Genomic DNA, 144,179 nt, shown 5'->3' on the forward strand with positions numbered 1-144,179 from the left:
TTAACATAAAAGTATAGTGGCAAATTAACAATTTGTTATGCAGAATACAAAGCATTACTTTGGAATGACTTAGAGCGAAAACTGCGAGCCAGGCTTTTTTTCCAACATCAGTGCCTGACCTCACAAATGCACTCCTGGAAGGATGGTCAAACATTCCCATAGACACACTCCTAAACCTTGTGGACGGCCTTCCCAGAAGAGTTGAAGTTGTTATAGCTGTAAAGGGTGGGCCAACTCAATATTGAACCCTTCAGACTAAGACTGGGATGCCAATAAAGTTCATGTGCAGGTGTCCCAATACTTTTGACAATAAAGTGTATATACTAGCAAGAGAACTGCAAGGCTATTCATTTAAATGCACCAAGATCCATGACATGTTTTTCATGCTTGCCAGGAGTTTTGGTTTCAGGGTAAAAACGTAAAAGACCCTTCCAAACAAAAAAGCAAATTAGGTTTTAGAACTGAGAAATGTACATAATAGCAAGAGAACTGCAAGGCTGTTACTTCAAATGCAACCAGATACAGAGCATTAGATGTAGAAAAAGTATCCATCTTTCCCAATGCTAGTTTGTTTAAGGGGAAATAAAATTCAGTCCCTGATAACAAAAAAGGTTTTGGAGTGTTACAGATTGAACAATGATATAATAATAATTGTCATTTTAAATAGAAAAAGTATGTTACATTTTTTACCAAAAAAAAAACTTACAAACAATTCCAAAATAATGTCATTTCCATAAAAAGGTATTTTTAAAGGCCACATTACTAAAATTTGGAATTCTGACTGCCAACAAGCTTAGAAAAATGACTGATGCACAAAAAGGGTTGTCAGAGAGTTTGCTCTTGGAGGTGATGCTACACAAAGGGGTCAGGGGAGAACCGACAAGGAAAACATATTTTGCAGAAGAACTACATCCTGCACCTTTGCAACCACTGCAGCTTACTTCACAGCCCCAGCCGCCACACCATCAGTCTGCACAGTGGCATTATGCACAAGTGGTACGTCAAAGTTCTTCGTGGGCCCAGGAGTTCCATTACACTCACCTTTACATTTTTTTATCAAAGGGAAATGTCAAGTTGTACTGTGTTCTTTTTTGGAGTTTCCTTCTGCCAATTGGAGGGGAAAAATTCCGCGCTTGTGGACGGAAGAGAAGGCTGCAGCCTACCTCAAAATACAGCCAAAAAGGCTATATCTAAATATATGAGAGAGGTGAGGTAAAGTGGTGCTGCCTAACTGTAAGTGGTAAATAAAAAGTGATAATCAGTAATTAAAGTTCTGTAGTGTTGACTTATATATAAATACTCAATCTGAAATATACAATGTGCATATGTAGAGACAACTGTAAAATTAATATAAAAATGTTCTCCTCAGTTAAAGTGCTACAAAGTGTTTAAGTGCAATAAATAAATATTGCACCTGATGACGTCTGCTCTGATGAAACGCGTCGTGCGCGATTACGTCATTTCCGCCCCACTGCAACGCAGATCCGGTCGCTGACCCGCACAGCGTCACGGAAGCGGCCGCCAACGAGGGACTCGCGGCCCCTACTGCTTTGAATGCCTGTTACTATTGATGTTATGTGAGTACCTGACTTTTATTTGCCTTAATAAAGTTATTTTTAAGGGTACATCACTATATTAGTACTTCTTCTTTACATATCATCATCGACCGATTATAAGAGGAGATCCCAATATCCGGTTAAAGGGGGACATCCCCCTTCCCCCCCAGGAGTCCCACATATCACTGGCTAAGAGAACGCTGCAATAAGGCTTGTCACCCCTGTAGGGGTACACACCTCCGGTGAGTGCGGGAGCAATTGGAGGGGTGCACCTGTGTGTTTCACCCATCACCTACACCACCTTTAGAGTATTGGGATCACCTTACTAGCACTTGAATAGCTGCTTTATCACCGATTAGTGAAAAAAAAAATTTTTTTATACATCACCGATTCACCTAGCAACAAAAGGACTGTCAATCCATTTTTTGGGCTATTATTCGTTTATTGCATGAGCACTATTTATAGTTTTATTTATTTCTATTGGTACAGATTGGATTTTTCACCATTTATTGCACTGATTACCATTTGCGTATTTAGGGAATATACCTTTTCACTTCACTGGCACAATACTTATGTATTTATTTATTGCACTTAAACACTTTGTAGCACTTTAACTGAGGAGAACATTTTTGTATTAATTTTGCAGTTGTCTCTACATATGCACATTGTATATTTCAGATTGAGTATTTATATATAAGTCAACACTACAGCACTTTAATTAGTGATTATCACTTTTTATTTATCACAATTAGGCAGCGCCACTTTCCCTCACCTCTCTCATATATCCTTCTGCCAATTGCCTTTCATTTCCCCAAAAACAAATGTCCTGATTATGATCGGACTATCGTAGTGTTCTGAATGCGTTTTTTTTTTTTTCTGTCCAATTTTCTCATCACGTCTACCTAGCATTAGTTGTTTACTTACCCTTCTTGTTACCTTTCTCCCACCAAATCATTACTGGCCAGTCGCCCATCAGTTTCCACATGCATGTTCTCTATACATGATGTATGACTGAAGGGCAAATGTTATCAAATCAAGTGTTAGCCAAAATATCTAAAATACAGCAAAGGTTCTTTTAAGTTATATAATGTGTTAGAAGCCCTGTCAGGTTGTTTTTTACCTGCTATTTTCTGCCCCTTTCCCCTTTTAGGAAGAATTATCCTCTCTATTTTCCAGGTGACCTTTGTCACTGGGACAGGAAGTGACAAAGTGACCACAACAAGAGGCGATGGAAACATTTCAATGGGGATACTTGTTCCAGGGACAACTGTCCAAGAGGAAAAAGAATAAATTCCACTTACTTTAAGTTGTATCTTTGTAACAGGAACTAAAGAGAACTCTCCATGATAACACATAGACAAAAACAAGCCTAGCAACAGTCCCAACATTTCCTTCTCTACCTAAAACTAAAAGGCCATCTGTGTCTGTTAAGCTGTGTTCTAGTACTGCCCTCCTGTGCGTATGCGCAACAGTATGCTTTTACCTTAGAGAGAGTAAATCAGTGGTGGTCAACTCTCATGGTATAGATGTCCTCAAGTTTAAACTTAAGCCAGCCATAGACAGAGTTGCAGGAAAGTAAATCCTGGTCAGTGTTGATGGGGGAATCACTCCCACTGAGCCATTGGTTTGATCAATCAACTTGGGTACATTCAGTCTGCCCATACGCGGTTCGAGTCTCGACCAGTTCCTGCTGAATGGGCCAAGATTCGAACTGTCTATGGCCAGCTTTAATACCACCAATTGACCACACATAATATTCACTGAATGCAATGTTAAAGAAAGCTAGAAGGTACAGTAGACATGCAACAGAAGCTTTTAGAGATTTGGAACATGCTTCAGTAGACAATCATAAGCTGAAGACAAGTTTTGCATGCTCCTTCATTTGTACTATACACGTGTATAAAATGAGATTATCCTTACTTGAAGTACAAGATTTTGGTCTTGCTTGGTGTCATGATATTTAGAGGAAGTAAAGGACAGCACCGCAAAGCCCTAGCTAATCATTCCTGGAGGAAGTGGAGACTATTAGATCTTTATATTCCCCCATTCACTACATAAACCTCTGAGGATTCATGCTGATACCCAATCACCTCATCCTAATGACAGAAAGGTGAGTAAAGCACTGCTTTACTGGGTATTTAAAAAAAATCACAGCAGGAGTGTGAAAGGGAGCTGGAAGAGGGATTACTTAGAAAACACTGGTCTACAAGGAGAAAGCCTCGGAAATTAAAGTAGCTCAATTTTACCATAATTGGGTCACTAATGAAGGAAAATTAAGTCCTGAGTATTAATTGGATCCAGTTTCCAAGATACAGCTTCAGGTCGAAATTGCATCAAAGTAATTCAAAATTTCAAGGGGGATGTGCGATTATGCTCCATAACTTTTCTGCAAAATGTGATATATGACCCTCAATGACACTTTCACAAGCCACCAGATGTAACTGTATGGTGCGTAGATCTGACCAAGACAAATGTACCTTGCAAAAAAAGAACAATAAATTACAGTTAGGTAATAATCTTTAGTCTCAAAGTGAAGATAAATGTATACACTGTCATGTAGTACCAATTTCATTGTTCTACCGTACTTTCTCGAGAAGTTACGAGGCATCATGTTCATCAGACACATCCCTCCCTTGTAGGCAAATACTGTATACTTGCCTGTGTATAAATCTTTATTGTGAAATATCATGAAAACTTAAGCCAACCAGCACCTTTATCACCTATTTTTAAATTCAGCTAATCATAATAACTAAAAATTAGCACATTTTATATCGGAGGTCGATAATTTCCCATAATTTGTAGACCAGTGAAAGCATTGCCATTTTGGTTTTACCTACTTGTATGGCTGCCAGTTGGTGTCTATTACCAGCTTTCCAATGCAGAGAAAATGTTATATTGATAATTAGGTTGGGAAAAAAAAAAAAAAAAAAACACGTGTCCAATTACCAATTTAATTAACTATGGATAATTTTGTCTCCAAGAGACTACAAGTCTTTCCTGACCCCGCAAAGACAGACAAATCAATTTCCTGGACTAAAGAACAAACTAAACTTCTGAATTTGTAGAAATCAGAGGTTTTAATAAAATGAGACAGTACTTTTTACAACGCTTTACCTGATTTTTCCATTGAAACCTTGCATTTTACCTATTCCTATTTAGCCACCTCTGTAAAAAAAAAAAAAAAAGAAAAAAAAAGCCTTTTTTAAGTCTTTTTTTGTTTTAGTGGTAATGTACTTTTTGGTGTAGTGGGTGGTAGTGGGGGAAGCCTTTTATAAACTTTATGATACAATCTACTTTCTTCTGTAAGAAACTACTGTACTGAGTGCAAATAAAAACAGAAAACAAAAGAATAAACAGGCTCATTTCCAACTATTACATTTTCCTATTTTTATTAAATTACTGCAAATATAAAATTGAGCAGCAACAATTGTCATATTCTGTAAATAAACTTTAAGCACTCACCACCATTATCATTAAAAATATAGACAGTACTGCTCCTTGATTCCTAAATCCTAGCTAAATTAGCTATAATCAAGCTAGAAACAAATGTAACCATTGTGGAGCAACATCAGAAGCTGTGAGTATAGTATGTATTGTCACTAAGAGTGATCAAAAGCCCGCTCTTATTGTTCATCTATTACAGTGTTAGTACATTTCTCCTGGATATATGTGGTTATCATAATAATCAAACAATGTGTGACCAGTCTATGTGGTCTGCAGTTCAAATTTGTCCCTAAAGTGCATCTGTGCCTAGACTATGGCCCTTAAAGCTGTTGGGCAAATATGGCATGGGCATAGGCGTGCACAAGAGGTGTGCCAGGTGTGGCTGGGTACACCCTAATCCTGGGGTTGGCAAACTGTCACAATCTATCCATCAATCAGGTTGATGACGGGTAAACCGCAATCCTTGCTTGCCAACCCCCAAAACCCGGACAGGAGGGACGGTGAGGATGAAATTTAGTGAAAACAATCTGTATTTTTCTGCAGCAGCTGAAAGAAAGCTTCTCCTCTCCCTTTTACTGACATTCAGCTGCCACAGGAGGAAAATGCAGGGGATCAGTACCAATATATGCCACCCCCCCCCTTCCCCCACACCTCCTGTCCCTGTTTCTCTTCTTTCTGCTGCCTGAGTCCCCCTGTGTGCTCTCCTGGTTCCCCCGCCCCATCCCCATCATTTCATGACAGAGAGCTGAGAAGAGGCCGATAAATATGTAATTCACCAGCCCTTTCCTTTTCTGAATGAACACAGACAGTGATCGGTACTGATCACTCACTGTGTTCATTAACAGCTGAAGCATAGTAAACTGTGTTTACTATGCTTCAGTTTGTAAATGAACAGGAAGCCGCTCAGTACAGGACACTTCCTATTCATTCACTGTCCACTGCAGCTGAGGCTGCAAAGAAAGGGACTGGGGAATCTCTGTCCTCAATCCCTTTCTCTATCTCAAAAGTGATACATCAGGGGTCTGTTTAGATCTCTGATATTTCACTAAAGCATCCAACTAGGCTCCTAAAAAAATTGTAAAAAAAAGTAAAAAAATAATAATTTTGAAAAAAAATTAAAAAATAAAATTGAAAAAAAAATTATAAAAAAAGAAAATAATAAATATAAAAAAACGACTGACACCAATCTCTGTCAACTGCCCTACTGGCAGCAAAGAACAGGAAACTGAGACTACAATTCACACAGGCTCACCAAAATTGGACAATAGAAGATTGAAAAAAAGGTTGCCTGGTCTGATGAGTCTCAATTTCATCCACTACATTTAGATGGTAGGGTCGGAATTTGGCGTAAACAACATGAAAACATGGATCCATCCCACCTTGTATCAACAGTTCAGGCTGCTGGTGGTGGTGTAATGGTGTGGGGGATATTTTCTTGACACACTTTGGGCCCCTTAGTACCAATTGAGCATCATTTAAACGCCACTGCCTTCCTGAGTATTGTTGCTGACCATGTCTATCCCTTTATGACTACAGTGTACTCATCTTCTGATGGCTCCTTCCAGCAGGATAATGCACCATGTCACAGAGCACAAATCATCTCACCACTGGTTTCTTGAACATGACAATGAGGTCACTGTACTCCACAGTCACCAGATCTCAACCCATAAGAGCAACTTTGGGATGTGATGGAATGGGAGATTCACATCATGGATGTGCAGCTGACAAACCTGCAGCAACTGCGTGATGCTATCATGTCAATATGGACCCAAATCTCTGAGGGATGTTTCCAACACCTTGTTGAATCTATGCCAGAGAATTAAAACAGTTCTGAAGGCAAAAGGGGGTCCAACCCGGTACTAGCAAGGTGTACCTAAAATAGTGGCCAGTGAGTGTATATATATATATATATATATATACTGTAAACATACAGTATTGCACACCCCTCACATTTTTGTAAATATTTTATTATATATTTTCATGTGACAACACTGAAGAAATGACACTTTGCTACAATGTAAAGTAGTGAGTGTACAGCTTGTATAACAGTGTCAATTTGCTGTCCCTTTAAAATAACTCAACAAACAGTCATTAATGTCTAAACTGCTGGCAACAAAAGTGAGTACACCCCTAAGTGACAATGTCCAAATTGGGCCCAATTAGCCATTTTCCCACTCATGTGACTCATTAGTGTTACAAGGTCTCAGGTGTGAATGGGGAGTAGGTGTGCTAAATTTGGTGTTATCGCTCTCACTCTCTCATACTGGTCACTGGAAGTTCAACATGGCACCTCATGGCAATGAATTCTCTGAGGATCTGAAAAAAGAATTGTTGCTCTACATAAAGATGGCCTAGGCTATAAGAAGATTTCCAAGACGTTGAAACTGAGCTGCAGCACAGTGGCCAAGACCGGACAGGACAGGTTCCACTCAGAACAGGCCTCGCCATGGTCAACCAAAGAAGTTGAGTGCACGTGCTCAGCGTCATATCCAGAGGTTGTCTTTGGGAAATAGACGTATTAGTGCTGCCAGTATTGCTGCAGAGGTTGAAGGGGTGGGGGGTCAGCCTGTCAGTGCTCAGACCATACGATGATGCATAAGAAAGCCTGCAAACAGTCTGCTGAAGACAAGCAGACTAAGGACATGGATTACTGGAACCATGTCCTGTGGTCTGATGAGACCAAGATAAACTTATTTGGTTCAGATGATGTCAAGAGTGTGTGGCGGCAACCAGGTGAGAAGTACAAAGACAAGTGTGTCTTGCCTACAGTCAAGCATGGTGGTGGGAGTGTCATTGTCTGAGACTGCATGAGTGCTGCCATTGGGAATGGCAAATGGGGAGCTACAGTTCATGGAGGGAACCATGAATGCCAACATGTACTGTGACATACTGAAGCAGAGCATGATCCCAAACACACCTCCAAGACAACCACTGCCTTGCTAAAGAAGCTGAGGGTAAAGGTGACGGACTGGCCAAGCATGTCTCCAGACCTAAACCCTACTGAGCATCTGCGGGGCATCCTCAAATGGAAGGTGGAGGAGGGCAAGGTCTCTAACATCCACCAGCTCCATGATGTCATCATGGAGGAGTGGAAGAGGACTCCAGTGGCAACCTGTGAAGCTCTGGTGAACTCCATGCCCAAGAGGGTGAAGGCAGTACTGGAAAATAAAGGTGGCCACACAAAATATTGACACTTTGGCCCAATTTGGACATTTTCACTTTTGTTGCCAGCGGTTTAGACACGAATGCCTGTGTATTGAGTTATTTTGAGAGGACAGCAAATGTACACTGTTATACAAGCTGTACATTCACTACTTTACATTGTAGCAAAGTGTAATTTCTTCAGTGTTGCCACATGAAAACATATAATAAAATATTTACAAAAAATGTGAGGGGTGTACTCACTTTTGTGAGATACTGTATATATATATATATATATATATATATATATATATATATATATATATATATATATATACACACACATACACACACACATATGTGTTGGAGCTTTGAGGTACATACCCTAAATACCCTAATGCAAAAGGCTGCGCACACCTATGGGCAGTGGGAGCTGGGTCCTGCCCGATAGCAGCCCATAGAATTGAATGGAAGTGGCATCCAAGTCGGATCCTCATCTTAATTGATATGATTTGGATCCAAAATTACAGGAATATTACACAGTCATTCCCTGAAGTTGTTTCAAAGTTGTCATGTCGAATTTGCATCAAAGTCACCTGGCAAAGTTATTAAAAAGGCCAACATGGACTACTACCTTGCATAAGTATGCCTGGACAGCCATATAGCTCTAGTTAGGGTTAGCAATTGGACTTTGTTCATATTGGACTGTAATGGAATTTCTTCAATAAAGTTGCATCAACTGTTCTAAGCCTGGTCTGAAGTTATTTAAAGGAGTGCATGTTGGTTCTGGCATATCAGAAGAACCAGGGTCTGTAAGATGAATTTGGACTATGAAGTAACACCACTACAAAAGGGTTAACTCAGCAAGACAAGGAGGAGAAGTGTAGTTGCTAAGAGTAACCAAGCAATGGGGCATGGTACCTGGTAAAGGTGACAGGTCCTCCGGTAGCAAGGGGGTAAAAGTCTGGCTCCCTCCCTAGTGGCCGGTTTCCAATAACAACTGGAACTGAACCTTTGTTATGGAGATCCATTGTCTGGTCATGAGGTACATGAAGTGAAGGAGCTTATAAGTGCACGTATGAGGTCCTCGCTAGGTTCATAGCAGGACCCCATTCTGTTGGGAGTGAGGTAACAAAGGTACACTGGACTGGTGGAGTGGGCAAAGGCTCAGCATGTCCCTTCTAATGCCACATTTACCAAGTTACAGTGTGTGGTGACATGGGACATGACACTTCACAAAGGAACTCTGTTATTTTACTGCACATAGTGAAGGTTCATCTCTAAGCTGGGGAATTGAATTGCTTTTAATGTACATTTTGCAGGCCCCTCCTACAAGCCTGAGAATTGTAGGACAGCAAGTGCCCTCCCTACCTCTTGAACCCTACTGGGCTTATGCCCTCAATAGGGCCCCACCTAGCCAAGCACAGATTGTTGATTAGGACAAAGACCTGTTTCCTACATTCCTACTCTGCTCCCGACTCTTATCTGTTTACACATATATATATATATATATATAGATAGATAGATAGATAGATAGATAGATAGATAGATAGATAGATAGATAGATAGATAGATAGATAGATAGATAGATAGATAGATAGATAGATAGATAGATACAGTACATACTTTATAACTTGATTGTTTGTCTCTTACTACAAAGTTTGTAACCAATTGTTTGATGATATTTTAAAATGGCGGCATTATTTTGTGGGTGTAGCTGCAAATATGGGCATGATTTTATGGATGTGATTCAAATGTGGGAATGGTTTTAGGGTGCCCCCAGATTTCATTATGAAAATTTTGGTCACCTTACCCTAATGGGGCTGTTCAGTTTCAAGCACCGCCTTATAAACTGACAAATCTCAGTTAGACCTCGGTCCATGTGGTCAGTATCAGCGCTTCGCCATAGACAGCTCAACTCTCCAATCGGATACATAGTTTTACTTGTAAAAATATAATACATGGATGTTTAGAGGGCATAGGGAAGAGTAAAGCCCTGTACACATGCACAGATTGTTGGAAGACCGATCGGCCGTCTTTTGTCCAGTGTTGTTTGTTGGTTGAAATGTGCTCTAGACTTGCACTGGACTTTTGTTGGCCAACAAAAACCAACTTCAGAAGTGATGTCATGTGATGGTTGACTTGCCCTGTGTTTTTTCTTCTCTGAGCATGCCCAGTCTTGCTCATCTGATTTTTGTCTGCCGAAATCTGTACTGACTGAGGAACAATCGGCCGTTCTTTGTTGGCCAACAAAAATTTTATAGCATGCACACCAGATTTTTTTCGGGCAAAAATTTGCAGTTGGTTGTCGGAAGCATCATACTAACAAGCCTACAATCGACAGATCGGACGTTGGCCGACAATTTACGGCCAACAATCTGTGCGTGTGTACGGGCTTAAATGGACAATGATCTTCTACACCCTGTCCACTATGAAGACTAGATAATAAATAACTGAAAAAGATGAAGAAGAAGGGAGGGGTTTAGCTAAGGAATAAACTCACTGTTCTATACATACACAGGTACAGTACTGTAGGTTGGATTATACCATTTTACAAACATTACACTGCAAAGTGTAGTTATACTAGATGACCACTAGATGTCATTACAAAGGTAATATGCATTAAATAACCAAGTCCCAGTGCAAGGTGATGGATACAAGATAAGTGTTCAAGGAACAGGGGCATACACAGGAGAAAAAACAATCATACTCTGTTCAAAATGTTTAAAAACAAAGTTTTAACCATAGATATACTTTAAATAAACGCTTTGCAATATTTTAGGTGGTAAACATATCACTGAAAGAAATGTGAACTGGTGAGTTAAAGACATAAAATGAAGCTCAGCACAGGTTGCATACATTTGAAGTGAATGTGAAAGAATACTTATTTTGACTTCCTGAAACGTAATTTCAAATATATGAAAGATATTGTTAGAAGAAAAGTATTAAATATCACAATCGATTATATAAAACTTTTCTGTTCTATGAAACAGATTGGCCATGGAATACAAAGTGCCTTATATTCCTGAAATGCAACATTAAGCAATAATCTCATTGATTTTAATAAGGTACAACCGCAAAGTCATTTAGGATGGTACAGCAAATTGATACTGATACACATAACATGGAATGCTAAACAACTATTCAGAATGTATACAATGAAAATAGCAGTTTGGGCTTGATACAAGTGTTTTCACTTTTCAAATTTAGGCAAACATGTTGGTAGTGTAGGGTATGTAACTAAATTACTAAAATCTTATATAAACATCAATGTGTTAATGTCTTGTCAAATGTCTTCTTCAATACTTTCAAATCTGCAGCTTTCATTAAAAAAAAATTCCTTCTCATTCTGCTATGAAATTCATTGTTCAGGTAGTTCCTGCTATGGGGAATCAATGCTCTGCCCGTTTCCCAATTTTGCTCCTACATTTAAAAGTGTTTTTTTCAACATTCAAGTGTATGCATGTAAAATAGAAGTGACTGCAAAGAGGCTTCAGGAACGATATGTGACACGAAAAGAAGGTACAAAAGTGTTTTATTAACCACTTAATCCCCGGAAGATTATACCCCCTTCCTGACCAGGCCCTATTTTGCGATTTGGCACTGCGTGACTTTAACGAACAATTGCGCGGTCGTGCAAAGCTGTACCTAAACGAAATTGACGTCCTTTTTTTCCCACAAACAGAGCTTTCCTTTGGTGGTATTTGATCACCTGTGCGATGTTTTGATCATGCGCTATGAACAAAAAAATAGCATAAATTTTGCAAAAATAACAATATTTTTCACATTTTTTTATATGAAATTCCCCAAAAAAAAAAAAGTCAAAATTTTTTAACATTTTAGGCCAATTTGTTTTCTGCTACATATGTTTGGTAAAAAAAAATCGCAAAAAGCGTAGTTTGATTGGTTTGCGCAAAAGTTATTGCATTTACTAACTAAGGGAAAGATTTTTGTCATTTTTATTGTTTTTTTTTTAACGAGTAATGGTGGCGATCTGCGTTTTTTTTTTTTGCGGGACTGCCACATTGCGGCAGACAGATCGGACCTTTGACTGACATTTTTGACACTTTTGGGGGTACCAGTGACATTACTACAGTAATCAGTGCTATACATATGCACTGTTACTGTAAAAATGACACAGGCAGGGAAGGGGTTAACTTTATTGGCGAAGGAGGGGTTAAGTGTGCCCCTAGGGGCGTGCTTCTAACTGTACAGGGATGTGGCTGTTTGTGTAATTACAGAGATATATGATCCTGCATAGCAGGACCGTATGATCTCTGCAGTTACACAGGGGAGCTTTAAAGTGAATCTGCGACCAGCTTATAGATGTACCACCCTCCTAGTTTGGGTTGTCCCCAGAACAGTAATAAGGGAAGTCTTCCAATGAGGACACTACTGTAATTCTAATGACCTGGGTGGCCCCAATGGATTCCCGTAATTTGCTGGGATTTCCTCTCACTTCCTCTTTTAGCTATAGGACACAGATAAAAAAAAAATGACAGGGGTTATATCTCTCCCTTAGGCCCCTTGGTGCTAAGAGGTTATAGGTAAATTTAGTTATTTTTGAGCTCTGCTGTAGCCAGTGGAGTTGGGTTCAATTGATTCGGTCTGTTCTGGGCTCTGCAGCTACAGTCGCCCTGTCTTTCTAGAAAGTGCTGAAACATAGTAGGTGAAGAAGGTAGAGCCTGAGCTGATAATGTATACAGCTCCATCCAATCCCTGGTTGGAAAAGTGACCAGCAGGAGCCTGAGAGGTGTATATAGGGTCTGAAGCATGGAATAGCAGGGCTCTTTGTCTGCTGGAGAGTGGCCCAGCCTCTAGGTCAGTGGTGTCAAACTCAATTTCATTGTGGGCCGCATCAGCATTATGATTGCCCTCAAAGGGCCAGTTATATCTGTAATATTAGATGTCCAGAGCACCCCACGCCTCCTTACACCCTTACATGAGATGTTAAGAGCCCCTCCACCATCGGAAGTCAAGAGTCACCCACCCTTCCTTACATCACAATGCACCCTTTACCTTGTGCTTCTGCCAGGAAGAAGATGCGGGTGGATCTGGGAAGAAGTGTAGGGTCCAGAGGAGAATCAGAGGAGCACTGGAGTCAGCTTCCAGAGTCTGCTGAATGCTGAGACCAGGGGAGGCAGAGGCATGGGGGTGTTGTGGCTTTACAAAGGGGCGCAGGATCTGTAGTAGGAGTTCTGTCCTCCTCTCTGCTGCGGACTGCTTAGAACGGGGGGGGGGGGGCAAAGACAAGTCTTTCTGCAGCTGCACAGAAAAAAATCTGGGGCAAAAGGAGTTCTGTCCTCTCTGCTGCCAACTACAGAGACAAGATGGAGGCAGAAGAGACAAGGGGGGTGCCGCAGCTGCAGGAGAGGTGGGAGGGCCACATGAAATGGCCTGGGGGGCCGCATTCGGCCCGCGGGCCTTGTGTTTGACACCTGTGCTCTAGGTGCTGTTAAACCTTCCAAGGCTTTCGAGAGTCTGCAAGAGGTTTTGGGTGGTTCTGGGTCAGGAGGAAGCTGAAGGATCATTCTGAGGCAACATCCAGGGAGGATCTTGTCTGAAGGCTCATGGTTTAGTGTTAGGCTACATTCACACTTGAGCGTAGCAGTTTTTTACCGCTATCTTACTGCGATTTTTACCGCGATTTTAACCGCGATTTTTGTGCAGGCGTTTTTAGATTGAATAGAGACCAATGGAAAACGCCTGTAATCTGCCCAAAAAGAAGCTCATGTACTTTTTTGAGCGTTGGGCGTTTTGCTCACAGCGTCAAAACACTCAGATGTGAACAGGGGCCATTGAAATGAATAGGATTTGTCTTGTTGGGCGTTTTGAGAGCTGATCCTAGAGCAGAAAAACTCCCCAAAAACGCCCCAAAACGCCTAGATGTGAACGGAGCCTTATACTGAAAGAAGGCATCCAGATTATTTGTGAAAAAGTGAGTAGGCCTGAGAAAAATCCAGAGAGAGAAACTGTTGCCATTGTGCACCTATTTTTGGCAGGACTGTTCCAGACCTGCTGGCCAGGGTTGTTTCCACTGTGGGATTCCCCCTGTGCTGAAATGTTCGCATTTTTCTACATAGAAGACTAGCCTATAAAGTTAGCTTTTTGCTAGATAGTGTCCTCATTCAAGTGTCTTAGTTCTGGGTACCCCAATGTACAACCTAATCCCTCTCCCAGTTCCTCAAACAATAAAAAACACAAAAAGACACTATCTGTCTGATCACTGTGTAAAAGACTCAGAGAAATTCTGTGCACCTGCCAGAAAATACCTTGTCACTGGCTGTTTTGCACTAAACTGGAATCAGAACCGGAGTTAAACAGCGAGACCAGGTAGAAGGTCTGTGCTACATGGACATTCAAATATTCACATATTCTTAACAAGCGGTAAATGAGCTTTAATTAAAATCAGCTGTAACTCTTGAAATGTTTCTAACATTTTGATAAAAATTTGATTTATGTGCATATAATGCATTTGGAAATATAGTTTTAAGTGGGGAGGGATTAGGGCACCTATCAGGTTTTTACTGCCACCTGTGCCACTGTTAGGGAGATTCACTCTGTCTATTTGACCTGTTTACCATCATCATCAAAAGTGAAAGTAAAGAAAATACCAAATTTTGGGTTGTCCCCAGAACAGTAATAGAGGGGTAGTCTTCCAATGAGGATACTACTGTAATTCTAATGACATGGGTGGCCCCAATGGATTCCCTTCATTTGCAGGGATTTCCTCTCACTTCCTGTTTTAGCTATAGGACACAGATGGAAAAAAACTAACACATGTTATATCCCTTCCTTAGGCCCCTTTCACACAGGCTGATCTGTTTTCACGGACTTTGCTAGCTCAGCGGCGATCGCTCCATTGATCCACGCTGACCAGGCAGATGACAGGTCCTCTAACAGGACAGCTCACTGTGCAGAGACAGACCTGTCCGATTCCTGCTCTCCTCTATGGGGAGATTGGATGGAAATGGACAGTATGTCAGTTTTCATCCGATCCCATCCGACCCACTGGATGGATGGTGAACGCAATGCCATTCGCCTGTTTTCAGCATATCTTGTTGGATCAGGGATCTTGTTGGATTGGTGGCCCGATCAGTTCCGCCTGAAAAACAGACAGGCAGATCTGATTGGTCCAGTTGTGTCTATCTAAAATAAAAATTAAAAAAAAGTTTGAATTATAGTTCTACTTTAATGAAGCACTCCAGTCAAACAAAAAAATACCAATAAAAAAAGGCATTTATTTTTTTTTTGCATCAATACCCACTTTAAGGCCTGGTTCACACCTATGCAGGTTGCAGTTTACATATTTCAGGTGCGTTTTGCATTTTTCAATACACGTTTATGATCAATTGAAGTCTGTTGAACCAAAAAACAGAAAAAAGTCCCTGGTCCTTTTCTTAAAGTGCACAGATGTGAATGTGACGCATAGGAAACCATGTTAAATGCACTGTAGTGTGTTTCTGCAAAACTGAAGATACAGTAAAAAATTCATAGGTGTGAACCAGGCCTAAGTCCAGAGCTGCTGTCCCCTGCAGTACTTCTTTTCAGCCACTAGATGTTCTAAGTCGTCCAGGTCGAAGGATGGCCAGCATTAGTCAACACATACCTCCCAACTTTTTGAGATGGGAACGAGGCACACCTATTAGCAAAAGTATGTAGTCCTAGAACACACACCCTGCTATGCCCCCTTAAAGGAGAATTATACAAAAAAAAAATGATTAGGTAAACCCACACATGCTTTTTTTTACCACTACTATTCCATTATACTGATTTTTTTTTTTTTTAATTTTACAATGCAGCAATTTAGAAATTGGATGAAAGGTTTAGCACTGGGGAACATTTTCTGAAATATAAAGTGCATTTTATATACAACTATATAGATCAGACCAAAATGAGGGACAAATGAGGAGGAAAGAGGGACAGGGGGACTTTTTGCCAAATCAGGGACAGTTAGGAGCAATGGTCAAACTTCTCCTTCTCCTTGATCCTTACCAGCACACAAATTGATTGGTGCCTTGAGCTGTTTAATCTTCCCCTACTCTGAGTTCTGATGAGCAGGGGCTGAAAGCGGTTGAAACCAGATCAGATTCGGGTACTTACCAATTATTGTTAAATACATAACTGCATTCATTTATGTATTGATAAAATGGAAATATTAAGCTAAAAAATAAAAAATGTAAGTTACATGGACCTAAAACATTTGTAGATTCTCTTTAAAAAAACAGGAGTGTTCTTTTAGCACTATCAATACGTTTCACTGCTTGAAGAGTTACTGTGTCTGCAGCACCTGCCATGGTTGGATGGGCGCGTTAACACTTTACTCCAGTGGGAAGGCCTCTGATAATCCCTCGGAGGAAAAGAGTACAGAGCATTTCAATTGAGTTACAAAAGAACAGTGCAGAATTCAGCATGTTTTTGCTATCCAGCTACTTGCAGAACCACAACATTGCCTACAAGAACCGGGCTGCTCAAGGCACACCCCTGAGCCCTATCCCAAATTCACTACTTTTGATGAAACTTGAGAGGATGGCCATTATGGAGGTCTGCAGGCTGACTAATGCCTACAAATGGCCCTGCATTGCAGTGGAACAGATAGACTCAGCGTGTCTACACTATTTATCTCTCTTACCATTTTAGCACAATCCCATTTTGATATCTTATAGTGGTAATAGTATTGCCTTACCTTCCTGTGAGTATCAGATATATGTCTACTGTACCGGTAAGCATCTTATTTAATCGCGGTGCAATTTAACGTGCATTTCTGTCATAAAAACACAGCTGTGTTCCCTGTAACTCAATTAAAGGAGAAATAAAGTGAGAACACAAAATTACCAGTAACTATAAAATCTCCACATGTGTGTTTTTAAAGTACACCTGTCCTTAGAGGCTTGTGTAGTCTGCCATTGCTCTCTTTTTTTTTTGAGATTATCGGTTGCTTGGCTGTCGTTCTGATCTTTGCTTTTAAAACCATTGCAGACTAAGTATAGACACATGGAATTCTGACACTCATTTACAGTGTGCTTTTTTTCAGGTCTGATATTCGAAATATTGAAGGCAGGCAAAGTCCGATTGTTAGGACATACAAATGGCGATTACCGATTGGAGTTCTTCTGTGTGGGATCACTCTGGCGTCCGGACGATATATTTTTTTTTGTTCCTGTTTCATGAGTGTCCATGTTTGTGGTTTCTCCTCGTCTGCTGCGAGTTTATACTCGCATTTATGTGGGTTTGGTTACTTTATCCGGGTATTCTTTGTTGTTTACACATTTTATTGAATATGTTTCAATAAGGACATTTTGTAACAATAAAGATAATATTTTTATAATTGTACTCTTCCGCCATTTTTTTGCCAATATAATAGCCTTCTTTTTTTTCTATGCTTTCACAGGATACATTTTTTGCATATGTTTTCCAGGCTATGTTGACGAACACTTTATGAGTGCAGGCAGGATCGGGAATACTTAAAGATGTTGTAAACCCCCCTCTGTAAGGTGTACCTATAGGTAAGCCTTTAATAAGGCTTACCTATAGGTACTGTAAATATCTCCTAAACTTGCACCGTTTAGGAGATATTTAGTTTTCTTGCAGCTGATGACGTCATCGGCGCATGCGCTCTGAAGGAACGGCCATCCGTGCCGTTCCTTCAGAGCCCTGTGCCTTGAACAGCGGCTCTCGTGAGCATGCATGGGAGTGATGTCATCGTGCCTCCAGCCAATCAGATGGCAGGAGGACGCGAACCAGGAAGTAGGACAGCCAAAAATGACGGCTTGTCACTGCTGAGCGGGCGGCACTGCGGGGGCTTCATTCCAAAGTAAGTATTTCATAATGAGCTAGTTTATGTTGCATACTAGCTCATTATACCTTTGTCTTACAGGTTTGGTTTTTTTTTTTTCAGTTTTTTTTTTTTTCTGTTTTTTTTTTTTAGTTTACAACCTCTTTAATATATTTGCTCACCCTTTTTTGAGTTTGAAACTAGTATTTTCAGTAGTAGACCAGCAATAGCGGCCTCCACTCTTACGCATGATACAGTGCCTTGCGAAAGTATTCGGCCCCCTTGAACTTTGCGACCTTTTGCCACATTTCAGGCTTCAAACATAAAGATATAAAACTGTAATTTTTTGTGAAGAATCAACAACAAGTGGGACACAATCATGAAGTGGAACGAAATTTATTGGATATTTCAAACTTTTTTAACAAATAAAAAACTGAAAAATTAGGCGTGCAAAATTATTCAGCCCCCTTAAGTTAATATTTTGTAGCGCCACCTTTTGCTGCGATTACAGCTGTAAGTCGCTTGGGGTATTTCTCTATCAGTTTTTCACATCGAGAGACTGAAATTTTTGCCCATTGCTCCTTGCAAAACAGCTCGAGCTCAGTGAGGTTGGATGGAGAGCGTTTGTGAACAGCAGTTTTCAGTTCTTTCCACAGATTCTCAAATGGATTCAGGTCTGGACTTTGACTTGGCCATTCTAACACCTGGATATGTTTATTTGTGAACCATTCCATTGTAGATTTTGCTTTATGTTTTAGATCATTGTCTTGTTGGAAGACAAATCTCCGTCCCAGTCTCAGGTCTTTTGCAGACTCCATCAGGTTTTCTTCCAGAATGGTCCTGTATTTGGCTCCATCCATCTTCCCATCAATTTTAACCATCTTCCCTGTCCCTGCTGAAGAAAAGCAGGCCCAAACCATGATGCTGCCACCACCATGTTTGACAGTGGGGATGTTCAGGGTGATGAGCTGTGTTGCTTTTACGCCAAACATAACGTTTTGCATTGTTGCCAAAAAGTTTGATTTTGGTTTCATCTGACCAGAGCACCTTCTTCCACATGTTTGGTGTGTCTCCCAGGTGGCTTGTGGCAAACTTTAAACAACACTTTTTATGGATATCTTTAAGAAATGTCTTTCTTCTTGCCACTCTTCCATAAAGGCCAGATTTGTGCAGTATACGACTGATTGTTGTCCTATGGACAGAGTCTCCCACCTCAGCTGTAGATCTCTGCAGTTCATCCAGAGTGATCATGGGCCTCTTGGCTGCATCTCTGATCAGTCTTCTCCTTGTATGAGCTGAAAGTTTAGAGGGACGGCCAGGTCTTCATAGATTTGCAGTGGTCTGATACTCCTTCCATTTCAATATTATCGCTTGCACAGTGCTCCTTGGGATGTTTAAAGCTTGGGAAATCTTTTTGTATCCAAATCCGGCTTTAAACTTCTCCACAGCAGTATCTCGGACCTGCCTGGTGTGTTCCTTGTTCTTCATGATGCTCTCTGCGCTTTAAACGGACCTCTGAGACTATCACAGTGCAGGTGCATTTATACAGAGACTTGATTACACACAGGTGGATTCTATTTATCATCATTAGTCATTTAGGTCAACATTGGATCATTCAGAGATCCTCACTGAACTTCTGGAGAGAGTTTGCTGCACTGAAAGTAAAGGGGCTGAATAACTTTGCACGCCCAATTTTTCAGTTTTTTATTTGTTAACAAAGTTTGAAATATGCAATAAATTTCGTTCCACTTCATGATTGTGTTTTATATCTTTATGTTTGAAGCCTGAAATGTGGCAAAAGGTGGCAAAGTTCAAGGGGGCCGAATACTTTCGCAAGGCACTGTATATGAATAATTTTATTATTTGCGATTTTTATAGCGCTGACAGTTTACGCCAGTGGCGGAGCCAGAGGGCTAGCTGGGGTGTCAATTGCCACCCCAGACAAAGACCTTGCCACCCCTGTTGCCACCCCGCTCGCTGAAACATTACACTCTGCTGCACAGCGCAGCGAACAGCCCACACAGTCTCAGCCCGGTCCGTGCAGCTCAGCTGCAGGCTGATAAATGGACATTCTGTCTGAGAGTCGGGTGTACTGTAAACTATCGGCAGTACACCGGCCGATCTGCTGACCCAGTACAGTGATGGGGGAGGAGCTGCAATTCTGATTGGTTGTGATGCTGAATCTGAATGAGAATGGATGTCACAGGAGACACGTGGAGCAGAGAGGGAGCCGAGAGAGACAGCAATGCAGGGCGAACAGAGTGCACAGTGACAGCAAGTAAGTGTCACTGAATCTATTCCCCACCACCACTGCTGATTTAATCCATCCCTAGCACTGACACCCATCCAATCCATCCCCCCAGCCCTGACACTCACCCCCCCCTCCCTAGCCCTCACACCCATCCCATCCATCCCCCCCAGCCCTGACACTCACCCCCCCCTCCCTAGCCCTCACACCCATCCCATCCATCCCCCCCAGCCCTGACACTCACCCCCCCTCCCTAGCCCTCACACCCATCCCATCCATCCCCCCCAGCCCTGACACTCACCCCCCCCTCCCTAGCCCTCACACCCATCCCATCCATCCCCCCCAGCCCTGACACTCACCCCCCCTCCCTAGCCCTCACACCCATCCCATCCATCCCCCCCAGCCCTGACACTCACCCCCCCCCCTCCCTAGCCCTGACACCCATCCCATCCATCCCCCCCCAGCCCTGACACTCACCCCCCTCCCTAGCCCTGACACCCATCCCATCCATCCCCCCCAGCCCTGACACTCACCCCCCTCCCTAGCCCTGACACCCATCCCATCCATCCCCCCCAGCCCTGACACTCACCCCCCCCTCCCTAGCCCTGACACCCATCCAATCCATCCCCCCAGCCCTGACACTCACCCCCCCTCCCTAGCCCTCACACCCATCCCAAACATCCCCCCCAGCCCTGACACTCACCCCCCCCTCCCTAGCACTGACACCCATCCATCCCCCCCCAGCCCTGACACTCACCCCCCTCCCTAGCCCTGAAACCCATCCCATCCATCCCCCCCAGCCCTGACACTCACCCCCCCTCCCTAGCCCTGACACCCATCCCATCCATCCCCCCCCCAGCCCTGACACTCACCCCCCCTCCCTAGCCCTGACACCCATCCAATCAATCCCCCCCAGCCCTGACACTCACCCCCCCTCCCTAGCCCTGACACCCATCCAATCCATCCCCCCCAGCCCTGACACTCACCCCCCCCCCTAGCCCTCACACCCATCCCATCCATCCCCCCCAGCCCTGACACTCACCCCCCCTCCCTAGCCCTGACACTCATCCCACCCATCCCCCCCCAGCCCTGACACTCACCCCCCTCCCTAGCCCTGACAATCATCCCATCCATCCCCCCAGCCCTGACACTCACCCCCCCCTCCCTAGCCCTGACACCCATCCCCCCCAGCCCTGACACTCACCCCCCCCCCTCCCTAGCCCTGACACCCATCCCATCCATCCCCCCCAGCCCTGACACTCACCCCCCTCCCTAGCCCTGACACCTATCCCATCCATCCCCCCCAGCCCTGACACTCACCCCCCCTCCCTAGCCCTCACACCCATCCCATCCATCCCCCCCAGCCCTGACACTCACCCCCCCCTCCCTAGCCCTCACACCCATCCCATCCATCCCCCCCAGCCCTGACACTCACCCCCCCCTCCCTAGCCCTGACACCCATCCCATCCATCCCCCCCAGCCCTGACACTCACCCCCCCCTCCCTAGCCCTCACACCCATCCCATCCATCCCCCCCAGCCCTGACACTCACCCCCCCCCCTCCCTAGCCCTGACACCCATCCCATCCATCCCCCTAGCCCTGACACTCATCCCACCCATTCCCCCAGCCCTGACACTCATCCCACCCCTCCCTAGCCCTGACACTCATCACATCCATGCCCAGCCCTGACACTCATCCCATCTGTCCCCGGCCCTGTCACTCATCCCAACCCCTCTCCCCAGCCCTGACACTCATCCCATCCATCCCTAGCCCTGACACTCATCACCCCCCCCCCCCCAGCACTGCCGCTTATCCCCCATCCCCCCCAGCCCTGACACTCACCCCCCCCTCCCTAGCCCTGACACCCATCCCATCCATCCCCCCCAGCCCTGACACTCACCCCCCTCCCTAGCCCTGACACCTATCCCATCCATCCCCCCCAGCCCTGACACTCACCCCCCCTCCCTAGCCCTGACACCCATCCCATCCATCCCCCTAGCCCTGACACTCATCCCACCCATCCCATCCCCCCCAGCCCTGATACTCATCCCATCCCCCCTAGCCCTGCCACTCATCACATCCATGCCCAGCCCTGACACTCATCCCATCTGTCCCCGGCCCTGTCACTCATCCCAACCCCTCTCCCCAGCCCTGACACTCATCCCATCCATCCCTAGCCCTGACACTCATCACCCCCCCCCCCAGCACTGCCGCTTATCCCCCTTCCCCACCAGCACTGTCACAATTGCATGCTCCAGGATTCCCATACAGCCACCTGCACACCTGACTAGGAGGGGGTGACATATAAAGGAACCAATTTTCTAACAGCTAAAAGGCTGCAGGTGGAAAATAAAGGGGGTCTATTCCTCTATATGCCACCCCTCCTATCCACCACCTGCTGCCCCAAGCTCTTGTGCCCGCAAAAAAAATGTAAAAAAATAAAATTGTGAAAAAATAAATAAACTGGCAAAAAATAAAATAACTAAAATAAAAAAAATTACACCAGTCGCTGAACTACCAGGGTCCCAAAAGTTTCACTTGTGACCGGGCCCTAGCATTTTGCCAACGGCTGGGGGTCAGGGGGGCCCTTTATGGTGTCTTGCACCCGGGCCCAGAAGGTTCTAGTTACGCCTCTGACTCATTGGCTGTGCTGAACGATAGAGCGTGGGCGCCTCCGCGCCTGCAGCTAGTTCTCCTGACTGTGACTGAGCGGTGAGCAGCAGCGGCGCCGTGAGCAGCTGCACAGCTAACCAATCACGCGTGCCTGCACACCTGATTGGTTCGCTGTGCCGCTACTCACGACGTGATTGGTTCGCTGTGCCGCGCTCACCGCTCGGTCATGAAGAGAACTAGCTGCGGGCCGGGCAGACAAAGACTGAACATGTGGGATGGATGTGTCTGTGTCAGGCTGTGTTCTTCTTCTACCTTAGGACGGTAAGTCTCTCTGGTCTCTTTATTGAAGGGGACATGGCATGCTGGTTACTACATTTATGGGGGAGTACGCTGGTCACTACATTTATGGGGGAGTACGCTGGTCACTACATTTATGGGGGAGTACGCTGGTTACTACATTTATGGGGGAGTACGCTGGTCACTACATTTATGGGGGAGTACGCTGGTCACTACATTGATGGGAGGGTACGCTGGTCACTACATTGATGGGAGGGTACGCTGGTCACTACATTGATGGGGGGCATGCTGGTCACTACAAAAGGTAGGCAAGAGACTACTACTGTAGTACTGTCTGACTGTACTAGTGACTGAGTAGTGAGAAGTCTGTAAAGGAAAGGGGATCTATGTTATGGGGAACCTGCCCTTGCCCAATGCCTGGTCTGCTGACTGTAAGGGGGATCTATATGGGGGACCTCACCTCACCCTGGCCTGCTGTAAGGGGGGATGTATATGGGGGACCTCACCTCACCCTGGCCTGCTGTAAGGGGGGATGTATATGGGGGAACCTCACCTCACCCTGGCCTGCTGTAAGGGGGGATCTATATGGGGGACCTCACCTCACCCTGGCCTGCTGTAAGGGGGGATCTATATGGGGGACCTCACCTCACCCTGGCCTGCTGTAAGGGGGGATCTATATGGGGGAACCTCACCTCACCCTGGCCTGCTGTAAGGGGGGATCTATATGGGGGACCTCACCTCACCCTGGCCTGCTGTAAGGGGGGATCTATATGGGGGACCTCACCTCACCCTGGCCTGCTGTAAGGGGGGATCTATATGGAGACCTCACCTCACCCTGGCCTGCTGTAAGGGGGGATCTATATGGGGGTCCTCACCTCACCCTGGCTTGCTGTAAGGGGGATCTATATGGGGGTCCTCACCTCACCCTGGCCTGCTGTAAGGGGGATCTATATGGGGACCTCACCTCACCCTGGCCTGCTGTAAGGGGGGATCTATATGGGGACCTCACCTCACCCTGGCCTGCTGTAAGGGGGGATGTATATGGGGGACCTCACCTCACCCTGGCCTGCTGTAAGGGGGGATCTATATGGGGACCTCACCTCACCCTGGCCTGCTGTAAGGGGGATCTATATGGGGGTCCTCACCCTGGCCTGCTGTAAGGTAGGATCTATATGGGGACCTCGCCTCACCCTGGCCTGCTGTAAGGGGTTTCTATATGGGGGACCAGGTCCCCCATATAGATCTCCCCCCTTACAGCAGGCCAGGGTGAGGCGAGGTCCCCCATATAGATCCTACCTTACAGCAGGCCAGGGTGAGTTGAGGTCCCGTCCCCCATATTGATCTCCCCCTTTACAGTAGGCCAGGGTGAGGTCCCCTGACCTCACCTCACCCTGGCTTGCTGTAGGGGGAATCTATATGGGGGACGGGACCTCACCTTACCCTGGCCCACTGTACGGGGGAGGTCTATATGGGGGACGTGTTGCTGCTACACTTTTCATTGGTTAAGCTGACACGCATCTCCTTCGTGCTCCAAACGGCTCCAAAACAAAACATAACGCGGCAGCACACACAGGAAACATATTTTTAGTGTAATTGAACACTTTGTATATTGACCCCCCCAAAATAATACCTTGCCACCCCTTTGCCACCCCTGTTTTTAAAGTCTAGCTCCGCCACTGGTTTACGCAGTGCTTTACAACATGAGCGTAGACAGTACAATTACAGTACAGTAGGAATTAGAGAACACTGCTTGTTAGAGCTTGCAAACTAAGAGAATGAATGTAAGTGGTTCCAACATGAACATATTTTAAAACATTCACTCTAAATATACAGCACATTTCTTGCACATTTACGTTTGGTGTAAAAAAAAAATATTGCCAACATTTTTCCTGTAAAGAGGAATTCTAAGTATGGAAATTTTTACATAGTTACATCAATCCATCTTAGACCAATGTAACCATACAAATACCCCTCTAGAAGCTAAAAATCCATGTAGTGGTTACCACAACTACTGTGATCTCCACTTACTTCTGGGTTCCATGCCAAGTGGCTGCTCTGCTACACTGTGAAGGTCTCTTGGCACGGGCACCATTCAGGGATCACTTTGCATTTTTTCAATGAATACAAAGCATTCTCTGATTGAATGAGGTGGACAAGCAGGGGGTGACACTACATTCTCCTTCTCCTCCAACCAGAGAATGCTTTGCATTTATTGAGAAAATGCAAAGATTCTCTGAATGGCTCCTGTAACAAGTGAGTGTCTGTATTCACATTGCAGCAAGTCAGTTACTTAGCACAGGACCTGGAAGGTGGTGGAAATCACTGTAGTAGAAGTGCTTGGTACAGTGACTTCCATCTTCCAGGGGAATCCTAAAACTATGGTATATGCTCAGTGGTCCAAGCTGGATCAGTGTAACTGTGGAGTTCTTCTTTAACCACTTCAGCCCCGTTAATTTAACTGACAATTGCGCAGTCGTGCAATGCTGTACCCAAATAAAATGTCCTTTCTTTCCCCACAAATGGAGCTTTTTTTTGGTGGTATTTGATCACCCCTGCGGTTTATATTTTTTGCGCTATAAACAAAAAAATGTGACAATTTAGAAAAAAAACAATATTTTTTTTACGTTCTGCTATAAAACACATCCAATGAAAAAATTTAAAAAATCATATTTCTTCATCATTTTAGGAAAATATGTATTCCGCCTCAATAAGCGTATATTGATTGGTTTACGCAAAAGTTATAGCGTCTACAAACGATGGGATATTTTTATGGATTTTTTTATATCATTTTTTTTTTTACTAGTAATGGCAGTGATCAGCGATTTATAGCGGGACTGTGACATTGTGTTGGCCAAATCAGACACCTAACTGACACTTTTGACACTTTTTTGGGGACCAGTGCCACCCATACAGTGATCAGTGCTAAAAAAATATGCACTGTTACTGTACTAATGGCACTGGCAGTGAAGGGGTTAACACCAGGGGTGATCAAAGGGTTAAATGTGTCCCTAGGGGGTGGTTAATAACTGAAGGGGGGGTTTCTTTGACTGGAGGAAGACAGGGATCTGTGTTCCTGCTTAGCAGAAACACAAGATCTCCATCCTCTCCCCTGTCAGAACAGTGATCTGCCTTGTTTACATAGGCAAACTACCATTCTGCCTCTCTCGGGAACAATCGCGGGTGGCCAGCGGACATTGGGTCCCCCAGACCTGCTGATTGGCTCCCCCTCTCTCCAATCAGCACGTGATTGGGTCTCTGGCAGTGTGCACGCACCACCTTGAGGCTATCGCACAAAATGACATACAGGTACATCCTGTCTGGCAATAGAGCCAACCTGCCGCAGTAAATGGCAGGCAAGCTGGCTGTACAATAGCTCCCTCCCCCTTTCATTCTATGCCTATGTAGCTCTATCCCCATAGGGGCCGCTTTATCAAATAGCAATATTTATTTGATTAAACAGTTAAAGTGGAAGTAAACCCATCGATTTAACAGTTTCAAAAAACAGTTACATTTCCAGCACATGTCGGGAATTTAACTGTCACATTGGTTGTGCTCTGAACCAAACTGTTAAACCATCCAATGTCTGGTGTCATAACTGATCACATGTGCAGCATCATGGCAGTTGAAGATTAAACAGAGACCAAAATGGCAACTTCCTTGGCTGAAAATGATAGGAGAGTTTACTTCCATTTTAAATGCAACTAGAAGCAACCATTCAAATACAACATTGGCAGAACCGGGGGGAGGGGACTTAATAGTTTGTCAGCTCCCTCTGAACTACTGGTGCACCTAAAATATATGTGGATATAACTAGAGAACCCTTATGGCTTTATTAATGGCCCACAGGGGAAAAATGCTTACCTAACTGGAGAAATTGCGTTTGAGAGTCCGGTGTAATAGATAGTTCCAATTTGATGATATCAGTTGTCTTCTGCTAGCAATGGTGGGGCCAGTGAACAGTGTGGAATACTTGTAGGCCAATGAAGTTAAATAAATAAATGATTAAACTGCATACAGAAAATATTCCTCTGTGACTGAGGTGTAAAGATGTCTGCATGCAGTGTCTCTAAATAGTGGGATGGCAGAAAGAGGTTTGAATATCATGGCAACCAGCTAGGCCACAAAGTTCACTGTGTCTGTGCGATGCCTGTGGCCTTCAACTACTCTGACAGGAATCCCGCACCGAGAGAGTGAGCCCGCCAGGTGCAGTTAAATATACAATATCACCTCTCCCAGAGTCCTCCTTGCTCAACTAGCCCTCTGGTATGTGTAGTTCAGTCAGCACTCAGGAACACAGTATGTATTGGCCGTAGGATTGCAGGTCCCAAGATCCTTTTCTGCATCTCTGGAAGTTTGCTCTTACCCTGCTGGCTGGAAGTGATGTCCTTATCTGAGTACTCAGCACTAGAGGGAAAAGACACAATCCATAGTCCCTCTTATCAATGTCCGTTGATTTCATATAACATAGCCGGCACCTGGCTACATCTATACCATTGTATTGGCATTGGAGATGCTAAAGGGTCAGGTACTTGTCAGCATCAGGCACTGGTGCTTTAGGAAGAGTACCTATTTGTTTGAGGACTTCTCTTTAAGCAACCTCCCAATTCTAAGAGGTATGGGGGATAGTAATCATGTGGTAGAGGACTAGCTGCTCCTTTCCAATAGAGATATCCAATTAAATGATACAAAATCATGATGAGACTATGCTTTAGTATTCAGCCCTTGTTTAAAGTATGACCATCTAAGCTGGGAATGCATGGAGCGAATTTTGACCAGCTCCTGCTTTAGCCCAAATTTGAAGTGTGGGTGACCCTGTTGGCATCCTTCACCCCCCCCCCCCCCCTATCAAATCTTTCAATCCAAAAATGAAAGGATCAGGTAAGAAACTTGTTGGGTGAACAGTGGCTGCATCCAATAGGTTGGCTGGCAGAATACAATAGCTGTCAGGGAAGATTCCTCCATCCACGCTGTTTAGCATTGATGGGGGAATCAATAGATTTAACCAATTCCCTTTGCCTACCAGCACCCCTTAAAATGGGTGTTAATGCCAGGCGGTAAAATCGGCTTCCTGATCATGTAATTGCTGTGATTGGCTATCAAAGCTGTCACATGATCGGAACCTTATTCAAACACAAATATCAGCAAGGAGGTCACTGTGGTAGGAGCGTGCAGTAAGTATGCTCTCAGCACAGAACCTCAGAGCCCCATGGATGCATATGTACAGTGGCTTGTCAATAAAGCCCACCTACTCAGCTGCCGCTCATATGTTTTATGTGGTAGGCAAGAGCCTAAGAAAACTTACAGTTTATGGCCAGCTTTACACTTACCTGTCCTCTCCTGCTGTGATTTATTCTCATGCAACCTGCTGGTAGCTACTGCTGAAATCTTCTGCCTGTGCAATATTTCTTTCACAGGGGTGAAAGTACCCCCATTGCACTGTAGTAATGTCAATGGGGGTACCATTGACATTACTACAGTGATCAGTGCTAAAAATATGCACTGTTACTGTAATAATGCCATTGGCAGGGAAGGGGTTAATCCTGTGATTGATCAAGGGGTTAAATATTAGCCTAGGGGAGTGATTCTAACTGTATGGGGGGTTGGGCTTCTAAAATGACCATAGAGACATGTGATCCTATATAGCAGGATCACAAGAGCTCTATGATCATCCCAGGGAGAAAGACGGTCGGCTGTGTTTACAACAGCTGACCATCCTTCTCTCTCAGCGGGGAACGATCGTGGGTGTAAGGCGGCAATCGGAGCCGCCTGCCCGCTGTATCGGCTTCACAGGGGCGGGAGTGTGCCGGCAGCGGGAGCGTGCCCGCGGCGGGAGCGTGCCGGTGGCGGGAGCGTGCCGGTGGCGGTGCGTGCTCGCCCCCTAGACTCCCGAGAACGAGCGCCGTACATTTACGGCAATTTGCCTGGGAGCGGCTGCCTGCCGCAGTACATCTGCGGCGGGCGGTCATAAACCGGTTAAAGGATAGTTCCTCTAAAAGCATAAATATCCATTAGCAAATTATTTATTAGAGATACAATAACTCACCATCCCAGTTCGGCTTATATTAAACCTGCTCATGGTAAATATACTGAGAGCGGGTGGCAGGTACAGGCCCCCTGCCAAATAATGTTGTGATTGGACATAGTATGGCATTGGCAGCAGATTTCAGCCAATGATTTCAGCTGAAACATGCTGATCGGCTGTGTCCAGCCACACACAGAACTCTGAGTGAAAATCAGGGAGAAAAAACAGCCAGATTAGTAAGTAAAAGCAGCGCACATTATACTTGCTAGGCCCTTCTAAGCCAGTGTCATTAGTACAGTGTCACTGTACAGTATTATCACTGATCACTGTATTAGTGTCAATAGGGATGTCACTAGTGTTAATCAGTAAGTGACCCTCCCAGCCAGTGTCTGTTTGCTCCAGATTGTCCGCCACACTATCATAGTTCCACTATAAGCCTCCACCATTACCAGTATAGCGTGTACCAGTATAACAGTATACAATATCTGCGTAAATTCTAATATATACAGTATACCAGCATTTGATGATGCTGTAACTTCTGCGCAAATTAAATAATATAAACTTATTGGGATTTTTTTTTTTACCAAAGACATGTAGCAGAATACTCTTTGGCCCAAATTCAAGAAATTTGATTTTTTTTTTAATTGGATATGTTTTATAGCATGTTTAGTTTGGTTTAAAATTTTTTAGTCTTTTTTAGTTTATACAATAAAAAATAAAAACCCAGCAGTGATCAAATACCACCAAAAGAAAGCAATATTTATGTGAAAAAAATAATATAAATTTCATTTGCGCAAGACCGCACAATTGCAGGTAAAATAGAGCAGTGCTGAATAGCAAAAAATGCCCTGGTCATGAAGGGGGTAAAACCTTCCGGAGGTCAAGTGGTCCCTATGAGAACCAAGTATATATTATTTTGCAAACTGAATAACAAGCGACACAAAAAACACTATTTATAGAAACGTAAAATAAGTGCTCAATAAGTGAAATAAAGTCCACTGCACAGGTGCCGGCAGTGATCTTCACATCAAATGTGTTTCCTTCTTTGACTACACAAGTGCTACAAAACTACTGCTTACTTCAAAATCATACCCCAATGACAAGGAGGTCTGAATGCAACATATGCAACCAATGAAGGATCGCTGTCCACTCAAACTCAAACTTAAATCTCACAATAGTAAGCATTGGAGCGAAATAGAGAGGAACCTTCATGGTATAGTACCAAAATACTGCATCAAGTAGACTGTACTCACAGGGAGCAAAAGCAAGCAGAACAGCTCTTCGCTGCGGCTCATGGGTGCAGGGCCGGTGCTAGACTATTTTACGCCCTAGGCAAGAGCAGCTACTTGCGCCCCCGTCCCCAAAAAAATAAAAAGGGAAGGGGTTAAAAACTCCTCTATGTCATGCCCAGTGACCCTGATCTGATGGCCCCTCTATGTTATGATGTCATACCCAGTGACCCCCATATTCCTCCATGTCACACCTGGGAACCTTAATGTCCCTCTATGCCACACCAAGGGACCCCGATGATCCTCCATGTCACACAAGGGGCACCTGATGTTCCTTCATGTCATACCCAGAGACCCTGATGTTTTTCCATGTCACACCTGGGGACCCTGATGTTCCTCCATGTCACACCTGGGGACCTCAGTCCCCCATGGCACACCCAGGGACCCCAATTCCTCATTGCACACCTGGTGACCCCGAAAATCTGTTACACCCGGTAACCCCTATCCCCCATGGCACACGTGGTGACCCTGATTACGTTTCACACCAGGGAACCTCCATGTCAGACCCAGGGACCCTGATCCCCTGTTCTGGGGACACTCACTGGGCGGTATGAAGAGAGTGGCCCCCACTCTGCCCTCCTTCACCGTGATCCTGCTGATTCCTTCTTCTAGGATGCTCCTCTTCTGGACCACAGTGCTCACCACAGCTCCAACCGGCTCCTGGTGAAGGGAGAAGCAGCAGTCCGAGAACTCCGCACGTCCCTAATCCCAAACCTCCTCAGACCATTCCGATGCCTCGTCGTTTCTGCTCCAGTAAAGGTGCCACCCTCCAGTGCCAAGCTTGGGGTCAGGTTCAGCTCTCCTCCGCTCCCTGCTTAACACCGACCCAGGGAAATGAACGGCTGCCCACCAGCTCAGTGCAGAGAGTCACTTCCTGCCCAGGGTTTACACCATTCAGCTCCAGCCAAAGAGGATCATCATGCAGGCAGCACTCCTGTGGGCTCCCTTCCTGCCTCTCATGGGCGAGCATGAAAATGACACCTGCCTGTGCCCCTGGACGACGTTGACGAAACACACATCAGACGGAGCTATAGCGGTGATGTTTTCACGCTCTCTAATTAGCGAGCGTGAAAACGTCACCGCTATAGCGCCACCCAAAACGCTTTTTACATTTTTATAAGCGAATGTTACAGAGTCAATAAATAAATTTGGTAAATAACATAAAAACACAGTTTTGCTAATGTATCAGGGAATATATGACTAGTGGGATTTATAAATAGTATGCATAAAACCTGGTGAATCTGCAGTGGATCCGATACAAATCTAAGAAACAAGTGAACCTAGTATTTTCATTAGATGTGTTCAGGAGAGACGAAAACATCACTTTATTTTCCCAAAAAAAAAAAATACTTCCTCTCGATTTTCAATGTAATTTAAACAGCGCAGCACTCCAAGCGCTATGAAAATTAATGTTCCTTGTGTACACTACCTGTACAAAACAGTTTTTACGGGGTAATTGTAAACAATTATTGCTGGGTTTAAATAAACCAAAACTACAGATGTAAATATGTCTTGTGTGCACAGTGAGAATTTAATTGCTGGTTTTTATTCCCAGGTGCTATTGTAAACCCTCTATGAATAATAACATACTTGTGACAGTGCAGCATGAAAAATTCTCGTGCTGGAAAGAGTAATAACTATTTCAATACATTTTATGATTGTCATCAATTTTATTTTTATTATTTCAAGTAAGTACATAGATTTTAAAATAGTTATCAAAATCACAAAGGTGGGGGTAATAAAAAAAAAAAAACTAAAGCAAATAATAGAAAAAATAAAAGAAAGGATGGTACAGTACAGTAAAGTTATTGCTCAAGATTAAATTGTTACTCCAGTTGCAGCATTTCCATTCAGCTGGAAAATGACATGCTGCTAGGCCCACCCTTGTTGTGAATGAAAGGAGGCATATGGAGAACAGTGCGTGTCAAACGCCTAGGCGAGTGACGTTCATGGGGGGCGGCCCGAAAACTTTTCATTAAAAAAAATGTAAATAAAAAAGTGCTATTTGTTTGGAGAACCGGAGGAGGGGTGGAAAGGAAGGATGATTGTTTTAAGGGTGAAGATCTGCTTTAGGTAGAAAAAAAGCAAGAACACAGCAGAAAAAAAAAGCAAAAATCGAATTTTCTTTTGTAGCCTGTGCCGTTGTCACAAATGTTCCCTCATTTCTTGTCTAAAAAAAAAGAATTGTCATCAGGACAAAAAAAGAGAGAAAATATTTCTGATGGAGTGCTAGTCCTATCCCATTCTAAAAAATGCTTTTCATTTGACATACACCTTAAATTTTTTAAAAAGAGCTGTCAGGTATATTAAAAATGAATGGGGGGGGGGGGGCAGCGCTATGGAGTAGTAAAGACAATGTACAGGTGTAGAAGTTGCCACCAACCAACCCCTAAAGAATTAGGAGCCAAAAATGTGTAAGAGAAAGTAAACAGTTGGCATTGGCGCTACCTGGTATATGTAATAATCCAAGATCCTACAAAATGATCTTATTGTAAACCATATAGATCGCAAATCAAAATATAATAAATTAGTGCAGAGTAAAGTGAAAGTGCAATGTGCAAAATGGCAAAGACAATATCTGGGCTAAAATATGTAAGCCCTGAGAAGTGCTTAAAGTGCAATAAAAGATATAAAAATTAATAACACAAAGTGCCAATGAAAAATTTATTGTGAGGTGCAAGAAATATATATCTCTAAAATTGTACACTAGGATCTTGATAACCTGAGTGGTGATAAAATAAGAAATCGGTGACAATATAAGAAAATGTGGTGAAGAAAAAAAGGGGGGCGAAATCCCCTATATAAAAACTGTGCTTGGACTAAAGTCCATGATGAGTGAGATAAAATAGAGGTGAGTATAGTGGAGCACAGGTGTCTGTGCCTGTAGTGCCCACTAGGTGTAGCACTCACTCTTTCTTTCCACTTTAGAATCACAATTCAATGCTATGAAAGTGGATAGGATTCCAAAAAGGGTAAATGGGGTCCAATATGTGACTGATGAGCCGGGTTCCAAGGAATCCTCACGGATAAGCGGGTCCCATCTAGGTGCTCAAACACATCGAGATCCCCATGGTGTATTATGGAATGTCAACATATAATGGCAAGTAGTATTGACTCACGATTCAGGCTGATCGGTTCAGTAGGTAACTGCAGCGCCGGAGTGCTTCCGCGTTCCAAAGCTGGCAAACTGCATATTGATGTAGGTATTTTATTAAAAAAAATGATATATATATATATATATATATATATATATATTTTTTTTTTTTTTTTTTTAGTGGTTGGACCATTTATTTGCATTTGAGTGCTTAAAGCAGAACTAAAGTCAATTAAAAAAAAAAAAAAAAATGCTAGGAGAGAAGAGATATGTCTATTTTGCCAAAAAAAAAAAAACTTTTTCCTTTGGCCCCTAGCAGTTTTTCATTTTTACATGCTCTTCAGAGTGCACATCGTTGAATGTACAGTCCTGGCATCTGTAAAATACTGTGAATGGGGCTGGGTCCTGGGAACAATGTAAACATGATCAGTGATCAGTTCAGTGGCCACCCAATATCTAAAGAACAGCATTGTGGGACCCAGAAGCAGCGAAGGAGATGAGGTAGTGACTGGAACCTCAACCTGTCATTGCTGGAGGAGAGCACCGTGTGAGGTAAGTGTGCCAATATACAAGAATGCTGTGCTGGGCAAAAAGTGTAGCTGCTGACTTTTAAAAAACAGCCACTCACCTGTCCCAGGATCCGGGGGTGAGCTCTCCCCAGGAGGTCTCACCCTCTGTCTTTGGTCCCCGGCGCCAGCATCTTCACCATGGGCACTCGGCTGTGACAGCTTGCGGCCTCACAGCCAGGTGCCCGCTGCGCATGCACGAGTCACGCTGTGCATTGTGAGTGGTGGATGCAGTCTTCTAGGACCCGTCAGTATCCCAGAAGACTGCAGGGAGGAAGGAGAACTTCCGTTGCCAAGTGCCGCGGAGCTCGAAATGGAAGTGGGTACCCATTCCTACCCTCCTCAAAAGTGCCAATTGTTTAAGAGGAGCAGGGAACAAGTCCTTAAAGCGGAACTTCCCCTTTTGGGTGGTTCTCCGCTTTAAAGGAGTTGTAAAGTCTCAAGGTTTTTCACCTTAATGAAATCTATCCATTAAGGTGAAAAACCTTCTTGGTTGCAGCTGTCCCCCAGATCTCCCGTTATTCTTACCTGAACCCGAATATTCAAATGATGAGCATGAGCCCAGCAGCTCCAGCCTCTGTCTCGGGTCTTCATTGGAAAGATTGATAGCAGCAGAAGCCATTGGCTCCCACTACTGTTAATCAAATCCAGTGACACGAGAGCAGGGGGCTGTCTGTGTTAATGGACGCAACAGCGGGACTCGTGAGCTCGTCCGCAAGGGTGCCCTCATGGAAAGCGGCTCTTCATGAGGGCACCCGATGAAGAGGAGGAGCGCTGACGGGGCACCCCAGAAAAGGAGGATCAGGGCTGCTTTCTGTGCAAAACCCTTGCACAGAGCAGGTAATAATAACATGTCTATTATTAAAAAAAAAAAAAAAAAAAAAAAAAACAGAGCAAGGGAGAGTTATAACCCTATCAGATTTTTATTTATTTTTTTGCTGTGTCCTATTGAGGAGATTTCCCTGTACTTCGTGTTCCGTAGCCAAACAGGAAGTGAGAGGAAATCCCTGAAAATTAAGGAAATTCTATGGGGACCCCCAGGTCACCAGAACTAGTGTCCCCATAGGAAGATTTCATAATGGTAATGGTAAACAGAGCACATAGAGAGGATGAATCTCCCTATCTCCATACTGTCTAAAAATAATGTCTTGCCTTTAGTTATACTTTAAGGTTACCCTGGGAGAATTGGTAATGGACAAAGCCTCAGGAGGAGAAGGAGATTTCCGTACAGAGGGACAGTGTTATTGGATTCTTTGTCTGTAGGACGGAATCGGAACAACATGTAGGTGAGAAGCCATTTTCATTTAGCTTCCCCTTATGGGGGAGCTGGAGGACATTTGCAATCTGGGTTACCCTTCTTTGCCTAGGTAACAGGGTGCTGCAAAAAGGTTCTCTGTTTCTAGACATCTACTGTTCAAACTATGGCACGCCACCCTCTGGGAGGCTGAAGTGTTATGTTCTATTTATCGATTTAAAGAAATGTAAAAAAGCATATTGGTGTCTGGTCTGCTTGCTAATTTTAGTATTAAGAGAGTCTCTCCTGGAACAGCTCTATTCACCAGGATTACAGTGGGGTCTGTTACTAGAAAGGCCAGTAGCAGGTTGGAAGAAGGCCCTGGGGGATCTGGTCATGCTAGGCCAGCTTGTTCCTAGGGAGTCCCCTTTATAGGAGAAATGGTGGGAACCCTAGGTCACCCTGATCAAGAAAACCTCCACAGGCCGTGTGCATTACCCAAGCTGGGCAGTCACGTGTTAAAGAGCAGATTTACTCCCCTGCTACAAAACACTGATAAGTTTCACAGGGATGAGAGCAATAGAACTGAACTTTCAAATGGAGGTTTGAGGTCATTAGAGCCACATCATCAGATAAGAATAGAAAGTGTATTCCTGGCTGTATTGGCTTCTTTGCATTTTGGCAATGGAAGTGGCTCCAATAAGCACAGTTAAACAGCTGGGAAAACTAACATTACTTAGCTAAAAAGACAAGACAAATTCACACTCACCACATTGCAAAGCAGTGCAGTAGCATCTACAGTTCATAATTTGTTTGTTTTTTCGAACATAGCTTGCTTTACATGGCATGACATCTGTGCAGCAGGCATTAATCTTCTTATAGGTCTTTGAATAAAGTTTATAGTCTAACCTCCTATGACTGTGTATAACACTCAGTGGTCTGGGATTAATCCAGTAACATTATGCTTCATTTTTCCCCTACTGAGAAGCTTTTGACAAATCCAAGCCAAGCCTAGAGTTTCCATCTGCTCCATGTTCACTGGATGTAAGACTTTCATAACCTGAGAGGTGAAAAATACAAGTGACAAAACCAAGTCATTAGTTATCAAATTAGGACCCTATGCACTGCAATGTGCATGTATTTGTGCACTGCGTCGTGCTACATTTGGCAGCCCATTAAAAGTGAGTGGGGCTGCAATGAACCTTAATGCATGACAATTTAGTGCATTATAGTTTGATTCTTAAAAAGCAGTCTGGTAAATAAATGAGGGTGCAATGGGGCAACATTCAAAATAAATGGTACTGTAGCATTCCTCTTTTCCCATGCAGTGTTACCACAACGTCCATATGTGCGCAGGGTCTAAAGGAGCCCTACAACATGTATTACATTACTCATTCTGCAATTATACATTCCCCTCCACTTTTGTAAATTCTCTACCTCTCTACCCAATGATAGGCATCGCATATGTGCATTTATCTACTGTATAATTACATAATAAATCCGATACTGTGTTTAAATGGTGGATGCTAGATACACAGCAATGAAAAGCATTATTTTAATTAAATTGTAGCATGAAAATGATTTTGATAAATGCCTCCTTGGGAAATGTTTTGACATAGTATATTACAAGTATGTATTAAAGATATGATTGTACCTATCACCAATTCCCAAGGTTACACTCAGTTTTATGATTTACCTAAATGTTCGTAGAGATACAATCTGTGTTCCTTTCCTTGGCAATGAAAATAAATTGAATGTTATCCGGTGAACTAATTTTTTCCCAGCCCATACATGATCGCTCAACGCACGTTTTAATTTACAGAACGGACATAGGGTGTGACCTTTGTCATATTTCCCTTTCTGCTGAGAACACAAAGTTACCTTTGTTGAGATAAATAGATGGATTTTGGAAAAAGCTATTTGAACAACAGCAGCCTGGTAATTAGATGAGGTCATTTGTCATTCTGATGATATGTCTGCTGGTTGTTACAAGGATGATCCAGATCTTGCTGAATGCCATTCTCTGTGGGAATGAAAGTGACACTGTTGCTGTTATCTTCTCCTAATGAAAAAAAAAAATCTATTTTAGCAGATTAGCGTTTGCTTTGCTTTGTTGTAATTTCTTTTTTTCTTTTTTTACTTTTCACAATTAAGGGTGTTTTCACATGGGCATCATCAGTTCAGGTGCATAAAAAACAGATGATAACTAAATCAAATTACTTCATTTTTTATCACAATGCCCATCAGTTTTTCCTTCAATTCAAGTCAATTCAGCTCCATTAACATCAGTTGTCTGGCATTAGTTTTCCTCCTTTTTTACATCCTTGTTTCTGGAGGGAAGAAAGAAGAAATGTCTTGTGTACTCTGACAGCCAATGTTTACGGCTGTCAGAATACAATAGGCCCACAGAGGAGATTGTTCCACTCACAGCCCTTGTCAGGATTGAGGAATCCATTCTTTCTTCCATTCAGCCCTCATTCACATTTAAAATAAACACCAAGACTTTATTAATGCTCCAAAAAAATAATATTTGTATTTAACCTTTTTTTTTGTACTACATTATAGATAGGAAGTGGGCAGGGGGGGCATGGGAGGGGGGATGGCATTGAGTGAGAACTATGGGAAAGGAGGGACGGGGGAAACTAGACAGGGAGGATTGGGAGGATATGGTAAGGTTTGGGTTTGATGCAAACAAGCTAAGGTGTGTAGACTGGCACAGACGTTGGTGCAGGTGGCTTACGTCAGGAGGGTATTGTTGCCTATAAAAACTACCATGGGAGAGGGAATGGGTGCTTCAGGGGCGAACTAGACAGATGGTCCTTGTGAAGGAACCCCATGGAACACTGGAAGGGCACGGTTGGATGCTGCAGTCTGGTTACAAAGCAGCACAAAATTAAAAGTGATCGTTTGAACATACCCTACCATGTACTTAGATGTCTTCCGCATCAAATTATACAGACTCCAGAGGAAGGCTGTAGTGGAGTTGCTGAGATTCAGGAAAGGATAACTTCTCCACTCCCAACTGAAGCCCTCTCTTCTAAGTGCCTGCATATCCTTCAGGAAAGGACAGCATTACCACATCAGTGTCCACATTTGCTTGGCCTCTGGCCCTTTGAGATTATTGTGAGGATGTGGCCTTGGACAATTAATCTAGAAAAGAAAATAGCTACCTCGCCCTACGGTATTGGGATCCAGTGACCGATTAAACCTCTATGTGTATGTGCAAATAACTGTTTATATTATTTTATTAAAGTGGTTGTAAAGTCAGAAGGCCCCCCTAATACTTACCTAATCCCATCTCAATCCAGTGATGTTGCAGGAGACACTAGGTTGCCCGAGATTCTCCCTCCTTATTGGCTGAGACAGCAGGATGGCGGCATTGGTTCCCCCTGCTGTCAATTAAATTCAGTGAGCCAATGAGGAGGGAGAGGGGCGGGGCGGGGCTGGGCCGGGCCGTGGCTCAGTGTCTCAATAGACACAGGGAACTGCGGCTCGGCTCGGGCGCCCCTATAGCAAGCTGCTTGCTGTGGGGGCACTCAACAGGAAGCAAGGGCCAGGAGAGCTGAAGAGGGACCCGAGAAGAGGAGGATCTGGGCTGCTCTGTGGAAAACCACTTCACAGAGCAGGTAAGCCGCTTGTATCACCTCCACATTTACAGCCAACAGTCGGTTTTAAAAAAGTACACACACTCAGCCGGGCATGTGTTTAAAGGGACATGTCTGCAGCATTTAAAAATCCGAAACCCCAGAAAGTGGTTGGGGATTATGATTTTACCCCCCCCCCCCCATCCTGGCACCGTAAGACGCTTTGCCAACAATGGAAAGTACCTGGGGGAAATGGCTGCATGAGTGACAGGACGCTCCAAAAGACTCCTGGGAAAACTGCTCAGCTGTGTGGAAAGGGAGGTGCTGAAACCGCATGCATGTGGAAGGAGGTCCCACCTTCCAGGTGATAGGTCCAGGGCCAGAGTGGGGTCCTATCAGTGCCAGACATGGTCCCCCAGGACATCCAGACAAACAGGCTTTAACCATAACCAAAGTCAGGTTTATTACGAAGTTCAATGGCAATTTCAAGAACCTTCTGAAGAATGGCATTTTAATTCTGCTCTGGTACAGGGCTTTATCCCCATTTGTTGTTGCTTTTCACTGATCTCACTGGTTTTTGAGTTTGGGACAGCAGCGACCTGTTAGCAGACGATACACTTTCTCTGAGTGGGACAGTACCCTAGTGCCTGGACTCATGTTTTTGTGCCGTAAGGTGGCTGCCTATGCCGCCTTATGGTTGCGCCGGGCCTTTCAGGACTCCACCCATGCATCCTTTGCCTCCTCGGTCATGTCATCCACAGAGATGGTATAAACAGTCCTGCAAGAAACAATAGAATGTTTTAGATATTATTATTTGAATATATAAGGATATAAGAGCATATTAAGGAATAACCATGGGCACCAATGTTACATTCCTAATGTGACTTCATGACAAGATATTAATCTACTTTACCACACACAAGTAGAATGAGCACTATTAGTCATTATATAAACATTTAATTGAAGGATTTGCAGCAATATTTTCATGTTTAAAGTAGAACTATAGACATCCTCCTCAATCTTTAACTTGATGATCGAACCCTTAGAAGAAAGTTTTCGCGCTCACCCACTAATTTCTGGTTTTATGTTTACTAGCAGACCGCATACTATCAACTTGTTTGCGGATGATGTAATCCTCATGCTATCCAACCCTGAAACTTCACTCCCACAAGGGCACTTACTGCTAATGGAATTTAGTCGAATCTCCTATTATAAAGTAAACTTTAACAAGTCTCTAATTTTGAATCTAGGGGTCCCCCACTACTCTATTTCACGTTTCCAACAGAAACTACCATATACCTGGGCTAAGGGCAGTATTCCATATCTGGGGATCAATATTACTTCTTCCAGCGCTACAACAGTTGAAGGCAACTACAAACCCCTCCTATCAAAACTGAAGAAGGAACTTAGTCAATTAGCTAGGGTTTGAAGTCTCCTGGGTAGATCGACTTGCTGCCTTTAAAATGCTTATTTTGCCCCAAATCCTATACCTGTTTAGATCCCTGCACATTCCTACTCCAAACACCTACTTACGGGCATTGTCATCCTTACTTAGGAAGTACATGTGGCATGGGAAGAGGGCCAGATGCTCCCACGAGCTTCTTATCAAACACAGAAAAGCTGGCGGCATGGGGATGATTGACATCTCTGACTATTACACTGCTACTCACTTCAACCAACCAACTGAAGTTCTGGTTCAACACAGGCGAGACCCCTTTATGAGTCGACATTACTAAAACTTCTAATTTGAGCCTCCTGCTACTTGCAGAAATTTGGCAACCAGTGTCGCTCACTGATTTGCCTATCACCACCAAGGCATCTATCTTGGCGTGGAGAACACTAAAAAAGTCAGTTAAATATCCTTCACAGGGTGATGTGGTACGCACCAGTAATTGGGAGGGGTATGGCATCACTCAGCTTAGTCAGCTTTTGACTGAAGGCAGACCCAATGCCCCAGAAGCACTTCTGCATAGATCTAACTTACCAACCTCTTTATACTATACACTGCTTAGTATTAATCACTTCTTATCATCTACCCCCATACCAGAAGTGCGCTTACACCCTAGGGTGTTGCACTTTTTATTGCATACCACCAAACCCAGAAAAGGCATTTTACTCCTTTATTCTTTATTGCATAATAAAAATGAATTTTCTAAATCTAAAGCTATGCTGAAGTGGGAGGATGATCTTCATATGTTCTTTACCAATGCCCAGTGGCAACAGGCTATAAAATACACATGCAATATCACGCATTGTGTGAACCACTGGGAACTAGCTTTGCAAAATTTCTACCAGATGGTATCTTACGCCATATAAGCTAGCTAAACTGTTTCCTGACCACTCCTCCACATGTTGAAGGGGTTGTGGCCAAACAGGTAACCTGTACCATGTATTATGGTCGTGTAAATATATTTGTAGTTTCTGGCGAAAAATATTTTAAATACTCTCAGATATCACAGGTGTCCTCACTGAATCATCCCCCCAGGCTAGCTATATTAAATTTAGGTATTGAAGGCTTCCCCCTCCCCTGCCACAAATTAGTGGTCAATCTTTTACTATTGGCCAAACTAACCATTATGAGAAATTGGAAGAAAGAATTATTCCCCCAATCCCTCAGACACTGTCCATATTATCCAGCAATATCATGTACATGAAAGGACTCTAGCTTTACAATTTGACACTCTACATGCCTTTGAAAAAATTTGGAAACCATGGCTAGACTGGTACAATACTAAAGCGTGGCCCAATCCATAAGTAACCCATAGAATTCTTATTTTTTATGACCGTATTCAACGTCTTTCTTTAATGTAACTTCCTTATGTAATTTCACCTTGTTCACTAGCTTGCTGGGCCCTATGTTGTGACGTGATTTGTTTTGTTTCTGTTGTTTTGGCTCTTTTTCTTACTTTATACCAAGTATCTTCACTTGATGACGTGATGCCTTAGGCAAAACTTTAGCAGTCATTTATATTATTGCAGCTGTGTCCACAACTTATGCTTTGTCCTGTATGTACTTTATATATGTAAAAGTACATACATATAAACCCAATAAAAACCTATTGTTCCAAAAATGTAGATCTATAGGCACATTTTTTTTTTCATTTTGGATAGAGCAAGGGAGGGTTATAACCTCTGCCAGATTTATTTTCGCCATCTGTGTCCCATTGCAGAGATTTCCCTTCACTTCCTGTCTCATAGTCAAACAGGAAGTGAGAGAAAATTCTGCAAATTAAGTGAATCCGTTGGGGTCCCCCAGGTCACCAGAACTAGTGTCCCCATTGGAAGATTTCCCCTCTATTACTTTTCTGGAGACAACCCAAAATTTGGGATTTTCTTTTACTTTCACTGCTAATGGTAAACAGGACAAATAGAGAGGTTGAAGGTAGCACAGACAGCAATAAAAACTGATAAGTATTCTAATCTATCTCTACTCTGTCCAAAACATAAAAATAAAGTTTTGTCTTTAGTTATACTCTAACCACTTTGATACTGGATACTTTCACCCCCTCCCAGCCCAGGCCAGTTTTTAGATATCAGCGCAGTCACAATTTGGATGAATACATTAAACACTGTACCCATATGAAATTTTTAATTTTTCATAGACATTTGTTGAGACAGATAGAGCTTTTATTTGGTGGTATTTATTCACCACTGGGTTTTTTTATTGTTTTGCTAAATAAACGGAAAAAAGACAGAAAAGTTTTTAGTTTCTGTTTTAAAATTTTGCAAATAAGTATGTTTTTTTCTTCACTGATGTGCACTGATGGACACTGATGAGGCTACACTGATAATTAGGCACTGATGTGTGTCACTGTGTAGCACTGAAAAAAGCACTGTGAACTGCCAAAACTCACTGCACCAGCACAGATCCAACTCTCCTTTCTTCACATGCGGTCTCTGTGTGAAATAAGGAGAGTTGTAAACCGGCAAAGACCTGTTGTGTTTACATTAGTGATCACTTGAGATTGGATGCAGCAATCACATGGTAAAGGGCTGCTGTGATTGGCCCTCTACCCCAATCTGTGATGCGCTGTGTCCAAGGCACACAACGGTCATAAAACATTCCTGGTGCCCTCCCAGAAGCAGAGAGCCACTCTGAGGCCCCTTAACCAGTAAATGGCAGGTGGCAAATTGTTAAAGTGGAACTATACTTACCTTGGCTTCAGCGATGCAACATCCTGGAGCTCCTAGCCGGCCAGCTTCTGCCCACTTTCATTGGTCGATATGATACTACTCCCAAGCATGCTCAGAAGTTCAGTCGGCTTCGGCATTGCCAAATTTACAAGGGTGTATAGGTAGGTAGGTAACTTTAAGGCAGAAGAGACAAAGCATATAACATTAGGCGAACATCAATCAAAAAAATAGTGACAAAACAATGCCACACAAGACTACCTGTCATTCAGGCAAGTGTCTGCATCTGGTGTGGGTCCCTATTCCTCAACAGTCACGTGTGACAGTTTGCACCATTCTCAGACTTAGAAGATGACAAAGGTTGGCAATACAATAATACATAGTCAGGGTCTGCATTTCTGTCCTAGTATCCTGTTGCTGTGCTACTCAGATGACCGAGGAATTTGGCTCTTGTTGGAATCTATCATTATCTCTTCCACTGCTCCATTTTAACATGGCAGTTCTGTGCGACAGCATACATATTAATCACTCAAAGGTCCCAAAGACACACTCTATTAATGTAGCACGTAGCAGGCTTCTGCTGTTGCCTTTCTCTCAGTGAGGTTCAATTTGGGGGTGACTGCTTGAATAATCTGCTGCCACTGTCTGTACTTCTCCATCAGCAGGAAGCATCCCACAGGGAAGGCCTCTAATGTACAAGGTTAATAGGAGTCTCATAGCTCACGTTAAACACCATGCTGGATACTTCCTGGAAATGCCCCCTATGAGAAAGGTGGAAGGTGGTCAATTCAGGGGTAAAAACATGCGATTTTACCAAAACCGGATGTAAACAGTACAGGCATAAATGGAAGTCATCCACTTATATCCATTTACATCTGTTTATGTCCCTTTAAGGAAAAGGGGTACAGACCTTCTCTGTTTTGTTTTTGTTTTTTGTTTTTTTGAGAATATAAATGGATATGGAAATTGAGCAGATGTAAACAGACACCCGTAGATTTGCATTGGCTATCCACTCAGTTCAGTCTATAAAATGGACAGATGGAACTGAAGGGAGCCCTTATGTGAAAGGACACTTATATACAAGTTTGAATATTTTTGCTTATACTTGTTGGTATAACCAAACTTGTTGATGCTATATAAACACCCAAAAATAATAAATAAGTGTACAGTACTGAGAGTTCAGTTACAGACACTTCACTACTGACCAGCAAGATACAGCGGACAGTTTTACACTGACCAATGTAAGGGGAAAGTATATTTTATAAACAGTGGGAGCTAAAAAGACCACTGGTGTCAGTGGCTAATTACCTGAGAGGGTGGAGGCTTTGTTTACCATGCCCCTAGCTCTGGCCCTGCCGGATAATGGTGTTGGAGCTTTGTAGGCACTGTTTGCAGGACATCACTCTGTCCAGAAGTGCTTGCATGCCAGCTGGGTGTATGTAGAATCAGAGTGCCCAACAACAGACCCAGACAAGTGCCAGCGTCAAGCTACTCCTATGCATAACAGAAAATATTTTTTGGGGAAGTAATGTCAGTGTTATAAATGTATGAACTTGAAGTCTTTGTAGTTTAGACAATATGCAATAATATTTGGAGTCTTCAAATGTAGACATTTAGTCCCGAGGGCAGTGGCTGCTGGTGTGTTGAAGGCGCAGGGGCGCCACCCCCCCGTCCATGCGTCCGGCCCCCTAATCTACATGCAGGGGCGCCGGACGCATGGAGTACAATGGGAGTTTTTTTTTTTCATCACCTGATTAGAGTGATGCAAAGGGTGGACCCGGGGCGCAGAGCAGTGCGTCCCGACTCCACCCATTGTGTTAAAATAGCGAATGAAAATTCGCTATTGTCACACCAATCCTCCTCCTGGCCAATCAGGAAGAGCGTTCGATACGCGCTTCCTGATTGGCCGCAAGGCAACCCCCTTGCCATTGGCCGAGGAGGAGGCGGGAGGGGAAGGAGACGCGCCACCGGTCACCTCAGAAGCAGCCGCCCGCTGCGGGAGCAGGAACTGAAGCCGAGAGCCGCCGCTGACCAGGGGACCAGGCCAACACACGGGGATTGATTAACTAAAGGCAAATAGTTAATAATAATAAAGTTGCACTTTGAAAGGGAATTTTCCTCAGAGCTTAATAAATGAGGTGATGCTCTGCTGACTTCCATCATCTAACCATGTGTAGGCAAAAATGCTGTTTTCATATGCCTTATTGTAATTAAACACTGATCCAGTTTAAATTACTGTATGAAGATTGTTGGCTAATGGACACATTTGAACCCCTGTGAGGATAATTCAGTCTACTGACACTATATCTCTACCAAAGTGAAGCTGGGGAGTTCTTCCTACCTCTCCTGGGACAAATGGCCTGCATATGCTGTCTGCAGTTATAACATTGGGGCTGGTGTACCCCACCTGTATGTCTCCACCTGTTTTGCAAACCAAGGAATCCTCTAATTAACACTGGGGCATTGGCGGGAGTAACATGAGCCCTTACATAGTTTAGAGGGTAAATACTTGACAAATCTGCCTTTAGCATTGATTCTGTCCCAGATTTTTGCTCCCAAAGAATGACTCAGGGTAACACTCCTCAGAAACTGACAATTAAATTCTCCCAAGTCATTCCCTATCAGAATTTCAGCAGGCAGTCCAACCAATACCTCAACAGAACAAGGTTTCTCCCCAAAACCATAATTTAGGTGAACTGTAGACTTTGGGATGTGTTTCCTGGCACCTCCCACTAGTTCTGTAGAAAACCTTTCTCAATCACTTGCAGATTCACTATGTACAATATGTGTATGTAAATCACTGCGTAAATTGAAGGTGCTATATACAGTATCTCACAAAAGTGAGTACACCCCTCACATTTTATTAAATATTTTATGTTATCTTTTCATGTGACAACACTGAAGAAATGACACTTTGCTACAATGTAAAGTAGTGAGTGTACAGCTGGTATAACAGTTTAAATGTGCTGTCCCCTCAAAATAACTCAACACACAGCCATTAATGTCTAAACCGCTGGCAACAACCTTAGGCCCCTTTCACACATACGGTCCGCTCAGTTCTTCAGTTCAGTCACATCAAAATGTATCAGTTTTCCATCCGTTTTTCATCCATTTTTCATCCGTTGTCATCCGTTTTTCGTCAGTTGTCATCCGTTTTTCGTCAGTTGTCATTCGTTTTTCGTCAGTTGTTATCTGTTTTTCATCTGTTGTCATCCGTTTTTCACCCGTTGTCATCCGTTTTTCGTCCGATCCGTTTTTTGACGGATGAAAAATAGGGCAGTCATCCGTTCAAAAAAAGGACATTGACGGAAGCAGATGAAAACGGATGTTAACTGATGATCATCCGTTGTCATCCGTTTTTACATAGAGATACATTGATGTCTGTTTTTCATCCGTCAACGGATGGATGAAAAATGGACAAACGGACAGCATGTGTGAAAGGGGCCTTAGGTGAACAAAGAAGCCAAACACCACATGTGAAAAGAAGCAAGATTGAAGCACTGCAGCAAAGAGGATTTCTAATCTAAGTGAACTGGATTACTAAGAGGGATCCACATGAATTGTTATGAGTCACATGACTGCAACATGTGAAACTGTGGCGAGAGACACCCTGGATATTAGAGCCCCTGAGAGATACTGGTGGTCATCAGAATTTCCCATACCTGATCCGTGAAACCTTACATTTGGTAAGAGTCCAATTCTCACTCTTCACGAGGTGAAAGATCAGGTTGTGGGAAGACATCTTTCTTAATTAAACCTGGCCCTTGCAAGTTTTAAAGTGCATGCTATTCAAATAGCTGGTAAGGGTACCATCACAACTTCTATTTTCACGCGGTGCTGTGGGGGATACAAGTCTGTGAATTATTATTGCACCTTCACTTATTTGCACCTTTATCATCAAGAAGATTCATTTGCAACTGTTTGTGGACTGTTTGGGACTTGATGAATCATATGTGTGTTTTTCACACACACAGTGTACCTTTGTTGTGTACTGTCCTTATATATTCATTTTTTTCTACTTTCATCTCCTACTTAGTGTATTTTCTTTGATTTATTATACACATTCATTGTTTGAGGAATATTTATGACACATACTATTAAGCGCACTTATACACCTTTTCACACCTATTCACTCCACCACGGTTGGAGTTTCAGTTGCTGCTAATATGACACATATCAGTTTGCACACCTTTATTTCTTTTCTAAATATATATTGCTGGATGCCCATCCTGAAATGTGGCGATAGTATTCGTTTTCTTTTTTTATTTTCACCTGGTGATCTGGCCAGTAACACACTTTCTATCTAAAGCCTCGTACACACGCAACGAATTTCCACCGACCGGTCGTCCGTCTTTTGTCGAGTCTGTTGGTTGGAATGTGCTCTAGACTGCACACGAATTTTCCCACACTACAGAATTCTACTTCAGAAGTGATGTCATGTGTTGGATTGCTTTGTATGTGTTCTTTCATCTCCGAGCATGCCCAGTCTTGCTCATAAGATTTTTCCCCATCGAAATCTGTACTAATGAGACAAAAATCGGACGTGTTTTGATGGTCGACAAAAATTTTATAGCCTGCACACCAGGATTTTTTCGGCCGAAAAGTCGGAGTCGGTTGTCGGAAGCACCATACTAACAATCCGAAAATCGGCAGATCGGTCGTCGGACAAAAATTCCCGGCCAAATTTCCACTCGTGTGTACGGGGCTTAATTAGGGTGGATACACCCTATGGAGGAGCAATGGAGACACTTCTGGACAGAAGCATTGTCAATTCCAGGGGAGAATAGTGTTTGATGCATTAGCAAATTTAAATGGACTTGGCAAACAAATTAAAGCCAAACTCAAGCGAACACTTTTTAAGCAATTAGAACATTTTTTTTATTTTTGGGATAAAGGTTTTACATAAATGACTGATCATTGTAAGTACCCCTGTCAGTGTTAAATGGTTTTCCGCAAACCACCCACTTTTGTTGGACAACTTGTTTTGTTAAAGAAAGCTGCAAAAATAACAGACTTCTGGGTTGGATCACCAAATGAAAATAAAATTGAAAAACAAAAAGCGTAAAGAAAAGTAATGCAGCCACCACAATATATAACATTTTAGCTTTTGGGTTTAGATATGCTTTAAGATGGCAGTACCACTTTCAATCATAGGAATGCTAAAGAAATAAAAGTAGGTGCAAATACATTAGCGTAAACAGAAGATTTCCATGCATAGTCCGATTACCGGCCAAGAAAGGTCATTGGCATCTCTCTGCAGGCAATCAACTAGTAGCTGCCTCTGCTCTACAGTTTCCAATTCAAACTAAGCATGTATATTGCCAGGAAGCATGTTCTTGATTTGAAATTTGTTTTATAATCAGTAAGGTGAAGAAGCAAATCAAGCTACAAGCCTTTGATTCTTCTGCCAATCTGTGGGAGCGCTGTAATTTTTTTGCGAATCTAAAACCACACAAATCAAACAGGCTATTACCTTCTGTCATCATTTCCAATAGTTTGTAGCAGTTACAATATCATTTAAAGGGAAACTATGAGTTTATATATACATTATACCAGTATGATTAGAGTAATATGTATAGTTTTCTCAGTGAGTGTTGGTGTGTTAAATGCCTTGTCTCCATACATATACTGTATATTATAAAAATTAGGTATACAAAGGTCTAGTCAAGGTTAAATTACAGCACTACAGTCACTGTTTTCCACTTGAGTTGTAGACCACCTTTCTCAATGTCACGGTCTCAAAACACTGGTAACAACAAGCAATATTGCTGTAGTTTTACCATGACAAATCCTGCATGTTTCTCCTTTTGCTTCTTATTTCCTACAATGAGACCACAAAAATGGGGTCAATATATAAAATTTGCATAGCCATTCGTCCAGTGAATCTGCATGTACCTTGGTTCTGTGCTAAGTGGTCAAAAACAAATGTTCTTTAGGTTATTTTCTTTTCTGAACGAATGTTTTAGTATGGGTGTAAGGAAAATAACACATTATGGCCACTAGATGGAGCTGAGGAGCATAGGAAATACATCTGTCTTTGTAACACAAGATACAATGTAACAATTCAAAACAATAAGGGCTCTTTCACACAGTCCGCCTTCGTAGGCGGATCCGTGCTGCTCAGCGGGGATCGATCCGCCGATCCCCGCTGAGCCGGCGGATGACAGCTCCGTCTCCACTTGCAGTGCAGGGAGGGAGGTGTCACAGCCCCCGCTGCTCTCTATGGGGGATCGGATGAGAGCGGACCGCCTGTCCGTCTCATCCGATCCCTGAACGGATGGAAAAAATAGGGTTTCCATCCGTCCAGATTTCACGGACAGGATCGGATACGGATGTCAGCGGGTGTCAGCGGAGGGGTCTCCGCTGACATCCGCTGCCCCATAGAGCTGCATGGAGGATCCGATCAGATCCGCCTAAAAAACTGACAGGCGGATCTGATCGGATCACCCGTGTGAAAGAGCCCTAAGGCTCCTTTCACACTTGTGCAACTTAGGATCCGACTTGTGAGACCCAAAGTGGCAAGACATGTGAAATGCCATGTATCTCTATGAGAGCCGTTTCAATTGACACTACTGAAGTCCCTGTGACTTCAGAAAAAGTTCCTGCACTACTTTAATCTGACTTTAATGCCAGAGAGTTTAAAAGTCTTATCAAAGTCACTTCAATGTCGGACTAAATTGAACTGAAAATCGTGCATCTTTGGAGTCAGCTAGTGTAAAAGGAGCCTAGAGAGAACTATCGAATACGTTTAACCAGTGGTTACATTTATTTGCTAATTTGTTTTCTAGAATTGTTTCAAAGACAAAACAGCATTTGTTCAGAAGATAAAATAGCCTAAAGAACATTTGTTTTTGTCCAATTCGCACAAAACCAATGTATATGCAAATGTGCTTGACTTGTAGCTATGCTTTTTCTTTTTTTTTTATATAAATAAGACCCCTAAGAGCCGGTTCACACTGCTCCGACTCAAAGTCGCCCCATGAAGGAGCGACTTTTTAGCGCAGACTTTAGCGCGACTTTAGCCCGACTTTGAAGAGACTTTGAAGAGACTTAAATGATAGGCGACTTTGTCTGTGGGGAATGCCTGGGTAATCTTTTTTCTTCTTCCTGGAAAGTCTGATCACAGTCGCTTGAAAATAGATAAGGATCCGACTTAGGAGCGACTCCCATTGAAGTCTATGTGCACAAGTCGGCTAGAGGTCGCCTTGAAGTAGTAGAGGAGCCTTTTCTGAAGTCGGAGTGACTTCAGTAGTGCATATTAAGACGGCTCTCATTCATTTACATTGAATTTGTAATGACAAGAGACTTGGGGCGACTTGAGGGCACACAAGTCGCGTCCCAAGTCGGAGTAGTGTGAACCGGCTCTTATGGGTGCACCACGTTTATCTACCTCAGTGCAAGACCATAATTCAGGTCTATTCTTAACTAAACACAGGCCATCTATTAAAAAAAAAAAAAAAGCTTTTGGATTTTGGGGATAATTTGACAAACATTCTTTACCCCCTTCCTGCCCAAGCCAATTTTCAGCTTTCAGTCCTGTCGCACTTTGAATGACATTTGCACGGTCATGCAATTCTGTACCCAAATAAAATGTTTATAATTTTTTTCCACATAAATAAAGCTTTCTTTTGGTGGTATCACCACTGGGTTTTTTTTTTTTGCTAACTAAACGAAGACCGAAAGTTTTGAAAAAAAATAATTTTTTTTAGTTTGTTATAAAATTTAGTAAACAGATCATTTTTCTCCTTCACTGATGTTCACTGATAGGCGCCACTTATTGGCAGCATTAGTGGGCACTGTTGGGACTAGAGTAATAATCAGGACACTGATAATTAGTGCCCTGATTAGTGTACATGTCCCTTTTAGAGAAGCCAGTTATCAGCTCTCTTCTTTCCTCATGCTGTCAGCATGCGGAAAGGAGTGATGATAACTGGCTTTTTACATCCGTGATCAGCTGTGATTGAACACGGCTGATCACATGGTAAAGAGCCACTGATTGGCTCGTTACCTCAATCTGTGATTAGCAGTGTTCTCCTGACACTGTGATCACAGAGTGCACCCTCATTGCATACGTATTACTTCATTCCAGAACGAGCCGGACGCACTGTAGCCGTCATTCGGCTATAGCGTGGTCAGCAAATGGTTAAGGAATTAAGGGCCCATTGTAAACCTTGCTGCGTTGCATTGATGCAAACAAGTTAACATATAACATGCATTATGTTAGGACACCCCATTTAAATGAATCGACTGCCAATGCACTAGAATGGGCAAGGGGCATATTTTTCTGAAGTGGCACACCACAGTGCACAGCAGTGCATATGCACCAGAGCTGCTTTGCCTTAGTATGTTGAGTGTCATTCAAAAGAAATAGCAAAGCAAAATGCTAACACATACAACGAGCATTACTGTAACTAACTGCATCAAGTTTTAGAACTCCAGGTACAGAAATGATCAGTGACCACAGAGTAAAAAAAAAAAAAAAAAAAAAAAGGATATATTGATTTGATAGATTCATACTCTTGCAGAAATTTGTTTTTAAAAAAGTGAATACATTTTTTTTTTCTGTGCAGCTAAGTTCTCGAATATTCCTCATGCAATATGGCTACTTTTTCTTCAAAACAATTGTCCAGATTATAACACTTCTTTATTTTACGTCTATATTTTCACAAACACTGCTACAAAACTTACTTAGTTCTTTTTTAGCGCATACATTATATAAAAGCACAATTCTGGCCAATACTTTTTAAGGTTTTGAAAAGTATGAAAAAGGAGATCAGGCAGCAAACACATTTTGGTAGAGTAAGGCTCCTTTCTCACGGCCGCTCCGTGTGAAAGGTCCGCTGCGGGACTTTTTTTTTTTTTTTCCACGGAGCGGATGACATTTCTGTCATCCGCTCCGTGTGCCCGCATATCATCCCATCCATTTGCGGATGATATGCGGACATAATGTAAGTATATGGCACTGCGGATGTCAGCGGATGACACCGCTGACATCCGATTTTCCTTCCTTTCCGTTTTTTACACGGAAGGAAAAATGGGGTTCTGTTCCATTCGTAAAAACGGAACAGAACTGAAAGGAGGAAAATCGTGTGTCAGCGGATGGTATTCCGCTGACACCCGCAGTGCCATTCACTTACATTATGTCCGCAAATCATCCGCAAACGGATTGGATGATTTGCGGACACACGGAGCGGCCGTGTGAAAGGACCCTTAGGAAGGTTTAGATCAGGGGTCTCTAAACTTTTCAAAAGGGCCAATTTAGTCTCTTTTAGACTTTAGGAGGGTCGGATTGTGACCAGTGGAGGTAGAAAATGTTTGGAGCCCAGCATCAGTGAGAATAAACATGGCCTCATGGTTGGTATACAGTAGGTGGAGGAATAGTGCCTCATCATTGGTATCAGTGGAAGAAATAGGTCTCCGTCGTTGATACTAATGGGAGGAGTAGTGCCTTTTCATTAATACTAGAGGGAGGAAAATAAATTTAAATAGATAGTGTCATGCACATTGCAGGTGCCAATGAAACATATACAATGGTAAATACAGGTGCTGAATCCAAAGTGTTTGAAAAAATTCTACTATTAATTCCCAATATTACAAAGGTGATAGAAGGTGCTCAGTGTTTCTTCCAGGAATGTAGAAGATAAAACAATATGCAAAGCAAACAAATGCATAAACATCATCAGATAGTGTCCATAGTGATGGTGTCAAGTGATGTGTTTTCTTTCTTCCCTTGGTGCAACAAATCGCTGGTCCACCACCTAGTGAACAGTGTCCACTCACCAGAAGCACTCAGGTATCTGGTACCTATAGTGCCCGTAGAACTCCTCTCCTTAAGGGAACACTTCCTTCTAGGGGTAGGTCAGGATCATATGTAATCCACTTGTGCTTTTGTCTTTAAAAAATGTAGAAAATCCCTTCATTGTGCAGTAAATTTTATTACAGGTTTAAAGCTTCCTGATAATGCCACTTCCTGGTGAAATGCATTGAGGTTTCAAGCGTGACATAATTTCCGGTTTTGCGGCTGGTCAGAGCAGGGAGAGACGCACATTGGAACGCACGCCATTTGCAGTGCGGCGTTCCCTGGAGAAATACAAACTTTGCCTGTAGTAAGTGCTATCAGAGGCACCTCTGAATGTGAGTGTAACACTTACGTTTTGCTTTAAACCTTTAATAAAAGTTACTGCACAATGAAGGGATTTTCTACATTTTTTTTGACATTTTAAAGCAGTGTCCATGTGTTTTGGGTAGGAATAAAAAAAACAAAAATGTGTGATCTTGTTACTGGGCCCTACTATGGGTACAAACAACAATATACACATGACATTGCTGCAATTCTCAGAAACAGAATTTATTTTTAGTTGTTCTTCAATGGTAGGTTATGGTAAAAGAAAAATACACAGCAATTATTATTATTTTTATTTACCATTTTGTGCCAGAAGGGGATTTCATCAAGTGTATTTCCTTAGAGGACTTTGCCATTCCTGTAGCAAGGGATTTTCTCTGCCTTGCACAACGATGAATGGTTTGATACCCACTATATGCAGTTTGTCAAAAGTGGAGTTTTAAGTTCTCCGGTATCTTGTAAATACTAAGGCTGTAGTAGCAACACTCTGTCTTGTGTACACCCCCACAGTGTCAGTGCCCCTCCCCAAATAGCTGCCCCACAATTAATGTCACCATCACAACAACTATGTAATCTGTTTTTGTCATCTGTAAATTAAAAAATTGAGTAATACATCTCTATTACTGCATGTTAGGGGCAGTTTCTGGACAATATAAATGTTTTATGGTCTGTAAAGAGAATATGTCACTTTGCTATTTTAAAGTAGACCCAAACAAACCCAAGTTGGCCCAATTAAACTATTACCTTTACAGAATGATGCACTGTGTGCGCTGTAATGGACTGTAGTAACTACATACAGTAAGTGGCGCTGTGTTCTGGCAGCAGTATGGGTGACTAACTTTATTGACAAAATTGAAGAGCAACAAACTTCGTTCTCTGCCATTCAGGAGAAGCCTTGTATTCTTATCACTGAATGCAAGGCTTCCTCTGATTGCCCAAGGTGGAAAACTTGAAATCACCCATCTGCCTCTCCACCTTGGCCAATCAAAGGAAGCCTTGTATTCATTGGTAAAAATACAAGGCTGCTACTGAATGGCTCTGACACTATTTCCAGCATTAGATGGAAAGTTTCCTGTACTGGTGCCGTAACACTTACTGTATGTAGCGAATAATACTGCAGCCCATTACAGGACACAGTTGTTGCATTGTTCTGCAATTAAAACAGTTAGTTTGAATAGTGTGTCTGGTCCAAGCTGCCCCAATGTGAAGCTCCCCCACCTGCTGATAATCATCTGCCACCCTTCTCCTTTTTGTTTCTTGCTCTGTTGGAGCCCTTTGTAAATATCTAGCCCTTCTCACGTGATGCAGTGTTTGGGCTCTTTCACACGGGCGTTCCGATCAGATCCGCCTGTCAGTTTTTTAGGCGGATCTGATCGGATGCCCCATTCAGCCCTATGGAGCAGCGGATGTCAGCGGTGACACCCGCTGCCATCCGCATCCGATCCTGTCCGTGAAATCCAGACGGATGGAAACCCTATTTTCCATCTGTCCTGGGGATCGGATTGGATGAGAGCGGGACAGGTGGTCCGCTCTCATCCAATTCCCCATAGAGAGCAGCGGGGCTCTGACACCTCCCTCTCCGCACATTGTGAGGAGACGGAGCTGTCATCCGCCGGCTCAGCGGGGATCAGTGGATCGATCCCCGCTGAGCAGAGCACGATCCACAACGGAATGCGGACCGTGTGAAAGAGCCCTTAGGGCCTGAGAAACTTATTGCAAGGCCAAAACACTTGTCACATGAGGAGCAGAAGCATGTAAAGGAGTACTAAAATAGGATTTTTCAGTCCTGGAGTATAAAACAAAGAAAAAAAAAAAAAAGAAGGAGCATGTGAAAAGGTTAGCAGCAATTTTAAATAGTTTTTTGTGGTGTTAATTTATAGTTGTTATATATTCTCATTCACATAGTATAAGTGTTATCCCAATTCAGGTGCAAAAGTGGAAATACACTAATCATCAGGCCTGAAATGTGTATTTTAATGTAAAATAAATTTAACAGAAAACCCTATCCAGCAACAAAAGGGTTTATTAGTAACAGAGGGGAAAAAACCTGAGACCAACTAAGTCGTAATTTATTTGGAGGCTTATGTACTCAGATTGTTTCTCTATTAAAAATATATACGTTTTTTCACAATTTTAACAACCTACTGTTCATTTTCAATAAGCACACAGACTGTTAAAGGCAAAAGTTTATTAACCACTATTTTTATCGGTCACAAAAGTTAAATATGCAAGGATAAAACATCTTTAGAATTCCTAAATTTTGCTACTTTGTAAAACAGGTTTAAAAGTTTAGATTTCAATATTCTGGAAGAGAGCAGATTTATTGGCATTCCGATGTCTCCATGTAAATTTCTGATGCCCACTTACGATTCACTACTGTGAAGTGGCACATTTTAGCCTGAAAAAGAAGAAAAATTGCTGCTTAATAAAAGTGTAATATCTGTTTAATTGTAGGATTAGAAGAACATTTACTGTATAAACAAATAAAACAATTTTCCTAGATATTTAACAAGAAGCCTATCTGTCACTATGTGCAACATCTCCAATTTTTTTCTGGTTGTTATAAGTTTATATTTTGATTGCCTGCACAGCCAATACAAGATACAACCAGGGACAGCACTATATCTTGGTCATTGACCATTTATCCTGACTATTTATCCTGACTGTCACATTGGAGAATCATACTTGCCTACCTAGGTGGATGCAGCAGTGGTCCGATGCTGCATCAGTCCCCTGCTGGCTCTAAGGCTGAGAGATCAAACACCACCAATCCCTCCGTTCTAAGAGCTCCTTGAGCAGAGAGCTGGTGACTGTCAGTCACTGCCGTCTGCTCTACCCCTCCAGTGCTCAATGGAGTGCTGAGCTATGGAGGGGTAGGAGCTCACAGAGAGGCTCAGCCGGGTGCCGGTCCAGGCATGTGGGTGGATCCCAACCAAATGGTCACAATCTTTCTTGAGCCTGGACCAGCTCTATGAAGTCAGCTGACAGCAGGCTTTAGACCGCTGTCTGCTGAAATTGGGTCACAGGAGTGCAGAACAAACAAGCTTTGGCTGCACTTTTTAATGCTTTTTCTGAATGGAGGCATGATCTACCCAAAAAAGGAATTTGGACTTGCATGTAAATTCCATATCTTGGAGAACAGTACAGGATACCGGCTGGATATTCATAGACCCTGGGTTAAGGCTGCTACCTTCCCTGGGATGTACCCCTAATAACCCCTTGTCCCACTCTGTGAGCCTGCGTTTTTTTTTTTTTAGCAAAAAATGTATCAAATCACAGGAAGGGGAGGCGGTGTGTCCCCTGCATTACATTTCAAAATCTATAATTCACAGTAGGTCAGAAATCTGTTTATCTAAAATCACACAGTACAGGACACAGGTGGGATATCTATAGACCCTAGGATATCCCCAAGCCATGAATTAGGGGATGGGCAACAAGGCTCAAACAACCATGCCAACAGGCCCAACAAAACAGAAAAGGGTCAGAGACAACTCAGAGTGCGACTAAAAGAACCTTGCGGCCAAAAGCTGCATCTGCAGAGGCCAGAGCATCCACCTAGTGGAACTCGGATAAGGTATACTATAAACTAAAAGCCTAGTGGACCCCTTACCAAGCTAAACATCAGATGTTTGATGTCAGAATGCCCAGGAAACCCCCACCTATCTAGTGTAATGTGTATGTAAGGGTACTGGAGGTACCTTTTCCTTTAGAGCTGTCATGGTATTGATACATAAAATTCATAAATCATAAAATATACACCCAGTGTACATTCAGAGCAAAAACTCTCAAACTTTCCCAAGACAGAAGTTTCTTGAACAGCCGCCATTTAAACCGAAAATGTTAAAACATGCTGACCCACAAATCTCGATACCTCTTTGTCAAACTATGACCTTGTTAATATGTACCCTTTCTTTGACACAGTAGCTCAGGGTTTGCCCTCCAATTCAGAGAGAAAATATTTAGTAAGACCTATTACTCCAGAGGAGGTTTTTTTGATCATTAATTTCTTCTTGTGTGGGAGGGCCCCCTATTGAATTTTACAAAGCTAATAGCGCACAGTTGTTTCCTCGGTTAAATGCCCTGTACACAGGTTGTCTGGTGGATGATACCCTCCCCTCCTCCATGAGTTAAAGCACATATTGTTTTGATAAACAAAAGCCATAAAGATCCAGACTCTGTGCCTCCTATAGGCCAATAGCATTATTAAACTTGGATCTCAAAATCCTCACTAAGCTTCTTACTAGTAAATGTAGACTAAACAGCATTCTCCCTATGCTCAGAGTCAGACCAAACAGGTTTTATATCCGGTACATCAACAGACTAAATGTCCGCAGTCTCTTCACTAACATCCATGACCCCCCAACTCCAACCAGGGCACACAAGTGATTGCGTCCCCAGATATAGAAAAAGTGTTTCACACAGTGGAATGGGAGTACTTGTGGGAAGACCTGAGGCGTATGGGATTTCTGCTTATTTTCATTCAATGGCTGTGCACCCTATACAAAACCCTACTGCATCCATTCGATTTGGGAGGTCGCCTATCAGATTATTTTTCACTCCATAGGGGGACGCGACAGGGCTGCCCACTGTCCTCAAGACAAGACCTTTATGTTGGCTGGCTGGAAGAGAGGGTGGCCCAGTACGCTGATGATCTACTCCTTTTTCTTAATAAGCGGGGTCCCTCTCTGCAGGGTGCTCTCCACATTCTCGATACCTTATCGGAAATCACGGGCCTCTAGGTAAACTGTTTGCAATCTCAGCTTTTTTCTGTTGACCCTGGAACCAGGGTGAATGCCCTGCCGGATAACCCTCTACAATGAGTAGACACTTAAGTATCTGGGTATTACGATTTTTAGATCTGTTAAGAATTCTATGCAGCTGAACTTATTACCAACTCTTACTATTGTGTAGGCGAGGCTTAAGGCATGGGATAACTTGCCACTGTCACTACTAGGTCGCATAGATCTTGTAAAAAATAAAAATCTTATCTAAATTGACTTGTTTTGCAACTCCCCTCAATGGATACCTAAAAAGATTTTTTCCACTCTTATATCAACTACTGGTCTTGTTTCTGTGGGGCCCCTGCCCAGCACAAATGATCTACTTTAATGAGACCTTCCTCATAGGGGGGCTTAGCCATGCCAGACTGTTTCAAATATTTCCTAGCCTCACAATTCTTTAATGCCTACTGGTGGTTATGCCCACTGACAGTTCTGGAGGCGGCAATCCTCTCCTCTATGGAAGCTCTTCAATTATTGCTCTATCCTGGAAATAAGGTCCCATACCTATTAACGCCCCCTATGCTACCTCATCTTTATGCTCTCCTGGATCCTCATGCCCGGACCAAATTTCAAATAAAAGCACTGCACACATTGTGGATTAGGTTAAATTGCGTCCATTCCCTACTATCTGTTCAAGATATAATGTCCCTCTCTTATTATGTTAGATATTGGCAATTATCCCATGCCTTTAGCACACAATTTCCTGACCCTTCAGTGTGCCTCTCCATGTCAACTCTTGAGGAAACTGTGCAGACTGATTGCGCAACAAAGCCTATGTCGGTCCTCTATAATCACCTCTGCTCGGTTACACTCAGGGAAATGTCAGATCTATGGAATAAATGGTTGGTAGATATACCAGATCTTGACTGGAAAACCGGTTGGATATTTGGGATTTTCCATTTAGACAACTTGTCTCCCTTAGAGATCGCCTTATCCAATTTAAATTGTACACTGAGCCCATTATACGCTATACAGGGTGCACAAAATGGCTATGAACGCCCCACCGTTTTGATGGAAATGTTCTCACCCTAGAGGCGATTTCATTCACATTTTTTGGTATCGCACAATACTGATATGAAGTTTGTGTTCGGCCCCTTTCACACGGGCTTTCCGATCAGGTCCGTCTGTCAGTTTTTCAGGTGGACCTGATCGGATGCTCCATGCACCCCTATTGAGCAGCGGATGTCAGCAGTGACATGTCCGCTGACACCCGCTGCTATCCGATCTGATCCTGTCCGTGAAATCCAGACGGATGGTAACCCTATTTTCCATCCGTATGAAGGATCGGTTGAAAATGGACATGCAGTCCATTTTCATCCAATCGCCCATAGAGGACAAGGGGGTTCTGACAGGTACCGTCTCTGCACAGTGATCTGAGACGGAGCTGTCATCCACCTGCTCAGCGGAGATCAGCGGATCTATCCCCACTGTGCAAAACTGAGTGCGCCGGGCGGAAAGCTCGCTTGAAAGGAACCTTATACAAAAAAGGGACTCTGAACAGGATCTTTCCCCCTCCTTACAAGTCTGCCTATTGGGCTTGGTTGAGGAGCTGGCACCTACAATGGCGGAACTAATGTTGGTGGGGGTCCTTCTATTTTATGCTAAGAAGGCATTAACTCCGGCCTGGAAAAAAAACCTTCTCCACCTACAGTTTTGGCCTGGATGAGCCTGGTCAACCCTTTCATACCTCTCTATTAGGACACTTCCTATAACAGGAGGTTGTCCTAGGAGGTTTGACAAAGTCTAGGGCAAATGGATTAATGATGATTCCATGGCATACATGTCTGATGCTTCTCATAAAGAGTTAACGTCTTTTCTGTTTGTGTTATGCCATCTTACTGGTGGGATTATTTAAGCTGCTTGTTTTAGACTTTAGGTCTTCTGGTGAGCCACCCACACACACTCCAAGTTGTTTTGTATTACTATTTTTGTTTTTGGCGGTCGTACGGTGCTCCAGCGGTCTGCCTTGTTTGCCTCATCGTGGGTGTTACTGTTATTAAAATTCCAATTAAAAAAAAAAGAAGAAGAATGACCCACATAAAACACACAGAGGTCTTTGAACACAAAACATGTATTAACCAAGTGTAAAAATTGCAAATAAGGCTTTACATTTAAATATAAATATAATTAAATCTCTCGCACTAATATATTATGTGAAATTAGCAAAACTAAAATGTGAAAAAAAAATAAAAAATCATATGTGAAAATACCATATTATATACTGCAGTCGCTTCTACTTAAAATAAAATTGTATCAAAATCGTGAATACACCACTTAAAAGAAGAACACCAAGCAGCGCAAACGCTATATAAAAAAAAAAAAAAAAATAATACAAACAAAAATACATATAGATGAGTGTCCATTTAATGGAAGTCCAAAAGATTATAAATATTGCACAGCTCTGTAAAAAAAAATTGCCTAATTTAGTATATCATCCAATGCCGTGGATCCGGTGAAAAAAGGATGATTCCATCACCATAAATTCCCCCACCAATGGGACATCCAACACCACTCCCATCAGATGGCCACTCACCAAAAATATTTGCCCCCCATTTATATGGTATGGGCAATTGCGCTGTCAGAATAAACGGTGACAGATTCCGCTAGGTGGACGAAACTCCCTTGTCTTTCCCCTCCAAAAATGGCTCCAAAGAAAACATGTAAGAAAAGAGAAAGCTCCACTAGTGTAATACTGTCTCGTATACTTTGTTTATTCAAAAAGATATATTTACATTGCACTCACACGGAATACAAATTAACAGCGCTACAACATTTAAAACAGGGGGTTTCAGAGCTCTCCCCGAGTCCTTACAACCTCCACACTGGTTAAGGATCCCCCGGGAGCTGTCCCCTGCTCCTCAGACTGACACTCCGGTTTGCAATGTAGCCACGCCCGTACGGCAAACCGGAGTGTCAGTCGGAGGAGCTTTACCATGTAAATGAGGGGCAAATATTTTTGGTGAGTGGCCATCTGATGGGAGTGGTGTTGAATGTCATATTGGTGGTGGAATTTATGGTGATAGAATCATTTAACTACTTAACCCCCTGATTCACAGGATCCACAGCATTGGATGATATACTAAATTAGAGCACTTTTTTCACGGAACTGTGCAATATTTATCATTTTATACTTCCATGAAATATTTTCTGAGACACTCATTTATATGTATTTATTTTTTATTTGTTTGAATAACATTTGTGCCACCTGGTGTTCTTCTTTTAAGTGGTGTATTCACTATTTTAATACAAGGTTTTACATTTGTTCAACAGAGCAGGGGAACCCAATGTTGAGAAATGATCACACTTCATCTTAGCCAATACAACACATTGCAGGAAGATCCATCAAGTGTTTGTTAGCCCTCCACAAAACAATGAACTTTTCAGCAGGACTAGGAAAGATGATCTTCCACAGAGACACCCAATTTTTATTCAAACTTTGAACCAAATCAATAGAGGTGGAAAAAACAGTTAAAAGGGATTGTAAAGTCAGAAGGTTTTTATTTTAATGCATTAAGATAAAAGACCCTTTTGTGTGCAGCAGCCCCCCTCAATCCCTCTAATACTTACCTGAGGTTCCCCTAGATCCAGCGATGTTGTAGCAGTGTCTTGGCTGCCAAGTACTCCCCTCATTAGCTATCAAAGTCGCTCAGCCAATGAGGAGAAATGGGGCAGGGCTGGGCCGCGACTGTCTGAATGGACACAGGGAGTTGTGGCTCGGCTCGGGTGCCCCCATAGCAAGCTGCTTGCTGTGGGGGCACTCAACAGGAGGGAGGGGCCAGAAGCACCAAAGAGGGACCTGAGAAGAGGAGGATCTCAGCTGCTCTGTGCAAAACCACTGCACAGAGCAGTTTGTTATCTTTAACAAAAAAAAAAAAAAAACACAACACACACACGCGAGACTTTACAAATCACTTTAATCATATACCAAATGAAAAGGAGTTTTAAGTTATAGACCAAAGTCCTGAATTATATGGAGATAACAAAAAAAAAAAAGACACAACACACACAAAAATGTTCCTTTGCTTTGGTATGTTCAAAGGACACAATCCTATCAAGAGAACATAATCAAGTTCTAATAACAAAAACGATAGATGAAAATTCTGAATGGAAGTTTACATTATATTTATCAATAGGTTTTTTCATGTTTTAGGCCCCGTTCACATTGCAGCGACCCGACTTTGCCGGGCGACCTCATAGGTCGCGGCGCGCTGCTCGCCCCGCGACCTCGGAGCGGCCGGCACGGACTTCATAACATTGAAGTCTATGCAGGTCGCTCCGGGTCGCCCCAAAGAAGCTCCGGACCCTTTTTCTAAGTCGGAGCGACTTGTGTCGCTCCTATTAGAACGGGTCCGCAGCTTCTCTATGGAAGGCGACCTACGGCGACCTGTGAGGCGACCAGGTCGCCTCACAGGTCGCCCCAGTGTGAACGGGGGCTTAGGTCATAAGTGTCATTTGAACATAAATAGACAAAGAGTCTCTGCATATGTATCATCATGATAATTTATGAAAGTTTTATTCATGAATAGAGCAGTGTTTCTCAACCTTTTTTCAGTCAAGGCACCCTTTAAAAACATTGGACAATCTCAAGGCACCCTTTAAAAATGATGGACAGTCTAGAGGCGCCCCATTCTAAAATGTAAAAGCTTTTCTAATAGTTTTACATAATGCAGCAACATCCACAAATTCAAGTAGGACACTCGACATTAGAGGGGATTACTTCTTCCAAAGCAAATATACTTTTGCAAACTGGTACTGACTAGTATTCCAATGTTTCTCTTCTCCCTCAGTTTTTCTCCATCACTCAGCTAATGTGACGCCATCGCTGATGGAAAGGGGTAGGGGAGGGTCAAACAAGGATGCCATGCAGGCGACTGACATCCTCCTTATCAACTGATGATGCAAACCTGTGACTTGGTGTAACTAAACAGGTAGACTTCATCCACACGCTGGCTCATATACAATTTTGGGGCAATTTTTAGGCATTTTGCCAAGGCACCCCTAAAGGAACCTCAAGGCACCCTGGTTGAAAAAGGCTGGAATAGAGGACATCTGCATCATGGTTGATAACCACAAAGGTCCTATTGTCCTGTAATAAGGAGGTTTCCTGATATTAACACTAATGGACCAGGTACATTATAAAAAAGGAAGAGAGCCTTCATATCAACTTCAATAGAACATGGATTCCTTTATCAGGACGCAAGTTAAATTTCAAATAAATCTGCCCTTTGCAGGGAAGTCAGATCCTCATTCCTGAAACTTGGATACCCCCTAGTGGCCAGGTAAAAAAAATAACGTAAAATTTCTTTAAATTTGATTGTCCAATCTAAAGACAGTCAATATTTAGTTGGGCAGATTTTATAAAGACAATGGACACAAACAGTTTCAAAACAGAGGATGCTAGGGAAAAAAAACCCTTCTTGTTCACACCTGAGCAAAACTCTCTTTGCTGACAACTGCTTACATCTGACAGGCGTGACGTTGCCATCACTGGTTCCTTGCCCATCAGACTTAGCCAGCATCCTAACCAATTACCAACCACCCTCCGCAGTTTTACTGCGGCAAGGTGGCTCGGCTGTGCGAACTGACGTAACTGTACGTCGGTAGCACGTGGGGCGCGCAATGTTCTGATTCAGTTCAGAACCGATCAGTTATCAGGTCCAGGCCAATGAGTTTAAGCCTGGACCTGATGATCGGTTCTGACCAAATGCAGAACGTCCTGTGCCTGTGTGATGTAAACACAGGCAATGATGTAATCCTCTCTCCTGGAGGCCTTTTCGGTTCCAGCATGAGAGAAGAGAACATCAACTCTGAGTAGACAAGCACTACACTGACACCAGTACACAGACACACATTTAACCCCCTGATCACACCCCAGTTAACCCTTTCACTCCATGTCACAGTGTACACTATATACAGTATTCAGATAATTTACTGATCACTGTATTAGTGTCACTTGTGACTTCAGTTAGTGTGAGAGACAGTTAGGTTTAGGGTAACCGCCATACATTCCCTAATAAAGATTTAACCCCCAATCACCAACAGTTAACCCCTTCATTGCCCTGTCACAGTGTCACTATTATAGAGTACATATCTTTTTTTCTGATCACTGTATTAGTGTCACAGGTGACATCAGTTAGCGTCAATACAGGACAGCGTCAGATTGCCTGCCGCATATTTAGTAATTTTAACCCTTTGATTGCCAGTGACACACACACATTAAACACCTCCATTACTAGTATATTGTCTGAACAGATCAAAAGCTTTAATCTGATCTGAACTATACTAGCGTCCAATAGTTTAATAAAATGTTTCCAAAACGCAGCGTTAGCAGGATTAGCCCAGACACCTGCCAGCCCCTGCGCCCAATCCCAAGTGCAGTGTCAGCAGATTACTGTCACTTCCTACACACAGCACACACAACAACAGTCCTTGACAACCAGGTGCTTTTTTACCTGCGAGTCACACTAGGTACCTATAAATTTATTGACCAAAATGTCCAGAGGTACACTAGTGAAGGGGCCTACATGATGCTGAGCATGACAGATGAGAGCGATGGGGAAGACTTTCTTTCAAAATCAGGCTCAGTATTCAAACCTGTAGAGAGCAACCGCACCCTGACAGATAGCACTGACAACTGACAACTGAGTAGTGGTCCCTGCTGAGGTCAGACATACCCGACCCCATACTTCTGTTGCTGAGGTGCAACAATTGCAGGGTTCTCGTATGCAGCAGAGTGTCGGTACTAGTGCCGCTCAACCTTCTGGTGAACTGGCAAGCACCAGTGGCCTAGTACATCCTGGGCATAGTCAAACCAGCACTGCAGTAAACCCCCCCCCCCCCCCCCCCATTCACTGGCCAGCAGATCTATTGTGGACCAAAGCAATTTATATTCATCGCCACAAATCCAAATTTGACCCTTGCCAGAGAATTTGCATGGAAACGTATTACGATTTCTGAATTTAAAACCTTTCTGGGCCTATCCCTCCTCATGGGCATTACTAAAAAGAGTGAGTTGCAGTCATATTGGTCCATTGACCCAATTCATCATATGCCCATGTTCTCTGCTGTCACGGCCAGATACAAGCAAATCTTGCGGTTCATGCAATTCAGTGACAATGAACTCCGTCGTCCCCTTGTAAATGTCTTCAACCAGAAGTTTGCAGCCTTGTATATGCCCCAACAAGCTGTCTGCATTGATGAGTCCCTGATTACATTTTCTGGCCGCCTTGCTTTCGAACAGTTTCCGGATTTACGAGGGAGATGATAGCGATTGGTATCTTCGCCCTCGTAAAGGGCAGAGGAGACATCTGGGGTCTTACTGACCCAAGATCTCTCAATAAAAAGTACCCGTCACTGCCTATTGCTGTCACAAGTGTTGTTTACATTCTTTGTGACAGCAAACAAAAAAAAAAATTGTAAAAATATAAATAATTAAAAAAAATAATTTCAAAGTGCCCCTGCCTACCTGTACTTGCATGCAAAGGCGAACCCACACGTTGGTCCCACACGCACGCAAACAGCAATCGCCCCACACAGGTGGGGTAGAACGCCGAATGTCGGATCATGGGCAGTAATTCCAGCACCAGATTTCCTGTGTAAATCTAAAGTGGTAACCTGTATAGGCTTTTAAAGCGTCGCCTATGCATAGTAAAAACTGTTGCCATTTCACAGGCGTGCGCAGTTTTAAAGTGTGACATAAATGGTATTCATTTACTCGGCCTAAGATCATCTTCAATATTTTTCCAAAAAGTTGGGTGATGTATTGTGTTTTTTTGCATTAAAATTCAAAAAGTGTAGAAAAGTAAATTTTTGAGCAAAAAATAAAAAAAAAAAAACATTAAAAAAAGTTTAAAGTGGAACTTCACTTTCCCAGTTAACATGGATTCTTTTTAGTCCTCATGCTGCTAGAATAAATAGCTAGAAAAGTATATTAAAAGTTACTATTACAAATGTCGTACATCCCAGGAGTCTTCAGAAGGGGAGGGGTTGTCTCAGCTAAGCACACCCTCCTAAATGCATAGGAGCTTTTCTCTCTCTGTTTCTCTGTCTGTCTCTCCTTCTCACACACAGCAGGCTTAGGAGGAGCTGTTTTGCATCCATTCACGTCAGCCCTGCCTCATTCCCTTCTTCCTTCCTGCTGGAGAGAAGACAGAGCGAGCCGAGAGAGAGAGAGAGAGAGAGAGAGGAGGAGGAAGAGACACAGTCCCCGCTCAGGAGACCCGGAGCCCGCCACTCCACCTGAAGGAACTCGCGCTGAATCCCCGGGATACAATTTTTAGCGGATCCTTAAACCTACCTATATTCAAAGGCTCATGGAGAACTATCCTTAAGATCCTGGCATTAAAGGGCTAATGTGCAATATAATTTCAAGGCTTCCAAATTTTGGCGATTTGGTGAGTGGGGAACCGAGAGGGGCACCTATCACTTTGAAGCACTTTATATATATATTCCAGCACCTGAGCACCTACTTTGGATCACAAATAAGGACTGTTTTTTTTCCTTCTTATTCACTTTTTAGTGTTTCTTGATGGACTTTTTATTACTCCTCAGCACCTGAGCACTTTAATTTGATCACCTATAGAATTTTACATATGTACTTTAGATGTTTTGATGAATTGATTATTTATTATTTGTTTCACATGAATATTGTCACCAATGCTAGCGCTGCTTAATTTTGGTTTTTTTTAAATCAGACGATACTGACCCCACAGGACCACCAGCGCATCAGTGGGGTCCGCCAGAGGTTCCCATGAACTAGCCAAAAACTTCTACACCTTTCTGTTGAGCCGAGATGACAACAGATCCACCTCAGGGGTGCCCCACCAGAGACACAACTGAAGAAACACCTCCGGATGAAGACACAGCTCCAATTGGTCGAATGTCTGCCGACTGAGGTAATCTGCCTGCCAGTTTTCCACCCCAGGAATGTGTACAGCGGAGAGGGCTGGAATGAACCGCTCTGCCCACCTTAGAATGCCGGCTACCTTCCGAGCCGCCAGGACACTTTTTGTTCCCCATTGGTGATTGGCATAAGCCACGGCCGTGGCATTGTCCAATTGAATCTGATCACTCGGAGTTCAAAGACATTGATCGGTAGGCTCGATTTTTCCAGCATCCAGATCCCCTAATTGTCCAGAGACTGTGGAGTCTGGTCCCATTTGGCCAGAATCTCCCTTTGCAGGGACCTCGTATTGAACTGTGCAAACTGAATCACCTTGAAGGTAGACACTATCAGGCCCAGCACCCGCATGCAAGTCTGGAAGGAGGACCATCTGCTGGACAGTAGGAGACAAATTGCAGCCTACAATTTCTGGACTTTGTCCAGAGAAAAGAGCACTCTGGCTAAGGCCAAGTCCAGAGTCAGGCCCAAATTGTCCAGCTTAGTGGACGGAACCAGCTCAGACTTCTGAAAATTCAGAATCCAGCCAAACTCCCGCAGAGTTTGTATTGTGATCGCCAGGTTTTCCACCAGAGCAGTAGGAGACTCCGCACACAGAAGGAAATTGTCCAAGTAGCCCAGCACCGCGATCCCCCCTTGGAGTAACAAAGCTAGCACTGGGCTAACTTTTGTGAAGACCCGAAGAGCGGAGGTGAGACCAAAGGGTAACGCCACAAACTGATAATGCTCCTCTCCCACGTCAAAGCGGAGGAAACACTGGTGACTGGCACATATGGAATGTGAAGGTAGGTATCCTTGATGTCAATAGAAGCAAGGAAATCCCCCTGAAGCAGGGATGTCACCACCGTGCGAATGGACTTCATTCTGAACTTCTGCACCTGCACAAAGCAGTTCAGCGCCTTCAGTTCCAGGATTGGACGTACTCTACCTTCTTTCATGGGAACTGTAAAGAGGTTTGAGTAAAAACCCTAAAAATCTTCCAAAGTCAGAACATGGGACAATCACCCCTTGAAGAAACAGGTCTTGTACCACCCCAAACAGACCCTGTAAGCGGTCCGGGGACAGTCGCAAGTTGCAAGAAGAGAACCTCGCCGGGGGATATCGCTAGTATAGCGCCCTGCCCCCAACCTAGGAGGTGGACCAGACCACCCAACCAGCCCCAGCGCAAGTAGAAAGGGGGGGTAGGATGGGGGACGGATAAAACAGGGGGTGCCTGATGGGAAGGAGGGGAACCCGAGGGTCTACCTGTCCCAAGGAGGGGCCCACGTCCACCCCAAATCCCTCCAGGGGGAGGGGGGGGCAGCTAAATACCATACCAAGAACCGGGTGGGCACTGCTCCAGAGAGAACACCTCTCCATCAAAATGGGGGGGCAGTTGGCCAGGAGGAATGCTGCGACTTGGTCAGAGACCCGGTCGTATGCGACCTCACAAGGCGTTTAACTTGTAGGCCAGTCCCGGTCCGGTGGGGCTATGTCGCAGCAAACCAAGAGCGGAGCTGAGGACTGTGCGTGCTTGCTGGCCAGACTAGGGTGACCACTGGATCTAGATTATCCAGCCCATCGCCCAGTCCGGCAGTTGATTGTAGATCTCTAACAGGAAAAATCCAGGAGAAAAAAATTTCTATCTAAAAGGAGAGAATTTGCCAGGACCAGAGATCCCAGCAAGGAACTAAATCCTTACTCTTGACTAGGCAGAAATAAACTGAGTACCTATAGCAGAGAGAGGGAGTATATCCCCTGCGACTGCCAATAGGCGTAGCCAGACTTTTTTCTGCCTAGTGTCCTACTCCTGTGGGGGTCAATATAACCCAATGGTTAGGAATATCAGGAGCCCTGTCCTTCAAAGAACGAAAGAGAAATACATATACTTACCTATTTTCAGGCTGCTCCGGTCTTTTGACACTCCCACGTCAGCCAGTGCAGCTGCAGGGGAGAAGAAGAGGGGTGATAATGGATGGGCCATTGAAACCTAAAGGGGTACAATAGTTTCAGGCTTTACTAGCTGTTATCAGGGCACTCCCTCCTATTCCCTGCAGCGCAGCTGCAGACTCAGGAGAGATAACATGAACAGACCAAAAATAGGCAAGTATACAGATCTTTCTTACAAAGGTTAGTAGGCATAGGTGTTACGAGGGGTAGGGGACAGTTTTAAAAATAGTTAGGGTTAAGTCTGGAATTCCACTTTAAAGCCTCACATTTGCCATTAGGCTACAATATCAGTCCAATAACAATACAAACTTGTCATACCTTTCCACACCACTATTAACCATATGGGTCCAGGCTTCGCTGGTTACAGTTAGTATACCCCTGGAGGGGTCTTCAGGGTCTAGGAGTAATACCAAGGGACCACAGCACTTTGCACTTACTGCCAGGGTAAGAGTCCAAGCAGGTACCAGTGCCCAAAGCAACATTATAGGCCATCCTTACAGCATGAGGTTCAGATATGATTCCGAAGGTATTACAAGGCTGCACCAACCCGGGTACACTGCTTCAATTGCTATCGAAAGCAGTGAAGACATGATAAATTGAAGAATTTGAAAGAAATAAGAACCGGTTAAGCATAGAGACTTCTATGTAAGGAAAAACCTGGTTCGTCACCTAAGGACACTAGCAACAAAAAAAAAAAAAAAAAAAGGGAGGCGGTCTCACAAAGTGGGGTAGGTATGGGGGAAGGCCAGAGGACATGTACAAAAAGCTTTGGCAGTGTTCAACCAGCTAAAAGTAGCAGCCTATAACCCAGGGTCTATGAATATCCAGTCTATGTCTTGTACTGAACAATTCAGATAAAAATGAATTTGGCTAAGCATTTAACATGTACAGTAAGTCTTATGTGAAGTGTATGAGATAATTCCTTATCATCAGTGCACAATACCTTAGAAAGGGTGGGGTTTTCATGGAATGGACACCCATTAACATTCGTAGTTTGTTTTCTGCATGTTGTTCGGCGAACTTCCACATTCATGTCATATTTGTATCCATTTACGAGCTTTAGGAACAGAAAATGTAGTGGTCAGTTATAACATATACGTCAGACAGCTGAATACATTAGACAACTTAAAGAGGTTCTTCACCCTGTTAAAATTAAAAAAAAGGAGGTCAGCAGTTACAAATACTGTAGCTGCTGACTTTTTTTTTTTCACCTGTCCTGGGTCAGCGCTGCCCTCACCTGGGCCAGTTCTTCAGGTCACTAACGCCGGAATGTTTACAGTGAGAAGTCAGCTGTGATCCTTTGTGGCTTCACAGTTGGGTTCCCGCAACGTTTTGTGAATGATCCCCATTGCCTCCTGGGACCTATAAGGTGTCCCAGAAAGTTGCGGGTCGGGGGGGGGGGGGGGTTGGTGGGCATTAAGGTGGAGGATTATCCTTTAGTGGAATCGCTGCGACCTGACCCAACCGGGTACCTGCTCCCTCCCCCACCCCAAAAAGTGCTAAAAGTAGAAGAAGATGAATGGGGGGGGGGGGGGGGGGAGGAGGAGAAGGTCATAGACCAGAATAGTTGAAGGTCCACCTTAAGTACCTTGAGACATAATGTATGTAATGGCTCATACACATAGGCTTAAAACACTGATAACTACAGTAGGTATAGAAAAAGAATCACCCCCTTTAAAATAATCACATTTTGTTGTTTTGCAGCCTGAAATGAAGACAGACACAGTTTTTGTTTTATCCAGCTGTATTTACTCAGTGCAACTTAACATCCAAGTGACAGATAAAACATCAACCTGTAAGAAAAAATAAATAAATTCAAAAACAAAATCACTGGAAAAAGGATCACCCCCTAGCGTCTGAATTTTGTTGAACCACCTTTTGCTTTAAAATTACAGCAGAACTGCTCAAGATTAATTAAATTTAATGGTGGCCGTTCGTGGACTGCAGGTCTTCAAGTCATTACATTGACTTTCAATGGGGCTTAAAGCATTTGTTACCCCAACACTTCATATTCCTGATATATGCCTGCTGTACCATGTACTTGTATGAGAAAGTATCCTGTTCTCTCTGTATTGCTTGGTATTCCTTTCAGTACCTCTGCTTTCCAATTAAAAACTGACCACACTAAACAGGAGAACGCAGCGTGGTCAGCTCCTCCAATGATCAGACTTGTCCTGACACGCCCCTGTTGTTGCACAGCCATTCACTGGGAAGCTCAGTGTGCTGCTGCTTCTCCTCCCCTCAGCTCTTAGGCTCCTTTCACACAAGCGGTTAGATTTCAGCTTTTAGCTGCGGATAGTGGAACTTATTTACCGCAGCTAAATGCAGACAATGCATTTTTATGGCCCTGTTCACACACTGCGTTTAGCAACGTTATCATGACATACGGTTTTGTGCATTCAAGAAAAATAAAGTGGACAGCGTCCAGGAGCGATGTACTGCAGCTATCTGTATATAAAACGCAGGTAATCGCAGTACAAAGAAAAAAATAAGTAAACAGTTACTATACAAAAGGCGAGAATTTACTGCCGCAGCTAAAGCCGCATGTAGACGCATCTAAACGCAGCGTACAAATGTGAGTAATCTTTGTGCCAGGAGTGTTGGAATATCAAAATAACAAAACATGCTTTTACCAATGGAAGAACCACCGCCTGTATGAAAGGGACCCTAACGCAGCTGAGAACAGAGGGAATGTGATCACTTCTAAAAAAGAAGAAGGTATTTATAATGTATTTTTTTTTTTTTTTTTATCTTTAAGTTCTTTATTGTAATAAATCAAAGCAAAAAACTATACAACTTTGTACAATACACATCTTGAAATTTTAAGGAATGAGTAAACCAAACTAATGTACATATATCAAACAAGGGTTCATATAGAGGAACCTGTACTGCAATTAAAGGAAGCCGAGGAACACAATACAAATAGACTGATATCTGTCATTTTGTACATACTACTAATAATATACATTACTAATACGTCCCCTCCCTAGGGAAGGAAAGGAAACAGAGGAAACTCAAAGAATGAAAACATACAGCTGTACCACTCCCTGAAATTAGAACGATCTCTTATGTGGCTTTATTCAGATGGCATGCACGTCTCTGGGGCCTGAACCCACCTATCCCATATCTTATTGTAGCGGGGTCTTCCATTATACAAGTTCTAAAAGACTGCTGCTTGACATTTGAGAGGAACTCGGCTCCATCTAGTGGCCAAAAGGACACATTGCAGCGGCTATGGAATGTCTTTTGATGTTATTTTCCTTTCAGGAAGTTGAGCAGTCTTCATCGCCCATAGTGCTTTGAGAATACCAGGGTGCACTGCTGCACCGCACAGCCTTCTGGGGGAAGCTTTATAAAGGAAGGGAGGAGCCAGGCTCACTCTCTTGGGAAAGACACAGTGAGACAAGCAGGATGCCAGTGCTGTGGGCTGATGCTGTATGCTAGGCCGAAACTCCTGGGCCTTAAGTGACTAAGTTGCAGTGTTTCATCTCCAGTAGAGGATCCCTCCTGGAGGTCCCATCGATGTTCTACAGAGACCAGACTCATCCACCCCAAATACCTAGCGCGGCTGGTGACAGAGGCCGGAGACTGAGACAGCAGCGGAGGCTTCCTGGGAGACAGTCCTGTTGGTGAGAGGGCACCTGCCCAAAAACTGACTATATCTATCAAAGAAGTAACTTTAGTCAGGATTAGCCTTAGAGTAGTAGAAGGCAATATACCAGGTGGCCCAGTACATCTCTCACAGAAGTTTTACCGGCAATCCTGCACAGACACCCCGCGGTGATTACTAACTGTTTGCTGCCATTCTCTCTATTGATCACCCATCCTCAATGTGGATTACAAATTGCGAGTGCACCAACGTTGCTAGCGAAGATATAGAGAAGAAACAGCGGACTCAGATAGGTCTGACATTCTGATACTGTGTCTAACTGAATGCTGAGCCTTATCTCCAAAAGTATAATAGTGATTAAGATGGCGGTCCTATAGGCTCTGAGACATTTCCTGAAACAATTAATGTGCCCTTGAGGAGTGATATCACAGTATTTATCTTATCTTTGATTAATTAATTAGTATATCCTTTTACAAAGTCATATTTTACTGTATCGAAACTGTTTATTTGATTCACAGTAAATAACTTTCCTGTTTAAAAGCAAGCTTGTGTGTGGTCACCTTGTATTACCCAGAAGGACTGCAGCTGGAGAGAGGTAACAGGTCATTATTATTTATTGAAGTGTTATATTCCAATCTGTGTAGCCATTTGGTATTCCAGTCCTATTCTGGGTCAGTTGTGCCTAGGGAGGGTTCGAGCCAATTCTGTGGGTTGTTAGGCAGGACGTAGACCCAATAATCTAATCAGCAGCTCCTGCGGGGGTGGTGCTACACGTGGGGGCTCGTCCGGGATGATCTACAGTCCTGCAACACAACCCTCTCAGCCACAGAATCCCCCTCAACGCAGAAATGGATCCTACCGCTGCAGCCGAGTGGTGCAGGGAAGAGAATGTCGTAGTGGAAAATGGCCTGGTGGTTGAAATCAAGGGAGAGGTCTGGACTGAGGAAAAACTCCTCCCAGTTTTAAGGGCACTGTCCACAGACAGGAAATTCTGGGTGACTGACATAAAGACAGACACCACCGTTCCACACACGTATGCATTGTGTGAGTGGAGGAAGGGGGTCCCTGATTACTTTAAGGGAACCAGTGTAAAGACTACTGACCAAACAGAACTTTTCTTAATACATCCAGAAGTCCTTACTGAAGGTCCCTCATCCACCACTCCTGGGGGATCCAGCAAAGAAAAAGGTGTCCAAGAAGGGAGTCCAGAGTCACCACCTTTGTCTACCTTTAGCTCAGAACTGTGTGCTGTTCTCGGGGAAATCGTAGCAAAATGTAGTAAGGACTCCCCAAACTATCTGATGACTGAATATAGGAAGCTCAGGACATTCTCTGGGAAACAGCCTGTGCCTTCGACAGAAGATGGGTTTGAAGAGTGGTTAGATACCGCCACTCAGGCTTTGGAAGAGTGGGAGGTACCAGAACAGCACAAGAAACAGAGAATCACAGAAAGTTTAAAGGGACCTGCACTAGAGGCCGTACGTAATCTCAAGCTAAGCAAAAAGAACTGTACTGCACAGGATTATCTAGACATTCTACAAGATGTATTTGGTCGGACGGAGAACGTGGCTGAACTTCTTTACCAGTTAGACCACTGTTACCAAGAAGAGGAAGAGAAGTTGTCCGAATTTATTAGACGCCTAGATAAGATCATCCACCAGATCTTGATAAAGAAAGGGATAGACCCCCGGAAGGTAGATGAGACTCGTGCACGGCAGGTGCTGAGAGGGGCTCAACCCTTAGATCCCATTGCCATACTGTTGCGAACTCGCCAAGATGGTGGCATTCTGGAATACCCTGACCTGATCCGAATGGTCAGAGAAGAAGAGGTCATGTTAGACAACAAAAGGAAGAGTCGGCAGTTTGACTCAACTGCTCGTGTCAGAGTGATAAGTGCAAAAGAAAGTGACTCGCAAGTTGAACTCCTAAAGACCCAGGTGTCCCAGTTGATAGAAATGGTGTCCATCCTGACTAGTCAGGCATCTACTCTACCTGATGGGAACGTGTCAGAGAAGCCGGATAAACCTTCTAACCTTAGAGTAGACCCGGAACCGAGACCTAGGAGATCGCTAACTTGTTTCAACTGTGGGGGAGTAGGACATGTTAGAGGAGTATGTCCCAGCCCAGGAAATGTCGCCTCAGAACCTCGCAAGCCAGCGGAGAAACTTCAGAGGGCACCCGTGAAGGAGTCGACCGGGTGCCCGCCAGTTTCAAGGGAATCCAAGAGACTCAATGATTCAGGGAATCTGAGTCAGGGAGTCAGATCCAGGTACAACGCCCCTAGTTCTATACTCCAGGCTACTGAGAGAAGGAAAATCAATGCACACCGGGCCCAGAGGGGACTGAGGTCCAGAAGAAAAAAAAAAGAAAAGAGCCTGGGTGCAGAGAACTGAATCAGACAACAAGGCCACTTCAAGAGAATTCCCAACTAACTTGGTCGGGCCTTCCCCTGTAGTCTCTGTCCAGGTAGAAGGAATTTACACAAGAGCCCTCCTTGACACTGGGGCCCAAGTGACTCTTCTGTATAGAGACTTCTATGATAAACACCTTACCCATCTACCTCTGCAGAAGTTGGAAGATCTGGAGATATGGGGTATCGGGACTCAAAGTTTTCCCTATGACGGGTATCTGCCAATCAAGTTGACCTTTGACCCATCAGTGGCTGGTGAAGCTGAAACCTTCGACACCCTAGCGGTGGTCTGTCCTCGTCCGCCAGGGGCCAACAAAAGCTCTCTCATCGTAGGGACCAACACTGACCTAGTAAGGCGCCTCCTGACACAACTGGTCCAGGGACAGGATGCTCCAGCGCCAAGGATTCACCCCATGCTACGGCAGGCCTATCAACGATTAGTATTGGAGCAAGAGACTCCTGCAGAAGGAGTTGGAAGACTCTGGAAGTTGGACAGAACGGAAAAGGTCTTGCAGCCAGGAGAGGTGGCTTGTCTGAAAGCTTCCGTTAAACTCACATGGAAACAGCCGGGCCCTTTTATCATCTTTGAATCAGGTCCACAGGAAGAGGAGAGAGGGATAGAAGTAATCCCTGAAGTGATCCCTTTGAAGGTGTTACAGAAAAACCATGGAAGGGTTTTAGTGAGTGTCAGAAACACCTCTACTACACCGGTGAAGGTACCGGCCAGAGTGCTGTTGGGCCAAGTTAACCCGGCTACCCCAGTTGTCCCATCTGATCTTAAAGAGGAGGGAAGGGGTGAAGATGTTATAGAAGAGCTCTGCTCTGGAAACGCTGCCCTCCCACCAGAATGGGTGAAGAGGGCCAAGGCACAACTTGCTGGATGGCGAGGAATATTTTCTAGGAATGAGTTCGACGTGGGATGCGCCAGGAGTGCCACTCATAAGATCCGCCTGAGTGAGGACAAACCTTTCCGAGAAAGAGTCCGGCGAGTTCCCTTAGGTGACTTAGAAGATCTACGTCAGCAGCTGGCGGAACTCAAGAAGACTGGGGTTATTCGAGAATCCAGGAGCCCATATGCTTCTCCGATAGTGGTAGTCCGGAAGAAAAACGGATCTCTGAGGCTTTGTATCGACTACCGAACACTGAACAGAAGAACCATCCCAGACCAGTATACCACTCCTCGAATCGAAGACGCCCTACAGAGCCTGTCAGGGGCGAAGTGGTTCAGTGTGATGGACTTAAAGAGTGGGTATTATCAGATCCCCATGCACCCTGAAGATCGGGAGAAGACAGCCTTCATCACCCCTGTGGGGTTCTTTGAGTTCAATCGCATGCCTCAGGGATTGTCAGGGGCCCCTGCTACCTTCCAAAGGCTGATGGAAAGGACCGTTGGAGATATGAATTTGATAGAGGTACTGGTATACTTGGATGATGTTATCGTGTTTGGCAGAACTTTGGAAGAACACGAGGAGAGGTTGGAAAAGGTCCTGAAGAGGCTACATGAAGAAGGCCTGAAACTTTCTCCTGAGAAGTGCCAATTCTATCAGTCCTCGGTCCATTACCTGGGCCACATCGTGTCTGAAGAAGGGGTGGCCACCGACCCGGACAAGCTGGATGCTGTCGCCTCCTGGCCGAGACCTACAAATGTGACCGAACTTCGGTCGTTCCTGGGTTTTTGCTCCTATTACAGGAGGTTTGTAGAGGGGTTCGCCAAGATTGCCCGACCCCTCAATGAGTTACTAAAGAACGAAGAAGATGACGTTCCTGAACTGGTCAAGCCAATGAAGTCCACCATGGGACCCCGGAAGGCCAAGGAGTCCATCCAGGATCAGTGGACCCCAGAATGTGAAGGGGCTTTCATTCAGTTGAAAAAGAATCTAACCACTGCCCCTGTGTTGGCCTACGCAGACCCCACGAAACCATATGAACTACATGTCGATGCCAGCCGAGATGGGCTGGGTGGGGTACTCTACCAGGAACATGGGGGCCACCTGCGACCCGTAGCCTACGTGAGCAGGAGTCTACTACCTGCTGAAAGGAATTATCCTACCCACAAACTTGAATTCCTGGCCTTAAAGTGGGCAGTGGTCGACAAACTGAAAGATTACCTGTACGGAGCTGAATTCATTGTCAAGACGGATAATAATCCCCTTACCTATCTGTTGACTACAGCTAAGCTGGATGCAACAGGACACAGATGGTTGGCTGCCCTCTCTAGCTTCAACTTCAGCCTGAAGTATCGGCCAGGAATCGGGAACAGGGATGCAGATGCCCTATCCAGAAGGTTGCATGCACCACACGAACCTGATGAAGAATGGACCCATTTGGCTCCAGAAGGGGTGCGTGCCCTATATCAGGGAACTGAACTTCGATCCAGAGGAGGATCAAGAGCCGAAGAGATTGGGGTTTCGGCTGTCGGAGTACCCAAATACTATTGCAGGGTGACCCAGGTTGAAGGGGAAGATTTACCCCGGCTGTCCAAAAGGGACTTGAGGAAGGAGCAGCTGGAAGACCCTCTGGGAAAACTTCTTTTGGAAGCCTTGGAGATCCAGCGCCCTGAGTTGCTTCTCACCGACTCTCCTCAGGGGGCCCGTCTGTTGCATAGAGAGTGGACCCGGTTACAGATCCGAGAAGGGGTGGCCTACCGAAGAGGCCCATCTGAAGATCTGGAGGAGAAGTGGCAACTGTTCTTACCAGCTAAATACAGGGAGAGAGTTCTGGCTGCTCTTCATGATAATCATGGCCATCTGGGACCTGAAAGAACTTTTCAGCTTGTCAGAGACAGGTTCTACTGGCCCTGTATGAGGGCCGAAGTTGAAGGATACTGTCATTCTTGTGTCCGATGTATACAAAGGAAGACTCTGCCACGTCAAGCAGCCCCAATGGGCCATCTGCAAAGCCAGGGACCCATGGAACTGGTGTGCATTGATTTCCTTTGCCTAGAGCCTGATCTGAGTGGCCAAGGGAATGTCCTTGTGGTAACAGACCATTTTACCAGATACGCCCAAGCATTCCCAACAAGGGATCAGAAGGCCTCTACAGTAGCCAAAGTTCTTGTAGAAAAGTTCTTTGTACACTATGGGTTACCACAACGCCTCCATTCAGATCAGGGAAGAGACTTTGAAAGCAGACTGATCAAGAGACTGTTAGATCTGTTAGGCATCCAAAAGACTAGAACTACTCCCTACCATCCACAAGGGGATGCCCAGCCGGAACGATTTAACAGGACTCTTTTGGACATGTTGGGGACTTTAAGCTCAGAGAAGAAACAGCATTGGGGCAAACATGTAGCTGCCATTGTGCATGCCTACAACAGTACTGTCAGTGATGCTACTGGATATTCCCCTTATCGTCTAATGTTTGGACGAGAGGCTCGATTGCCAGTGGATTTGGCCTTTGGCATCTCGCCCGATCACACCTCTTCAGCATCGCACAAGGGATATGTGGACCGACTGCGGAAGAGTCTGAAATCGGCCTATGATAAAGCTCAGGCCACATCTGATCAACGTGGACTGAGGAATAAAAGGAATTTCGACTTAAAAGTTCGGATCCAAGACTTGCAACCAGGGGACAGGGTATTGTTGAGGAACTTGGGTGTCCCAGGAAAACACAAGTTGGCAGACCGCTGGAAGTCCCAACCTTATGTTATCTGCAAGCAACTACCAAACCTCCCTGTGTATCAAATTCGGCCTGAAGGAAGTGTGGGTCCATTGAAGACTTGGCATAGGAACCATTTACTGCCTCTCTCTGAAGCAGTTCGCATGCCTCCTGTCGTAGATTCGCCAGAGACCCCTTCGACCTCTCGCCTGTCCAGACCAGTCACCAGATCTCAGTCGACACTCCCAGATGTGAGGGAGGGAAATTCTCCATCTGAAGATCTGGAAGATGAAGAGGAGGTACCTGACTGGATGTGGTCGTCTCAGTTACCAGAACCCACACCTGCCTCCCTGTCTTCATCCGAATTGGCTGACAGAGGAACCCTTCGGGCGGAAGCCCCCGAATTCATACCTTTCCACATGCTTCCAGAAGAAGTAGTTGATGATGAAGATCCTGAGGAGGAGGTTGCACCTTCCTCTGAAGAAGAACTGACCGCTCTTGAAGCATCAGATTCCTGTGTGTTGGAACATGAGGAGGAGGACATTGAAGAATCCCCAGAAGTGGCTGGTCCTAGTACCTCTGAGATCGTGCATCCCAAAGAACAGAGGGAAAGAAGAGTCATTCACCCGCCCAAAAGACTGACCTATGACCAATTGGGTGAATGCTCAGAAGAGGCTATCTTTACTTCCAAACGAACTCTTGATCAGCCTAGTTCTTCCACCGCAGATTTGGTGGAGGACAACCCTAGCTCACCCCCAGGCACATCTGTACAAGCCACTCAAGTGTCAGGGGTCTGTGAACAGAATTACCTTCCCTCCCCTGACAATTGGTGGGAGGTTCCTATGTCGAACCTGTGTTGTAATATGCAGTTGTTAAGTTTGAACTCTGCTTCTGAAAAGGAAGATGATTCCCTGTTATGCATATGTTAATGTTTTTTTTGTGTACTGCCAACATATGCACTGGAGTACATGCTGTTGTCCTCTTTGGGGACCAAAGTTTCTCAAGTGGGGGGAGTGTGTAGCGGGGTCTTCCATTATACAAGTTCTAAAAGACTGCTGCTTGACATTTGAGAGGAACTCGGCTCCATCTAGTGGCCAAAAGGACACATTGCAGCGGCTATGGAATGTCTTTTGATGTTATTTTCCTTTCAGGAAGTTGAGCAGTCTTCATCGCCCATAGTGCTTTGAGAATACCAGGGTGCACTGCTGCACCGCACAGCCTTCTGGGGGAAGCTTTATAAAGGAAGGGAGGAGCCAGGCTCACTCTCTTGGGAAAGACACAGTGAGACAAGCAGGATGCCAGTGCTGTGGGCTGATGCTGTATGCTAGGCCGAAACTCCTGGGCCTTAAGTGACTAAGTTGCAGTGTTTCATCTCCAGTAGAGGATCCCTCCTGGAGGTCCCATCGATGTTCTACAGAGACCAGACTCATCCACCCCAAATACCTAGCGCGGCTGGTGACAGAGGCCGGAGACTGAGACAGCAGCGGAGGCTTCCTGGGAGACAGTCCTGTTGGTGAGAGGGCACCTGCCCAAAAACTGACTATATCTATCAAAGAAGTAACTTTAGTCAGGATTAGCCTTAGAGTAGTAGAAGGCAATATACCAGGTGGCCCAGTACATCTCTCACAGAAGTTTTACCGGCAATCCTGCACAGACACCCCGCGGTGATTACTAACTGTTTGCTGCCATTCTCTCTATTGATCACCCATCCTCAATGTGGATTACAAATTGCGAGTGCACCAACGTTGCTAGCGAAGATATAGAGAAGAAACAGCGGACTCAGATAGGTCTGACATTCTGATACTGTGTCTAACTGAATGCTGAGCCTTATCTCCAAAAGTATAATAGTGATTAAGATGGCGGTCCTATAGGCTCTGAGACATTTCCTGAAACAATTAATGTGCCCTTGAGGAGTGATATCACAGTATTTATCTTATCTTTGATTAATTAATTAGTATATCCTTTTACAAAGTCATATTTTACTGTATCGAAACTGTTTATTTGATTCACAGTAAATAACTTTCCTGTTTAAAAGCAAGCTTGTGTGTGGTCACCTTGTATTACCCAGAAGGACTGCAGCTGGAGAGAGGTAACAGGTCATTATTATTTATTGAAGTGTTATATTCCAATCTGTGTAGCCATTTGGTATTCCAGTCCTATTCTGGGTCAGTTGTGCCTAGGGAGGGTTCGAGCCAATTCTGTGGGTTGTTAGGCAGGACGTAGACCCAATAATCTAATCAGCAGCTCCTGCGGGGGTGGTGCTACATTATTATACTTGGATACACTTCCTCTATGGGAGTAGATCAGTTTTTTATAGGGCAAGGTTACATTGATCTCCCGGAGCCAGTCCTGTATAGATGGAGGTGAATCTCTCATCCAGCGGCGGGCCAAACACTTCCTAGCGAGAAGCAGTGTCTCATGCAAAAACAGTGTGGTATATTTATCTATATTAATATCAGGGGGTATTCCTAGTAAACAGAATTTCGGAACCAGGGTCAAAGGAGACCCCATGGTATCATGTAGAAATTTAACCACCTGCTCCCAAAAGCCCTGGACCTCGGTACATGTCCAGAGCAAATGGTAAAAGGTGCCACGCTCCACCCTGCACATGGGACACTGACCAGTAGCCTCGCTACGATAGGTAGCCACCACAGCCGGTGTCAGGTAGGCTCTATGTAGAATATATAATTGAGTCAGGCGATCCGAGAGTTTCGGAGAAACCAATTTGCAGTTATCTAAGGCTTCCCCCCATTCCTTATCCTCAAGCGTCCCGATATCTCCCTCCCATTTAGTCTTGATGGCATACGCCAAGACCGTTGATTCTGGCAAAAGGAGTGCATTATACATATATGAAATAAGTTGTTTAGATTCAAAGCCCATTACCACCTCCAAGACTGGGATTACGGTCAATTCTTGAATAGGACGGGGAAATTGAACTGCGAAAGCGTGCCTAAGCTGCAGGTACCTAAAATACATATGATTAGGGAGATCGTGTTGCCCTTTTAACTCATCAAAAGATTGAAGTTCACCATTGGTAAGTATATCAACCAAATAGGAAATTCCATAGTGGGCCCACACATGTGCATCCAGAATAGAGGCACACTCACGGAGACTGGTATTATGCCACAGCGGCGTATATGCATGTAGCGAGGGTATATCCAATTTGGTTGACACCACCTCCCATATTCGCCTATACTGATATAACATAGAGGTCTTATCCCCCCGGGTTTCAGCCCCCCGTACGCCCACCAGAATCAAGGATAGGGGTTCAACTAATGCATGGGCCCATGCAGGGGCTAGAAGGGCCAGGAATCTCTCCCTATCAAAACTATGAAGATGAAAGAAGTGGGATAACTGTGATGCCAGGTAATATAAATTAAAATCTGGGAGAGCCATACCACCCAGGTCTACGGGACTGTTAAGCTTCCGCCATGCCAACTTATGTCTACTGGATCCCCAAATAAAGGGCTTAAGTATAGCTTCTATCTGAAGAAAAAACTTAAGGGGAAGGTAAATTGGAGAATGCCACAAAATATACAAAAACTTAGGTAGTAACACCATTTTTACGAGGTTAATCCGGCCGCAAACCCCCAGCGGAAGACGCGCCCATATCTGTGTCTTAGCTTTTAACAATGTAAACAAGGGTTGTATGTTGTTCTGTATATAATCCACTGAAGATTTAGTCACCTGGATCCCTAAATATTTAATACAATTCACTACCTGCAAAGGGAAAAGTGGGTTTACAGGGAAGGGGGAAATATTATCTATGGGGAGAATTTGAGATTTGTCCTAATTGATTTGTAATCCAGAAAATCGGCCAAACTGTTTAATAAGGGAAAGGGCTACCGAAAGGGATGAATCTGGGTCAGCCAGGTACAACAGGGTATCATCTGCATACATACTAATTTTTTCTTCTAATCTTCCCACCCGGAGACCATGTATATCAGAGTGCGACCGGATCGCTATCGCAAGTGGCTCTGCTACCAGCGCATACAAAAGGGGCGAAAGGGGACAACCTTGCCTAGTACCCCTAGTAAGAGAAAACCCCTCCGATGTCCTCCCATTAGCCAGTACTTTAGCCACCGGTGCCTGATAGAGAATCCGTACCCACCGGATGAAATTGGGGCCAAAGCCATATCCCTCCAGGCATCTCCAAAGAAAACCCCATTCTACTGAGTCAAATGCCCTTGCTGTGTCTAAGGACACCACAACTCTTGAGCCAATGTTATCATGAGCAGCCTGTAAATTCATAAAGAGACGCCTCAAATTGAATGAGGTGTTCCTGCCTGGCATAAAACCCGACTGGTCCGCATGAACAAGAGAAAGAATGACCTTACTGAGGCGAATAGACAGGATTTTAGCCAGAATCTTAACGTCAACTTGTAACAAAGAAATTGGGCGATAAGAGGTGGGTTGATGGGGATCTTTACCTGGTTTAGGAATAAGAACAATTAAAGCTTCCCGCATAGTAGGGGGCAGTGTGTAGGATTCAAATGCGCATTCAAACATAGACAACAAGTGTGGCACCAATACCTCAGAGTATGTGGAATAAAATTCTATGGGTATTCCATCTGTATTTATAATGTATTTTTAAACCTAAAAAATGTTTTGCCTTTCATTTCTATAAACTGAATGGGTTGTTTTACAAGGTGATCGCTTACAATCATATTAAGTCTGGGCTCTGACTAGGCCATGCAAGGACATTCACCTTTTTCTCCTTCAACCATCGTGTGGTCATTTTTGCTGTGTGCTTTGGGTCATTGTCATGATGGAAGGTAAACCTTCTCATTGACAACTTTCTGGCAGAGGGCAGCAGATTTTCCTCAAGGATTTGATGGTATTTTGGCCCATCCATTTCTCTTCTATCCCGACAAGTGCTCCAGTCCCTGCTGCAGGGAAAAACATCTCCATAGCAGGATATTACCTTTCAGCAAGTATTTTGCTTTCAGCAAGTATAATGCATGCTCAATTGGTTTGAGATCAGGTGATGGACTCGGTCGTTGCAGAATATTCCACTTATTTTCCTTCAAAAGCTCCTGGGTTGCTTTTGCAGTGTGTTTTGGATCATTGTCCATCTGTACTGTGAAGCGCTGTCCAATCAACTTTGCTGCGTTTGGCTGAATCTGGGCAGACAGTATATCTCTAAACACTGCACAATTCGTCCGACTGCTTCCGTCACATCATCAATAAACACCAATGACCCAGTGCCACTGGAAGCCATGCATGCCCATGCCACCACACTGCCTCCACTATGTTTTACAGAGGATGTTGTTTGCTTTGGCTCATGAGCTGTTCCAAGCCTTCTTCACACTTTTTTCTTCCCATCATTCTGATGCAGATTATTCTTAGTTTCATCCATCCAAAGAATGCTTTTCCAGAGCTGGTCTGGCTTTTTTTAGATGTTTTATGGCAAAGTCTAATCTGGCTTTTCTATTCTTTGGGTTTATGAATGGTTTGCACCTTGTGGGGAACCCTCTATTTGGTAAGTCTTCTCTGGATTGAAGACTTTGACAATGATACGCCCACCTCCTGCAGAATGTCCTTCACTTGTCTGGATGTTGTGAATGGGTATTTCTTTACCATAAAGAGGATCCTGCAATCATTCACCATTGTTGTCTTCCGTGTACATCCAGGCATATTTATGTTGCTGAGCTCACCACTGTGTTCTTCTTTTCCTAACCACTTGCCGACCAGTCACCGCAGATATACGGCAGCAGGTTCCCCCAAATCGCCGTAGCTGTACGGCGCTTCGCGGAAGCGATCATGGGGGGACGCGCCCACTCACCAGCAGGAAGCTGATCCATGGGACCAGCGGCCCCAATTGCCGCCAGGCACCCGCAATCACTCCTCGTGGAGACAGAAGGGCAGCCTGCTGTTGTAAACACAGCAGACCGTTGTTCTGTCAGCAATCAACACAGGGATCCTGTGTCCCTCCTATTTAGGAACTCTGGTCCCTGGTGTTGATTCCATAAGCCCATCCCCCCCAGTTAGACAACACCCCTTAGGCATACATTTAACCCTTTGCTCGCCCCTGGGTTAACCCCTTTACTGCCAGTGTCATTATTACAGTAACAGCGCATATTTTTAGCACTGATTACTGTAGTAATGTCACTGGTCCCCCCAAAAGTGTCAAAAATGTCCATTAGGTGTCCAATCTGTCCGCTGCAATGTTGTAGTCCCGCTAAAAATCGCTGATCGCTGCCATTACTAGTAAAAAAAAAATAAATAAAAATGCAAATCTTTCCCCTAGTTTGTAGATGCGATAACTTTTGCGCAAAACAATCAAAATACGCATACTGCAATTTTTTTTTACCATAAATATGGATCAGAATACAAATTGGCCCAAAAGGATAACAAATTTTGATTTTTAATTTTTTTTTTTGGGGGGGGGGGGATGTTATATAGCAGAATGTAAAAAATATTTTTTTTTTTTTTCAGAATTGTCGTTTTTTTGTTTAGAATGCAAAAAAAAAAAAAAAACGCACAGATGATCAAATACCACCAAATGAAAGCTCCATTTGTGGGGGGTAAAAAAGGACTTCAACTTTATTTAGGTACAGTGTTGTACCACCGCGTAATTTTCCGTTACAGTAACGCAGTGCCTTATCTCACGGCTAAAGACACAGATACGTGTGTGTTAAAATCATATTTTTTATGTGTGTGCGCACACATATATATATATATATATATATATATATATATATATATATATATATAAAAAATATGATTTTAACTATACATATATTCATAAAAAAAAGTGACTAGAGATAGATTTTAACAATTGGTAAATAAAACTAGGAATGTTGAGGATTTGAGGAAGCAAACAGCCTTCTGCTGCCTTGTAATTAGAGATAAGGGTCGGTCAGTTGATGTTTCCAGGATGTGGGTACAGTACCGTTATGTCACTCACCTGCATGGTGGCATTGTGCACCTTCACCGGGCGGCTCTGGTACATATCATTGCTGGCCTTGTTATACTCATACATGGCAAACGTCAGCGCTTCCTTCACATTCTCATCATCTACACTCAGTTCCCTCGGAGCCCCGACCAACATCCCCTCATAACAGGCTGCAAAAAGCATCGACACCGCCGCAACAAACAGAAGCTTCGCCATGACTAATAGGGATCCAGCGAGGAAATGCTTCTACATCGCTAAGGGTTAACCATTGGAATGTCGGCGCCATCTTACTTGCGGGCAAAGATAAACAATAAACAGTGCCGCGAACGCGTAAGAAGGAACTGTCGTGTGATGCTTATACGAAACCGTGTTTGATATATGTATGTTTAACAAAAAAAATCTGTACTATGAAATAAAAGAATATCAACAACGACATCGGTCTTCCCAAAACAAACATGTCCGCTAAAGGCGTTGGCTTGAGTCACATGTTGTTTTGTTGGGATAGCGGATTGTGTTTTTGTGGGGATTTGTAGAGACTTGTGATGTGGGATGGAAATGTGTGTACACAGTGCTGATAGTGACACTTTCAGAAATTCGCCATTATTTATGTGACTGTCGTTTATTTCTGTGGTCAAGGGGAAAGAATGTTCTAGTGTTTTAACCATTTGCTTACCGGCCACTTCCTGCAAAGTCCAATTTTTAGCTTGCAGTTTTGCCATATTTTGAATGATAATTGCGTGGCCATGCAACACTTTACCCAAACTTAAGTTTTATTGTTTTTTTTTTCACACAAATAGAGCTTTCTTTTGGTGGTATTTAATCACCACTGTTTTTTTTTTTTTTTTTTTTTTTGGGTAAATAGACGAATAAAGACCTAAAATTAAAAAAAAAAAATTGTTCATAGTTTGTTATAATATTTTGCAAACAGGTAATTTTTCTTCTTCACTGATGTGCGCTGATGAGGCGGCACTGATAGGTGACACTGATGAGGAGGTACTGATGAGGCAGCACTGATAGGTGACACTGATGAGGAGGTACTGATGGGCACTTTTTTGGCAGCACTGGTGGGCACTGATTGGCCACACTGGTGGGCAAAATTGAGGCTGCACTAGTCTATGGCACTAATGAGGAGGCACTGACAGCACTGGTAAGCACTTTTTTGGCAGCACTGGTGGGCAAAGATTGGCCATATTGGTGGACACTAATGAGGCTGCACTGATGCATTCTTACCAACTGTCCCTTTTTTCCAGGGACAGTCCCTGCAAATAGGAGCCTGTCCCAGGTAATTTATATTGTCCCTGGAAGCGCCTGTTAATCGGACTGCCCATAAATGTTATCCAGAAGTAGCGCAGCTGAATGGGAGACTTATTCCAACTCTGCTACTGTGGCCTTAAAGCGGAGTTCCAGCCATTTACTCACCTGTCCAACGGTCCAGCGATGCGGCCGCCCGAAGCCTCGATCCTCTCCCTCGGCGCCGGCATCACTGCTGTGGGCACCCGGCTGTTACAGTTTACGGCTTCACAGCCGGGTACCCACTGCGCATGCGCGAGCCGCGCTGCGCGCCGTGATTGGCCGGCAATCTTCTGGGACCTCTGACGTGTCCCAGAAGATTGCAGGGAAGGAGGGGGAGAGGAGAACTTCCGCTCAGGGCGCCGCGGCGCTCCGAGCGGAAGTGGGAGCGGGTACCTGTCAAAACTAGGTACCCGCTCCCCCCCCAAAAAATGACATGCCAAATGTGGCATGTCGGGGGGTCAGGACTCCCTAAAGCGGAAGTTCCACTTTTGGGTGGAACTCCGCTTTAAGTTTGAAATTCCCTTTTTTAATTTCCTGTAATTCTCTCTATATTGAGTAGACTCTATAATCTGATAAATAGGCGAGATTAATTATGCAGAGTGGGCGGAGCTTCATGGAAGTGGGTGTGGTAATTGATAGCTGGGCTGCAAAGTGTCCCTGGAAATTTTTTTTAAATGTTGGCAACTATGCTAATGGGCACTGATAGGTGACACTGATGTGGGGGCAATGATTGGCAGCACTGGTGGGCACTTATGAGCAGCACTGGTGGACACTGTTGTGACTTCACTGATAATCAGGACACCAATAATCAGTGCCCTTATTTTCAGTGTACATGTTCCTTTTAGAAAAGCGGGTTATCGGATCTCTTCTCCTCTCCTCATGCTATCAGCATCGGGAAAGGAGTGCTGATAACTGCCTTCTATGTACTTCCATGATCCACTGTGATTGGACACAGCTAATCACGTGGTAAAGAGCCGCTAATTGGCTCTTTACCTCAGTCTGTGATCAGCAATGTCCTCCGGGCATATGAGGCCACGTTGCTAGCGCGATCACAGGTAGCTGTGACGACCTCCCAGAATTAGCCGGCTACAGTGCAGTTAGCAGTGTGTTAATTAGGGGTTGGGCATTTATCTTGTGGGTGTGGCTGAGGCCTAAAAAAATTCTCCCCTTTACTATCAAAGCCCTCCTTTACCATCAGTGCCCCACTTTAACATCAGAGCCCTCCTATACCATCAGAGCATCCCCTTTACCCTCAGAGCCCTCCTTTACCATCAGATCCCCCCCTTTACATCAGAGCCCTCCTTTACTCTCAGAGCCCCCCTTTACATCAGAGCCCTCCTATACTTCAGAGCCCTCCTTTACTCTCAGAGCCCTCCTTTACCATCAGAGCCCTCCTTTACCATCAGAGCCCTCCTTTACCATCAGAGCCCTCCTTTACCATCAGAGCCCTCCTTTACCCTCAGAGCCCTCCTATACCATCAGAGCATCCCCTTTACCCTCAGAGCCCTCCTTTACCATCAGATCCCCCCTTTACTCTCAGAGCCCCCCTTTACCATCAGAGCCCCCCTTTACCATCAGACCCCCAACTTACAGAAAGAGCCTTCCCAGTGCTGGAACTGTGCATGGTGGGGAAGGAGAGGAGTAATGAAGAGACCATTTCTAGATCAGACATCACAGGGTAGATGTGGAGAGGGCTGGGCAGATGGAAACAACATTGAAACAACAATGGTTCTACTTACAAGCTGAGAGATCAGGAGGTACTGCAGTGGAGCAGATTAGTCTGTGCTGGGACTCCGGGCACAAGACTGCAGTCATGTGGCAAGCATGAAAGGAGGTTGAAAATACAGCGGGAATGTGTCCATGATCGGGTCTAATTTCCGGGACTTTGGCTGGGACAAGGACACGCCCAAAATTCACGAATGTCCCGGCTAATCTGTGACTGTTGGCAACTATATTAGCTCCTGTCTAAGCTGACCCTAGTATGTGTATGCATGAATATGAGTTAAGAATTTTGATTGCAAGCTCCTTGAGGGCAGGGACTGAGGTCAATGTACAATATATATGTAAAGCGCTGCATAAATTTACCACGCTATATAAGTACCTGTAATAAAATAAATAAATAAAAAGTGCTGATATTTGCTTCACACTGCCCTGTCACCGCAGCTCACTGCAGCGCAAAACTGACAGCTGCCCACACACTAATGCTGGCCATATACTATACAAAAAAATTGGCTGAAAGTCCATCATTTGGAAAGTTCTTTTGTTTTTTTCGGGCAGGTAATGGGCACAAATCGGTAATCAGTTTTGACATTATTGAGCTAAAAAAATAAAAGACAAGTTTGGACATTTTCTGCCGAACAAATAATAAATTGAAAAGTTAATGTATTTGTCATCTGAACTGTTCGCACTAGGTATATGTAAAAAAATTAACAAAAAACAGATTCATTTATGTCCATTGCACGATTTATTGGTCAGTACATGATGGCACTAATGGCACTATCGTTTGCTCTCATGGCCGAGTGTGTACGTTTTTCGAAAATTTGTTTGAACGATTTTTCATATAGTGTATGGCCAACATAAAACAGAGTGTTTTGCATACAGGCAGAGAAAAAGAGCCCTATGAGGTTTAAGACAGGTTTTTTTTAACTAGGGTTCCTCCAGAGGTTGCTAGGTGTTCCTTAAAGCGGTGTTCCAGCCTCCCCCTCCAAAAATTAAAAGTCAGCAGCTACACATACTGTAGCTGCCGACTTTTAATATTAGTACACTTACCTGTCCTGAAGTCCAGTGATGTCGGCGCCGCAGCCGATGTTTCTATCGCCTGTTGGGTGCTGCCGCCGCCATTGTCGGTGAGGGAGCCTGGCAGTGAAGCCTTACGGCTACACGGGCGGGTCCCTAATGTGCATGCGCGAAGCGCGCTGCGCATTCAGATTGGCTTGGAGGCGGAAGAAGGAGGAGGTTGCCAAACTTTCGAGGGACAGCGCCGCGGCGCCGTCTCCCAGAAGTGGGGAACGGGTACCTGTCAAAAACAAGTACCCATTCCCCACTCCCCCCTGAAAGGTGCCAAATGTGGCACCGGAGGGCGGGGAGAAAGCAAATGAGCGGAAGTTCCACTTTTGGGTGGAACTCCACTTTAAGCAATGGGCAATTTCAACCTGTCAGACATGTTCCCACTGACACCATTTAGCAATCTGTAGCACTGCCCCCATGAGGGCTGCAGCATTCTTTACCTTCCTGATCCGCCTGGGTTACCGTTAGCAACTGCATGCAGAAACTTAACACTTTACTTTCCCGCTCAGTCAATGAACAGTCTAGGGGTTTTTGTTGTTTTATTATAAATAGGGATGGGAGAAGGGAAGAGTGGGATACTCCAGAATTTAACCTTTTACAGTTGATGAGGACTTCTATCTGAAGTTGCAGCAAGGCTGCAGTTTCATCTTGCCACTAGGTGAATTTGAGGTAAAGTCTCTATAGTGAAGACTTGATTTAGCTTTATCTTCAGGGTACTTGCCTAGCATCCCCTTTCCTTCCTCCAGCTGGCACCCGTCCTCTGACTACTCTACTCTGGGGTGGCCCCCTTCCTGGTCAGGCCCTTAGACACGATCCCCTATACTCACGATACAGTTTTTCCAGGTTCTCCAGTGTCTCAACCCCTTCTAGTCAGCTCTCCTGGGTTTAGCGTCTTCCTTCCTGTTCATCAGGCCGACTACCTGTGACCATACACCAACTGCTGCAGCAAAGGAGACAGCCGCCACCCTCCTTCCGGGACTCTACTCACCAGCCAAAGACTCTGCATGTGCTCCTGTCTTTTATACCACAACCCACAATGCACCGAGACAACCAGTCTGTGCCAATCACTGGGGCTGTATCAAAGCCTGTGTGTCCATTGGTCAGGTTTCCTCCACTGTCCAACATGCCTCCCTACTGGGCCAGTGGGGACACTCCCCAGACCAGATGAATCACACACTGAGCACCATGAGCAGAACTAACTCACAGATCATGCTCCCTGTTAAACAAAGAGCAATATAGAATTTGCCTGCTGCTCCTCTGATAGGCAGACAGAGCCAAAACTATACTCTCTATCCAGCTCCTACCTAGGAGGGTGCTACATATCTATAAGGAGGTAATTTTTCCCAATGACCACAAGTGTAAGGTGCATTCTTCCCACTGACTATTTACACTAATGTATGACTGAGTTGTATATATTGTGCTGAAAAGGTTAAGAAAGGCTGCTTCAGGCTCCATTCACATTAGTGAGTCTCCAAAGTCACACGATTTTCAGTGTGACTTTGGAGTGCAACTTTGATGCGACTTTTGGTGCGATTTGATCCGGTTTTACACTCCATGGATCAAAGTCGTATCATAATTTGCACCAAAATAATGCAGGCACCTTTTCAAAGTCACTGCGGCTTTGGGTCGCATCGATTTGAACAGGTGCCATTGAAAAGAATAGGGTTCGACTTCATCATTGGAAGTCCAAAATGTGAATGGAGCCTCAAGGTTTGTTAGATTTGTTCAGTCTTTTTGGTGATATAATCAATAAAAACAGAGCTAGTGCTTCTTTCTTCTAAAAAGAAATGTTTTATTCTTCATTAATGGACAAATTAGTTATTACATGAGAATACCAAAGTTATCGTAATTTCATTTTTATTTATTGTAAGTATCAAAGTAATCAATCTTTAGCAAAGCTTATTGTTGTGATCAGGAATCAGTAGCATTTAGTCTCCTTCATTTCATTTTGTTTCAGCCAGGGAACAGAAATAACTTCAAAATGGCAGAATGTAGTCTGCAAGAAAAAAAAATGAACACATAAAGATAAGTACACAGTGAAACAGAAACACACATACACATATGTTGATAAGTTAATGGATCAGTCTACCCAAATCTAATTGTTTCAAATTTAGGCTGGCCATACACTATACAATTTTCTTATTCCATATCCTTTCAATTTACCTTAAACTATGTAGTGCAAGGGCCTGCCTGACTGCATACAAATTGAAAGTGTTTAGGTTTGACCCTATATTACATGGTTTTGGTAAATCTAAAGGAAAGTTGAACAAGAAAATTGTATAGTGTATGGCCAGCCTTAGTAGCTGCTAAAGTTAAACAACCCCATGGTCCCATATTTCTTTTAGGGGCATTATTGGTAAGACTTGGGTTCAAGAAGCCAGGGCCTGAACATCACCTTAGAGCTGACCTTGATATTTACTTTGCTTTTAAACATGTATGCAGATAAATACAAATAAGTGCATTAGAGCCGGTTCACATTGCCACGACTTGTCAGGCGACTTGGTCGCCTGACAAGTAGCGCTCCATTCTGTGCAATGGAACCGTTCTAATCAGAGCGACTCAAGTCGCTCCGACTTAGAAAAAGGTTCCTGCACTACTTGGGGGCGACTTCAGAGCGGCTTGCATTGACTTTTATTAGAGAAGTCGTTTGCAAGCCGCGATGAAGTCGTGCTGCACGGGGCGGCTTCAAAGTCGGGGTAACTTTGAGTCGCCCCAGTGAGAACCAGCTCTTACACTGCCTGGCCAAAAAAAAGTCGCCACCTGGAATTACCTAAGCAACTAACTAAACTAAGCATGCAGTAATTATCCTATTGGACAGTTACTGCTAGAGTTGCCACCTCATCCCTTTAAAACAGAACACATATAATTACACAGGTTCTGAGGCTAATTTAATGCAGAGAAGGCTCCAAGTGAGTTTTAATTACCACCTTAATCAGCCACAGAACTGTGTAATTAATGTGTTCTGTTTTAAAGGGATGAGGTGGCAACCCTAGTTACTGCATGTAAGAATGAGGTCAGCTGACTACCTGAATATACTGAATAACCAGGTTATTTATTCCATCAATAGATTTTTCTTCCCTGATGGCACAGGCTTATTCCAAGATGACAATGCCAGGATTCATCGGGCTCAAATTGTGAAAGAGTGGTTCAGGGAGAATGAGACATCATTTTCACACATGGATTGGCCACCACAGAGTCCAGAACTTAATCCTGTTGAGAATCTTTGGGATGTGCTAGAGAAGGCTTTGCGCAGTGGTCCGACTCTCCCATCATCAATACAAGATCTTGGTGAAAAAAATAATGCTGGACGGAAATCAATCTTGTGACATTGCAGAAGCTTATCGAAACAATGCCACAGCGAATGTGTGCTGTAATCAAAAGCCAAAGAAATATTAAAGTGTCTGACCTTTTTTTTGGTGGCGACTTTTTTTTTGGCCAGGCAGTGTATATTGCAGCTTACGAGTCCTTAGTTGTAGTAGGTGCACTAGTTTCTCCTTTATTCTACCAGTAACATACTTTCTGTCTTAGGCCTCTTTCACACAAGCAGATCAATCCGATCCGCCTCTCGGTTTTTTAGATGGGCCTGATCGGAACCTCCATTCTCCTCAATGGAGCGACGGGTGTAAATGAACATGTGTCTCTTTACACCTACTGAGATCCAATCTGATCAGCTAAAAACAGATGGATGAGGATCCGTTCCCCTTTCGTCTAGCGGATAAGATTGGATGAAGAAGCCAGTTGTATGGCGATCCAAGTATAATGCCCCATATACACGTGCAGATTATCTGCAGACTTTTGTCTGTAGATTTACCAAAACCATATAATATGAGGTCAAACCTAAACACTTTTAATTTGTATGCAATCCGGCAGGCCCTTGCACTACATAGAAAAGGTAAGTCTGCAGACAAAAGTCTTCAGATAATCTGCACGCAGACTTGTATAAAGTACTCGAAATTTCTACTTGAGTAAAAGTACAAGTGCTCGATCAAAAAATTACTTGAGTAGAAGTGGAAGTGCTCGCAGAAAAAGTTACTTAAGTAGAAGTACTAAAGTATTCAACATTTTTTTTACTTAAGTATTGCAAGTAGTTTTTTCAAAAAATTTGCTACTTAAGTACTAAAAGTAAAAAGTACCAGTAGTTTTGAAAAAAAATTTCTACTCAAGTACTGAAAGTAGAAGTACAAGTACTGTGTTATGTAGTTATTAAAGAAAAAAGTCAAAAGTATGAACATCATATTGTTTTTATTATTTCAAATGATTTATTCAAATGATTAACCTGTGTTTGTTAGTAGTTTCTTGATGCACTTTAAGCGCTGTAGCACCATTTATTTGTTTGTTTCATATTTTCTTTTTATTGGAAAGATTTGGTATAGCAGCTTTTATTATACACAGCCTTTATTTTCGTATGCGCTGATTTACAAATGACATTATACACATTTTTTTGAGCTTTATGCAACCTGCCATCTACTGTTCTGGCAGTGGTAATTTTTTTAAAAGTAACGAGTAACTATGCAGCACAAAAAAAAAATACTTGAGTAGAAGTATCGAAATCATCGAAAAAATGTAGTGAAGTAAAAGTAGAAGTAGGAGAAAAAAATTCTACTCTAGGAAAGTACAGATACCGCATTTCGGTACTTAAGTACAGTACTTAAGTAGTTCTACTTCGTTACTATACATCTCTGTCTGCACGTGTGTACGGGGCATAAGAGAGGAGCCCAGGTTGTGACGTCAGATAGCCTCCGACAGCCGGATGGTGTGGTGAGCCCTCTGATGTGTCACAAAGAAAATGCTGTTTATTTGATTTTATCTTGTGAGTTCTTTTATTTAGGGGCATTTTAATAAGGTTTATTTTACAGAGAACACTATGAGTTGCATTTGTATTCCATGTGGTTTGTATGAGGAGTACTGAAGCAGTTGGGAGCAGTAGATCCAACAAAGGGGAGATGTTCAGATGGATTGTTGGGAGTTGTAAAGCCTGCAATTAGCAGGAGTGGGGTGAGAGCACAATTCACCTGGTGGCGGTGGTATGTTATATTTCATTATTTCTATGAAGATTGAGATATACAAGGCAGGGGATAATAGATTATATATAAAGAGACTTTTTTGTTTGTGTAGTTCTTTTGAAAGTTTATTTATGTGTAAGATATATGTGTGTAATGAATTCAGTGGCACTTCACTATATAGGACGGATGGCACATTAGGATTGGATGGCAGTAGGGATATAAACAGAAAGGTGGTCCATTTACCTCGGACCGCCCATAGAGGTAAGCAGGGTGTGTCTATGGAGCGGACACAGACCACCCATCTGCCTGCTCAGGAAGGATCAGCGAACAGATCCCCCGCTGAGTAGCCCGACTGAAGGCCCGTACACACGATACGAAAATCGGAAGTAAAATTTCGTCCGACTAACGATCTGACGATTTTCGGATTGTTAGTATAGTACTTTCGACAGCCGATTACGTATTTTCAGATGACAAAAACTGGATGTGCAGGCTATAAAGTATATATTTTTTAGCGTACGTCAACACAACGTCTGATTTTCGTTTAATTAGTACAGTTTTAGTCCAAAAAATTGGTAAGAGCAAGACTAGGCATGCTCAGAGAGAAAGAACACATACAAAACAATTCAACACATGACATCACTTCTGAAGTTGAATTCTGTCATATGGGAATTTTCGTATGAAAGTAACCTCTTCACTTTCCATATGAGATTAGCATGCAACAAAAAACTAAAGAAAATTCGTCCAATAATCTGATTGTGTGTACGAGGCTTTAAGGTGACAATGCTCACGCATTGTACTCCATCTATGGAGGTGCAGCAATGTCCCCCTATGACAGGAAGTGTGTCCGGACTACAGAACATCTTCCCATCTCCAAAACAAAGGGGAGGGGGTGTTCTGTAGTTCACAGAGATAGCTGATAAGACTGCAATGCAGGCAGAGAGCACAAGAAGTTGACTTCAAATTTAGCAGGTTTCAGTGCCAGTTTACACATGCAATGTCAGAAAGCGCACTGCTCTGCAAATCACATGCAAGGTCTGTGTAGGTCATGCAAGATTGTATGGCTGTATTTGCATGACATTCGGACCAAAGTCGCACAGGACCCTTTTTTTGGTCCACACCAGAATCGAATCGCATGGGTGTTCACATCTATGCTATCCGATTCATGTCCGAATTGACAGTTTGCACTGCGATATGCAAACTGATCTGGGGGTGTCGTTAACTTTGTATTGACACCCTTAGCGATTTGCATATGGCAGTGTGAACTGCCTGCGAGTCGGGTGCGATGCGGGAACCCGCAGTGGATTCGCAGGGATCCCGCATCGCATATGAGTGAACCGGCACTCACAAGTATTTTTTTTTGGACATTTGCACTCTCGAATATATATATATATACCAAAACACTTTCAAACACCATAACAAACCGCCCCTGCTCCAAGCCTAGTGTCAGTCTGCCAGGTTTACACTTTGTATTCAGGTGCTGGCAGATATAGAGTACATCTCACTCCAAAATGTAATATAACATGCAGATACCGCAACACACTGTATTCAACTCTAATGTAAGGTGAATGAAAACCTGGCTTCAGCTCGGGCATTGGGCTTAATTGTAGCAATCAAGCCCAATGTAGGTGAAACATGTCAGAAGGGCGTGACTGATGGGCTGGGATCTGAGCCGAAGCCAGTTTTTTCATTCACCTTACATTGGAGTTGAATACAGTGTGCGGTATGCATGCTTTAAACCAGGGGTCAAGTCCTGGGAAAAAAAGTGTGGGAACTCACCCAGGATCCCCCCTCGACATAACAAAAAAAGTGCCTAAAATGGGCCATATTCTGTGGTAAACAGTACAAATATCAATATTTTAAATTATAAACATGTAGATAGCGCTATTAGCAATGTGTGTTTAAGTTAAACAAAAGTCAAAAGCCATATTTCTCCATTTACAAGAAGGTCAGGTTAATATAACCTAGCCAACAAAGAACATCAGAGTCTGCAGGATTCCCCATTACAATGCAAGGGAACTCTGATATAAAGAGGAATTCTGCAGATCATGCTCTAAAAGGGAACTCTAATATAAGGTGACCAGAGACCACTATATATCAGAGTCAACTGCATTCCCCTTTACATCAGAGTTCCCACTTACATCAGGGTCTGCAGCATTGCCCTTTACATCAGAGCTCCCCTTCACATCAGCGTCCACAGAGTTCCCCCTTGCACTGTAAGGGGGAATCCTGCAGACTGATGTAAAGGGGAATGCCGGGAACTCTGATGTAGGGGGGACTCTGGTGACCAAAGACCACCTTCCGCAGAGCGAATGCACTAAGGAAGGGGGTGGGTCCTGATATAAGGAGGAACCTTTGTAGGTGGTGCAGGTTTTTAAGAATTACATTAGATGGTGAGGAGGCATCATAATGCTTCCTTGCCACCTAGCAAACACCCTCTGAAAAGTGATCCATTGTGGTTCACTCTTCAGAGGGCAACACTAGTGTACCCTAATTTACAGCAATGCTCCTCAAATGTGTCACTCCAAATGTGCTTGGTATTAGTCCCAGTTCACATATATGCGATGCGGGAACCCTGCAAATCTACTGCGGGGTCCCGCATCGCATTCAACTCGCAGGCAGTTCACACTGCCATATACAAATTGCTGGGGCTGCCAATACAAAGTTAACCACATCCCCAGATCAGTTCGCATATCACAGTGCGAACTGTCAGTTCCAACATGAATCGGATCGCATGGGTGTGAACACCCAGGCGATCTGATCCTGGTGCAGACCCAAAAAAGGGTCCTGTGTGAGTTGTGTCCCAATGCAATGCGAATTCAGCCATACAATTTGTATGGCTGAATTTGCATCGCACACACATCACATGTGATTTGCACAGCAGTGCCCTGCACATCACATGTGAGGTCTGTCATTGCATATATGTGATATGTCAGAGACTGAGGACGTGATACAAAAGATGGTCAGAGACTGCAGACATGATAGAAGATAGAGGAGCACAAGGGGGGGGGGCAAGGAAAGCTGAGAGCACTGAAGGGCACGGGGGGGGGGGGGGGCTGGAGAGAATTAAGGGGGGTTTGGAAAGCATTGCAGGGGGGTTGGAAGGTGCAGGAGTGGAGAGCACTGGGGGGGGGGAGGGAAAACCAGGGGGATGGAGAACACAGGGGGAGGGGGCGAACTGGAGAGCACTGGGGGGGGGACTGGAGGAGCCAGAGAGCATGGGGGGAGATGAAAAGCACTGGGTGGGGGGGCTAAAGAGCATGGGGGGATTAAAGAGCAGGGGGGGTTAAAGAGCACTGAGGTGGGTGTTAAAGAGCAGGGGGGGGCTAAGACACTGGGGGGGTTAAAGAGCGCACTGGGAGGAGGGGCTAGAGAGCACTGGGGGGGGCAGCAAAATAAGTTGTATAGGAGGGGGATGGGGCAGCTGCATAAAGAGGAATTGATCTTTCCATATTCCTCCTGCAGCCACCGAATATGGAAAGATCAATTCCATAAAGATCAATTCCTCCTAATGCAGCTGCCCCATCCCCCTCCTATCCAGCACACAGAAGGCTGCACAGCATGACACCAGGCACTTACCTTCTTTCCTCCGCCGCACCCCCCGCGAACTGAAGGAGCTGTCACAGTGGCACTGCAGCTTCCTTCACACAGAGAGGCGGCCCGGCAGCGCCGTGCAGGACACCGGCCTGACACCCGGCCCCCCGCCACCGCCACGCCACTGCCCTGGACTGCCCACAGCACCGGCCCGGCTCCCCTGTGTTCCATGGGAAATGGTAAAGTCAGTGGACTATTTTTTCAGTTTCGGGTAGGCGAATTAATCCACCACAGTGTTCCCAGCCTGTCACCATCTATTCACATTGAAGGCAGGTGACCAGGCTGGAATTGAATAGCGCGCTGCGGCAGATTAATCCGCCTACCCGAAACTGATAAAATAGTCCACTGACTTTACCCGCTCCTGTGGAACGCAGGGGGCTTGGAGACATTTTTTTTCTGCACAGCGGGGGGATTGTGGTTCCCCCGTGACAGCGGCCCTGCCTGCAGGACGCGGCTGGCAATGGGAACGGCGTTCCTGCTGTGAAAAAAGTGCGGGGACGCCGTTCCCATGCGTTCCTGCAGGACTCGAGCCCTGCTTTAACCACTTGCCGCCCGTCATATAGCAAAATGACGACGGCAAAGTGGTTGCACTATCCTGACTGGCCGTCATATGACGTCCAGCAGGATAGACCGCTCTAGAGCGGCGATAGGTCGTGCGGTGTGTCACTCTTACTCACCGCATCTCCGATCCCGGTAAGGAGCCTATGACGTAGGCTCTTTACCATGTGACCAGCTGTGTCCAATCACAGCTGGTCACATAGTAAATAGGAAGTGTCGTTGATCGGCTTTCCTCAGCTCATCCCACCAGGGATGCCCACACATGGTCACCAGGGATGCCAATCAGTGCTCAGGGAGCCTGCCAGTGCCCTCCTCATCAGTGCTGCCCGTCATTGCATTCTATCAGTGCCGCCCACCAGTGCCTATTATTGCCATCTATCAGTGCTGCCCCCCTATGCCCATCAGTGCCGCCTATCAGTGTCCATCAGTGCTGCCTATCAGTGCCCATCAGTGCTGCCTATTAGTGCCCACCAATGCTGCATATCAGTGCTACCTATCAGTGCCACATATCAATGCTGCATATCAGTGTCGCCTATCAGTGCCCATCAGTTCTGCATATTAGTGCCCCATCATCAGTGCCACCCCCATCAGTGGCACCCCATCAGTGCCTCCTCATCAGTGCCTGTCAGTGCGGCCTCATCAGTGCTCATCAGCGCAGGAACAAACGTATTTATTTACAAAATTTTATAACCTAAACAAAAAACTTTTTTTTTTCAAACTTTTCTATCTTTTTTTATTTGTTTAGCAAAAAAAAAAAAATACTTGCGGTGATCAAATACCACCAAAAGAAAGCTCTATTTGTTAGAAAAAAAGGACAAAAATTTAGTTTAGGTACAGTATATGGCCAGCTTAGTTTTTAAACAATGTAATACATAATGTGCTACACAAAAAACACTATATTGTCAAAAGTATTGGGATGCCTAACTACACGCACAAGAACCGTATTGGTATCCCGATCTTAGTGTGTAGGGTTCAATATTGGATTGGTCCACCGTTTGCAGCTATAACAGCTGCAACTCTTCTGGAAAGGCTGTCCACAAGGTTTAGGAGTGTGTCTATGGTAATGTTTAACCGCTTGCCGCCCGCCCGCCGTCATATGACGGCGGAGCGGAGCGACCATTATCCTGGGCCGCCGTCATATGACGGCGGCACTTTAAGCAGGGCAGGCGCGTGATCGCGTGCGCGCCGCCCTGCACTGCCGGTGTCGGGGTGTCCCCGGGACACCCCCCGTCACCGGCAGGGGGGAAACAGCCAATGGGCGTGGCTGTTTCCCACGTGATCGGCTGTGTTCCAATGACACAGCCGATCACAATGAAGGTGCCCACAAGATGACCGCGCATGCGCGATCGGGAGCGCGCAGCGCGGTCATGTCGGTGGCACTGTGTTCCGTAGGAACACAGCTGTCACCGGCGGTAGTAAACAGTCACTGACAGTGACTGTTTACTATGTGATCGGCTGTGAATCCATTCACAGCCGATCACAAAATGTAAACAAAGAGCAGTAACTCAGTGTTACTAGCTCTTCTCTCCTCATACAGTTTCCAGTATGAGGGGAGAAGAGCTAGAAATAGTGAGTTACTGCTCTGTACACATGTCACAAAGTAAAAGCACACAAATAAAGGTCCCCACACAGTCCTCAGCCCCCCCCAATGTCCCCTGTCACCCAACAGTCACCTCATCAGTGCCCAGAAATTGACACACATAATGTTCACATGTGAGCGCAGCGATCGCAGGCAGAATCACTGCGATTCTGCCCGCGATCCGGAAATCATTGCAAATTCCGGGACGCCTGTGCGTTGCCCCTGATTTGCAATAGCACCCCAAACGCTGTGCGATGTTGCCGCCATTTCTGCCTGCCGAATCGCGGTAACATCGCGCAAACATCGCATGACGCCCAAAAAAGTACAAGAGTTTCTTTGGAGCGTCATGCGTTGTTTGCGCGATGTTACCGCAATTCGGCAGGCGGAAATCGCAGCAACATCGCACAGCATTTGGGGTGCTATTGCAAATCACGGGCAACGCACAGGCGCCCCGCTATTTGCAATGATTTCCGGATCACGGGCAGAATCGCAGTGATTCTGCCCACGATCGCTGCGCTCACATGTGAACGTAGCCTAAAGTTCACCGGTCACCAGAGACTGCCATCAGTACCGCCGTGCACCATCGCCCGTCACCTGTCACCCATCAGTGACCATCGCCCGTCACCTGTCACCCCATCAATCACCGTCACCTGTCACCCCATCAGTCATCGTCACCTGTCACCCCATCAGTCATCGTCACTTGACACCCCATCAGTGATCGTCACTTGTCACCCCATCAATCATCGTCACATGTCACCCCGTCAGTGATTGTCATCTGTCACCCCATCAATCATCGTCACCTGTCACCCCATCAATCATCGTCACCTGTCACCTCATCAATCATCATCACCTGTCACCTCATCAATCATCGTCAACTGTCACCCCATCAGTCATTGTCACCTGTCACCCCATCAGTCATTGTCACCTGTCACCCCATCAGTCATCGTCACCTGTCACCCCATCAGTCATCGTCACCTGTCACCCCATCAGTCATCGTCACCTGTCACCCCGTCAGTCATCGTCACCTGTTTGCCATATACATGCAATCACTTACTGACCGCCTAACGACTATATGCGTTGGCCATTAAAAGCTAAATACTGGGGTTATGGCAGCAGATAGCCCCCATAACCCCGGTATTTTTTGAAACGGCGGGCGGTCGGCTTTCAGATAAGGGTGGTCCCAGTGGCGGATTCGCCGCGGAATTACCCTTACGGTGCAGGGGAAGAGGTGCCCCCCCCCCCCTCCTGCCGCGTCCCAGACGTTTTCCCAGCTTACCGGACCCGCCGGCAGCGGGGAAAACTATCCGGTCCCGGATCCTCAGAGACAGGAAGTCGAGTGAGGGCAAAATGGCCCTCATTCAACTCTATGGTCTTGGAGGACCGGAGCTACGTCAAAAGACGTTGCCTAGCAACCGGTTTAAAGGGCCGCTTTTTTTTTTGCTTTTTTTTTTTCCTCTTTCAACAATTTTTTTTTTTTTTTTTCTTTTTTAGTGTAGTTGTGAGGTGTGAGGTCTTTTTGACCCCAGATCTCACAATAAAGAGGACCTGTCATGCCTATTTCTATTACAAGGGATGTTTACATTCCTTGTAATAGGAATAAAAATGATCAAAACATTTTTTTTTTTTAAACTGTGTAAAAATAAAAAAATAATAAATAAAATAAATAGGTAAAAAAAAAAAATTAAAGCGCCCTGTCCCCGTTAGCTCGCGCGCAGAAGCAAACGCATACGCAAGTCCCGCCCACATATGTAAACGGTGTTCAAACCATACATGTGAGGTATCGCCGCGATCGTTAGAGCGAGTGCAATAATTTGAGCCCTAGACCTCCTCTGTAACTCTAAGCTAGTAACCTGCAGAAATTTTTAAAATGTTGCCTATGGGGATTTTTAAGTACCAATGTTTGGCACCATTCTGTGAGCATGCGCAATTTTGAAGCATGGCATGTTTGGTATCTAATTACTCGGCGTAACATTATCTTTCACATTATGGAAAAAAATTGGGCTAAATTTACTGTTTTCTTATTTTTTAGTTCAAAAAAGTGAATTTTTTTCAAAAAAATCGCATTTGGAAGACTGCTGCGCAAATATGGTGTGATAAAAAATATTGCAACGATCTCCATTTTATTCTCTAGGGTCTCTGCTAAAAAAATATATATAATGTTTGGGGGTTCAAAGTAGTTTTCTAGCAAAAAAAATGATTTTAGCTTGTAAACACCAAGTGTCAAAAATAGGCCCAGTCTTAAAGTGGATAAATAGACAACTTTGTGTAAAGCGCTACTTGGATGTGAGGCCTATGTATGTGGCCAGGCTGTGAAAAAGTGTTACACATGTGGTATCGCCATACTCAGGAGGAATAGCAGAATGTATTTTGGGGTGCAAGTTTTGCTATGTACATGCGATGTGTTAGAAATATTGCATAAATGGACAGCTTTGTGTAAAAAAAAATGTGTTTTCATTTTCTTTCCACATTTTCCAAAAACTTGTGGAAAAAAATGACATATTCAAAAGACTCATTATGCCTCAAAAATTATACGTTGGGCTGTTTGCTTTCCAAAATTGGGTCATTTTATGGGGGTTTCCATTGTCCTGGTGCTCCAGGGCCTTCAAAAGTGCGATAGGTTGTCAGGAAATGATATGTGTAATTTGTGCTCCTAGAATGCCGGACGCTGCTACTTGGATGTTAGGCCTCTGTATGTGGCCAGGCTGTGAAAAAGTCTCACACATGTGGTATCGCCATACTCAGGAGGAGTAGTAGAATGTGTTTTGGGGTGTAGTTGCAAGTATACATGTGCTGTGTGAGAGAAATAACCTGTTAATACGGCAATTTGTAAAAAAAATAAAATAAAAAAAAATAAATCTTCATTTTGCAAAGCATTGTGGGAAAAAATTACAACTTCAAAAAACTCATCATGCCCCTTATTAAATACCTTGGAATGTCTACTTTCCAAAAAGTGGTCATTTGGGGGGTATTTGTACTTTCCTGACCTTTTAGTGTCTCAAGAAATGAGATAGGCCTTCAGTACATCAGGTGTGATCAAGTGTGATCAATTTTCAATGATTCGCACCATAGCTTGTGGACTCTATAACTTTCACAAAGACCAAATAATATACACTTACTTGGGTTATTTTTACCAAAGATAAGTAGCAGTATAAATTTTGGCCAAAATTTGTGAAGAAAAATGACTAATTTGCAAAATTATATGACAGAAACAAAGAAAAATGCGTTTTTTCACGATATTTTCAGTCTTTTTTTATTTATAGCACAAAAAATAAAAAACCCAGTATTGATCAAATACCATCAAAAGAAAGCTCTATTTGTGTGAAAAAAAGGACACAATTTTTGTATGGGTACAGTGTTGCATGACTGAGTAATTCTCAGTCAAAGTGTGAGAGCACTGAAAGCTGAAAATCGGTCTGGGCAGGAAGGGGGTGAAAGTGCACTGTAGGCAAGTGGTTAACCAATCTTCCAGAGGCACATTTGTAAGGTCAGGCCCTGATGTGGATGAGAAGGCCTGGCTCTCTGCTCTAATTCAACCTAAAGGTGTTCTGTCGGGCTGAGGTCAGGACTCTGTGCAGGCCAGTCAAGTTCCTCCACTCCAAACTTGCTCATCCATGTCTTTATGGACCTTGGTTAGTGCACTGGTCCAAATCATTTGGAGGGGGGGCGGGGGGGAATAATAATGTGGGGTTGTTTGTCAGGGGTTGGGCTTGGCCCTTTAGTTCCAGTGAAGGGAACTCTCAAGGCGTCAGCGTACCAAGACATGTTGGACAATTTCATGCTCCCAACTTTGTGGGAAAAGTTTGGGGATGGCCCCTTCCTGTTCCAACAGGACTGCACACCAGTGCACAAAGCAAGGTCCCTGAGAGGTGCCCTCCACAGCGCAGTGCTCCAGTGAGCACTGGTAGGGCAGAGCAGAGAGCCAGTGACTGACATTTACTGGCTCTCTGCTTACAGTTCATTGAGAACTGAGCAATCAGCAGTCTTTGATCACTCAGTTCTCAGTCTTAGAAGCGGTGGGGGATAGATGCAGCATCAGTTCGATGCTGCATCAACCTAGGTGGGTATAAAACCTATACTTTTATATAGATTTACAACCACTCTAAGAGTTTTAACTAGATACTCCGAACTTGATTAAAACCAGTTGGATTAGGACATGCAAGTTGAAACAGAATCTGAGGATAGTCTGAGATGAAGTAGTCCCAGTTCTTAGAATGCACACATTGATATGCATGTCAGTTTGTGCAGCAGAGCCACCATTCACCCTAATGTCATGTGGAGGGTGACATTTACATACAGCACAGATTAGTGCTACAACATACTTTTGTGGAAGGAAGAAGGGACACGCTTCTCTACAATGTCACTGGTAATACGCTGTGCCCTGTGTATATAATACGCTCTATATACCCATAGCAGTGATGGGCCATCATTCTCCACATCTACACATGGACTGTCAAGCTCTGCTCCTATACAACTACTATATATAAGAGTTTCTATACAAAATGTACAGTAAGCATTAAGAAATATATATATATTCATGTTTAAGTATATATTTCAGTTTGCAAAGTTTTACAATACCTTACAAATGTAGGGATCCGTATGAAAAGCACAGTCCTCAGGATTTGAGGTTGGTTTTATACATTCAGTTCGACCAATATCAACTTCTATAACATATTTGATTCCAGTAATAATCTTAAAAAACATAGAGAGGATGCATGTAAATATTTATACAAATACAATATAGAAATTGGCACTGTATGCTAACATTTTCAGCAGCATTTACAGGGTTAAAACAGGCAATGAGGAGGCAACATACCGCCTGCTAACCGCCCATCAAATGCCTCTGAAAAGAGATCCACTGCAGATCTCGTATCAAAGGGGTGCAAATATCTGCTGCACATCTAAAGGTAGCTTTTTACTCCTACATCTTAGTTGCTCAGCTCACCCTGCTCCTTCCTCCCAGCAGTGACTTGGCACACTTCCAGTCCTCCAACCCCTAATGTGAACACAAAGCAAGTGCTTTGGATGGGACAGAGACTAAGCTGGTGTGAGGTAAGGACTCAAGTAGAACTGAAGGCAAATGTTTTGGCTAAGATGGAGAGGCGGGTGGATGATGCCACAATCTTTACCCCAGCCAATCAGAGGAAGCTTTGTATTCATTCAGAAAATACAAAGCTTCCCCTGAATGGCTGAGCAGCACTCAGCCCAACTTGATTTTGTTCTGGGAACAGGATGGGAAAATCTTGTCCCACATCCAGAACACAACGCTGTATACTGTATGTAGCTAAGGCTATATACAATCAGGACAGCTGCTGCATGAGTTAGTAAAGGTAATAGTTTGTTTGGGCTGGCTTGGTCCAAACAAACTATTTAAAGCTTGCGAAAACCTGGAGTTAATGCTGGTTCACACTAGAATCACATAGGAAAGCGCTCCACATTCTTGTGCGATTCCTATGCTGTTCAGTATAATGCGATTTTCAGCCCATCATTTAAAAGGGCTAAAATCGCACAGGATTGCACCAAAAGTAGTGCATGCGTAGTAACCAGATTGCATGGTATTGCACTACCATGTGATTCTGTGCAGGCAAATGATGTTTACAATCTGCGTTTGGGGCGTCATTAGGATTACATTGACACGCAGTGTGTTTTGAACGCAGGAAACAGGCATGGAACGCAGATTTCATGCACCGCGTTCTGGTGTCAAAGGGCCCATAGGCTGTAATACTTTTATGTACCTTCACAGCTGGAAGACCGTGTGTGAGGTGATCTCTAATCCCCGACTCCAGCAAAAGAGACAAAGCAGATGAAATAAGGGAACAAATGTAAATATACAAGCTTGCACGGTTATAATAATATAGGACTGAATAGTTATTTCATACACTCAGTCCTATCTGGTGCTGCTTATTGCTATTTTGAGGGACAACTTTTGCAAAACATTGGAATGAATATAAAATCTTTATCTACAAGATACTTAATATGGCATTATATGTGCTTTTATTTTTTAACTTTTTAGTTAGAACTTAGGTTAGGATATACAGTACTTTCAGGGCACAAATAGCACAACACTAATCAGTGTCAAAGTCCAACACTAAGACAAAGTCAACAAAGAGCTCCTGTACACAAATTACTTTTGGGCCCTTTTATCTGTAGGTATATTATTTGTACGGTGTTTGTCCTTAAAGTGTTAGTAAACCCACAACAATAAAATCAGTCTGTATATGCAGTAAGAGCCGGTTCACATATATGCAATGACAGACATTGTGAATGGGGAGCAGGTGTGTTAAATTTGGTGTTATTGCTCTCACTCTCTCATACTGGTCACTGGAAGTTCAACATGGATGTGATTTGCAGTGCACTCCTCTGCAAATCACATGCAATGTCTGTGCTATGCAAATTCAGCCATACAGATTGTATGGCTGAATTTGCATTCCATTCGGACCAAACTCACACAGGACCCTTTTTGGGGTCTGAACCAGAATCGGATCACATGGGTGTTCACACCTATGCGATCCGATTCATGTCTGAACTGACAGTTCACATTGCGATATGCAATCTGATCTGGGGGTGTCCTTAACCCCGTATTGACACCCCCAGCGATTCGCATATGGCAGTGTGAACTGCCTGGGAGTTGAGTGCGATGCGGGAACCCGCAGTGGATTGGCAGGGTTCCCGCATTGCATATGTGACGTGTGAACTGGGACTAAAGCATGGGTGTCCAACCTTTTGGCTTCTCTGGGCCACATTAAGTGTAGAGAAATTTTCTCGGGCCACATATAAAATATATACTATAGTTAAGGTATACAAGTAATAAAATGCTGCCGCGCCCCCTCCCCGCGCCGCCGCACCCCCTGCACTAATTTAACACAACTAGAGGATGATCAAATGAAATGGAATCAGTATACAGAGATTTACTTCTTCTGAGAGATATTAAAGGAACACTCTAACCACCATGACCACTTCAGTGATTTGAAGAAGTGGTCATGGTGGTAGGAGTCAGAAACACTGCACATGCTCTCCTCCATCCCCCCCCCCTCCCCTCCGAGGCAGCCTCTGCCTACCGTTAGTTGGAAGCTGCTGTGGACATGCCCCCGACCCGACTTCCTTCCTCCCCAGCAAAAAAAAATTGTCAGGGGGCAGTGGGCCGCATGTGGCCCCCGGGCCGCAGGTTGGACATGCCTGGACTAAAGCATGCTTGTTATACTCACTGTGGAACCTAAGAGGTAATCCTTTGCATTGGGTATAAAGGCTGTTTGATCCTGTCTTCTATGATCCTCCTCTTCTTTCACTGTCTCAAAAAAATAACCTGATATTTACAGAGCCAGGGGACAGCCTGCACATGCTCAGTTTGGTGTATATTGCTAGAGAGTTTTTTTCTTGGGAGAGTGCATGTGATCAACACAGGGCCAATGAGCACTGGCCAGACAGGATTTTTACCGCGATTTTTACCTCGATTTTTAACGCGATTTACAGGCGTTTTTTGTGCAGGCGTTTTTAGATTGAATAGAGACCAATGGAAAATGCCTGTAATCTGCCCAAAAAGAAGCTCATGTACTTTTTTGAGCGTTGGGCGTTTTGCTCACAGCGTCAAAACGCTCAGATGTGAACAGGGGCCATTGAAATGAATAGGATTTGTCTTGTTGGGCGTTTTGAGAGCTGATCCTAGAGCAGAAAAACTCCCCAAAAACGCCCCAAAACGCCTACATGTGAACGGAGCCTAAAGTATAACTAGAGACAAAATATTTTTTTTGTTTTAAATAGAGTGGAGAGGCATTAGAACACCTGTCAGTTTTTATTGCTGTCTGTGACCCTGTTAGGGTGATTCAGCCTCTCTAATTGTCTTGTTTATCATTATCATCGAAAGTAAAAGAAAATCCCAAATTTTGGGTTGTCTCCAGAACAGTAATAGAGAGGAAATCTTCCAATATGGACAACAGTTCTGGTGACCCTGGTGACACCCTGGGATTCCCTCACTTTGTGAAGGGAAATCTTCCCTATGAAACCTGACAGGGGTTATAAACCTCCCTTACACTATCAAAGCGTAGCTATGGTCAAAATGTAAAATCATACATTAATTTCCATATTTTATTTCATTTTTTTCTAGCCTACATCTATTACTCTGTACAATCTTGAAGTTAATAAACTTACTTTATAAAGATCCCCATACATGTACTTCCTTGGATTTTGTTACACATATGCTCAAGGCCCTGTGAGTAGGCAATGCTGTGTGTCACACGTTTTACAGAGCCTGCCTTCTGAACTCCAGAGGTGCTCAGAGGTGGAGTTTCAGGAAGCGGAATGAGCACAGGAATCACAGCTTAGAGGCGGCAAGGTACCATGGGATATATAGTTCTCAGAAATTGAAAGTAAACAGGAGAGGAGAAGCTGCAAAGCATGCAGGGAGAGTGATGCAGAGTTCAGAGCCGAGGAGGGATGGAAGCAAGATGTTGACAGCCTGTAAAAGAGAGCTGAACCCTGCACACTGTGCGTAGCACACCCCTGAACTCTGCACTCTGTATGTAGCACACTCCTGAACTCTGCACTCTGTATGTAGCGCACTCACTGGATTTATTGCTCCTTTAAAACCATTCTACGTGGTTCTGCCAAGATGTGTGGTTGAGTTCCTGCACCTATTTTCTGAGAAAAAAAGTCCTGAACAGGTTTATTAAGTCTTACAAATGCAACCAGCCATTTGAGGTAAACCATAATGCAGATACTGCCCACAATGAAATTGAGTTTTACACCCCTGGTCTCACCCAACCCTAGATAATCCCCCTCTAGCACACAGCAAGTGATTAACAGCCTCAGCTGTGCATGTTTCCCTATGAGACTGTGTAAAGGGGGGGTGTGTCCTTTCCCTCCACTCAGGTCTCTTATTACACTCACCTCCCTGCTTTTATGCTGGGGAGTGTGAGACTTCAGATCCCCACCTCCTGCCTTTTGGAGCTCAGAATTGCTGTGTACTTTGAACGAATATAAGGGAGAGAGCGCTGCAGATAAACAGGTCAAACTTACCTAAAGACACTATTTTTTAATGATATAGGAGCAGGGTAGAACCTTTGTCAACTTTTGTGTTCCTGTCTCTGCAACAGTTGGAGATTTTACATAGCTTCCCACTGACAACCTTATTACAGGGATAGAAAGTGATGTCAAATCTCCATCATTGAGATTATAGACAGCAATTAAATCCCGATGGAAGGCTCTAACCTTTCCCTAACCCTGTCCAAAGCTAAAAAAATATATTTTTTGAGTAGTGACTCTAGCTGAACTTTGGGGAAAATTCTAAATTACCCTTGCAATTGGCGCTCTCTCCACGCTGCAAGGGTAAATGCTCATTTTTGTTTAGGGTACCTTTTATAGGCAGTTTTACTTACCTTACCCCTCAGTACCCCAGCAGTCGGTGCTAACCTCCCTATGATGCGGTGGGCTGTGACTGGGCCCTTATGGCACTTTTCCACTGCAAGTACCGGCTAGTACCGGCTCGGCTCTACTCGGCCCTGCTTGGCCCGGTTTGCTTTTCCACTGCGGTACCGCATGGTATAGTGTCGGAACGGTTCGGTACGGTACGGTATAGGTTTGCTTTTCCACTAAAGTAGTACTAAAGTTAAGTGGGTGGGATAACAACGGGGTGGGTGTGATTCTCTGACCAATCAGTGGCTAGTAGTGACTGCATGCAAAGGATTGTGGGATATGGTACCAGTTTGGTACCTGTTGGAACCACAATCGAGTAGGTACTGTTTTTTCAGAGCCGTACCGTTCGGTTCCATGCAGTGGAAAAGCAAACCTATACCGTACCGTACCGAACCGTTCTGACCCTATACCATGCGGTACCGCAGTGGAAAAGCACAAAAGCGTGCCGAACCGGTACGGTTCCATGCAGTGGAAAAGCGCCATTAGTGTCCTCACTTACAATATAGGTCTGCAGGTCCTGGTGCTGGTCAGTGAGCCTGAGGCTGATGGGTTGCCAAAGAGAAGCGATTAGAGAGACTAGTTGCACATTATAGGGTAGGTAAAACTACATTTAAAGGTACTGAAGACAAAAATGTGCATTTAACCCTTCCAGTGTGGGGGTAGCCCTGCTTCAAGGGTAGTTTTGAATATTTCCCGAAGTTCAGTTTTAAATTTTGAGAATGACTATTCTGAAGCTGCATTAACCCTGAATTTTTATATTGCATTTTTTGGATGCACCAGGTCCTACTGAGATCTAATAATGTTGCAGGCAAAGTACATACTGTACATTTGAGTAGCACTGCGTCTGAATGCAAAACTCTGCATTTGTAAGCAAAGTCCATTTACAAGAGACAGTACCAACGTATTACCTCCATTATTTTAGAGAATCCATGAAAGAAAAGACAAGATATCTCTGCAGATGCCTGCTGGCAAAAGCTTGTATATAAAAGTACTGTGCTCTTTTATTGAACATGTATAGTATGCCTGTAAACGGTAATTTGTCATGCATCTCTGACTCTCAGTAATTGAAAAATCCTTACTCGTTGTCCCGCACTGACCTGTTTCTGGACCCTGTGTATCTTGGACACTCGATTAACATATATGTCGTTACTGCCCTTATTGTATTCTTGTAGGGCAAATTCCAGAGCCTTCTGTGCACCTTTATCCCGTGCATCCACATCCTTCGAACCTCCATGGGCTTTAACAGATACTGCTATCAGCACCAGCACGGCCAACAAAGAGTGCAGCGTCGCCATTGTGGCACCGATTGTAATGGGAGGGGGAGAAAGAGAGAGAGAGAGAGAGAAAACGCAGCTCCACCACCCGACAACTAAAAACAACTGAATACATTTACTGAATTCAAAGTGCAGGTCATTATCCAAATGTTGATTTTCCTAATTCCGGACAGGACACACCAGATGCCCTCTATGCGGTTTGCTGCTATTTTGCAACACAAGCAAGAATCATGGTACTTTAAAAACCTATTCATGTCAGAGGGGCTGTTCTTATCAGTATAGTGTGTCACCCTGTATTCTGAATATATCCTGAACTGTTTGCTATCACCATAAGGGCTTATTCACAAGTACTTAGAAAATGCTATGATAAGATGCATACAGCATATATAGTTGTAAGTATCTGAACACAGCACTAATGAACCCTATAGGCCCTTATACACAGCTGCGCCCTGCAGCATACATTTGCACTACGTTTGGCATCCAAAAAAAAAGGACACAAGTGTGTCCAAAGCCATGTATTCGCCCATAACTTAGGGCTGATTTACACCAGAATCAGCAAAAAGTAGAGCAGGCGCAACTTTTAAATTATGTCACACAAAATTACACAGTACTGCAATACCATGCATTTTGGTGAATGCAGCGCACATGCATTTGCAACATGAGTATGAAATGCCATTAATAATTAATGGCACCAATGCACAGCTAACGAGGGCAGTGCGGTGAATGCACACAGAAACATGTTTCCTGCACTGCAATTGGTGTGAATGAGCCCTTAATGAGGAATGCATGTAAATATTTGTACAATATTTACATGCTTACTGGCTTACAGTGTAATGTCTGCCACCACTGCTCAGGGTCAATATGTAAATATGAACAATGTGGAATCAGCGGTGTTAATTACACAGCCACACTATTAAACTGACATGTCCGCTGTGATGGCTCAGCCAATCAAATTCTACACATACAAAATTGTCTCTTCCCACCTGCGGTCAGGAGCAGACCTGATGCGGACAGCGGACCGCAACACTGTAAAATGATTCTGGCTCCAATCCCAACATATCCCAATCAGGTCCACTCTGACAGACAGCGGGAGAAGCCATTTCTACCTGCACAGAATTTTATTGCCCAAAAAACAGTTTCTCCCATCAGCCGTAAGAGCGTACCTAATGATTTACTGACTGCCAGTTTAGTGGCAATATTGGTGCCCTTCGTTGCTAGGGTGCAGGCGGCAGAAGCTGCCTGTGTTCGAGCATCTAGCTGAGCAGCCGTGGTGGTGAATATAAGGCTGTACCCATGTAGACGTTGATAAAATATTATATGAATACAGCATATGGAGCACTATAACGTATTTCCTGAGTAGAAAATTGCAGTGCCATGTGAGTGAGCCCTAATACAGGCCTCGTTACAGGCTAGCGACTCAAAGTGCTAGAGCAAGATGGTAAAAGGTTGAAAGTTGGCAACTAGCATTTTGAGGAGAGGACAGCAATGATAGTCTAGGAATGAGATTCAAGTTTGTTCGTAGTTCACTGAATGGGCAAACTAAATAGATAATTCACCCACCGAACCTCAGGCTGCTGGAGCCGAAATGCATTCATAGTCCTAAAGGTGGAGGTGGTCATGGAGAAAGATGCTAAACAACCTCAATATCGGACAGTTTCTCCCCCTTGCTGCCAGGGCCACTTTTCAGCTTTCACACTTTGAATGACAATTACTCAGACATGCAACAGTGCACCCAAATTACATTTTCACCATTTTTTTGAGACATATTAAAAAGTTCCACAGACCGGTTCAGTGCACTAAAAGTTCCAGCTTTCAGAAATGTCAGAAATTTTAACAAAATTCAAATGGAGATCAATAGTCATGCAACAGGAATCCGGCTGCAGCTTCCAATAGCGATCCAGGAAGATCCAATAAGCTCAAACTACAAAAGTATATTAGCGCAGGATCCTCATTAGCATAGTAAGAAACATTTATTGAACATATAAAATTGCACACTTACATGTAGGATTCTTGACATTCAGCATAGGGATTGGATGTGGACACCGCAAAGTTGTTAATGTGCATCGGTAGCTGTTGCTTCCCAAGCCGGCATAGTGAAGAGGTTTTTAGCAAAGAGGGATTGTCTCTTTGAAACGCGTTACCCCCCGTACTGCCCCCTTCCTTTCAGTATCACGTAGCAGTTGCCACGAGGCAGTGGCGACCATTGTAACTCTGTACCGCTCTGGGGAGATGATAAGGATTTATTTTTATTTTTACACTATGATTGCTGATTACAGTGATGATTACTGTTAGAAGTGTAGCACCTTCCTAGACAGGTGCTAGGTAAAAGCATCTAATGCTCCTTCTGCTTGTCAGGGGAGCCTGATCTTTAGTTAGGTCTACTCTCTGTGCTCAGTGTGTATTCATCTGGTCTGAGGGAGTGTCCCCACTTTATCCAATAGGGAGGCATGTTGAACAGTGGAGGAAACCTGGCCAATGATACACAAGCTTTTGTACCATCCCAGTGGGTTGGCACCTGGAGAGGTGCATCATGGGATTGATGGTAAAAGTGGGGAGCGCATCAGGCAGCGTGTCTTTTGGGGGGAGCAAAGCCCCAGGAGGAGATGGACGGCTGTCTCTCTTCCTGTAGGTGTGAGGAAGGTGATTTGGGCGGTTGGCCTAGTGAACCAGGTGTGTGGAGCTGAGCTGCAGAGGATCCAGAGCGCTGACAAGAGGAGGTGCTGGCAGAGACTGTTGGGAAAAACAGTATTGTGAGTACCAGGAGTCCTGCCTAAGGGTCTGCCTAAGAGAGGGGACCACTCCGGAGAAGTAAGGGGATCAAGGAGCCAGCTCACACAGGAAGTTTATCAGTAAAGGGGGTGCCGTGTAGTTGACCCTGGAGATTAGGTACAAAGGGGGTGCCAGGAAGGGCCCTGAAGTTGTTCAGCAGTACAGTACAGATTACCTCAGAAAGCTCATTCACTTATACTTCCCAGCAAAGGGCAAAGTGAAGCAGCCGCCTAGCCGTGACTAGCGTTACTCAGCGTTACTCAGCCTTTTCAAGTCGTCCCAGCCACTTGTGCATAGTTGTATAAAGTTGGAGTATCGCACTCATTCCCTTCTCCTATCCAAGTTCCAAATAAAAACATAAAAACCAAAGCTAAAGGACTGTTTCCTGACTGAGCAAAAACACTTTGGAAAAATGTCAAACTGTCATGTTGTTGCTAATGGTAACCCAGGGGAACCCGTAATCAGCAGCTCCCAAGGGAGTAGTGATACAGAAGCAATAATTTTAAAAGCTGAACTCCATCTTTGGATACACTTTACAGAATTCATTTGGGCCAACTTGGTCAAAACAAACTTTGTACCTCACTAACATGTGAGGCCGCTGGACAGTGGCGGCTGGTGCTCAAAATTTTTTTTTTTGGGGGGGGGGCACAAAAAGAAAAAGGTAATAGGCATTGCTTTGCGGCAAAAAACGCTGTAAAAAAATTGCGTGACTTTGAGGTCACAAAAGTGTGAAAGGGGCCTTCAGTAATTAAGGTATAGCATGCCCCCTTTCAATGCACAGAGACCAGTGTGCCCCCTTTCAATACAGTGGTCAGCGTGCCCCCTTTCAATGCAGTGACCAGCATGCCCCCTTCCAATGCAGAGATGCCAGCGTGCCCCCTTTCAATGCAGAGATGCCAGCGTACCCCCTTTCAATGTAGAGATGCCATCCTGCCCCCTTTCAATGCAGAGATGCCAGCATGCCTCCTTTCAATGCAGAGATGCCATCATGCCCCCTTTCAATGCAGAGATGCCATCATGCCCCCTTTCAATGCAGAGATGCCAGCATGCCCCCTTTCAATGCAGAGGTGCCATCATGCCCCCTTTCAATGCAGAGATGCCATCATGCCCCCTTTCAATGCAGAGATGCCAGCATGCCCCCTTTCAATGCAGAGATGCAATCATGCCCCCTTTCAATGCAGAGATTCCATAATGCCCCCTTTCAATTTCAGAGATGCTAGCATGCCCCCTTTCAATGCAGAGATGCCAGCATGCCCCCTTTCAATGCAGAGATGCCATTATGCCCCCTTTGAATGCAGAAATGCCAGCATGCCCCCTTTCAATGCAGTGATGCCATAATGCCCCCTCTCAATGCAGAGATGCCAGCATGCCCCCTTTCAATGTAGAGATGCCATCATGCCCCCTTTCAATGCAGAGATGCCAGCATGCCCCCTTTCAATGCAGAGATGCCAGCGTACCCCCTTTCAATGCAGAGATGCCATCCTGCCCACTTTCAATGCAGAGATGCCAGCATGCCCCCTTTCAATGCAGAGATGCCAGCACGCCCCCTTTCAATGCAGAGATGCCATCAAGCCCCCTTTCAATGCAGAGATGCCATCATGCCCCCTTTCAATGCAGAGATGCCATCATGCCCCCTTTCAATGCAGAGATGCCAGCATGCCCCCTTTCAATGTAGAGATGCCATCATGCCCCCTTTCAATGCAGAGATGCCATCATGCCCCCTTTCAATGCAGAGATGCAATCATGCCCCCTTTCAATTCAGAGATGCCAGCATGCCCCCTTTCAATTCAGAGATGCCAGCATGCCCCCTTTCAATGCAGAGATGCCATCATGCCCCCTTTCAATGCAGAAATGTCAGCATGCCCCCTTTCAATGCAGAGATGCCATAATGCCCCCTTTCAATGCAGAGATGCCAGCATGCCCCCTTTCAATGTAGAGATGCCATCATGCCCCCTTTCAATGCAGAGATGCCAACAGCATGTCCCCTTTCAATGCAGAGATGCCAGTATGCCCCCTTTCAATGCAGAGATGCCATCATGCCCCCTTTCAATGCAGAGATGCCAGTATGCCCCCTTTCAATGCAGAGATGCCAGCATGCCCCCTTTCAATGCAGAGTGACCAGCGTAAGCGTGTCCCCCCCGCGCGAGACCAGTTCACTTACCTCACATATGTGTCTGTCTCCTGCCTCGCCCTGCTCTTCTTACCGACATGGGTGAGGACAGTGGCCAGCCTCTGGGTGAGCTCTTGGTGTCCAGCGGCGGCTCGCGGCTTCTTCAGTTCTCCGGCGTGTCGGTTTCTCTTCAGTCCTACCGGCTCCCGCCTCCTCCCCAGCCAATGGCATGGGGTTTGCCTTTCGGGCCAATCGGGAAGCGCGTATCGGATGCGCGTCTTGATTGGCCAGGAGGAGGATCTGTGTGACAATAGCAAATTTTCATTCGCTATTGTCACACAATGGGTGGGGTCAGGGCGCACTGCTCTGCTCCCCGGGACCACCCTTTGCATCCCCCTATTAGAGCCTCTGGCTCTAATCAGGTGATTGAAAAAAAAAAAGCCCCATTGAGCTCCATGCGTCCGGCGCCCCTGCATGTAGATTAGGGGGGCCAGATGCATGGATGGGGGGGGGGCGGCGCCCCTGCGCCCCCAACACACCGGCCGCTACTGCCACTGGATGTGCAGTATAAACTGTATGTACCTTTAGTGTTCCAGGTTTGAGCTAAGCCTTCCAGTCTCATACCCCGGAACACAGTAGAGTCTATTACAGCGGCACTCAGCCATTCAGAGAAAGTGATGTATTCTATCAATGAATACAAACCTTCCTCTGACTGGCTGAATGAGTGGTTGCGACATCATCAGCCCACCTCTCTGACTCAGATTTGTTTCTATCAGATCAAACTATGCAGGCCAGCCTTCACTCCAATGTACAAAAATGCGTCATGGCCTCCCATGACCCTGTCACCGGTTTTCCTTTCTTTGACCACTTTTGGTAGGTCCCGACTACTGCAGTCCTGGGACATCCCACAAGAACTTCAGTTTTAGATTTGCTTTGACCCAGTTGCCTAGCCATTACAATGTGGCCCTTGTCAAAGTCACTCAAATACTTACGCTTGCCCAGTTTTTATTTTGCTTTCAACACATCAATGTATGGGACAACATATTCACTTGCTGCCTAATATATCCCACCCACTTACAGATGCCATTGTAATAAGATAATTAATATGACTCCCTTTGTCAGCAGTTATAATTTTATGACTCTACATGTACCTCCTTTGATGGTGCACCCTTGTGCTATAGTTCAAAATATTTTCTTAGTACAGGGATCTTCAAACTACAGCCCACCAGCTGTTGCAGAACTACACATCCCACGAGGCATTGTAAAACTCTGACATTCACAGACATGACTAAGCATGATGGGAATTGTAGTACCTGAACAGCTGGAGGGCCAAAGTTTGAAGACCCTTGACTTAGTAGATATGGTGCCCTGTACTCCTTGTCTGAACACTCCATGTTATCCTGAGGATGTTGGTGGTGATGATTGTAGTGCCATTTTCTGCCTAGTCTTCTTTGTTTGATTGCATTACCCTGTGCATTAAGCTGGGTACACACAGTCCAAAAATTGGCAAAAAACTGTAGATTTGGCAGGAACCGGCTGACTTTCGGTCCGCATAGTTGTCTTTTCTACAGAAACTGGTCTTATGACTGGCTTCCTTCGAACGGGTTGCTCATAGTGAACAGAAGGGAGGGGAGGGGAGGTGTTGCTCATAGTGAACAGAGGGAAAGGGAGGTGCTGCTGATAGTAAAAAAAGGAGAGGTGTTGTTTATATGTTCATAGTGAACAGAGGGAAGGGGAGGTGTTGCTCATAGTAAACAGAGGGGAAGGGAGGTGTTGCTCATAGTGAACAGAACTCAAGGGAGGGGAGGTGTTGCTCATAGTGAACAGAGGGGTGGTGTTGCTCATAGTGAACAGAATGCAAGGGAGGGGAGGTGTTGCTCATAGTGAACAGAGGAAAAGGGAGGTGTTGTGCATAATGAACAGAGGGGAGGGGAGGTGTTGCTTATAGTGAACAGAGGGAGGGAAAGGGAGGTGTTGTGCATAGTGAACAGAGGGGAGGTGTTGCTCGTAGTGAACAGAGGGGAGGGGAGGTGTTGCTTATAGTGAACAGAGGGAAAGGGAGGTGTTGCTCATATTGAAAAGAGGGGAAGGGAGGTGTTGCTCGTAGTGAACAGAGGGGAGGGGAGGTGTTGTGCATAGTGAACAGAGGGAAAGGGAGGAATGTGGAAGAAGGTGCTCTGGTCAGATGAAACCAAAATCAAACTATTTGGCAACAATACAAAACGTTATGTTTGGTGTAAAAGCAACACAGCTCATCACCCTGAACACACCATCCCCACTGTCAAACATGGTGGTGGCAGCATCATGGTTTGGGCCTGCTTTTCTTCAGCAGGGACAGGGAAGATGGTTAAAATTGATGGGAAGATGGATGGAGCCAAATACAGGACCATTCTGGAAGAAAACCTGATGGAGTCTGCAAAAGACCTAAGACTGGGACGGAGATTTGTCTTCCAACAAGACAATGATCCAAAACATAAAGCAAAATCTACAATGGAACGGTTCACAAATAAACATATCCAGGTGTTAGAATGGCCAAGTCAAAGTCCAGACCTGAATCCAATCGAGAATCTGTGGAAAGAACTAAAACTGCTGTCCACAAACGCTCTCCATCCAACCTCACTGAGCTCGAGCTGTTTTGCAAGGAGGAATGGGCAAAAATTTCAGTCTCTCGATGTGCAAACCTGATAGAGACATACCCCAAGCGACTTACAGCTGTAATCGCAGCAAAAGGTGGCGCTACAAAGTATTAACTTAAGGGGGCTGAATAATTTTGCAGACCCAATTTTTCAGTTTTTTATTTGTTAAAAAAGTTTGAAATATCCAATACATTTTGTTCCACTTCATGATTGTGTCCCACTTGTTGTTGATTCTTCACAAAAAATTACAGTTTTATATCTTTATGTTTGAAGCCTGAAATGTGGCAAAAGGTCAAAGTTCAAGGGGGGCGAATACTTTCACAAGGCACTGTATATACATATATGATTATATCCAGGGCTTTTTTTCAGCTGGAACTTGTTCCACCACCTCTGGCTCTGGCCCTCTGCTCCCTACTAACCACTATCACTTGTAAACACAGAAGTCCGGCTTCTGTGTTTACAAGTGACCGCTTGTCTCCCAATGGCTCCCACAGATCTGATCTCCTGAGTGTCTCCCCCTGAGTGCAGGATGGGGACAAGGGAGATGCAGGTGCCTGGAGTGCAGTGCAGATGCCGACACCCCCACTTGATAATCTCCCTAGAAGTGAGAGTGGCAGAGCTAATTACAGTGTGCGGGGAAGTACTAGAGCCGGCTGGGTGCTTCAGCCTAATACAGCAACAAAAGTAAGACAAGGAAGATGGTGGGGCATTGGAGGGGGGGGGGGGGTTTGCATGCAGAGATGAGAGCTGAAAAGGGGGGAAATTGAGATGTGGATAGAGGATGCAGAGGTAAGCAGCTGTGGAGGAAGGATGAGCTCTTGTAATGTTCTGGTACCTCTGGTACCCTTATTTCCACATTTCTCTCTTAATATTGAGTCCCATCTTGCTATCCAGGTGGAACGCATACACCTTTGGGGGCAATGACGTCATCGCCGGGCGCCGCTATGAGCGGCTATTTCAATCGCCGGCTTTCTCTCACTCATTGCTCGTTCAAACTGCATGTTGCCTTGTCTTGTCCAATGCTGCCGGAGCTTCAAGCTATTCCCCTTGCCTGAACAAGACCGGAACCTCGCTACCGATCCCGTATCTCGCTACCGGATTACTCCATTACTCTTGGACCTTGCTACTACTAACCCATCTAGTGATAAGTACCCCGCAGGGGATTCCTTCCTAAGCCTAACTTTCACTATCTACTACTGCATACTAAAGGGACTATTACTATCTAAGCTATTTCTATCATCTGCATAGATTGTTAGCTCTTGGGACTACCATCATCTATCATTGCACTAGGTTACTCTGTCTTGCATACTTCATCTGCTGTCCCCTACCACCTGTTACTATACATGATTGCTAAAACCTATCTGCATACTATCATCACCTACCACTCTCCTGAATACTACTACTAAGTGCTCACCATTCTATTGCCTGTCTCTCACCTCTATACTATCATATACATTCTATCACTCCAGGAACATCATATTGAGTGTATGTATATTTGCATAACAGGCTGTACACAGTGATGAAGTCCTGAGAGTTGGATATGTTGTTCAACACATTCTCTACATGACTACTGAGTGTAATAATTCTGCAGCTGCAAATCCATTCACTAACAAAAAACGCAGGAGCGTTACAGCTCTATACTATGTATGTAGTGCACCCCTGAACTCTGCACTATGTACGTAACGCACCCCCAAACTCTGCACTCTATTTGTAAACCCCCCCTCCCCGAACTCTGCATTCCTGGTATTTAATGCTTATTTAAAACCCTCCCACTGTTAGTGAAATTTGACTATTTGATGCGATTCAGAGTGTGTGTGTGTGTGGAGTGGGGGGGGGGGGGGGGTCATGTTTGAGTTACTGTACCTATTTTCTGAGAAAAAAAAGCCCTGACAATATCATAAGAAAACAATAAATTAAAGTGTAAGATCAAAAGCAATCAAATCTCTGTATCAATCAATGTGCTAAAAAGAACTGCATATCATTCCAATCAATTCTCCATAGCAATCAATGTGCTTTGAAACCATAATTCTGTGCCAAGAATAAAAGTGCTCCTATAAAATATGTGAGTCATTTTCTTTTATCTTCTGTAAATTTTTATTCCACAAAGTGTCACAATGCTTCAGCCAATAACAAATAAAGTGCTCCAGTGCTCACACCCCAGTGGTTTGGGTAACTTGCCAGAAATAAAATGACCTTTTAGTAAAAAAGGTCTATCAATGCTGTAAGGTGAGTATTCTCCAGCCGGCAGAGAAACCTTCACGTCCATAAACATTACTTCAGTTGATTCCTCCCATAAATGTCAGGACTATGTAAGAATATATAAATCACAAAGAAGGGGCCTCATTGCGTAAAAATATAAGATATATTTATTAGAATAAACATATAAAACAATTGCACTCGCCTAATCCAGTACCACACATTCTGGGTACTAAGAGATCAAAGCTTAATCTCTTAGTGGCCAGAATGTGTGACACTGGATTATGTGAGTGCAATTGTTTTATATGTTTATTTCTGGTATGGGTTCTAAGGGGTACCCTATGCAGGGAAAAAATAGGTCCCTGCTATTCATAGCAAACCCTTTTCCAAGCATGCAGCCTGGCTGGCCAGGATAGGGGTCCATGAGCATATGGCTCCCTTCCTGACCCAAACAAGGCCAAATGCCCTCAACATGCATGTCACTTCTGATTTTTGGCACATTGCATTTCAAATAAACTATAATGTCACAGCATATAAAGTTTTCAAGCATATACAGTAGTAATAAGTTTTGAAATCTTACAGGTTTTTTTGGCTCTCTTTATGGTTATACGTTTCCCAATAGCTCTCCCTTTATGCTTATGACTTTGCAGGATAAGTACAGCCAAAGTTCATTCTGCACTCCTGTGACCCGTTTTCAGCCTACAACAGGCTAAAGAATGCTGTCGGCTGACGTAACGGAGCCGGTCCAGGCTGGGGAAAGATCACAATCCTTTGGTCGGGATCTACTCAAGAGCCTGGACCAGCCCCCGGCTCAGTCTCTTGCCTGAACCAGCCCCCGGCTCAGCCTGTCGCCTGAACCGGCTTCTACCCTCTTCACAGCCCAGCGCTCCAGTGAGGGTTGGGGGGAGAGGGGGCGTGCAGGGCACACAGCGGTGATTGACAGTAACGACTCTCTACTCAGAGTGGTGGGGAGGCGGGGAGAAATGGGCGATCAGTGGTGTTTGATTACTCAGTTCTTAGGGTAGAGACGGCAGGGGACAGATGCAGCATTGAATCAATGCTGCATCCACCTAAGTAAGTATGATTTAAAAAAAAAAACCACAATCACATACCTCTCTTTTAAACCACGAGAGCTCCGTGCACATAAGAATGTGTTTGGGATGTGAGAACAGATAGGCTTGGTTTACACTGTGACTTAGGATCTGACCTGTGAGACCCAAAGCCACAGGACATGTGAAATGCCATGTATCTCCATGAGAGTCATTCCAATTGACACTACTGAAGTCACTGCACTTTCAGAAAAGGTTCCTGCACTACTTTGATCCGACTTTGATGCTGCTTCAATGTCAGAGAGTCAACTTTGGAGTCTGCTTGTGTGAGCTGAGCCTAACCACATGTTTACTTAGACGTGGATATTATTTGAAACAATCCATTAGTTTATACTTTATGTTGAAATGTTGCAAATATTGAAAGCAATCTCTACACTGGGCCTTACAGTACATGTTTACAATGCAAGGCCCCTTTCACACAGGACGGATTCTGTTCTGATCAGTAGGGGTACAGCTCACGGTTCCCCTGCTGATCTGAGCAGAGCATGTGGATAACAGGTCCATGTCTGCTCAGTTTCTGCAGAGCAGATATGGACAGTCCCTGCTCAGCCCTATGGGCTGCCAGGAATAAACTTACTCCACTGTCCATTTACACCCAACTACCTCCAATCCGCCTAAACAGAAGAGGGTGGATCTCCTTCAATTTTTTTTCTTGGTGGACCGAATCTGACCTGGAGGTAGGCAGGTGTAAATGGACACAAGTTTGTTTACACCTGCATGTCCATAGGAATGCATGGACCTTTCCGTTCAGATCCATCTGAAAAACTGACAGGTGGCCCCTTTCACACTTGTGCGACTTGGGACTACAAAGTCGCATGATAAGTCGTCCCCAATGATTTCCAATAAGTACCGTTCCTAGCTTTGAGACTTCAAACTAGTCCCTGCACTACTCTGGTTGGACTTTGATGTGGCTTGAGGTCCATAGACCTCAGGATGACACAAGCATTGCTTGAAGGTCTCTGCAAAGTTTCGTGACTTTCAGGTCACACAAGTGTTAAAGGGGTCTTAGGCTCGGTTCACACTGCTGAGACTTGTCATGCAACTTGAGAGTTCAAAGTCGCATGACAAGTCGCACCCCATTAACTGCAATGGAACCATTGTAATTGGTGTGACTCAAGTCGCAGCGACTTAGAAAAAGGTTCCTGCACGACTTTGGGGTGACTTCATCACGGCTTGCATTGACTTCTGTTAATGAAGTTGCAAGCAAGCCACAATGAAGTCGCGTGGCAAAGTCACACTTAAGTCTTATGACTTTCCCTTCGTGGCAGTGTGAACCGAGCCTAAAGGCCCGTACACACGTACCGATCGTCGGCATACAAACGTCGGTGGACGAAAGATCTGCCGATTGTACGCGTGTTAGTATGGTGCCTCCGACAGATGTCTGCGCACAATCCGCGGACAAAAGTCTTTCGTGCAAACATGATAATTTTTGTCTGCGGACACCAGAACGGACGATTGTTCGCCTGTCAGTACAGAATTCGGCCGACAGACCGCAGATTTGCAAGACTGGGCATGCTCAGAAAATTAAAAACACAGGGAAAGTTAACCATTACATGACATCACTTCTGCAGTCAGCTGAAGTCTGCAGACAAAATTCTTGTGCTGTCCTTGTGCTGTCTTTGCACTTTTCAACAGACACCGACATCCCGGGGAGAAAAGAGGAACATTTGTATGCCGACCATCGGTACGTGTGTACGGGGCTTAAGACCCCAAACACAGGCAGTTTGGCACGTACAGCAAACAATCAGGGTGTATTTTGGCACATGGGAGGCACAGATGCATTATATACGCTGTTCAGAGAAGTACTTGTGTACAGGGCCTTAGGCACTGAATGCAGAAAGACACAATTCAGGGCATAGGTTCCTGTAGGGTTCTGGCCCTGTACATGAATACTGCTCTAAACACCGTACAGCAGCTGCATATTTTAGCCTGTCCTTGATTTTGACATGGCAGTGGGCTGCACCTGTGCCTCTTGGTTTATAGGCTATATTCACACTATTGCAGTTGCCCTGCGGCCGCTTTTGAGCAGGCACAGGAGCCTATTCATTTGAATGGGCTGCTGTACCCAGTGCTGGATTTAGACCTAAGGCCTAGTACACACGCAACGAATTTCCGCCGACCGGTCGTCCATCTTTTGTCCAGAGTGGTGTTTTGTTGGTTGGAATGTGCCTAGACTGCACAAAAATTTTCCTGCACGACAAAATTCTACATCAGAAGTGATGTCATGTGTTGGATTGTTTTCGTTGTGTTCTTTCTTCTCTGAACATGCCCAGTCTTGCTCATAAGATTTTTCCCTGTCGAAATCTGTACTGACTGCACGAAAATCGGACGTGTTTTGACAGAGGACAAAAATTTTATAGCCTGCACACCAGATTTTTTTCAGCCGAAAAGTTGGAGTTGGTTGTCGGAAGCATCATACTAACAATCTGAAAATCGGCAGATCAGTCGTCGGACGAATATTCCCGGCCGAATTTCGACTCGTGTGTACGGGCCTTTAGAATCTGCAAAATCTTTAACTCATCAAACCGTATCATCTTGAGGACCCTGCTCTCGACAGCCAGTGGCCACAGAGCACTTAAGCCCCGTAAACACAATAAGATTATCGAACGATCTGTTGTCTGTTTTTTTGTGGCATGCTAGTCTGATGTGGAAAGTGAAGAGGTTATTTTCATACGAATTTTCCCGTAGGACAGAATTCTACTTCAGAAGTGATGTCATGTGTTGGATTGTTTTGTATGCGTTCTTTCGTCTCTGAGCATGCCTAGTCTTGCTCTTAAGATTTTTTTCCGTCGAAATCTGTACTAATGAGACAAAAATCGGACGTTGTTTTGACGGACGACGAAAATTATATAGCCTGCACATCAGGATTTTGTCAGCCGAAAAGTCGGAGTCGGCTGTCAAAAGCACCATACTAACAATCCAAAAATCGACAGATCGGTCGTCGGACGAATTTTCCTATTTACTAACAATGGCAGCGATCAGTGACTTATAGCGGTACTGCAATATTGCGGGCAGTCTGACACTAACTGACACTTTGTGGGAACCAGTGACACTAATAAAGTGATCAGTGTTAAAAATAAGCACGGTCGCTGTAGTAATCACAATGACTGGAAAGAGGGTAACATCTAGGGCTATCAAAGGGTTAAATGTGTGATTAGCAGTGCTTAGGGTGTTTACTGTGTGGTCCCTTTACTAAGGGATGTGCTGAAAGATTTCTGTATTGTTTACATGGTAGAGCTCTGTCCTATATTCCTCCTCGTCGATCAGCAGGTGTCGGCGGTTATCAATTGGCCGGCACCTGCTGATCGGCTTGTGCTGTTTCTAATCAATACTAGGTATGTAATCCGTCACAGGAGAACCACTCTGCCGCCACCGTACTTATATGTGAAGCAGTCGGAAAGTCGTTAATACAGTGATTAGTGCTAAAAATATACACTGTCACTGTACTAATGACACTGGCTGGGAAGGGGTTAATATCTAGGGTGATCAAGGGGTTAAATAAGTGCCTAACAATGTTTACTTTGGGTAAAGTGTACTCCTTTTTACTAATGATCTCTAAGTTTTGCGTGCTCTAAACTTGAGAGTAGGCAGCGATGTACCAGTTCCTCGCTTTGCCTACAGCGGGCGCTCACCCACAGTACATTGCAGGCGGGCGGTTTGTAAGTGGCTAACACCTGGAAAGGCATCAGCAAGCCCTTCATCATATAATAAAATTGTCTGTTGAGATGGAGTGAGACATCACCTGAGCTGGCAAAGGCTGTAAATTGGACGATTTCTTTAATGAGCACACTACTAAAAGTGTTACTAAACCCACAACAGTAAAATCAGTCTGTAGTTGCAGTAAAACACGCTTGTTATACTTATTATGGCACCTAAGGGGTTAATCCTCTGCATTGTGTAAAAAGGCTGTTTGATCCTGTCTTGTCTTATCCTCCCCCAGTGGCGTACCTAGAGCATTTGGCACCCGGGACGGATCCAATATCTAGCACCCCCCCTTAAACTGTAAAAACACCCACAAAAATTTGTAATGTTTTCAAGAGTATTTATTGCACAAATTTCACAGAGACTGCAGACATGATACAAGAGATGGTCAGAGACTGAGGATGTGATACAAGAGATGGTCAGAGACTGCAGACATGATACAAGAGATGGTCAGAGACTGAGGCTGTGATACAAGAGATGGTCAGAGACTGAGGCTGTGATACAAGAGATGGTCAGAGACTGCAGACATGATACAAGAGATGGTCAGAGACTGAGGCTGTGATACAAGAGATGGTCAGAGACTGCAGGCATGATACAAGAGATGGTCAGAGACTGCAGACATGATACAGGAGATGGTCAGAGACTGCGGACATGATACAGAAGATGGTCAGAGAGTGAGGATGTGATACAAGAGATGGTCAGAGACTGCAGACATGATAGAGAAGATGGTCAGAGACTGAGGATGCGATACAAGAGATGGTCAGAGACAGCAGACATGATACAAGAGATGGTCAGAGACTGAGGCTGTGATACAAGAGATGGTCAGAGACTGCAGACATGATACAAGAGATGGTCAGAGACTGCAGACATGATACAGGAGATGGTCAGAGACTGCGGACATGATACAAGAGATGGTCAGAGACTGCAGACATGATATAAGAGATGGTCAAAGACTGCAGACATGATACAAGAGATGGTCAGAGACTTCAGACATGATACAAGAGATGGTCAGAAACTGCAGACATGATACAAGAGATGGTCAGAGACTGCAGACATGATACAAGAGATGGTCAGACTGCAGACATGATACCAGAGATCGTCGGAGACTGAGGATGTGATACAAGAGATGGTCAGAGACTGCAGACATGATACAGGAGATTGTCAGGGACTGCAGACGTGATACAAGAGATTGTCAGAGACTGCAGACATGATACAAGAGATGGTCAGAGACTACAGACATAAAACAAGAGATTGTCAGAGACTGCAGACATGATACAAGAGATGGTCAGAGACTGCAGACATGATACAAGAGATGGTCAGAGACTGCAAACATGATACAAGAGATGGTCAGAGACTGCAAACATGATACAAGAGATTGTCAGAGACTGCAGACATGATACAAGAGATGGTCAGAGACTGCAGACATAATACAACGGTTGGTCAGACTGCAGACATGATTGAAGATAGAAGAGCACTAGGGGGGGCAGGAGAGCACCGAGGAAGCAGAGAGCACTGGGGAGAATTAAGGTGGGGGGTTGGAAAGTGTGAGGGGTGGAGAGCACTGGGGGGGAACTGGAGATCACTGAGGGGGGGAGCCAGGATGCAAAGGGGGTGGAGAGCACTGGGGGGGGGGGAACTGTAGATTACTGAGGGGGGGAGCCAGGGTACACAGGGGGGTGGAGAGCACTGGGGAGAACTGGAGATCACTGAGGGGGGGGAGCCAGGGTGCACAGGGGGTTGAGAGCACTGGGAGGGGGGAACTGGAGATCACTGAGGGGGGGAGCCAGGGTGCACAGGGGGGTGGAGAGCACTGGGGGGGACTGGAGATCACCGAGGGGGGGGGGCCAGGATGCACAGGGGGGTGGAGAGCACTGGGGGGGCACTGGAGATCACTGATGGGGGGAAGCCAGGGTGCACAGGGGGGCGGAGAGCACTGGGGGGGGACTGGAGATCACTGAGTGGGGGGAAGCCAGGGTGCACAGGGGGGTGGAGAGCACTGGTGGGGGACTGGAGATCACTGAGGGGGGGGCAGGGTGCACAGGAGGGTGGAGAGCACTGGGGGAACTGGAGATCACTGAGGGGGGGGGGGCAGGGTGCACGGGGGTGGAAAGCACTGGGGGAGCTGTAGAAAACTGGGAGGAGGGGGGGCTAAAGAGCACTGGGGGGGCTGGAGAGGGGGGGTTTGAAGAGCACTGGGGTGGGGGGGGGGTGCTGCAAAGCACTGTGGGGAGCTGAAGAGAACTGGGAGGAGGGGGGCTAAAGAGCACTGGGGTAGCTGGAGAGGGGGGGTTGAAGAGCACTGGGGTGGGGTGCTGGATAGCACTGGGGGGCCAGCAAAGGAATTTGTATATTAGGGGCGGTGGGACAGCTGCATAAAGAGGAATTGATCTTCTTTTCATATATCTCCTGCATCTGTTGAATGCCTGCAGGAGGGAGAGGAGGAGAATCAGTCATTCAATGGACACAGGAGATATATGAAAAGAAGATCAATTCTTCTTTATGCAGCTGTCCCGGCCACTTCTATCCAGCACAGCACAGCACTTACCTTCTTTCTTCCCGCCTCCTTTGAGCAGCGCGCCGCTGACTGAAGGAGCTGCTATTGCAGCTGCCTTCACAGGGAGATGCGTGCCGGCCCGAAGGTGCCGGCGGGCACCCCTGAGCGGCCTGACACCCCCCCCCCCCCGTTCGTGGCACCCGGGGCGGTCCGCCCCCCGCCCCCCCCTTGGTACGCCACTGTCCTCCCCTTTTTCCACAGTCCCCAATCCATCTGCTGATAGTACAGAGCCCTAGGGGGCACGCTGTACATGCTCAGTTTGGTGTCTATTGCTAGAGAGTTTTTTTTTTCTTCGGAGGGTGCATGTGATCAGCACAGGGCCAATCAGCACTGTCCAGACAGAGGGTCAGGGGTCTTGCAGCCTCATAGGACAGTCAGAAGAGAATGAAAACTGCTCCTACAAGCTCCAGGCTCCTTCCGAAAAAAAAAAAAAAAGTCAGCAGCTACAAATACTGTAATACACATACCTGTCCGGGTATCTTGCGATGTTCTCACCCGAGCTGATTCTTCAATTGGCTTCGAGTGCAGGCGACGACTTGAGCAGTAGGGGAAACAGGATGTGAAGCCCTTGCAGCTTACCAGCCTGTTTCCTATTGTGTTCCCATTGGTTCTGTAATCATCTGGGGATGGGCGTCCGCAGGTAGGGGCAAGGGGGGGGGGGATGCCCTCCTGCCCTCCCCCCTGGAATCTCAACCTCCCTTTTCAAGAGGTTGTTAAGCCACTTTATACCATCCTGTCTGGTCTGTTTAATAATCCTGTGTGCCTGTGTATGTTTTTTTAAAAAAATTGGCTGTTCTTTACCAGTTTTCAGAGGGCCGAGTGCCGCTCACGTGACCCGTCGCCTCTCGCCTCTCCCTGTCTGACATTTGCCTACCGAGGATTCCTCACTGATTTCAGTCGGGAGGGGAGGAGGAGGGGGAGAGGAGGAAAGATGCGGCGGGTCATGTGAGTGGCGAGTGGCACTCTGAAAACTTGTAAAGAATGGCTTATTTTTATAAAACACATACACAGGGGCACAAAGGATTATTAAACAGACTGTAGACAGGATATGAAACTTTAAATGAAACTACAGCAGCAGGAGGGGAGGCACTGACACAGGAGCAGGCAGGCAGGGAGGGAGGGAGAGATGACAGAGGAGGAGAGGAGGGCTGCGAATGACGGAGGCACATAAACTGACCACAGTGTCAGGGCCCGGCAGCCATGGTATACCGTGGTCAGATTACAGAGGGGAGGACATAGTCAGGCAGGATCAGCCAAGTATTTTAGGTGATAGAAGGGGCCAAATTACACAGCAAAGCACTGGGCTGTATATCATGCTTTAAGGGAACAGGACAAATTATTTTTTTTCTTTTAGGTTAACAAATGGTGCAGGGACTTTTTTACAAGTAGCACAGTGCATTTTTGGCTCCATAATCTTCAATAGAATCGCATCAAAAAACTGCATTTACACGTATTGGAGGCTTTTTTTTTTGTGTTTTCCTGCATGACAACAGACACTTCCTCCTAGCAACATCAAAACATAGCTTCCCATTGGCCAAAAAAACAAAAAAAAACAAGATGCATTAAAAAAAAAAGCATCACAACTCACATAAAAATGTGGCGACAGAAAAAACACCACAAAATGCATCAACTGCACATACACACCTAGCTTTATGCTGTATGGGCTGCCTGTGTGCATCAGAACTTAAAGCATTTTTTACCCCAACGTTTCATTTTCCTGATGTACCATGCACTTGCAGGGCTTTTTTTTCTTGGAGAATAGGGTGCAGGTGCCCCCCCCCCTAGTCACTGCTTTTCTTTGGCCCCTACCCACCTTTGAGCACTGTCCCTTGGTTCCACCCCCTACCCACCTCCGAGCACTGTCCCTTGGTTCTGCCCCTTACCTACCTCCGAGCACTGTCCCTTGGTTCTGCCCCTTACCTACCTCTGAGAACTGTCCCTTGGTTCTGGCCCTTATCTACCGCTGAGCTCTGTCCCTTGGTTCTGCCCCTTACCTACTTCTGAGCACTGTCCCTTGGTTCTGTCTCTTACCTACCTCCGAGCACTGTCCCTTGGTTCTGCCCCTTACCTACCTCTGAGCACTGTACCTTGGTTCTGCCCATTACCTACCTTCCAGCACTGTCCCTTGGTTCTGCCCCTTACCTACCTCCGAGTACTGTATCTTGGTTCTGCTCCTTACCCACCTCTTCGCACTGTCCCTTGGTTCTGCCCCTTATCTACCTCCGAGCACTGTATCTTGGTTCTGCTCCTTACCCACCTCTGAGCACTGTCCCTTGGTTCTGCCCCTTACCTACCTCCGAGCACCGCCCCTTGGTTCCACCCCTTGTACACCTCCGAGCACTGTCCCTTGGTTCCGCTCCTTACCTACCTCCGAGCACTGTCTCTTGGTTCCGTCCCTTACCCACCACCGAGCACTATCCCTTGGTTTCGCCCCCTATCCACCACCGAGCACTGTCCCTTTGTCCCCCCCCCCTTACCCACCTCCGAGCACTGTCCCTTGGTTTTGCCCCTTACCCACCTCCGAGCACTGTCCCTTGGTTCCGCCCTTTGCCCACCTCCCAGTATCACCCCTTTTGGAAAATACAGAACCAAGTATTATTTTGTGGTGCTATGTAACATATATGGAATTTATTAATGATAACAAGGGAAGCAGTAAAACAGACAGCAGCAACAGACCCCCATTTAAACAGTAGACCCCCCCCCCCCAGCAACAATAGACCTCCTGCCAAAAACAATACCTCCCTCCAGCAAAATAGATCCAACCCAGCAGCAATAGATCTCCCAGCAGCCAGCATAAAAAAGACTCCTCCCTCAATGGTAGAACCCTCCCAGCAACAATAGATCTCCCATCAGTAACAATAGTCCCCCTGCAACCAGTGCTAATTTCATCAACAAAAACGTTTTCGTCAACATTTTTGGCAGTGGCATTTTTACAGTGACGAAAACGAAACAAAAAATACACAACATTTTCGTCCACTGACAATAACTATGACAAAAATCAATTCCGTTTTTGTTTAGGAATAAAAATGAAACGACAATGTGAGGCAGGGACTTTTAACCTCGTGAACTAACTTCAGGTTTCCACTGAGCTCCGCCTGCTTCCGCTTTCAGTAAGCAATCGACAGCCAGCATTACAGGCCTTCAAGTCCTCAGAGGACCCTCCAGAGCAGCACTGTACATTACAGGTCTCCCGAGTCCCGGCGAGAGTCCCACTGCCGACTCATGAGTCACGATGATGACCATCCAGAGCAGAAAGCACCCACTGTGAGTGTGTACATAACAATTACAAGCCTGAGGCCTCCCCTCAGACCCCTATCTGTCCAGAGAACTGTGTGTGCATTACAGGCCTCCTCTGACCACCAGCATCCAGAGCACTGTGTATTACAGGCCATCCCTCAGAGCTTAGACCATTATCCAGCACTGTGCAGCATTACAGGCCTCCTCTGATCACTGGCATCCAGAGTACTGTGCATTACAGGCCATCCCTCAGACCTGAGACCACCATCCAGCACTGTGCAGCATTACAGGCCTCCTCAGACCTCCGTCCAGAGCACTGTGTAGCATTACAGCCACCGTTCAGAGCACCGTGCATTACAGGCCTCCTCAGAGTAAGACCACCGTCCAGAGTACTGTGTATAATTTTAGCCCCCATCCAGAGCACTGTGCAGCATTATAGGCCTCCTCAGACCACTGTTCAGAGCACTGTGTGCAATGCATTACAGGCCTCCTCTTCAGACTATCCATGTCCAGAGCACTGTGTGCATTACAGGCCTCTTAAAACTGTTCATGTCCAGAGCACTGTGTGCATTACGGGCCGCCTCAGACCACCATCCAGAGCACTGAGCAGCATTACAGGCTTCCTCAGACCACCGTCCAGGGCACTGTGCAGCATTATAGGCCACCTCAGACCATCCAGAGTGGCTAAATCTGTAGCTGTGAGTTTGTTCGAACCCTTATACCATAAATAATAACATGATATTAGATTTTTTTTACTCCAGGAGTATATAATGAGTTTGGAAATTCTATAGAAATGCTTAAATAATGCATTACAATTTAAGTAAACACATTCAATTTTAGTTGACTAAAATGATTTTATTCGACTAAAATGTACTGGTGATTTTAGTCGACTGAAATTCGACTAAAACTAAAACAATTGCAGATGACTAAAATGGGACTAAAACTAAAATGGCATTTTAGACAAAGACTATGAATAACATTTAGACAATTGCAGATGACTAAAATAGGACTAAAACGAAACTGTAATTTTAGTCAAAAGACTATAACTAAAGCTAAATCAAAATTCAATGCCAAAACTAGCACAACAATAGATCCCCTCCAGAGATAACAGATCCCCCAGCAACCAGCAATAGACTCTCCAGCACCTCTTAGCACCACTTGCCATTACATACATTCAGTACCAGAGGTGCCATAAACTGCAAGCCCTGTGTACTTGTATGATAAAATATCCTGTTCTCTTTGTATTGCTTTCTTTGTGTAAAAACCCTGGTGTTCCTGCCTCTGCTTTCCTATCAAAAACTGTCTACACTAAGCAGTGGTCAGTTCTCTAGCTGTGCTGGGAACTCAATGTGCTCTCCTCCAATGATCAGACTTGTCCTGACACGCCCCCGCAGCACAGCCTGTCACTGGGAAGCTTAGTGTACTGCTGTTTCTCCTCCCACCAGCTTTTATACAGCTGAGAACAAAGGGAATGTGATCTCTTATCAGATTGCCTCGTGGGTACTCGGTAAGGAGTTTTTTCCTTTGCTGTAGCAAATTGGATCACGCTTTGCTGGGGTTTTTCACCTTCCTCTGGATCATCTGTGAGTATAGGATTGTGTATATGGGATTGTATGATTTTTTTATTTCTTTATTTTATTGGTTGAACTAGATGGACTTGTGTCTTTTTTCAACCTGACTATGTAACTTATAAAAAAGGGAAAAGAGTATTTATAATGTTTTTTTTTTTTTTTTATACCTATACACAAATGTTTTGCCTTTCATTTCTATTTGAACCACTTTCTACCTGCCCGCCGTCAGATGACATCTGACCGGTGCGGCTCTCGTTCTGGGAAGATATCATATGATGGCGCTCACTTAAGCCACGACTGCGCGCCCCCAGGGGCAAGCTGCGATCGCAGGCGTGCCGTATTCCTGGGACACACTGCGACCTGATCTTGGCAAGGAGCAGCAGCTTTTTACCCATGTGATCAGCTGTGTCCAATCAAAGCCCATCACATGTGAACAAGGAAGTGTCGTTTATCGGCATTTCCTCTCTCACTGACAGAGTGTGAGGTGAGGAGAGCCGATAAGTGGCCTCGCCTCACAGAGAATACATGTAAAGGTAATCGGGGCAATGATCCTCAGTGCCCTGATTACAATGCAGCTCCAACAGTGCCCATCAGTGATGCCACTCTGCCTATCAGTGACACCAGTTTGTGCCCATCAGTGAGGCCAATCTGTGCCCATCAGTGAGGCCAAACAGTTACAGCTGCACGATTCTGGAAAAAATAAGAATCAGAATTTATTTACTTTGAACAAAGATCACAATTTTCTCATGATTCTTGGTGTAATATCCTCTTTTACATTATACATAAAAATTTGGCTAACTTTACTGTTTAGTTTTTTTTTTAACTCATTATAGTGTATTTTTTTCCCCAAAAAACTGCGTTTTAAAGACTTCTGCGCAAATATAGTGTGACATAAAAGATTGCCATTTTATTCTCTAGGGTGTCTGCTAAAAAAAAAAAAAATATATATATATATATATACAGTGCCTTGCGAAAGTATTCGGCCCCCTTGAACTTTTCGACCTTTTGCCACCTTTCAGGCTTCAAACATAAAGATATAAAACTGTAATTTTTTTGTGAAGAATCAACAACAAGTGGGACACAATCATGAAGTAGAACAAAATTTATTGGATATTTCAAACTTTGTTAACAAATAAAAAACTGAAAAATTGGGCGTGCAAAATTATTCAGCCCCTTTACTTTCAGTGCAGCAAACTCTCTCCAGAAGTTCAGTGAGGATCTCTGAATGATCCAATGTTGACCTAAATGACTAATGATGATAAATAGAATCCACCTGCGTGTAATCAAGTCTCCGTATAAATGCACCTGCACTGTGATAGTCTCAGAGGTCCGTTTAAAGCGCAGAGAGCATCATGAAGAACAAGGAACGCACCAGGCAGGTCCGAGATACTGTTGTGGAGAAGTTTAAAGCCGGATTTGGATACAAAAAGATTTCCCAAGCTTTAAACATCCCAAGGAGCACTGTGAAAGCGATAATATTGAAATGGAAGGAGTATCAGACCACTGCAAATCTACGAAGACCTGGCCGTCCCTCTAAACTTTCAACTCATACAAGGAGAAGACTGATCAGAGATGCAGCCAAGAGGCCCATGATCACTCTGGATGAACTGCAGAGATCTACAGCTGAGGTGGGAGACTCTGTCCATAGGACAACAATCAGTCGTATACTGCACAAATCTGCCCTTTATGGAAGAGTGGCAAGAAGAAAGCCATTTCTTAAAGATATCCATAAAAAGTGTCGTTTAAAGTTTGCCACAAGCCACCTGGGAGACACACCAAACATGTGGAAGAAGGTGCTCTGGTCAGATGAAACCAAAATCAAACTATTTGGCAACAATGCAAAACGTTATGTTTGGCGTAAAAGCAACACAGCTCATCACCCTGAACACACCATCCCCACTGTCAAACATGGTGGTGGCAGCATCATGGTTTGGGCCTGCTTTTCTTCAGCAGGGACAGGGAAGATGGTTAAATTGATGGGAAGATGGATGGAGCCAAATACAGGACCATTCTGGAAGAAAACCTGATGGAGTCTGCAAAAGACCTGATTTGTCTTCTAACAAGACAATGATCCAAGACATAAAGCAAAATCTACAATGGAATGGTTCGTGTCGTTTATCGGCATTGCTTTATGTCTTGGATCATCCAGGTGTTAGAATGGCCAAGTCAAATCCCAGACCTGAATCCAATCGAGAATCTGTGGAAAGAACTGAAAACTGCTGTTCACAAACGCTCTCCCTCCAACCTCACTGAGCTCGAGCTGTTTTGCAAGGAGGAATGGGCAAAAATTTCAGTCTCTCGATGTGCAAAACTGATAGAGACATACCCCAAGCGACTTACAGCTGTAATCGCAGCAAAAGCTGGCGCTACAAAGTATTAACTTAAGGGGGCCGAATAATTTTGCATGTCCAATTTTTCAGTTTTTTATTTGTTAAAAAAGTTTGAAATATCCAATAAATTTCGTTCCACTTCATGATTGTGTCCCACTTGTTGTTGATTCTTCACAAAAAATTACAGTTTTATATCTTTATGTTTGAAGCCTGAAATGTGGCAAAAGGTCGCAAAGTTCAAGGGTGCCGAATACTTTCGCAAGGCACTGTATATGTATATATATATATATATATATATATATATATAAAGTTTGGGGATTCTAAGGAATTTTCTAGCAAAAAATACTGATTTTAACTTGTAAGCAACAAGTTTCAGAAAAAGGCTTAGTCGTTAAGAGGTTAAACTTCCCTCACTTACAGATGGAAGTTCATTCTTTTGAACTAAAATAAGAAAATGATACATTGTAAAGCATTGTATTTATAGTTATCTAGTATCCTTAACAATGTTGATAAACATTTGCTGGAGGCTTTTTTTTGTTTTGTTTTTTGACAGCTGTGAGTGAGCAGAGAACAGCTCTGTAAGAATCGAGGACATGCGCTTTTAAGATGGGGGGAATCAAGATTGCAATTTTTAAGAATTAATTGTGCAACTCTACAATCAGTGCTGCCTTTCAGTGCTGCCCATTAGTGCCACCTATCAGCAGGTCCAGTGCAAGGATTTTTGCCACCCTGGGCAAAATAAAAATTGCTGTCCCCCCCATATGCTCAGCCCACGATGTGAGTGAGTAGCTAAACAGAACAGGTACTTTTTTCATTCACTGAATGAAGTACATTCACAGCTCATTCACAATAAAAGAACCACCTTAAAGCGGTAGTATACTCAATATTTTTACCTACAGGTAAGCCTATAATAAGGCTTACATGTAGGTACAATTAATACCTCCTAAACCTGCACGGTTTAGGAGATATTAAACCTGCATGCAGCCGCTGACACTTTGGCGGACCTTCAGAGTTCCTTGCCGGCTACTTGCCGGAAAGTGACTCCCACGCGCATGCGTGGGAGTGACGTCATCGCGGCTCCGGACACTCCCAGCGCCGGAGCCGCCGAACCCGGAAAAGAAGCCGAGGGAGCATGATAGCTCCCACAGTGGTGTCCGGGCATCCGTGTCGGGGCTTCGTTTTAAGGTATTTCATAATGAGCTAGTATGCAATGCATACTAGCTCATTATGCCTTTGTCTTGCAGGGTTTTTTTTTTGTTTTTTGTTTTGGCAATATACAACTGCTTTAAAACAACATACCTCAACATACAAAAATGCATGCGGCAAAGCATAGTGTGAATTGGACCATAAAGGAAAAGTAGTGGTAACAGAAGAGCCTTAGCCCCGGTTCACACTTATGCGAGTGCGGGGTTCCCATGTAATGTCGGAGCGCACTGCATGCGATCGGCTGTGCGGTTTTGTATGGCTAAATTCGCACCGCAGCCGCAGCAAACACACACAGGACCCTTTTTGGAAGCCGCATCAGGATCGGATCGCACAGCGGTTCACACTTGTGCGATCCGATCCTGTGCAAACTGCAAGATCGCACTGCGATATGCGATCAAACTGGGGGTGTCGTTAAGATTACATTGACACCCCCAGCGTATCGCATATGGCAGTGTGAACTGCCGGGGGTGCGTGTGCGATGCGGGAACAGGCTGCGAATTCGCAGCCTTCCCGCATCGCATAAGTGTGAACCGGACCTTAGAGAGTTTAATTGTTTTTGTGCATGAATACTTTACAGTCAAACCGTGTAACAGGGGGTGGGGCAGTTTTAATTTAGACTTAAGTGCCGCTCTCTCCCTTTCCAGTGCTCCCATCCCTCCACCCCACCCCAAGTTGCTGAAGGGGTTAAAACCCCTTCAGTGACTTACCTCGGCAGAGTCGGTGCTGGGTCAGGCTCTCCTGCTCTCCTTTGTCGCGCATGTGCATTAGGTCTCCCCCGCCAGCTGATGTTGGCAGGGAAAACCTAATGCGCATGTGCCCCATAGGAAAGCATTATTTAATACTTTCCTATGAAGGTTTCAATGACGCTGGAGCCCTCAGCCCTGAACCCTTACAAACAACATGAGCGCTCAGGCGGCACAGAATCAGCATGAGGAGCGCTGCCCGCACCTGCTGGTCCATACTGATTCCGGGAGCAGCAGGCAGGATGCTGGCGCCCCCTACTGCCTGGGTTGCCTTAAAGGTAGTGCCGGCCCTTCCTATCAGTGACCATAAGTGCTGCCTATTAGTGCCCATCAGTGCCACCTATCAGTGCCCATAAGTGCTGCCTATTAGTAACCATCAGTGCCACCTATCAGTACCCATCAGTGTCGCCTATCAGTGCCCATAAGTGCTGCCTATTAGTGCCAATCAGTGCCACCTATCAGTGCCCATAAGTGCTGCCTATTAGTACCCATCAGTACCACCTATCAGTACCCATCAGTGTTGCCTATCAGTGCCCATAAGTGCTGCCTATTAGTGCCTATTAGTGCCCATCAGTGCTGCCTATTAGTACCCATCAGTGCTACCTATCAGTACCCATCAGTGTCGCCTATCAGTGCCCATAAGTGCTGCCTATTAGTGCCTATCAGTGCCCATCAGTGCCACCTATCAGTGCCCATAAGTGCTGCCTATTAGTACCCATCAGTGCCACCTATTAGTACCTATCAGTGTTGCCTATCAGTGCCCATAAGTGCTGCCTATTAGTGCCTATCAGTGCAACCTATCAGTGCGGCCCCATCAGTGCCCTTCAGTGCAGCCTCATTAGCGCACATCAGCGAAGGATAAAAATTACACCTGGCTACATACTCAAAATCTACTGAGAAAAATGACTGTTTTACAACATTTCTGACAGAAACTAAGAAAATTGTTTTGCTTTTTCAAAAGTTTTGGTCTTTTTGTAGTAAAAAATAAAAAAAACCCCAGCTGTGATTAAATGCCAAAAGAAAACTCTCTTTGCATGAAGAAAATGATAAAAACAATGTCATTTGGGTACAGTGTTGCATGACCGCGCAATAGTCATTCAAAGTGCGACAGCCTGAAAGCTGAAAATTGTCCTGGATAGGAGGGGGTATAAGTGCCTGGTACTGAGGTAGTTAAACTGAATGGGTTGTTTCACAAGGTTACAATCACTTTAACAATCCTTACTTATGTTGCTATTTATTTTATCTTACTACTGAAAGTAAAGGGATTGTCACCAAACTAGGTACAGAGAGGAAATCTTGTGACAATTACCCTGGTACTTAGCAGGAATTTCCCTTTGAATAACAATGTATAGACTGCTGCAGAAAAGATGCTTGCACTGTGACACCGCGTATTGGTGTGACACATGGTAGCTCGGAGCACAGCTCCTCCCAGGAAGCTTGGTCTGGCCCGGTCTCCGTAGCCGGTGAGGTGACGTGTCTGTACGGAGGACGCTGACATAATACAGACATGTCTGCAGACTGGGAAGAAATACGGCGCCTGGCCGCTGACTTCCAGAGAGCTCAGCTCAGCGACACCGTGCAGAGGTAACCCGGGCTGTGCAGCGGCCATAGCAATACACTGCCATATCATATGTACGGCCTGTATAACATCAGCACCACACACAGGCTTCTACAACTACATCTCCCAGCATGCTCTGTTTCTCACTGCACCCACCTGACACTGCTCAGGAGCTCTAGTCTCATATCTACTGCAGGGTGATTGCCATTTCTTCTCATAGACATTGTCGTCACATATTAAAACACAAGGGGTGAAACGCTCTTTTGCAATTGCATGCATTGCCCCAACATACGTTGCATGTGTCGGGGCGTTGCAGAGCGGTTTGCTTTGAACGCCACCTCAATGCACTAAGGCAATGCACTTTAACCACTTTACCACCGGAGGATTTTGCTGTCTTCCGTCCAGGCCACTTTTTGCGATTCGGCGCTGTGCGACTTTAACTGACAATTGCGCGGTCGTGCGACGCCGTACCCAAACTAAATTTACGTCCTTTTTTTCCCACAAACAGAGCTTTCTTTTGGTGGTATTTGATCACCTGTGCGATTTTTACTTTTTGCGCTATAAACAAAAAAAGAGCGTTTATTTTGAAAAAATAACAATATTTTTCACATTTTTTTATATGAAATTCCCCCCAAAAAAATGTAAAAATCAAATTTTTTTTAAATTTTTGGCCAATTTGTTTTATGCTACCTATGTTTAGTAAAAAAAATCGCAATAAGCGTATTTTGATTGGTTTGCGCAAAAGTTATTGCGTTTACTAACTAAGGGAAAGATTTCTGTCATTTTTGGTGTTTTTTTTTTTTAACGCGTAATGGCGGTGATCTGCGATTTTTTTTTTTTTGCGGGACTGCGACATTGCGGCGGACAGATTGGACCCTTGACTGACATTTTTGACACTTTTGGGGGTACCAGTGACATTTCTACAGTAATCAGTGCTATATATATGCACTGTTACTGTAAAAATGACACTGGTAGGGAAGGGGTTAATTTTATTGGAGAGGGAAGGGTTAATGTATGCCTGGTGCTTACTGACGTGTAGGGGGGGAGGTGACTGTGTGACAGAAGGACAGATCGGATGTCCAGCTATGCTGAACACTCCGATCTGTCAGTCCCTGTCACTATGGAGATCCGCCCGCTGTGTTTACACACAGCGGGCGGATCTCCAGACTCGATCCCCGACGATCGGGGCAGAGCAGCGGCAATCGCCGCTGCTCCTCCCCTGGCCCGACTCCCGCTGTGAATGAACACAGCGGGAGCGAGCCTCCGGCGGCGCGCGAGCGCCGCCCACAAGGGGCGGAGTCCAGCGACGTAGGTCTACGTCGCTGGCCGGGATCGCGGCACTTTGCCGCAGTAGCCTCCATGTGAGCGGGGCTAAAGTGGTTAATGCACGGTAACCTGTGTCAGAGAAAATGCTGCATGCTTTTTGTGCCCATTCGAAAGGAAGGAGTGCTAAGGCTGGCCATACATGTTCAGTGTTCTTGTATTATTTTCTTTTAGTGCTGGTTCATATGCCTGTAAATCCACTGCGGGTTCCCACATTGCACCCGACTCGCAGGCAGTTCACGCTGCCATATGCAAATCGCGGGGGATGTCAATACAAAGGTAACGACACCCCCAGATCAGTTCGCATATCGCAGTGCGAACTGTCAGTTCAGACATGAATTGGATCACATAGGTGTGAACACTGATGCGATCTCATTCTGGTGCGGACCATAAAAGGGTCCTGTGCGACTTTGGTCCAAGTGCAATGCAAATTCAGCCATGCAATCTGTATGGCTGAATTTAAAACTCACAGACATTGCGAGTGATTTGCAGAGCAGTGCGCTCCGAATTGCATGCAATGTCTGACATCGCATATGTGTGAACCGGCACTCAGACTTACAAAAACCATATAATATGAGGTCAAACAAACTAAACCACTTTCAATTGTATTCAGTTAGGCAGGTCCTTGCATTACATAATTTAGGGTCAGTTTAACCTCCCTGGCGGTATTCCAGATTGTGGCTTCCTGGTAATATACAGTGCCAAAAGCAGTAACCCCGAGCCACACTCGGGATTACCCAACAATCGCACTTACCTTCCACTCAGACCCCCGGCGTCCTCCAGCCATCCTCCCTCACCTGTCTTCTGGTTCCCTTCCCTGCGAGCGCTGTGACGCAGGGGGGAGGAATCGCTGGGAGATTAAAAAAAATAAATTAAAGAAATGACATGATACAATGTAATCTGTTAGGATTCCAATTTTGTATCATCCTATTTCATCACAGGTTTTCACCTGGTGCCTTTTCCAGTGCCCTGCCTGTACTTTTTGCAGTTCTTTGTGCCTGGAAAATTGAGAACCTCCATGGCGTCCAAAAAGCATTCTTTTAGCTCAAAAGCGCTTTTGGACGAACTGGAAAACAGAGACGGTGAATCGGAATTATTTGAAGAACTGAGCGATAGCGATTCGTGGGAAAATCCATCATCAGGTACTTGAAGTGATGACAGCGACGATTCTGCGACTGAGCTCAGTAATGTGTGAACTTGGAGCTCTATTGACTGCGCTACGGATCAGGCAGTGCCCCCAAGATTCCCCTTTACAGGAGCACCTGGTATGAAAGTTGACGTTGACCATGATAACCCCTTGGCATACCTCCAGTTATTTCTGACCGATGAGGTTATTGAAAAAATAGTTACCGAGACCAACCGGTACAAAGAGCAACAATTGGCTACGCATCGGAAGTTTGCAAGATGCAGAAAGTGGGAACCAGTGACCAAAGGTGACATTTGGAAATCTCTGGGCCTAAAAATTCTTCAGGGAGTGGTGGGGAAACCCCTGCAGAAGTGGTATTGGACAACCAATACATTACTTGCCACTCCATTCTTTGGCACGGTCATGTCAGAGTACAGATTCTCCCTCATAATGAAATATCTCCACTTCGAAAACAATGAAGAATTTGATGAAATGTATTATTATTATATTATAATTTATGATTTCGTGTTTCAAACTTTATCATACCCGGGATGTCTACTAGACTCTTGTTAGTTCAGATTTTAACAGTGGGTTATTCCTAAGAATTACAGGCCTAAAATATAAAACAGATTTACAGCAAAACAATGTACCTCTTTTAGCTCAAAATTCTCACATAATCAGACCGCCAGGGAGGTTAAAAGAAAATTGAACAAGCAAATTGAACATGTATGGCCAGCCTAAAGCTGGATACACACTACAATTTTTTTCTTTTAGATTTACCGAAACCCTGTATAATGAGGTCAGACCTAAACACTTTCAATTTGTATGCAGTCAGGCAGGCCCTTGCACTACATAGTTAAAGGTAAATCTAAAGGAAATTGAACAACAAAAGTTGTATAGTGTGTATCCAGCTTTAGTCCACCACTTGGTAGGAAAGGTCTCATTCACACAGTACTCTCCTGCAGAGCTGTGTTTTCCTACACGAAGACACACAGGTATTTTGTGCATCCCGTGCAGGAAGTCCTATTGACTTCTGTTTGGGACACTGTGTCCCAGTATCATATATATATGTAAGTGGGTGTCCCCAACTGCACTCAGGAGTTCAGGAACCAGGGCCGGGACAAGGAGTGGGCAGGAGGGACAGTTGCCCTGGGTGCAATGGTTTATTGCAGGTATGGGGGGGCGCCTTCACCCTAACCCTAAGGGAAGGGGGGGGAGCGCACTTTGGCATCCTTGCCCTGGGCGCTGGATGACCTTGTCCCGGCTCTGTCAGGAACACACACCCACATGTATGTGATATTCAGGCACATAGGCTGTGTCCCTCTAGAAGTCAATAGGACTTCCTGCCCTGGAATGTACAGAACACCTGTGCCTCCCTATGTGAGAAAACATGGCCCTGCACTGGTACACTATATTACTGAAAGTATTGGGACAGCTGCCTTTTCACGCACATGAACTTTAATGGCATCCCAGTCTTAGTCCGTAGGGTTCAATATTGAGTTGGGCCACCCTTTGCAGCTATAACCGCATTACATTTTCAAGGAAGTCTGTCTACAAGGTTTAGGAATGTGTCTACGGGAATGTTTGACCATTCTTCCAGAAGCGCATTTGTGAGGTCAGGCACTGATGTTGGAGAGAAGGCCTGGCTCTCAGTCCCTGCTCTTACTCATCCCAAAGGTGTTCTATCGGGTTGAGGTTAGGACTCTGTGCAGGCCAGTCAAGTTCCTCCACCCCGAACTTACTCATCCATGTCTTCATGGACCTTGATTTGTGCACTGTTGTGCAGTCATATTGGAACAGGAAGGGGCCATCCCCAAACTGTACCCACAAAGCATATCCTAAATGTATGTTGATGCAAGAGTTCCCTTCACTGGAACTAAGGGGCCAAGCCCATCCCCTGAAAAACAATCCCACACCATAATCCCCCCTCCACCAAATGATTTGGATGACAAGTGCCTGCAGACTTTTCCCCCAGCTGTCCATACAGAGGTACAGACATTGTTACTGAGCTGGAGGGAGTGTCAATAGACTACAAGTGCAGTGATCACCAGTGATGAGAATGAGCTCAGCTGTGTTTTTGAACACAAGTCTCAACCCACCCAGCTATCCTGCCTGGAAGCTGTCAAAGCCAACAGCTAATCATAGATGGCAGAGGTGTTCTGCCCCCAGCAATGTATACATGCCCCTTGCATACAGTGCCTTGCAAAAGTATTCACCCCCCTTGACTTTTTACCTATTTTGTTACATTACAGCCTTAAGTTTAATGTTTTGTTAATTTGAATGTTATATGATGGATCAGAACACAATAGTCTAAGTTGGTGAAGTGAAAGGAGAAAAATATATACATAAAACTATTTTTTAGAAATGGAAAACAGAAAATTGGCATGTGCGTATGTATTCACCCCCTTTGTTATGAAGCCCATAAAAAGCTCTGGTGCAACCAATTACCTTCAGAAGTCGCATAATTTGTGAAATGATGTCCACCTGTGTGCAATCTAAGTGTCACATGATCTGTCATTACATATATACACCTTTTTGAAAGGCCACAGAGGTTGCCCCAGCAAGAGGCGCCACTAACCAAACACTGCCATGAAGACCAAGGAACTCTCCAAACAAGTAAGGGACAATGTTGTTGAGAAGTTCAAGTCAGGGTTAGGTTATAAAAAAAATATCCCAAATTTTTGATGATCCCCAGGAGCACCATCAAATGTATCATAAACAAATGGAAAGAACATGGCACAACAGCAAACCTGCCAAGAGACGGCCTCCCACCAAAACTCATGGACCGGGCAAGGAGGGCATTAACCAGAGAGGCAGCACAGAGACCTAAGGTAACCCTGGAGGAGCTGCAGAGTTCCACAGCAGAGACTGGAGTATCTGTACATAGGAGGACAATAAGCTGTATGCTCCATAGAGTTGGGCTTTATGGCAGAGTGGCCAGAAGAAAGCCATTACTTTCAGCAAAAAACAAAATGGCACGTTTTGAGTTTGTGAAAAGGCATGTGGGAGACTCCCAAAATGTATGGAGGATGGTGGTCTGGTCTTATGTGACTAAAATTGAACTTTTCGGCTATCAAAGAAATCGCTATGTCTGGCGCAAACCCATCACATCACCCAAAGAACACCAATTTTTCAGCAGTGGGGACTGGGAAAGTGGTTAGAGTTGAGGGAAAGATGGATGGTGCTAAATACAGGGATATTCTTAAGCAAAACCTATACCACTCTGTGCGTGATTTGAGGCTAGGATGGAGGTTCACCCTCCAGCAGGATAATGACCC

The 144,179-nt window shown here is 44.6% G+C and overlaps 3 protein-coding genes across 3 annotated transcripts in view; 1 reads left to right on the forward strand and 2 right to left on the reverse strand.

Annotated features, from left to right (window-relative positions):
* Window positions 1–55,305: 55,305 nt before the first annotated feature.
* LOC309549157 (cystatin-like) lies at window positions 55,306–85,495 on the reverse strand. Its single transcript, XM_082249218.1, has 3 exons — window positions 85,254–85,495; window positions 69,670–69,783; window positions 55,306–55,515 (listed from the first exon to the last, which is right to left on the reverse strand). The coding sequence occupies exons 1-3, from the start codon at window positions 85,455–85,457 to the stop codon at window positions 55,438–55,440; spliced, it is 396 nt and encodes a 131-aa protein (XP_082105344.1). The 5' UTR covers window positions 85,458–85,495; the 3' UTR covers window positions 55,306–55,437.
* A 5,666-nt stretch (window positions 85,496–91,161) lies between these two features.
* On the reverse strand, window positions 91,162–110,843 carry LOC309551883 (cystatin-like). The gene is made up of 3 exons (XM_082252598.1): window positions 110,555–110,843; window positions 104,628–104,741; window positions 91,162–91,317 (listed from the first exon to the last, which is right to left on the reverse strand). Exons 1-3 carry the CDS (start codon window positions 110,750–110,752, stop codon window positions 91,240–91,242), a joined length of 390 nt encoding a protein of 129 aa, XP_082108724.1. The 5' UTR covers window positions 110,753–110,843; the 3' UTR covers window positions 91,162–91,239.
* Window positions 110,844–131,029: 20,186 nt separating this feature from the next.
* The window catches only part of UFL1 (UFM1 specific ligase 1), a gene marked incomplete at its 5' end in the record, with an annotated part of 139,820 nt that continues 126,670 nt past the window's right edge, over window positions 131,030–144,179 (forward strand). Inside the window, one exon of the mRNA XM_082250898.1 lies at window positions 131,030–131,071. Coding sequence (XP_082107024.1) covers window positions 131,030–131,071 — 42 coding nt within the window. The remainder of the gene's footprint in view (window positions 131,072–144,179) is intronic.

This window comes from Pelophylax lessonae (genome assembly GCF_965119305.1).
Source record: "Pelophylax lessonae genome assembly, chromosome: 3".
Classification (NCBI taxonomy): Eukaryota; Metazoa; Chordata; class Amphibia; order Anura; family Ranidae; genus Pelophylax; species Pelophylax lessonae.

Bases quoted from the DNA above. Each gene is read 5' to 3' on its own strand.
- LOC309549157 (XM_082249218.1), bottom strand. From the start codon at position 85,457: ATGGCGAAGCTTCTGTTTGTTGCGGCGGTGTCGATGCTTTTTGCAGCC. The intron at 69,784-85,253 runs GTGAGTGACATA...CTGTTCCTAAAG, and splicing joins TGCACAATGCCACCATGCAG to CTCGTAAATGGATACAAATA. The intron at 55,516-69,669 runs GTATTGTGCACT...CTTCTTTTTCAG, and splicing joins AAAACCCCACCCTTTCTAAG to GCTAAAATGTGCCACTTCAC.
- LOC309551883 (XM_082252598.1), bottom strand. From the start codon at position 110,752: ATGGCGACGCTGCACTCTTTGTTGGCCGTGCTGGTGCTGATAGCAGTA. The intron at 104,742-110,554 runs GTCAGTGCGGGA...ATGTTTTTTAAG, and splicing joins TACACAGGGTCCAGAAACAG to ATTATTACTGGAATCAAATA. The intron at 91,318-104,627 runs GTATTGTAAAAC...TTTTTCTTGCAG, and splicing joins CGGATCCCTACATTTGTAAG to ACTACATTCTGCCATTTTGA.